Here is a 144,179-nt window from a genome sequence, read left to right as displayed (position 1 = left end):
CACACTGTCCACTCTGCAGAGGAAAGTGGTGGATGGCTCTTGTTTTTGTGCAGAGGAGTATTTATTGGTGGTGGGGTGGTGGCTGATTATAGTTGTTGGAATATATGAGCAAGTGTTTGAACCATCAACTCCACATCCAAGGGTGGACTGCCTGTGTCAGCACTGTCCAGTCCGTCGAGGAGAGATGCTGTGACTTGTTGGAGTGTATGAGTTCTCTTATAACTGCCAGGCTGCAAGTATTATGCTGAAAGGGTTACTGCTAATTATTCTCTGAGGAATTTTCTCTCTTCCACTCAGTCAATAATTGAGAGGCTTAGTAGAATGTTGAGAAATGAGTTTGATGAGGTATTGTCTTCTCCTCATAATAGTCGGCTATTGGCAATCACTCACTTGTTCATCGCTTGGTTTGCTCCTTTCGTGATTTGATTGACAGTCTTTCTTGATTTTATATTACTTTTTACATATATTTATTGTCTCTTTTCTTTAAGGATCCTTTTTAACCTGTTTTGTTTTGGAATATTTATCAATAAATAGCCAATATTATTCTTAAGATAATTTGAAACAACATTTGACTATGAATAAAATGTGAATGAATTGATGAATCAAACGATATTAAAATGCAGATGGCAATATTTAACTTTTGAACGATTTGTGGAATAATTTGTTTTCTATTCTTTTTAACAGATATCAAAATAAGCATTTTTGCAAGTCAAGCCTATTCTGGTTTAAATAATTGCTGAAAAATTGTTTGGAGGCATTGTAGTAGCTAACAATTGCTTTGATGTCATTAAATTTATTTATTTACGTCTCATATGTTGTGCAACTTTTTTAATCATTGCTGGTTTCAAGACTGTGGATCTTTGCTACATGATTTTCATTTACACATTTGTCGCAAGTTCTGAATAAAACAATTAAAAAAGTAAAAACATACTATTCAATCGATTGTGCCTAATACTCATACTTTATAAGAGACCTGGCATTTAGGTAAATAACAATGCAGTCTGATTTCGTCGAGATATTCCTATAAAACAAGGACCAATTGTATTAAAACTACAAAGAAAAACGTAGAATGTAGAGAAACCATGCAAGAAATAGTTAAAAGTTCCCAGACTTGTGTATCTGTAAATCCACTGGAATAGAAATTTATATTCCAAAAGGCGACACCTTATCGTCTGTATTATTTGTTATCTATCTGGGCGCTGCTCAAAATGCTAGGCAGTCCGAGTGATAAATCTCCTACAGTGAATAGATGATCTGAAAGTGTTTTCTGAAAAAAATAAACAGATGATTAGAATGATGAGTTAAGTTGGTGCTTTATTAAACTGGTGAAATAAAACGGAATCTAAAAAAATTGATGCAGAATCAGTGTTTTTAGATTGAAAAACATGCCTCTTTGGCATTAACATTAAGATTAGAAAAGCTTATAATTTAATTTTTTAAGTTTTTTTACAAACTTCCGCAATTTTTCTTTTCGTTGACATTTTATTTATTTATTTATTTCGTTGACATAAATACATTTTCTGGCTATCCATTCGGTATTGACTCCAATATTGCGAATTATTTAATTTTCAAATATTTCAACTTTTTCGGCGAATTTTTTAATACCGATCAAAAATTTTTTATCTCTCATGTATTTTGTCACTACTCGGGAAGTTAGACTAGGTTATCCAATTAAGTCGACTTATTTCCCGTTTTAAGACTAAGTATCCCCTTAATTAATCCTTTAACGTTCCACGTCGGGAACTTGTGCGATTCTGTGTAATGAAGACTTCGTGATTTGATGTTTTGGAGTGCTTATGAGCCCTTGAAATATTAAAAATATTACAAAGAATAGACAACTGGTGTTTATTTTATTTCAATCAATATTACAATAATCATTAAGGATACACTCCATGTAATAAAAAACCGGATTTTCAAATGCTTAATTTTTTGATATTCTGTTTTTAATTTTAGACTTTTTTTTAATTTATAATGATAATCTTCGTAACTTTTCTTTTTATAATTTTTCAATAATCTTTTTGTACAGCTAAACTGATTATATTAATTTTTTTCTGTGTAAAAAAAACCGGATTAGAAAAAAAGTCAAATGATTAATAATTAATGTGTCCTCTATTTGCCTTATAAAGCTCAATGCTTCTTTTTGGCATGCTTTCAGTTAATTTTCTCACAAATTCCATTGGTATTTCGTCCCAAATTTTTATGATATTTTCGCATAAATCTTTTTTACTATGCAGCATTTTTTTACTCAATTCTTCCTTTATGTAGCTCCACACATGTTCAATTGGGTTCAAATCTGGTGATTGTATTGCCCAATTTAATAATTCAATTTTTTCTCATTCAAAAATTGTTTTGTTCTTCGTGAATTATGACAGGGGGCCAAATCTTATTGGAAAATAAAACGATTTAGCCCCATTTTATCTACTGATTTTCACAAATTATTTATTAAAATGTTGATATATACAGCAGAATTTATTTTTTCATTTACTATAACCAAATTCCCCTTTCCATGATAGGAGATACAACCCCATACCATAATTCTTCCACCACCAAACTTCAAAGTTGGAGTTAAATGGGCATAATTTAAGGCTTTATTTTTTTCTAAAGCAAAATTTTATTTTTTTAGATGAAAAAATTTCAAAGGAAGCCTCGTCAGGCTATATAACAGTTCTCCACGTTTCATTGCTTATAGCAGAAAAGATTATTGAAAGCTCGTATTGTTTTTCACTATTTTTTTTGCTAAAAAAGGTTTTCTTTTACACACACATGCTTTGTAATGATTTTCATGTAGATAATTGCTTATTGTTTTTTTGCAGACAACTTTTCCTGTAAAATCGAAGACTTCTTCTTTCAGGTTGGCCAGTGTTTTTTTGGATTTTCTTTCACAATGTTGACAAGTTTACAAATATCTGAGTTAGAGAGCTTTTTGGGTCTTCCAGAACCAGGTATACGATCAACAGTCCCTTTTTTATTTAACTTATTCAGAAAATCATTGAGAGTCGAAGTTGGAATATTCAGCTCCTCAACAATCTTCTTTTGTGTCCATTTAATTGAATGAGAGCTAGAGTCTTTCCTTGTGATTTTATCAAGCATTTTTAAATACCTAAAAATTGGCTTAGCAACGACTAATCAAAAAAATCCGGTTTTTTAATACACGCTAAGATTTTATCAAGATCAATTACTCAAATATACATTATAATTTTAAAAATAAAAAAAAAAATTTTTTTAAATAGTAAAAAGATACAACAAACGATTGCTGAAAAGTATTTAAAAAAAAAAAATGTATTTAAAAAAAAAAAAAAATTTAAAAATAGTAAAAAGATACAACAAACGATTGCTGAAAAGTAATTTAAAAATTGATATACATTTAAAAAAATACTAGTAAAAACATGCAAACTTGAAAATCCGGTTTTTTATTACATGGAGTGTATTTTTAGAGTAGAAGTTTATAAATTGGCCTCGGAAAAAATTCAACAAGTTATAAAATTCTTCAGATTAATTTACGAATTTTATGAGAAGTTCAAAATTGGGAACATTCAAGTTTGCCGACAGTTAATTTGTCATACCAGTTTTATTTATGATAGAAGGTTGCTAAATAAACTGACATATTTACAAGGCTCAACCGGAAAAAAATATTTGAAAAGATGTCTCAATTTTTTTCAAGTTTATCAAATGGAATTTGTTTAAAAATGATTTGCAAACGTGACCAAACACATATGGAATTATAAAACGTGTTCCATAAAATTCTTAAAATTAATTTTATTAAATGTTTAAATTAGTAAATTAACTAAAGTGGAGATACTATTGGTTCCGGCTATCTCCTCTTTGCCTCCAATTCACCATCTTCTGCCACACTCATGGGTCGGGATACAGCGTCCATGTCCTCGACAAGTTTCATTGATGTCTCGTGATGACTACTTTCTCCATTTAAAAAAATAATTTAATTTTTCAAGTTTTTCACAAACTTCTACACTTTTTTTAATTGATACGACTGAAATTTCTACATATCTACTCGGTATTCCCTCCCATGTTTTAATAATCTTTAAATATTTTAATTTTTGTCGGATTTTGTGATAATTTAGTATCATTTTTTCCATACATGGTCAATTGGATTGAAGCCATAATACAGTCTTTTCACGAGAGCTATAGTACTTTATAATACCACATAAGCAATCACACTTTATTTTTGAGTGAAGAACAGTTCACATTAGGAACACAAAACACAGAAAAGGTAACATTCCGTGATCCCGACACGCACGAGGAAACTCCTCATTTTGGCCCGATTTTCCTCACGAGTACTCGCGCAAGCGCGTAGTGGACGTGTGGGCCTTGCCTTCATTTCTTCATCTGATCGTCCATATAACATCAAGAGGTCTTCCATTCTCATAGGAGTCGATTTGTGAAGTTATTTCTTTTATCTCAAAATGTTTATTTTTAAAAGAGCAAAAGTCCGAAAAAAAAGACAAAATTAATCTCAACATTAACAGAGGAGATAATTGCGTTAACCCCATTTATTTTTGAGTTTGTTTCTAGATAGAGATGACTAGCACAAAACACGAGTCTGCAAATCTTACTTGGCCGTAATTTTTATAGGTTTTGTGCTAGTTTCGGCACTACAAATCAGATATTCAGTATCAGATGGGTCAAGCATAACCAATCACAGCAAAAACTTTTTTTACTATAAATGTTTTATAATAATAAATTTCCTCTTTTAGTGTCTGATTGGTATTTAAGTCCTCATATTCTTTTTTAGTCAAGAATTTGATCTTTTTTTATCTTTCCTATGACAGAAACTAACTTTGTTTTTACCGATAAGGTTTTTTTGAAATTATCGACAAATTCAAATTCTTCTAGGAACTCAATTTGACTTGCTAATAGATCAGCCACACAATTTAAAAAGGATAATTCAATTTTTAATGGAATTATTGACTTGTATACACTATTCCATATAAATCGCTATATTCATTAAAACCATGGTGAAAACCGAACAAAATAGTCACATGATGCCGATGCACTACACAACCGGCCTCATCCTCGCTTGGTGTTAGACAACGTTCAGTTAATCTGTACGCTCTTAATTGAGCTTCCTCGATTCTCCTCTTGTGGGTCCAAGACAACTTGTGTTGTGTTTGTATTAGGTAACAAGTAAATGTACAGGTAAGTTGTTCTCAAAAAATGGAAAATTAAATTAAAAATATTGTTTAGGGAGTGTCTTGATTAAGGATAATTTGCTTGTTAAAATAATCTTCCCGGAACAATTTAATGAGTAAATGACAAAAATTGGTGATCAGCAGAAATGAAATCATAAAGACGCACAACTAGAATATTTTCCGACTGAACATACCAAAGACGCTTGCATCCTCGTAATACTGGGAGGTTGCAAAACCCGACAATTATTTCCGTAGTTGTTACACGCATAGACTGAACTAGGCAAATTGTACAAAACATTCATGAACCGTGTCCAACGAATACTTACGAGAATCCAGCAAATGATCAGCACAAAGCAGGCTAGTATGTCCTAAATTTAAAAAATTGAATAGTACATATTTTCTGGGCAGCATATCTCTACAAACTTCTGTGAAAAATGGATAGACCACAATTTTCATTAGACAGTAAATCATGTTCAACAAACAAGCCAAGCAATAAAAGTGTAAAGGAAATGGAAAAAGTGGTTCCAATATGAAGGGGTACTGACATTTATTTACAAAAACAAAGAACTGTAAGCTAAAATAGCAGTGAATGTGAAATAAAACTTAAAGGGATATTCACACGGGAATGTTATTATTTTACAAATTCCTTGACATTCAAAAACAATGGAAAAGTGGGAAGAGATCGACATTATTAAAATGACTGAAATTCCGGTGAGTGCCTTGAAAAATGTCAAAAAAGGTATACCATGATTAATATGCACTGTCCCCTTGAACAATATTTTGATGTGCATAAAAGATTGAAGTAATTCGAGTTGATGAAGTTGAATAGCTAAGGATTAAATTTAATACTCAACCATGTTAATAGAATAATTAGGTTATTATTTTAATTATTCAACCAAGATCACCCTTTGAAAATACGAAATAACTAATCAGGTGATTCTAGTTTCTCTAAGGAGGGTCCTCATTTTTCCCTGACGTTTTTCCCTTGTTCCCACACATTTCCTGTAGGGGCGCGCGGGTGTGTCATTGGGTATGTCGTCCCCCCATTTCTTCGCAAGATGTCCTCAAAAGTGGCAACATTTAGTTTTTCGTTTGGTTATTCTAGAGTTTTGTTTAAAATTTTTTCCCGGTTGGTGTAGCTGATCGTATTTCCCCACGCTCCGCAGGCATAGCTGATTGTGGTTCCATGTACTGTTTATAAACGGTTTGGCGAGTGGCGAGGCTCGTTCACTGTCTGCATTTTCGAAGGAAAACTCTGAGTATGTTGAGTTTCTTCATACATTTCGCGATCACATAATTCACTTGCTGGGCGTCGTATGTTAATCTCAAAATGTTTTGCAACTTTCGGAATTGATGTCTCGTGGTGACTGCTTTCTCCACTTAGTCGTTCATTGATTGCATGATTCCCTGTTGTAGGTAAGAGTTTGTACTCCGGACGAATGCTCTCCAGCGTTTTTTAATCACGATAGTCTGAACATATGCACGTGTTAAATCTTGGACTTGTAGGGAGTTTTATTAGTGCTTGTAAAATTCAATGTTATTCCATCCCATGTGAGAACCAATGGTACGACATTCACATTGTGGATTAACCTCAATTCGTTTGCCAAAAGATCGTATTTATGTAATTTCTCTACTTCCACACGCTTCAAAGATTGTTGAGAAGAAATCCATACTTCGATAAGCGCAATGATGTCACGAACTTTGCCGTAGACAAAAATGTCCGGTTTATTATTATTGACTTTACTATCCGTCTTGATCGTTGTGTCCACCCGTATTTCGACCACCTCACTAAAGACAGCCGACTGAACGGAGTGGGTCTTGAACTTTCTAGACTATTCCATAGATGTGCAAGTGAATGCACCTCACCACGTCATTGTGGCGACGCAAATAATCGCTGTTTAACATTCTGCCACATCTTGTAGCAAATTCGCCTTGGAATTTTTATAAACAGTCTGAAATGTGATTTGAGGAAAAATGAACACAACAATAAGACAAATGACCAAAGAACTAATGAGACCCCAAGATCAGAAAAATTGATGCTGACGGAGCAACGCAGTAACCGCATCGACATCAGCACAGTCCGTCAGTGTAAACCAGGCCAATTCGTTCTTCCCTCCACTCCTTCCACCAAAACGGTCAGTGACACTCCCCGCCCACACACAAGCATTCCCCCCTCTACTGACGCATTCCTAACAAATTAAGACAGAAAGACAACGAGGGGAATAGCCAGGGCAGCCTCAATGTTCTCCTTCCCCACACTCATCAACGCGGTCGGGCGGGTGAACGACTCAGCCATCAACAGTTTTTTGACCGTGTTTTGTAAAGTCTGCAAATGACCGCGATTCCTCCAAACCCTCAAATTCAGAGATCTCTCAAAGAGGTGGATGTAGGGAGAGGCCTCCCCGTGACCGTTCGACATGCTCGTTCTGAGAGAGGACACAAGCTGTGGGACTGACAAACCAAGACTACTTGGGCAGTCAATTCCTTGTTTATTGCCTTCTGCCGTTCGAATAACACCTTTTTAGCACTGCTAGCAGACTGTCGCATCCTCGTCTTGTCGTAGTACGGAATGACTGCCTCATTCAACTCCTGGCCACATTAACAGGACAGACATGCCAATAAGAAGCCCACAATCTCCTCCGACAGGATTGCACTCTCCAAGGCATCCCCCACCAAACTCTCCACTCGATCGGACAAAGCCTTCAACCGCTTACTCAACTCAGCAGAATGTGATTTAGCCTGATGGTATTCACAACAAACAAACCTCCAGGGCATGGGGACCTGTAATAACAGTGAGCCGACGAATTCCCTTGGCCACTGCTTCCTCACCGACAATGGCAATGTGTCGGATATGAGCTGTATTGTTGACATGTCTTGACATTATGCCCGACCACTCACGTGCCACCACACAACTCGACTGAGTAGGTCATTCCACTCGTCTTGGACAGGTCGCTGACGGGAATGCCGATGGAGACCACGCGGGCTGGGTTGGGGTATGTCTGCCAGTTGAATGTGCCACTCCACCTCCTCGAAGACTGCTCTCAGTCCATCAATCGAGTAGGCATCCGCCAACTTCATCTCCCCCTCGTAGATCGGCAGTTTCGAGGTCACCATCGAGTTGGACATGTCCTCAATGTCCCGAATGAGGTAGTTCGACAATGCCCCCTCCTAATTAGGTCAACACCAAATTGACATTTCCCGCCAAATCAATAATACCGTGTAATTAAAGTCGAATCGAAAGCGATCCGAGTCGACATAGGAACCCTTCTGCTCCTGACTGGGAATAAAATTCCTGAGTGCAAAATTGACCAAATGTGTTGCCGTGTGGCTAACCATCACACTAAATCGATTTGCCTATAAATAAAAGAACAAAAACATGCCCAAAGTCTACACATGACTCGTAAGCCAACACTGATTTGACTTTTCTCCACAACAAATCCCTGATGCAAAACATACCCCGCTTTTATTTTAGTCTGGTTAACCTCGAATGCTTTCTGTAATAGAATATTCAAAAATAACGTCTAAGGTGGTGCAATCCAACAGCACTCCCTTGTCCCCTCGTTGTCCCCCCTGCTCACCAAAGAAGCAAGTACGATTGAGCACAACTGTGAGAGCAGTCGATCCATCAGTCATTTCCCTGACAAACTCCCGCCTTCCGTGGTCATAAATGGCCAAAATCTCGGCATCAACGTCGTCAAATTCTAAAATGTCAGACCAACAGAAACCATAAACACAGTCATCGAGGACCCGATAATTAAACTTGGGAGTGTCATCAGTCGTAGCAATGCTTTTACAAAGATCATCCAAAGCACGTGGATTGAAGGCAGTCTCGGCAGACTTGAGCCGAGCACCCAACGACCTGAGCCGAGCCTGCACTCCTCGTATCCCGCAATGTCCAACTCCCGACCATATTCTTCCGCGATTATGGCCGTCAAGTCCACGGGGAATCCGTAGGTGTCGTACAACTTCCACGCCAACTTGCCCGACAGAATGTTCGAGTCAGAAACACTCATTTTCTGCCTCAAAAGTGTCTCCCCGTTCGCCAACGTCTTCAGAAACAAGTTTTCTTCCCGCGCAATCGTGTCTTTGATGGCCTCCCCCCTCGCAACCAACTCAGGGAAGAATTGGCCCATCATTCTGAGCACAGTGTCCACCAGCTGATGGAAACACCCTTCTTTGGCCCCCAGTTTGGTTATAAAAAAGTGGAGAGCCCGTCGGAGAATGCGCCTCAACACATAACTGGGAATGAATGGACAGGTCACCCTCTGCCGGTGTTGGAGGGACACCCCCCGTCCCCAATGGCCACACACAACGTCCGAATGTGGTCGGCCACCACTCGGTAGGCCATGTCGACACTCCCACTGTCCTCCTCTCCAAACTTGCCCGAATAGGCACGTTCGCAATGGGAGATCTACTGATGGACAGGTTGGGCAGACCTCCTGAATGTCGTGGAAGTAGGGCATGAACACATCTGTGTCGTAGTTGGACTGTTTGTTCTGGACAATGGAGACAATTCGTTCAAAGCCCAGGCCTGTGTCGACATGTCGGTTGGGGAGAGTAGTCAATGACCCATCCCCCTCTCCGAATGACCCACACCACTCACCGATTGAACTGAATGAAGACGAGATTCCAAATCTCGATGACGGAGGGGTCGTCCATGTTGACGAGGTGGGAGGCATCCCTTCCCCCCACTCGGTCATAGTGCAACTCACTGCACGGCCCGCACGGCCCTGTGTCCCCCATCTCCCAAAAGTTGTCCTTCATTCCGAAAGGCAACACTCGTCCCTCTGCGAATCTGCCATTAGTGCTCATCCTCACCCCAGGGATATCCAAATGTCACGTGTCTCAATGTCGGGTTCAAGGCCGAGTGAGGAGTCCCCCCCGAAGTACGTCACATACAAATTGTCCCTCAACAACCCCAACTCGTCCACCAGGAATTGGATTGCCCACGCAGCCATTTCGGCCTTGAAGTAGTCCCCGAATGACCAGTTTCCCAGCATTTCGAAGAATGTGTGGTGGTACGAGTCCTTCCCCACGTCGTCCAGGTCGTTGTGCTTCCCGCCCGCCCGAATGCATTTCTGGGAATTGACTGCTCGCTTGAGTTTCCCCAGGCTTGTGTTTGGATTCACAGTGCCGAGGAAAATGTCTTTGAACTGGTTCATTCCCGCGTTCGTGAAAAGGAGGGAAGGGTCGTCGTGGGGAATCACACTCGAGGAGTGCACGTAGGAATGTCCAAGCCCCTTTAAAAAGTCAATAAATGTTCTTTTTATGTCGGCGGCTGATCGGTACGGCACACTCATAAAACACGTTGTTTACAAACAATTTATTATAATGTGTCGGTTTTGAAATAATTTATAAATTGCGAGGTTTACAAGTATCCCAAAAATTCAACTAATTAAAATTTTGAATTCTTTAAATTCACAATTTTTGAAAAATTTGTTTTAGCTGAAGTTTTAACACTCAAAATCGATGATTATCAAAAATAAATGTACATTCATTAGGTCACAAATTAAAAATAAGATTTACAAATATTTTCTTGAAAATAACCACTCCGACTGCAAGAAAGATATCGATCGACGGACTTTGATATACGGCCTCGAATAATAGTTGATAGTTTTCCTTAGAGTGGTGACCAGTATTATCGGTCTTATGTTTCCAGACGGTCCTCTTCGTATTTCTGGTTTCTGAATAGGTATTAATATTTCTGTCCCGATTGGCTAAGCTATTGGGGGCATATTTGAGTAATTCCCACGGAACTCCGTCGCATACTGAAGCTCTGTTGTTGTTCATACAGTGAAATGCTTTTGACCTCAGAATGTGTTATTTCGTTTGACAGGCTCCGTGAGTGTCTAATATAGATTGTTTCTGGAAGTGGTCAGTAATTCTCGAACTTTTTCTCCATCATTGGTCTGTACATGTGCTCAATACATTATTCTTTATTAGCCTAATTAGAAAGGTGTCTGCATTTACTATGTCTTGGTCAATGTTATTAAATAGGCCTAACATGTTCTTGTTCTGTTGGGAGGTAAACTCCAGGGAGGAATCTCGTCTGTCCTCTACGTTGACGAAGACCGCTGTCTGACTCAACTGGATAGTGAGTGATGGGCACCATCGACAGAGAGTTAATGAAGTTAATAAGTTAATGAATCGTAAATAATTTAGCACTAATGATCGAAATTGTGATTTTACAAAACTGAATGGAGTGAACCTGTTAAAAGCAATTAATAAACACGCTCTCTCACTGTACAACTATTATGTGGCAGCCCACACTGGCGACCAGAGCGACCTTTATTGACAGGGTTAACAGGATGACCAACATAGTTTGACACTAATTACTGACTGACAATTAAAAATAATTGCAGATAATCTTATTGTGAATTGTCTTATTTATTTATGGTTGTGTCGACCATAGACTACTTCAATTGATGGCGATCCTGTTTCCCCTCACTATTGCTTGGGACACGTTCTGGAGGAGCCATCTCGTCTCCAGAGGATTGTGTGTTCTCAAGGTCTTGAGACGTCCAATACACTTGAGGATAATTACTAAAAATTCAAAAAACTTAACATTTTTTAACTCTATTCAAAGTAACTACCTTGGTTTCATTTCATAATTCGATTTAAATGTTAGGAAAAAAACTAACCATTAATCTGTTATTACTGGGGCAACCACAAAGTTGACCTAAAAAAAGCAAAAATTGACCTCCATAAAGTCAACAAAATTGATTCAAAAAAGATGAAAGTTGACCAGAATGTAGACCTAAAAAAGTTTTTCAGATAATTTTTATGCAATAATTTTTTCTAGAAACATGAATTATATAGAATCATATAATATTTGACGTTTTCAGTTTTAAAATTTCGGTCTTTGGCCAAAATTTTATGAAGAACTGAAAACAAGCGCTCTACTGAACACGTAGTGGCCTGACACTGGAGTAGTTGAAACTTTTCCAAAGGCAAAAAAATTCCATCTCCGTTAACAATTTTTAAAATTTCATTCGTGTTCAATCTCTTTTTTATATATTCATTTATTTTACATGTATCTTCTTGGACATCGAGTTTTCTCAGAAAATTGTATGCTTTTTGGATAGAAAAGTTCCTTGACTCAATTTCACTAAGAACATCAACGAGTGGAGAATATTGATTCCATATCTCCTTTAAATCATTAAGAAGTCCTTCATTTTTTATTGATTCCATTGCTCTCCGAATCAATATGGATTCTCCTTTTAGCGAATTGCATATTTCCAACACTCTGGGAAAATTTTCCGCGTAGTACTTGATTGCTCGGAGCCAGCTTCCCCATCTAGTAACAATAGGTTCTGGAGGTAGTCCTATTTCAGCAAATAGTTGCCTTCGACTATTATTTTTCAAAACAAGTCCTTTTATAGAGGCAATTAAGTTATCCACTACAGGATAATTTAGTTTTATCCTTAATGCACAATTGTGAATTAAATGTGCAATACATGTTACGTGGAATAAATTAGGATACAAATTTTTTAGTGTTTTCCGACTGAAATCATATACTTTGCCGCGTCGGTTAATAAAAAATAAAAATTTTTCCTCTCAACATTTGCACATCGAATCGTATCATCCACAATCTGACATAGAATTGATGCATTAAGCGAAGAATTTAATGGTACACAACCAATAAGATAGCTGATTTGGGGATCCGTTATTTTCCCAATAAGAATATTTACATATTTTTCATTACCAGCGTCAGTCTCATCCACGATTAAAAAAATTTTTTCATTAATTAACAAGCTGATTATCTCATCGACACGTCTTTCGGCCAAAATTTTGACATTATTTCGGCATTTGGATTCTGAGGGTAACTCGAATCCGATAGTATTGAAAAAATTGATTAATGCAGGGTTCCTTAGTTTATATAAAGGAATATTTGCTGAAACAAATGCTTCAGTCAGATTTAGTGAAAAATCATTCGTATTAACAGTGGTGGGAAGAAACGTTTGAATCGTCTTTTTAGATTCGTTTATATGTGAAATATGTTTCTGTGTAAATCTGTGTTTATCAACAAACCATTTTTTATGGCATGTTACACAAATATCGCATAAATTACAATATAATGCTCCACCCGGGGTAATTGAAAATTCATTGGGAAATTCTTGGATAATTCTCAAGGCTTTCGAGTAGATAGATTTTTTCGACTTTGTCATCACAACAACAATGAAATAATAGTCAGCGTGGCTGAAAATGACACAAAAATTGACAAAGTTGACCTAAAAATGAAAAAATTGACAAAGTTGACCTAAAAAAACTTTCAAAATAAAAGTTTTTTTAAAATAAAAATTGTATTTCTAGTATTTTTATGAAAGAATAATTATTTATTGTTGAGTTGACTTTATTGACTTTTGGTTGCCCTAGTTATTACTAATAAGGGCAAGTTTTTTCTAGCAATTAAAAAAATTTTTTAGCCATAAAATCACAAAATCTAGCATTTATAATTACAAAATTAGCACTTAAAATGATCAAATCTAGCATTTAAAATTGTAAAATTTATAACAAAACAATGAAAAGAACATCAAGTATAAACACTAATTAGACGACTCATATAAATCCGTCCACGAAACTACAAAACAAAGGCCTTTTGACCTCTTGTTCGGCATTGATTGGGGAAACGAAATAGAAAGTGCCAATGAGTATTAATACGCCATGATGAGGATGCAAACCCGGGTAGCAGAGTAAAAAAATTTTAACTGCTAATATTTATTGAGTTGGTACTGAGTTTTTTATTGTTCCATATTTACTTAATTATGAAATAATTGTACCATTGTTACAAATGATCCGCGGGCAAAGGCCGCATAGGGGAAAATATTCGTAGACCGGTTTGTATTTTAGAGTTTTAATGATAAAAATAGAAGATTAAAACATTTTTAAAAATTGTACATAGATGAGATGGGAAATATTTTAAAAATGCAATTCAACAAATTTTTAAAATTATTTAGTCTACATTACTTGGTAATGTAAGCGACAATTTAATCAAGAAATAATAAAATGATAATTTGTGAAATGAGAATAAGTTTTATTAAAACATTATCGAATAAGAAAATGAATAAATAAACGTGCACGTTTGTTGTGTGATGCCAAAATCCAAAAGAAAAAATAAGAGTAGTGTTTGTAATTAATTATAGTTTGTCTGACAAACACAAAGAAGAAGGGCGCAGAACATAAGCAACAGCTCATAGAAAACGTGATTTGCGTAAACACAGCCTTCTTTAGATTCGAGAAGCAATTTTGAAATACGAGCGCCTGTTTGTGTTCTCAGCCCACAACTTTCTAAATTCTGCAATGCACAATATTCGAGTGGGGCTGGCAGACTCGCGGTTGGTCTGCCTTCTTCACCTTCCAGCATTTTCTTTGGCAAAAAGAAGGTGATGGCCATTGCCTTGTCCTCATTTCCCGACCTCCAAAAAATGGGCGATCTTTTATGCAGAGACAGGGGTCTCCTGTTTACCAATCGATCCCAGGCTGACATTCTGAAGTAGTCCCTCATCCATCATTCTAGTTATTTCACTGAAATGAGAGTCCCCAATTTCCCGCGTTCCGGATTTACCGCGGAAAGTCAAGTCACGTTAAAGGAGGGAATTTATGACCAATTCCCCTCCTCAGTGGAAGCCTATTTGAGATCGCTCGGACTCCCCACGTCGCTGGAGAAGGGTTGCTTTGTCTGTAGAATGGCAGGGAAGGTGAGACTGATGGCCGACTATGAGTTGTGTTCCCCCGGAGATGTCCTCACCCCCGAAAAGGCCAATCTTCTGGTATTTTAGTTCTCCCTCACTGCAGAAACAATTTGGCTACAAAATGGCCGAATTTTATATTTCCATGGAGGCGGTGTGGTCAAAATCTGAGGGCAAGATTACCACGTTTGTCTAACGTGTTTTTATATTATTTTTTTAATTTGCAACTTGGATGTTTTTGTCATATTAGTCGTTGAATTAACTATTTGTCTTCTGTAAATGTGCTTTATAAAATCTGGGGGAATAAATTTTTATTGGTATATACAACAGTAATCCCTTTTATGAGTACTCTATTTAGGAATTCTTTTAAATTTAATTTATGATGTACTCTTTTTATATTCCTTATCACTTGTTTGCGTTTTTGATTCAATTTTTTTCAAGATTTCTTAATAATTTGAATGGTATTAGTTTCATTAGTTCTTATTAGTAACTTGGAATAGGTTGAACCGTGACTTTTTTTAGTTATTTGAGAACTGAATTAAGCCCTGTAGACCATTTGTGATTTTCTTTTTAAATCGTTTTTTAATCAACACGTTAGGTTTTGGTTCCACCTTTCAATTTGACCCTTGGCTGAAGACTAAGCTATGGATAATGGATCTGGACAGTCGTGAGTTCGATTCCGAAGGAGGCTAGTTTTCATCCGGGGGTCAATTCTCGTTATCGTTCCCCTGCCCGTGAGGCAACGAGTACTTCTGGCACGACACAGTTGGAAATGGGGATCTCTTACCTTCCTTCCGGTCTTAGCGTGGCGTTATGGGGTCCACCATGTCAGTTGGAACTTCCAATCTGATATGGCAACGCTCAGGAGGCACTTCAAGGCCTAATTGAAAAAGGACTTCTAGATCTCTGACCCTGGGACATCGTCGTCTCAGGCCGTTCATGTGGGCAGGTTCGAACCTATCAGTAGGATCTCCCTCGCTTGAATCGGGGACCACGGGGATTATAATAATTAACTGGCTTACCCGTGTTTGGTCTTTAAATAAATAAATAAATTTGACCCTATTTTTGATGGTGCTTTTGGCGACTAAACTTCTGTGAAATGTTGAATTCTTGGCATAATAAAATAACTATTTCATTTTTGAATTCTTTATCATTGTCGGATTATACTTTTTAAGAAGGTCCAAAATTAAAAAATGAATACAGTATAGTCTTTCGAATCCACCAATTTCGGGAATCGGCAAAATCTGGGGGATTCGAGAAACTTATTGGATTTTTCATCCACTAATAATGTAAAGCAAAAATTATTTATAACAAAAAAATCACTAATTTTTGAATTTATTTTTTTAGAGTTCGGATCATTGAATATCCAAGCTTTTCAATAAATTCTAGATTTTCAGCATCGAAGAATTCTTCTTTAAGACTGAAGCCTTGTTAAAAGTTACACCTTTCTGATTCTTCTCTAGGGGTTCTTCACTATCAATTTCTTGTTCTATTGTCTTTAAATCACTCAAATCAAATTCTTTGTTTTCAGTGTAGTTCATTTCGACATAAAGTCTCGCTTCTAAAGGATCACTTATGTTTATTTTTTATAGAATATATTTGTAATTTTCAATCATAGGATTTTCATGATTTATACTTTCAATGTTTTGAATCCATTTTGCGCGTGTGAAGAATTTGAATTTTCAGGAATTATCAATCTTGTTCCATGCATCATGTGTGAATAATATTGCATCTTTTAAGTTTAATTTTTTGTATGCAATATGGAGATTTATCCCAGATTTCATTTTCTGAATAATATTGGAAAGTTAAGAGAAATGAAATTGCATTTGCACCAATTAATTATACCCTGATCCAGTGGGTGCAAAACGACGTTGTTTTCGTGTTTTTGCAACCGTTTCGAATCAAATATTTTGGCCTTCCCAGTAATAATTTCATCGTTCAAAATGGCTCTTTTAGCATCCATTAAATTAATCAAAGAAATCGTATCATTATTGATTTCACTAAACTTTAAATATTCTTTAAGAGAAATGTCAGATCCTAAGTTATTCAACACATTTCCTTTCTGATTTTCAAATCATAAATAAATCTAAGAGAAATAGATACATTATATTTTTCGGAAAAAAATTTCTGAAATTTTTATGAAGGCACTTCAATATTCGATTCAATGAACTTCAAAATGGCAATTTTTGCTTGTTTTTTAATCGTGAACAGTTACGTTTCATGAAAACAACAATAAACAGGCTTCTTTTCTTCGTAAAGTGGAATGGATGATCCATACTTATTATCCACCCGCATGGGTCTTCCAGCGCACGACCGACTAGATATTTTCCCTCTTGGGATATAGACTCCATTAGACAAAATTTTTATCGAATATAAAAGGGAGCAGCTCAATGTAAGTTAAAAAAGTGAACTCACGTCAACAATAAACTTAGGAATTGAAAATTAAATCTAGCCTGCAAATCTATTGACACAAAGAATCAGACACACGTAACAATAAATTAAAGTAGCAATTAGAATGACACACAAAATGAATAAAAACGTCAATAAATGAATGGATTTGTAAAGGCAGATATTTTGGGCTTAGTTCTACTAACACAGTCCCACATCTTTAGAGTACAGTCGGAGGATAAAGTGGCCACAATCTTTCCATCGGGGGACATCACCATCCCCAGAATCCTGGCAGAGTGAGCTACGAATAACCAAGGAAAGACAACCAGGAATACTGTAGGAATTCTTCAATTTGGGCAGACTCCACACATTTATTTCATTCCCGGGGGATCCATGCGAACTAAACAACTCGTTGCTGACCTTGGAAAACACAACGGCGGAGACCTAACACACAATCCATCCTATCCCACCTGTTCCCCTGTGTCGTGCTGAGCAATCTCACTTCCCAGGGACACATTGAACAAACGAATCTTCTTATCGTCTGACCCTGCTCCCGTGGCCAGCAAAGAAGTGTTTTGAGGACTCCAATCGACAGCCTTGACCGCGGCTTGGTGGACAAAGACGTTGGCGGGGACATTGAGATTGCGGGCATCCCACACACAGGCAATGTCGTCGTTCCCCCCGGAGACGAGCCTCCTGCCATCACCCGCCCACTTGAGTCCACACACCTCGAGGGAATGTCTTGAATAGGTGTGGACTTTGTGGTCCCGTACTCTCAGGTCGTGGTTGAACATCATGCCAGAACGGGACCCACTGGTGAGGCCAATGCCATTCCAGGCCAGGGAAGCAATCCTGCCCATCCGCATGCACATCGAGCGGACCACTCGGGATGTGGCAATGTCCCATATCTCCACACTCCCCGTCGACAGTCCGACTGCCAGACTACTCCCACTCACACTCCACCGGACAGAACACAGCGTCTTGTCATTCTGGGAGGACGTGGACAGACGAGTCGTCCTTCGGGTGGAGTTGTCCCATATATACACATAGTCCTGCAACCCCACCGCCACTTTTGTGCTGATCGAACAGTCCAGCACGTTCAAATCTACCATCGATTAGGCCACCCAACAGTAGTCATCCGCCAGTCCCGGACAATTGAACACACAGCTGGGTTCCCTCTCGATTGTCTCCAACTTACTCTTCGGACACTTCTCATCCACAATGCTGTCCAATGCCTGTGTCATTCTGATATAGGGATCTATGTTGGTGGAGGGAGGGGACCTCTGTCTTTGGAGGGATGGCCATATCTGAACACATTGTTGTCCCCGAGCTGTCCATTGAAGAGGATGTGGTTGAGTCTTTCCTCGTAGGCATTCTTGGGCAGCATTTCCCGCATTGAGGTGTGGCCCATCGACATTTTGGTCTCCAGAATGGCCGTGTTTGTGCGTTGTCGGTCGGGGATGAGGAAATCGCCCTCAGCAGTGTCCAGGCGTCTGCCCATCGCGTCCTTTTGGGCCAGGTCCTTCAAATCCGAGTCAGAAAAGTTTTTGAAGATGTTGGAGAGTGCCACAGAGTCTGCTGTGGGGGTTAATCTGGAGTTCATTCGTCGGTAGAGGGAGGAAAGGAAGGCCCTGTCTTGAGGTCTTAGTTTTGTTGTGGATCTTTCTTTTATTGAGGACTGGGATTTGGTGGATATTGATGTGAAACTGTTCAAAGTGCTTTCTTTCGGCATTCTTAAGTGCACACAACTAAATTAATTAATAATCGCGCTTACTTTTAATGTTTATATGTTTTATTAAACCAATTAAATATTCAAATAAAATAATGTTAATCAAATAAAAAACAGAGATCTGTCCCGGTTTAACAAGTAGGGATAACATCACTGGTGAAGACAAAACCCTTCAAATGTGTCCACCAAGGAAAGGGAGACAAAGAGAAGTAGTAAAAATTAGTAGAAAAATAATTCTTATTGTTCGGGTATGTTATATTTATTAAATAAATTAATAAATAAAAAAACTAAAACCAATTTACATCCTCGTGGACACATAGAATGGGTCGAATATCAATCAAGGAGGAGTATGGACAAACACCGAAGTACCCTCATAACATTACCCCTCCAAGGACGAAATCCTGAAGGCGGCTGTAATGAAGTACGGAAAGAACCAATGGGCCCGAATCGCCTCCCTTCTCCACCGAAAATCAGCCAAGCAGTGCAAAGCCCGCTGGTTCGAATGGCTGGACCCCTCCATAAAGAAGACCGAGTGGAGCAAAGACGAGGACGAGAAATTACTCCACATGGCCAAACTGATGCCCACTCAGTGGAGGACGATTGCCCCCATCGTGGGTCGGACTGCCCACCAGTGCTTCGAACGTTACGAATACTTGCTGTAAGAGTGGCCTAATAGTGGAAGGGACAAGGCACAGAACAACCTGGATGCCAACATTGTCAAGACCAAGAACGAATTGGAGTCCAACCCGGAGACCAAGCCAGCCAGACCCGACCCTGTGGACATGGACGAGGACGGTTTGCTGTCAGTCGGTCACCTCAGAACTCGAAATGCTGTCGGAGGCGAGAGCCCGCCTGGCCAACACGCAGGGAAAGAAGGCCAAGAGGAAAGCGCGGGAAAGACAACTCCAGGACGCCCGGTGAGTCCCTTTTAACATCAAAGCCGACTTGCCGCCCTCCAGAAAACGCGGGAATTGAAGGCGGCGGGAATAACGGTGAAGGAGAAGAAGAGGAGGGGGAAGAGAGTGATGGAGTACAACCTGGAGATTCCCTTCGAGAAGAAGCCACTGCCGGGACTCCACGACACGTCCGCGGAGGAATTCGTGGCCCAGCCCTACGACTTTAACTCCCTCAGACAGTACGACTTGGACACCCAGAGGAAGATCACGGACAAGAGGGTGCCCCACTCCCCCCATTGCAGGAAAATGAAGACAAGGACAAGCAGAAGAGGAGGAAGGAACTCGAAATGCCCCCCTCGGAACTCCTTTCGGGGAGTCGCCAGTTGCCCAAACGACGGAGACTGGAGTTGCCTGCACCACAAGTGGGGGACCAGCAGTTGGAGGAGGTTGTTGGGTGTGTGGACTGCAGATTGTGAAATATGGGCACTTGGCAGAGAGTTCCCGGGAGAGGGCGGTCTCCCAGTTGAATTCGGCCACCGACCTCACCAATCTGCTTATTTCGGAGGGGGGAGCCACCCCTGCCGTGACTCCGAGGACTCCCATGCAGGACGACTCCGTGAGCAGGGAGGCACGGAATATCCTCGCCTTGAGCAACGTGGACACTCCCTTGGCCGGGGGACTCAACACTCCCCTCCACGAGACCAAGTTCGAAAAGTCGGTGACTCCCCACTCAGTCCAGACGGCCTTCCGTAATGCCGTGGGTTGAGAGGTGTAGAATCGGTGGTGCCCCGGACACCCAACCCCGAGGAAATCGACATCGACGACACCACCAGTCGGGGCAGAAGTGTATTGCCTGTCCTCCAGTTTACAGAACTATGGGAGACGGGAACTCCTGCGGGCACTGGAGGAACTTCCTCGGCCACAGAATGAGTGCGAGTTGACATTCAGTGTGGAGGAGAGTAAGGCCACAGTGAATGGGCGTGCTGGCTACGTGGAGGACCAGGAGGACGTGGAGGCGGCTATTTTGGTGGAGGGGGGTTGTCTATTGGTAGAGGAGAGAGCGGGAGGAGGCCGAGAGGACATTCCGTCGTCGTTCTCAGTCATTCCAGCGGAATCTGCCTCGGCCGACGGACATAAACACGCGTGTCCTGCGGGAGGACGAGTCGGTGTCCCTCAATGACCTGCAGAGGGTAGTTGTGTGGTGATATGGCAGGCCGACGAACTGATCAAGAAGGAGATGTTAATAATGCTTCACTACGACGCACTCACCGAGTCACGAGGGAGTAAACATGCAGGCAAATGGGAGCAATATCTGAATAATAATCACTACGAGGAGTTTGATGTGGAGGAATTAGAGGAGGTGGTTGTGGTCGTGTCATTGTAAGGCGAGGGTGTTGTTGAGGGAGGAGGCGGGAGAGGGTGCTGTGTGCCTGGGGGAGTATGAGGGTGTGTGGGAGGACTGTGTGGGACAATTCATGTACCTCCCCGCCCAGACTCGCTACACTCGCCACAGTCTTCTCAGTTCTAAGGATAAAATAAATTCGTACGAGCATCAGTTGGAGGTAGTGAGGGATGGTCAAGTTAGGCACTGCGGAGTCACTTGAACAAGGCAGTCATCAAGGGTGGGAGGATTGAGAATAAACTGAACATTCTTTTTGCAGGATATCAGGTTGGGTGGTCTATTTTAGTGCAGTCTCGGGCACAGGGATTTGTTAAGGATTTGGAGAGATTGAGTATTGAGGTTGACCAGGCCAAGATCGAGTTGGCCACGTTTGAAAAGTTGCGTGTTTTGGAGGGGAATACGATTCCCGTGCGAATTCAGGTTGTGTGCGTGATTGAGTGCAGTCTTTGATTGATCAGGTGTCCACTCAGAGGTGCAGGGAGAAGGAGTTGCAGGACGAGTATCGACTATTGCTAAGTGAGAGTAACTCCTGATTATTCTGTCTTTTTTAATGTGTTCTTTCATTGTACGAGTCTATTTAGTGAATCTCATAATCGGAACATTTTTTATAATAATTTTGTATAAACTTGTTTTAGGTGACATAATATGAATAAAATACTAATTAAGTAGTATTGTGTTTATATTACATGACAACTACATTGCAAAAACTTGACAAAAAAGTATGATTGGTCAGTCACTCTCGAGATGGAAATATACTTGGAATACAAAATAAGGGATCGAATCGACGACATTTCCAACAAAATTGAGGTTTAGGGACAAAATGAGACTAGACCTACTTCTCGGATTTTTCCTCCAATTTGGAAATCAGTCGCATCATTCAAGACAACTTGGCGGTTTTGTCAATTTAACATAATTCAGACGAATGAAGAGATTGACGACGATTGTTTGATTTGACACGATAATCATTAAGTGACTCAGCGAGTCATGGACTGTCTCCATTCCAAAGACCCCGACGGACTGATCAGACTGGAAATCCAACAAGAGGGGATGGGAAATACAAGCTGCCCCTTACCGACGGATGGTCCCGATGAACACCCGCATTAGTCAAATCAACAATCTTCTTTACGACATTCTGCTTAAATTAAACAGGCAGGTGATGAATGTATCTTGTAGAGTGACTTTGGCAGGTCATGATGTGGGTCCAACTCTGCTACCCAGCCTTCCAGACAGGCGATAATTTTGGCTACTGGACGCAAGTATCAGAAATGGTTGTTTAGTTTAGACGAAGGTGATTGATAAACTGTCCTTGATTCAGCGACTGTCTACCATATGCTACCAATCACTCATTAACTACCACACGTATCGGGGACACGTCCTAAGGAGACTGTGCTCGGATTTATATATTGTATTCGTCTGCCTCATTGCAGGAAGACGCCAACAAAGATTTGACTCATGTCGACAGCATGTACACGGTTAATCAGTTCTTGATTCTGCAGCTTACCAGGAATTATTATGTAATGTTCATACTCATAGTCAAGGCCAATTTGCTTAACATTCTCAGTAAAAATAAGAACATATTACGAAACCCTCGTCATCGGATTTTATACAATGAATTATAATCCCTTTTAAATTACTCGTTAAACCATTGGGTGTTGTTATTACTGTGGTTTGAATTTTATGCGTTGTTCAACGAATTAATATTTTCTAGTTAAACTATTTAGCAAAAACTATTTCGTGCTAAAAGATATTTTGACGATCATGCTCTTCTTACAGAAGATTTATTATTCGTCAAATATTTAGAAACTGATACTACTGGATTTTCTATTTTTTCTGTAGTCAAATTATTTTTGGATGAGAAAAAGATTCAATATGAAAATTTAGTTTCTTGCGTAATGTCTATGGTTGGGAAGTATAAAGGATTTGCAGCATATTTGAAAAAAATTTGCCTAATGTGATTGATATACATTGCGCTCTACATAGACAACATTAGGTTTCAAAAGTGTTCTACATGTCTATTACCAGGATTGGGAAATCGATAAAAGTTCATATATATAAAAAAAACTCAATCAAATGCAAATGATAATATGCATTGTTTATACATAGAAATTAGTTGTCTAGCTTATTTCTTTTCCTTGTCAATTCGTAAAACATAATTCGAAATTAATAATACGCATTCTGTGCATTCACATTAAAATAATATTATGAAACTTTGCATTTCTATTTATATAGTCAAATATTTCATTGGCTATGTATATGTAAAGTCAATGATTAATTAATCACAATTATGTATGAACGATTTTTTCATATTAATTTATTTTTGACAAAAAAACAATGTTGAATGATTTCATCAACCTAAGCAAATAGCTATGATCGTCTTAGAAAATTTGCTATGAGGCTAAAAAATCTTGTGCTTCACAATAGTTTCCAATTTTATAGGTGGGATGGTTATCAAAGGAAAATGCATTAGAACGATTTTTAATATTATTTGACACAATCGTGAATTTTCTAACTTCTGAGGGTGACAAAAATTTAGCAGATTTAATTGTATCGAAAAAGAAAGAAATTGTTTATTTGTCGTGGATTTTTTGAAAATCTAATGAAATTTCATTAGGACTTCAGGGAAAGTATTTCACGTTAATAGATTGCAAAAGAATTATTCAAATATTTATCGAAAAAATGAGTTATATAAATACAACTTGAAAAAAATAAATTATTATAACATTTCCGAATTCCAATCAATTTATCAAACATTTGATGATAAAGATATTAACAACTTTTTGCAACGTTTATTCACTATAGAAAAAGATTTATTCGCCGATTCCAAAATATTCTTGAATTAGAAATTCCATCTTAGATGATTAATCTATTTTTGTCGAAGCCAGAAGAAAAAGAAAATATTCAAGAGGAATTAATTACTTTATAATTCAATCCAGAATTAAAACTATACTATGAAGATTCAAAAACGTCAGTTATTTTTTGTCAAAATATCAAAGTGAAAGAGACTTATCCAAAATTGTGGAACGAAATAGCACAATTGCTACTCTATTTTCCGACACCATACGGTGTTGAACGTGGATTTAGCATTCTATATCGAATTGTAAATAAAGAACGAAACAGATTGGATGTGTCCATTAGAGGAGATATTCGTTTAAAAATAACACAAATAGAGCTAGATATCAAATCTTTGGTCAAAAAACATCAGTCACAGAGGTCCCATTGGTATTTAATTGTTATTTATTATAGATTTATGGTAAAATAATAACTTAACATCGAGTTTTTTCATTGAGTTTTGTTTGATTAAATATCGTTTAAAGTAAACATATTTTAGCCCAAAGTAAAAAAGAATCTTAACCACGGAATCAATAACCAAGGTCCTCTTAGAGTGGGTAGCGGCAGGGATAAGAACGATCAACACATGACAGCATATAATACCCATACGCCACCTCAGACGCAACCCCCCACTTGTATGCAGTCACTGCTACAGTGTACCAGTCCGTATAGTAAACCAGATCACAGAATCTGGCACTGATCACACCCGATGGGAATATAAAGTCCTTGGAGTAAGGGCAGAATGACTAGCACAATCACAATGTCAGCAAACTTCGACGTGGATCAATGTCGAGGAAGTGTAGTTCGGTGAACTCAGGTTCGAAGAATACTGACTGGAAGAGCCCCAGAAGAGTCTCTCGTTTTCTAACCACAGTGTCGGCATGGAGGGAATTGCTAAAACAAGAGTGGAGGACATACGCAGAGTGGAAACCAAAAAAGACGTTGAATCATTTCCGTACACGTTCGAGGCATTACACGTCATATTATAAGTATCCTCTTCTGAAGATATCAAGGTGAGTGTCGCTCGGCATTCGACTACTCCAAAATATTTCTCACATTTTGAAACTTTATTTCTCTACCCGTCAAGTCACTGACTTACTGTAATCCATATAGGGGATACAAAATCGAACTGCACTTCCAGTGGCGAACTGATCTTACAGATAAACGCCTGTCCCCTTCCAATCCCCATATTGTGACCAATTATTGAGACTTCGGGTACAACTGCATATTCGAGGTCACGTGGGCTTACTAGCGAGGGTGACTCGTAGTTGCAGGTCGAGATTGACGTTATGATTCGTGTACACTGAGACTTGGTATAAGCCTTGATCTTGCCAAGTAAAGTTTTTGATGACAATTCCGTCGTCGTTTATGCTTATTTTGGACGTATTTTCTGTGAGTATTGCAACGATATAATTCACCCAATAATTGGTTGTCCTTCTTCCAAAAAACCAGACCTTCAAGATTACTACGGACTTCTATTCTGCAGGGAATCAAATGGTCCCGGAGTCGGGCAGTCGCCACTGTGTCAACACATCCGAATATTCCGAATGTCTCGTCTCCCAATTATTAATTAATAATATTGATTATAAAATTAGTACAACCATAGTTGTATAATTCTATTGTTTTTTGTGAATGTCCGTCATTGCACGTGTAATTTCCAAACAAGTCTTCTCTTAGTCTGGAAATGAAAAAGATTTCTTGGCCCTTCACAACGAACGAGTAAATGTTCTTGAAGTTGCTTATGTTTTGTCCTTTGAACTGCCAGTAAGTCATTTTGTCAGTGCTCGACTTGCAGGTGGCTGAAAAGCTCTCATCTACCTTAATGTAGTTCGAATAACTGATTATGTTCACATCGGCACCGACTAAATTGCGTATTTATAATTAACTTGAACAGGCAATACTCAAAAGCAGCCAATACATCCCAGTCAGTTTGCATTTGCGCCATTTTTCTTTCAAATATTCGATTCTCAGCGTAATTCATAACTAAATACATGAAAAATATAAGGTCAAGAGGAGCTGACGATATTTCAATTGATGAATTAAAACACTTGGGGCCGGTGGGAATCGAAGCCCTTACCCAAGTTTTCAATTACTCAGTTAACAAAAATGAAATTCCGTCATTATGGAAAAAATCACTCATACACCCGATATGATTAAATGCATGTTTAATCTTAACAATCTCTCCAAGACCGTTGGTTCTGGTGCAACATGACTTGCGGAGTCCAACCACATGTACTTTAAAAAATCATTTCTTTGATAGTTCTCGAAACTAAAACATTGATTGACTTTTCCGAGCGAAATATGTGGCATTTAACCATTTTATTTAGTTTTATGTTTTACAGAGAATGGAAAGGCCATAAATTGTTCTGGAAAGTCATCTTCTGGCTGTGAAGGCCATTCAGATTCACTACTTATCTTGAAGGACATTCATGTCTTAAAACCCCGTGGAAATTAAAATTCGTCTAAAACTCGCAAAGTACTTAAATATCGTTTAAAGTAATCATATTTTAGTCTAACGTAAAAAGAAATTAGCATCTTTCTTAATCAAACAACATAGTTTCGACGTCCTAAAAAATAGTGTTGTTGCAGGGGTCAAGATCTTTGCATATCAGTTCAAATGCCCCATGCACCACGCCAGACGAAAGCTCCCAGTTATATACTTTCACTGATACAAGGTACACGTCCGTATACTTTACCAAATCACAGAATAGGGCACTGCTCACACCCGACGGGAATATTAAGTCCATGGAGTAGCAGAGTGACTAGCACAATCACAATGTTAGAAAACTTCGACGTGGACCAATGTCGAGGAAGTGTAGTTCGGTGAACTGAAGTTCGACGAGTACTGCCCGGGGGAGCCCCAGAACAATCTCCCGTTTTTTGTCTTCAGACGCGGCATGGAAGGAATTGCTACAATAACAATGGAGAACATACACACATGGTGAAGCACATGAGACTCTGACTCACTTCCGTACATGTTCGAGGCATTACACCTGATTTCATAAGCATCCAGTTTTTTAGCAAACAATGTGAGTGTCGTTCGGCATTCGACTAATCCAAAATATTTCTCACATTTTGAAACTTTATTTCTCTACCCGTCAAGCCACTGACTTACTGTAATCCAAAAAGGGCTAACAAAATCGAACTGCACTTCCCGTGGCGATCTGATAATACAGTTCAGCAACTGCGTCCTTCCAACCAGCAGTTCAATCCCAGTTATTGAGACTTCGGGTACAACTGCATATTTGAGCTCACGAGGGCTTACTAGCGAGAGTGACTCGTACTTTCAGGTGGAGATTGACGTTCCGATTAGTGTACACTGAGACTTGGTATAGCCCTTGATCTTCCCAAGTAAAGTCTTTGATGACAATTCCGTCGTCGTTTATGCTTATTTTGGCCGTGTTGTCTGTGAGTATTGCAAGGATATAATTCACTCAATAATTGGATGTCCTTAATCCAAAAAATTCGACCTTCGAGATTATGACGGACTTCTATTCTGCAGGGAATCAAATGGTCCCGGAGTCGGGCAGTCACCACTGTGTCAACACATCCGAATATTCCGAATGTCTCGTCTACCAATTATTAATTAATAATATTGATTATAAAAAGTACAACCATAGTTGTATAATTCTATTGTTTTCTGTGATTGTCCGTCCTTGCACGTGTAATTTCCAAACAAGTCTTCTCTCATTTTGGGAATGAAAATGATTTCATTGTCCTCAACTGGGAACGAGTAAATGTCCTTGTAGTTGCTTATGTTTTGTCCTTTGAACTGCCAGTAAGTCATTTTGTCAGTGCTCGACTTGCAGGTGGCTGAAAAGCTTTCATTTATCTTAATGTCGTTCGAATAACTGATTATGGTCACATCGGCACCGACTAAATTGCGTATTTATAATTAACTTGAACAGGCAATACTCAAAAGCAGCCAATACATCCCAGTCAGTTTGCAATTGCGCAATTTTTCTTTCAAATATTCGATTCTCAGCGTAATTCTATTTTATGACCGAACATCGTCGTTATGGAAAACCTTACGGAAACTCAAAAAGATACCCAGCCACCATACACCAAGTGTCACCCCTGACACACTAATGAAATTTTATGCTAGCATCAGTCACAAACCGTATTTGAAATGGAACATGAACCGAAACACAAGAAGACAAAATATCAATAAAATGAATACTTTAAACTCTTAGATACTTTTCATGTAATTGAATACATGAGAATACAAGGTCAATAGGAGCTGACGATATTTCAATTAATGAATTAAAACACTTGGGGCCGGTGGGAATCGAAGCCTTTACCCAAGTTTTCAATTACTCCGTCATTATGGAAAAAATCACTCATACACCCGATACCAAAAAGGACAAATCTCTGAACATTCCACGGTGTTATTGTCCTGTATCAATTCTTTGTGGATTCTCAAGAACATTGGAAAAACTAATTCTCAACAAAATTACTCTTTTGTTAGAATTACCCAGTTTTCAACATGGATTCAGAAGAGATCGTTCAACTTGTACATATCTTACGATGTTCATCTCAGATTGACTGAACTATTCAAAACCACATCAAAGAACACTGTTAGTCGCTCTGGATATCGAAAAAGCATTCGATTCAATACCGAGGAAAACTTTAGCATCAAAATTTTCTGGGAACTAATCCCAGTTAAAGGGAACCCTTCAATCCTTGGAGTTACATTCGACCCATTAATGACGTTCAAAAATCAAGTAGTCCTCCCTACTCAAGCAGTTGATAAAGGAAGGTGGTGGTGTTGTGTCATTCAGACTGGCGAGCCATCACTCAAAATCAACCAATACATCCCAGTCCGTTTGCATTTGCGCAATTTTTTCAATTCAACACTTGACCGAATTCTTTTTTCGTAATAAAAATATTTATCATCAAAAAAAAATTATCCAATTAGGCAGTTCAGAGTTTTCCAGGATTTCGACAAAAAAGTCATGACTAACTGAGTTAAATGCTTTCTTGACGTCGATCCATGCGCAAAATAATTTATTATTGTGTGCTCTGTTGATGCATCTCTCCAAAAGTGCGAGTTCTTTTGCTCCTTGACAATGTCGTTTAGTTCCAAGCTGGTACTCTGTTATCAAGTTGTAAGTATATATGGCAAATTTTTCATCACACATTTGTAACCAGTTTGTACAAACATGGCATACATGTAATCGGTCTGAGTTCATTGGGTCAATCAATTTTGCGGGTGACTATACCATTTACAAGTCAATTTTGCAGCTGAGAATATCATTTTTGCAATCTGGAAATTAAATTTGCAGTCAAGATGTCAATTTTGCATGTAAGAATCTGGTTTTGCGTTAGAAAATCATTTTTGTAAATAGTAATGAATTTTGCGACTGGGAAAATTCAAGTTAACTGTGAATAAGAGCATTATCAATTACGAATGAGGATTGTAACTCCTGATGCATCACTTCATTAATAAGTTGCTTAAACCATGTTTTACAGGACTCCCCTGTATATGAGCTTCTTCTGCACTTAAAATTATATATTTGTGACTAATTTGCTAAAGTAATATTCCTACTTGCAAAATTGATTTTCCTAGCCGCAAATTAAATTTCGTACTTGCAAAATAGAGTTGTAAATGGTATAGTTCCGTTAATAATATTTATGATTTCTTGAAATAGGAATTTGTGAAGAGAATCCAATTTTTTGATGAAAAAGTTGTATACACAATCACATCTCGGAGTTCTCCAGTTAGAAAGGGATTCAATTAAATTAAAACTCGTCATTGATGTTGGAATCGTGGTGTTCAGCTCCAGTAACTCTTTTATTCACTCCAAAACTTAAATCATTTTTATCCTTTTTCTTCCAAACGTCCATCCAAAATTTGAGACAATCAGATGTGTCGAAACAATCAATCTGAGCATTATCAGAGTTAGAATGTAGGTTTTAATTCTGTAGAACGACCTTCAATTCAACTCAAACTTCCGATGATCAATTCCATATTGTCGTCTTGAATTTGCAATAGACATCTTTTTGTTTAGAATTCGAATCTGGTCTGTGATTGTTGTTGAGATTCTTTCAAATTCTACATATTGAGAAGATATCTTTCTTGTCTGTTGTCTCGCATCGATTGGTTTACAATTATTTGCATCAACTTGAATTAAGAGTCAATCGACTCGCAGATAGCTTTCATGGGAATCAAAGTTGAAGGGGTCTGTGGGGGTCCATTATTGTAATTGCAATTGCCCGAGGCATCAAGATGACTATGAACAGTCAGGTCCACGCTTTCTTGAGTTCCTTTTCACCAAAAACTTTATCAACAGATTATAGTAAGCTCCGGATTATCGAGAAATTATCGATATAATTAAAGTAGCGTTGCCAAATAAAGTATCCGCGTGATTTCAAAAAGCGTGTTAAAGCATCTATCAGGTCGTATGCTTTCATATGTACTGATTCCTATAATATTTAAAAAAAAACAGAACAAAACTAGTATTTGCATATGAGCGTTGTCTTCATTATATAATTTAGGCATTCTCAACCTTTTTTTGTTCATCGCCCCCTTAGATATTTTATCGCCACCTGTCCACGTACAATTACAAAATTTTTGTGCATTGTCCCTTAATTTGTTGTTTTTTTGTATATAACTTAAAAATCAAAATATAAAACAATAAATCAAATGTAAATAACGATTAGATCGTTTTCTTATTTTCAAAATTTATTTTAAAGTTTGAAAATATTCAATCGGCTTTGACATTTTATCCGGGTGCTTGCGTTTTAAATAATCCTGTAATCCTGATGGCTTCATCGCCTCATTTGAGAAAGAACATTAACAAATAAGACATTAAGACTGTTTTGTTTCTTCAGTACTTTGAATAAACCCATATTTTAAATATTCGTTTTGGTAATGATGACTATTCTTATTTGAGCGAGAAGACATCTTAGATATCAAACAAGAATGTAAAAAAAGGCGTGCTATTTTGAATATAAAATTTAAGGATAAACACTATAGAAGAAATATTAATAAATCTGAAACCTTATTAAAATTAACATGTACAGTAGAAATCGGTTAATTGCATAACATTTGTCCACGGAAAATCTTATGAAATTTACCGAATACTCCCAAATTCGCTATTTTTGGTTCCGTCATTTTTGCGGCGAATTTGAGAAATAGCGAATTTCAGAATATAATCAATAATTTTTGAATGTGAGTAAACTGTTTATTTTTTAAAAAAACTGTTTAATAATTCAAAATAGCCAAAATTGACGTAATTGAAAAAATTAATTTTATTTTAACAAAGAATTATGCTTTTTTATCAAAGTATATTCCAGTCCCATTTGTGTCTCTTTATATTTTGATTTTTTCTCCAAATCTTCAAATTGAAGTAATGTCTTTTCAGTTTTTTAAATTTTAAATAATCATTGAAGTAATTAGACGCACATATTCTTCGTTTTCGACAATTTTGATTGTGACGTCTCAATTCTCTTATTTTACACCAATTTCATTCTAGTGAGATGACTATGTTTGTTCATTTGAAGGAAAATTTTGATCTGAGGTTGTTCTTGATCTTCATTATCGAAATTATTTTCTTCGCTAATTGCATTTTCTTCTAAAAATTTATAGAAATGAATTCTTCAATTTGAATAGGATTATAAATATCTTTTTTTTAATGATCACTTCATCAATTAAAATTTTATCTGTAGATTGTTCATAAAAATCTATTTTTCAGTTTTTTTAAAGCAATTTTCAATAGTTTTCGAGCATACGTCTTTCCAAGCCATTTTTATAAAAAACAGTGTCCTTAAGATTTAAATGTTTATAGGATTCATAAACCGAAACTTTGTCTGTTTGCAAAATTTTAGTGAGATAAAATAATTTGTGTTTATTAAAGTGCACTTTAAATGTTTTGATAATTCCCAAGTCCAATGGTTGAATTATTCCTGCTGCATTTTAGGAAAGAACATAATTTTTATATTTTCAAGATGACAATGTATACAATGAGAAGATCATCGGACATGATTCCGATACATTTGTCGTCCTCATTAACAACATCCGGGCACATTTATCCATTTTACTGTGCAGGGCACTTTTATGGTTGTTCTCGAGTCCGATTCTATGGTTTCACTCAGGGAAGTTTCTTCCTTCGTTGCCTTTGGAAACCGGGTCATTTGACGATGTTCGGGTGGGTACATGGTTTTGGGTTCAAATCCAACCGGCTGCCTCTGCTTTAAACTCCGTTCGAGTTTTACGCGTAACGACGTCATGGATATCTCATCATATACGGACTCCGGAAAAAACGGGTCTCAAAATGGTCTGTCGAGCTTCCTACCGTTTAATCAACCCATTAAATAAAACAAGCCAAAACAGACGTTGAATTTTAATTTTGAAAAGGTTATGAAACAAATTAAAATTTAATAACTCAATATCTCTCTACGTGCCTTATATACTTTTCCAAAATTTGATTCTGGAACGTCGTCAAAATGGTGACTCGTGAGATATCCCAATAAATCAAATTATCGCCAAGAATTGGCCGATCTTTTCACATGGTCCGTTGACACAACTTGGTGCTTTCTAATAAAGTGAAACTCGGATGCTTAAACAAGAATTAGACACAAGAGAGCAAAAAAATAAGCATTTGAAGATAAATTTGAAATTGAACAGCGTTCTAGCAGTCATTAATATAATAACTGTTAATTTTGATTAGGAAAGGGGTTTCAGTTCGATCTAAACTCGTCGTCGTTAAACTTATAATCTCTTAGTGGAGTTGCTTTGAGCTTTTTAATGTCAAATACTATTTTAGAAACATTATTAAATTCAACTATTTTTTGAACTGTTTTTAGAGAGACGAATTATTTTTGTCCTTCAGGATAATCTTGTAATAACTTGTACGGAATTATGAAGATTGAGAATTAATCAATTTTTCTGTATTTTACAAGTGTGCAGTGAAGGTCAAGTAAAATACTATAGCGCGTATTTATTTACTGCTTTAAACAGATTTACTGATGTTATTAACAATTTTTTCTGTAACAGTTTGAGCAATTGTTTTCCATTCTTCATTTTGATTGCTTACTCTATCAAAACCCAGCACAGCTATTCAGACATTTGTATCTTTGACATCCAAACTAGTGTATCCTTTACAGTGGGATTGACCTGTTCTACAATTTGTAAATTTTACCACAAATAGAAAGTTGTGCCTTTTTATCAAGCTTTTTGAAGTCTTTTTTGACTAGCACAGCTTAGGGCTTATATTCAGAAATTTTTTCACTCTATCACAGACAGACACTCTTTATTGTATGGAAACAAAACATTCGGCTATGAACATCCATTCTCCACGATGAATTCTCCTATAAAGTCTTACCAGAAATCTAGACAGTAGATGAATATAACGAGTTGGATGGTAGACATTTAAAAATTTCTCGTACCTCAGGATTTTTTTGCAGACCCCAGAAAACAAAGAAAACCGTAAAATAAACATCAGTGAAAGAACCTATTGATTTTTTATAAAACGAAGTGAGTCAGAAATCGTAACATGTCTGGATAAGTAAATTTGTATTATATTGACAGGAATGATTAATATTTAATTTCAAATTATTTATGCCTTTGTCTATCAATCAATGCTTGGGATTAAAAATTTGCTTCACAAATCCAATTTTGAATAACTTATAATTTAAATTACCAGCCAAAATATATGTAAATGTCAAATCAAAGCAAAATCTCTTATCTAAACACTTGTTTTGACAGTAATTAACATCAAACCGTAAATAAACAATATCCGCTAATCGTTTTTGAAAGTGTAAATTCGATTTATTTTGGCGCTCTCCGACAAATATAACCAAATTTGCGTTCAAATGACTTGTTTCCAGATGCCTGCTAATTTATTGAAAGAATCAGAATCCAGTCTCATTCAGACGTCTTATCCAGTCTCCACAACTCTGTCTCACATTATCCAAAATGGAATAAACACATGTCTCATAGTGCCTTCGAATAGAAAAGACATCTTTAAACATGTGATTACAAAATGTCTGTGTGGTCAAACAAGAGTGTCGTCGATTAAACTACTCCGTAACAGATCAGGCTTATATTCCAGCTATCGGGGACAACAGTGGGCAAGTACTGGAGACATCTTCAGTCACGGAGAAAGCCAAACCGGCCTGCCTTCCTGACCTCATCTTTGAATATTGGACACTCAGCGCAGGGAATCTGTTGGTGGAAATAAGAGTTGTGTCTCCCACCCCGCTGAAGTGTATGAGTTGATTAGCATTACTCAAGTGACGATTGTGTCCGGAGATTTCCCTTATGAGAATATCTGTCCGGATAACTCGAATGTGTACAGGTGTGCTCTCAAAATAAACACATTTGATCTCTTCTTGATTAAAGTCTCCTGTTCCTGATATTTAAAGGTCGACAAAAAAGAGACAAACCAACGTGCTTGGGCGATAAAGAACGCATTTTCCAAATATAAAAAATACAAAAACTCCGACCAAAAATTACTGTCCAAACTCCCCGATCTGCCTTCCTTCGATTCCACGAATGTGAGCAATCCGTGCAAGCCTGATGATGCGTCACTGGTCGTATTCTTGTGCATATTGGCAGATTGACGACATTCTGGAATGCAGGCAACTCAAGTTAGAACTCAAAGACTTTTTTAATCATTCGGCCTTCTCCAACAGCAGTGGCTACGGCTCTCAGTCGAGTTGACTATAAACATCTTAATAAATGATATCCCAAAAATGTTTATTAATCAAAATGGGGAAATCAGGGACTTTCACTGAACATCCTCAGTTTTCTCTGGTCCAGCGGAATGACGCAACAGTTCTCCCAGAGATATGCCATCGGGGGGTCTCCCTGTGTCGAGTATCTCCTGGAATTTCGCAATCTCTTCAAGACTAGTCGAGAAAATAATAGCCCTCTGAGAATGACACATTTCAGTCAACTTTGAGAGCCTCCCGTTCGTTGGTGGTGAGGTATCCGAGAGTGGGTCTGTCACACACCACGGGCGGGGCACTGTCCTCTGTCTCAGCCTCCCGGACGGCCTTTTTGGACTTGAACAGTTTGGCTGCCTCCAGTCTTTCCGTCCGCGATATTCTCTGGAAGTCGAGGACCCTCAGTTGAGGAAGTCGATATATTACGTAACTCCTGTAATGTTTGCGACTGAAAATGGGATTCCCCACCAGACTAGACACTACTACTCACTCGATACCACAAATAAGACAGTCTTTTCAACTTTGAGAGCTTGTTGATGTCGGAGAAATCGTGGACTGAGTTGTTGTTGAGGATGAGACAACGCAGATTGGGAATAGTCTGTTCTAGGTCGTCCCCGAAACGACTAGAGTGAGTGGAAGACACACCTTATTCGGTTATTGGCTGCCAAAATTGTCTTGAGGCGTCTGAGGAGGGCGAATCCGTCCAGTTTGGCAATGTCGTTGTTGCACAAATCAAAATAGTCAAACTGGTCTAACGTTATTCCTGTGTTCTCTATTATGGATATGTTCAGGTCTGAAATTAGTTTGTAATTTCACCTCTCAATGTAATCTCACGCTGTCGCACTGCGTTGGTGAACTGGGGACTCTGGTTGTAGATATCTATTGACAGTCGCACCATAACACACGTTGTGTACTAACAATTTAATTATTATTTTAATAAATTTAAACACAATTAAAAAAAGTAAAATTTATTTAAATCTGTCCAATGGATCACTATAGACGACTGGTTCAAATTTCCTTTCTGGAAGTGTCCCACCCTTGGCTGCCCTTGCAGACCTCACAGCCGCAATCTTCCGTGACTCCGCGACCAACTGCTTCCTTTTGTGCACCCCGACTGCCCCAGACTGGTTCCTCGTCTTCCGTCTGGGCACAAATGCCTCCTTCTCAGTCATAACCGTCCCCTCCCCCGTGTGGACAGTCCCCAACAGACAGTTGTCAATCCCAATCAGGTCGGGCTGAATCTTGTCGAGCAGCATGCGGACTTCCGTGTTCTGTCGCTGCTTTTTGGTGCGGTAGGGATTGCACTCGAGGGCATCAATGTTGGGTTCCCCAGCCCCTGCCTCTCCCTTTAGTAAGCAAACCAGGAATGATGAGACTGGACACCCCTCCTTTGAACCCCACGCCCAGCACGTCCTCGAATGGACAGAATTTGATGTTCTCCACAAACGAGGAGAATCGATGGCGGAGATAAGGCTTCGAGTCCTCACACAGTCGAGAACTCAGTCCTTTGTATATCTGGGTCAGTCACCTCACTTACTTGCACTACATTCCCTCCCGACACTCCCAACAGACCCAGCTGGGAAAAGTCGAGGTTTTGCCGTCCTCCATTCGCTTGTCTGATGTTGTGGAGTGGCTTGTAGTTCATTCGCAAATCCCAAATCCTCACCATCCCGTCTCCTCCAGACGATGCAAAAAACCTTATAAATATTTTTAATTTAGTAATTAATCTTTTAACACTTTTCACTCTGGGAAACCCCATTTAGTAATTAATAATAAAATAATATAAAATTACCCGCCGTCTCTGGTAACTGAAAGGGCGTGGACGAGCGACTTGTGACACAACATCTTCACCAACGGTTCCTTTTGAGAAGGGGACCACATAGTGACAGACCCTACCAAATAAGACACAACACAACCCTTCTGATGCCCCAGCAATATCACAGCATTATCAGGGTTCTGAGTCATCACATCCAACACTCCTTGTCTGGTGGGAATAGTCGACACAATCTGCCCCACAGACACGTCCAAATACGACAGAAACCCCTTCGAGCTCTACAAACTCCTCCACCCACAGCCAACACTCGCAGCCAACAGAAAGTGGTATGGCAGAAACTCGAGACACCGAACACAGTCCAGAGCCTTGAGACAGTGCAACTCCAGTCCCTGATTGTCGTATATAAAGGTCCACTGCCTCTGTGCCACAGCCAGCATTGTCTCGTTGTGGAGATAACTGAATGGTTAACCCAAACTTACCAAATTGAATTAATTCCCTCCATCACGTTGAATTCAGCCGATAGCTGTTTGGATAGCCACCTGAACATGGCTACGTGTCCCTTCTGTCCCGCCAGGGCCATGGTCTGCCCATTCCGAGTGTAGGCAACTCGATAGGGCCCGAATTGGGGGAGGGAAAGGTCGAAGCTCTGTCAGTAGGAGTGTCAGACACACCTTTTGGGCAGTGGAGATGGCGGAGGACTTGAGGATGTCTTGTTGGGATATTCGGAAGTACTCCTCGCCTTCCTCCAGCTCGATGAATCTGGTCGTAGAGAGGGGGACTACCCGTGTCCTTCTGTCAGCAGGGACTCCGCCTTGGCTGACTGAGTTTGGGCGAATTTGGCCTGTCTTTCACGCTCGAGCAGTTTGGAGGTGAAGCGTTTGGATTTAAATTTAAGCTGGGGTTATGGATTGGATTTACTGGTTGCATTTCCTGCCCTCGACTGTACTTTTCTAGTTTTTCTGGTGGTACGTGGTCGATATTCGTTTTGGTTGTTTTTTTGTTGTCTCTCTTTTTTTCGTCTGACTCGGTTAGGAATCTCACGTGGGATTTGGTGGGTTTTGTGTCTGTCATTTACTTTGAGTTGTAAGGCCACACTAAACTACACTAGGAATTGCATGTTTTTATAATTTGTATTTTACAGATTAATTTAATATTTTTCAATTTAATAAGAAATTGTCTACTCATTGAAGATATCCTCTTGTGATAATTTTATGGTACTATTAAGACTGTTTGATTTAAAGCACAACAAAGAATCCACGTTTCTTTGAAAAAACAGTCTGGTCTACTTTATGAATGATCTAATCATTCCCGTTGCTCGACTGGCCTCAAAGGGTAGTGTTAGTGAGAAGATAAACAACAAAAAAGCCCCAGATCTTTACAATTGACTGCCATTCATTAATTGGAAGCAAACAGCGGCTTTAATGGCCATCCAAACGGGTTGTTCAGAACTGTTTTGAGAACGTTGTTAATTAAAATCAATTTATCTCAATTATTAAATTAATCGTTTTTCAGTTTGGAAATCATTTGCCTCAAGTTCCTTTTGATAATTTGACAAAATTTGTCATCACCGGGGGAGACCAGCCTGTCCCACCCACTCCACAGGGGAGCAGCAATGTTCTCCATGAAACTGACCTTAGGAAATGAAGGAATGTAGTCAACCTGCCATTTTGCAAAGTCAAAGTCGTTTCTGTCACAATGTGGACTAATTGGCGACAAATTAGTCCTTTCCAAGTCCCCCTGAATAAAGTTTTCGTCCATCAGTCTGCTCGACCACTCCCAGTACTGGTCGAAAGACCTCACTGTGTTGCTAATGTCTGCACAATGAAGGGCATATTTCAGAATCTGGCATCAAAGACGGCCCTGACCTGGATTCGGTCCTCGAATGTGCAATTCTCCTTGAACTGGTTTCCCCTGGTCTGAAGGAGTCGGTCCATGTCGGCCAGTTGTTTGTGGTGGGCTTTCATATCGGTCCCCATGACCTGGAAAGTCAGTCGAGACGGGACCATTTCAATCATGAGCTTCCTCACCAGCATTTTGTCCTGAGTGCTGAAATCGACGAGAATTTCGCTGTCGGGTTCCTCATGAGTTGGAAGGCGGTGGCTAAGTGGTGATTCTCCAGCACAGAAATGTCGTTGTAGATCAGAGCCAGCTGGGAGTCTGAATAGCCCAGGGGACCTACTTGTGTTGACCAGATATGTGTTGCTCAGTCCCGGATGATCCACGTCGTGTATGGCTGCGGCCAACAGCGCGGAAAAGACTTGCAAGTCAGAAAAGAACCCCTGGAAATGACCCCGTCAACACCTCGAAGAAGGCCATGTCGAGCATAGCGTTGAGTGAGTGCACCACCAAGGCCGCGTGGAAGTTGTTGTGGTATGGATTCTGCTTGTGGTATTTGTTTTCCACTCGCTGGATCAGTCGGACAAACTTCGACAGCCCAATATTTAGTTTTCTCTCAAATTCTCGATGCTTTGTCTCAGTCAGACAACTCACTTTAAAGATTGAGTAGAAGATTGTCGTCAAAATCGAGTCGGGCAGCGTGTCCTTCTTCGAGTAGACGTCAAAGTCCCAGCTGGCCAGGGTGGGGGAGTCCTACACGTGATGTCCCACCTTACAAGTCGTTGTATTCCCGACAGTCTGACGGTCTCTCTCTCCTCGTGGAAGATCTTTGTGCTGGGAATGAAAGATCTCAACCAACCACTTTATATTCGTGGACAAATAGCGAGTAAGGTTGGTCAGCTGGTTGTTGGAAATGTCGAGGTGTTGGATGATGGACTGGATGTTGGCATCCACGTATTCGTCTGCCCCTGAAAGGGAGGGGAAACTTGATTGGGGGGTTTCTCGTGCGGAAATGGGTCGACTGTTCTCGTTTTCCGTCCTAAAATAAACTTGGATTAGTTAGGAGAGAGAAAACTTGATTGCAAGACAACGTGAGAGTTTGTTTATATATTTTCTGGCCAAATGTATGTTTTGGGATAGTTTAATCACACACTGAGTTGTATCACTATTCCAATCAAGTCGAGTACTAACTCATTGCTGGACGTCCAACTTGGCCTATCCTCCTCTTGCCGACTAGTCATGCACTCTGTACGACCTGAGAGAAGCGGTTATATGTAGTTCGACACATCGCTGCATTAATCAATCTGTCAGTCAATAATTGCGCCCAAACAAAGAAAATGCTAAGAGCACTCCTGACTTATCCTAGAGAGAAAATCCGAATAGATTGGCCAGGATTGACAGCCATACTAAATATAGCTGTCACTGTTTTGTTATCTGACACTATTGGAATGGCAAATATGCCTAAGCACACTTATTGCCTCACTTCCAAAGTCACTTTCATTTTGCCCGGACTAGAGCAGACCTGTCTGAACAAGTCCCAGACTTACCGAGTTGATTTTTTAGTTAGAGGGATATAATCTTAAAAATTTATCACTAATTTTTGGCATATTTGTTGTGGTTTAATGAGGTTAACCAAAGATGCAATTAAATAACTTATATACCTAGGAAAATTACTGAATCAAAGACAAAACTTGGAGTTTTATTTTTTGTTAAATTAATTAAAAATAATCGTGAAGCATTTTTGACTCGATTGGAATAAATTGGAATAAATAAACGAACACATCTCACAATGCCTGTCAATCGCACAAATCTCGGAATAGTGTCAATGAGCGCCTATGTTCCCAAGTTGTACGTAGGCCAGGATGACCTCGAGCGACTGGACGGAGTCTCCACCGGGAGATACACAATCGGAATAGGCCAATCACAAATGGCATTCTGCAGCGACCGGGAAGACGTGGTCTCTCTGGCCATGAACGCTGTGGACAAACTAATGAGGACGTGCAAAATAGACTACAAAGACATTGGAAGACTGGAAGTGGGGACCGAATCAATCGTGGACAAGTGCAAGTCCGTGAAGAGTTACCTGATGGCTCTCTTTGCCGAAAGTGGCAACCGAAACGTGGAAGGAGTGGACTGCATAAATGCCTGCTATGGCGGGACTGCTGCTCTTTTCAATTCTATTAATTGGCTCGAGTCATCTGCCTGGGATGGTCACGTGTTATGTCACGTGGGTAGGTCGGAGATATGCCTTGGTCGTGATGGTCGACATTGCTGTGTACTCCTCGGGGAATGCTCGTTGTACGGGCGGGGCGGGGGCCGTGGCTGTGCTTTTGGGCCCCAATGCTGCCATTGTCCTCGAGAATAGTACTTCCTTCTCTCACCGTAGATTCCAAGACAAGCTGCATGGCCCATGCCTACGACTTTTACAAACCAAACATGACCTCCGAGTACCCGACGGTGGACGGGGGACTCTCTATAAAGTGTTATTACGAGGCTCTCCTCGACTGCTACCGCAATCTTGAGGGTGTGTGTGATAACTCATGTAAGGAGGGTCACTGGGGTCGGTCGATGTGGTCCTCATGCACTGTCCCTTCACCAAGCTGGTAGTCAAGTCGGTGGCCTTGCTGAGCATGTTCGACGAGCGCGATGACCTCCCTGACCAATTCAAGTCGCCTTTCCCTTGTCAGTCTCAGGGAACTCGTCGTCGACAGTTCTGTCTTTGGGGATAAGGCCGTCGAGTCATACTATGTTAAAAAATCAGCTCAAGTTATGGCGGATAAAGTTAGTGAGGGATTAAGACTCAACAAAATAATTGGCAACGCATATACGGCTTCCTTGTACTTTAGTTTGATTTCTGCCTTTTCGCTGTGAGTTTTGTGGGGTCATTGTTGTAAGGTGTGAGGACAGTGCTCTTGTGGGGAAAAATGTGCTCATGTTCTCGTATGGTTCGGGATATACATCCTCCCTCTTTAAAATGAGGTTTTCTGAGGATGAGACCGTGCTGGCTACACTGAGGACTGGGTCTCGGGACTTGGAGTCGACGTTGGCAGGCCGAATGAGGGTGTCGGCGGAGGAGTACACTCGGATTATGAAGGATCGTGAGGAGGCTTATGATAAGAGTAATTGGATTGGTATTAAAATAGTTCCTTATGAGCCTATCCATTCACTGGACATGGTCTGGGACAATTCGTGGTACCTGGTTTCCGTCGATGAGAGAGGGAGGAGGTCATATTCTAGGAAAAATTAATTGATGGTTTATTCCTTATCCATGTTATCAATAATTGTTCGAGTTATTTGATTACAGCTGATTTGTGAAATAGCTGCTTCGTGTGTTCAATAAGTGATTTCTGGCTATAAAGTGACTACCTTTACTCTCGGTTTTTTATTTAATATCAGGATGGTCAAAACTGGTGAAAGAAATATATAAACGAATATATCACTCGACATAATCTGTTTGTGATAAAAAATCGATTTACGACAGTTAAAATCTCTCTGACAGGATGACAAATTGAACATAAAGAATAACCTATAACAATCCTGCCTAAAAAGATTGGCGTGACAGTAGCCTAATTGTAACAATTCAATTTACTATACAAATTGTTATTTGAACAATTAATCAATTAACACTTCTGTTATCACATTCTTTGTTCTAAAAATGTTTTTATTCTCACACTAACAGATGTGTTTAGGGTGTCATTAGAATGACGGACAGTCTTTAGATATTCTGCAGCAATGGGTGGACCTTTCAATAAATTCAGCACTGAGTTACTCCCAGGCAGACAGGTCGTCAAAATGTTAATTTCCAGATTAGTTCATGAAATTTTCAGCCTGCAGGATGCTTAGGACTTTCAACAAGTTAGCGGGGCTGCGTTTCATATATCACTTTAGTAGTATAAGGGACTACTGGAGGAAAACAATATGGGAAATGAATTTTCCATTTATCAATACTAATTTCTATTTGAACATTTGTGTAATCGGGATGGACTTTCTAGCTTTGTCCGACTTAATAGTCATGTGAGTGTCAATCACCTTTTGATACGTTACAAAAACTGAGCTGTTTAAAAGTATTTTCGAACCAGCAAAAAGTAAATTGGCTAATTCATATTTTCACTTTATACCATGAAAAAGAAACACAATCTCACTGTCAGCTAAGGAGGTACACAAACACACAACTGAATTAACAAAAGTGGATTGACTAAATACAGTTTTTCTGGCGGCTTAGAGTTGTATTTATTTTGTAGATAAATTTTAATTCCATTGAATTTGTTTTATAGAAATAAAACGCGACAAACTTTTATTAGTGATTTTATTATTCATTCTTTTGCAGTTGATTTTTCTTCTATTTTTTCAACATTTTTTAACATTATTTGAAATTTAACACGTTTAAAAATATTTTGAGCAATTTTGTCTGGTTTTTATTTTCTGATTTTATATTATTTCATGACTGTCATTTTCGGCAATATACACCCATGTAGTAAAAAACCGGATTTCGAATGCTTAATTTTTTTGATATTCTGTTTTTAATTTAGACTTTTTTTTAATTTATAATGATAATCTCGTAACTTTCTTTTTATAATTTTTCAATAATCTTTTTGTACTGCTAAACTGATTATATTAAATTTTTTTCTGTGTAAAAAAAACGGATTAGAAAAAAAGTCAAATGATTAATAATGGGTGCCTTAATGTGTTTTCCATGTGCCTCAATGCTTCTTCTTGGCATACTTTCAGTTAATTTCTCACAAATTCCATTGGTATTTCGTCCCAAATTTATATGATATTTCGCATAAATCCTTTTTACTATGCAGCATTTTTTTACTCAATTCTTCCTTTATGTAGTCCACACATGTTCAAGTGTTTTTTTGGATTTTCTTTCACAATGTTGACAAGTTACAAATATCTGAGTTAGAGAGTTTTTGGGTCTTCCAGAACCAGGTTATACGATCAACAGTCCCTTTTTATTTAACTTATTCAGAAAATCATTGAGAATCGAGTTGGAATATTCAGCTCCTCAACAATCTTCTTTTGTGTTTAATTTAATTGAATGAGAGCTAGATCTTTCCTTTAGTGAATTTATCAAGCATTTTTTTCAAATACCTAAAAATGGCCTTAGCAACAGACTAATCAAAAAAAATCCGGTTTTTTTTAATACACGCTAAGATTTTATCAAGATCAATATTAAATATACATTATAATTTTAAAAATAGTAAAAAGATACAACAAACGATGCTGAAAAGTAATTAAAAATTGATATACATTTAAAAAAAACTAGTAAAAACATGCAAACTTGAAAACCGGTTTTTATTACATGGAGTGTAACACTGATTGAATTGCCAAAGACTAAAAACCATATGATTGAAGTACCAGAAAATATTATCATACCACTATCATCTCCAACAAGCTTGTTTTCAAGTTTTTTCAAATACATAAAAAAATAATTACACAGTTTTTTATTTTCAATGTCCTCTTTTATTAAAAACAGAACCTTGATGCCCTTGAAAAATTTAAAAATGAGGGTTTGGTTTTTGAAACAAACTAGCCTTATTTTCATTAAAAATGCCTTTATATGTTTTGTATTTGTAATTTATTATTAGCTCTGGTCATGTTTTACACAGTAATAAATCTAAATTCAGTGCGTAATGAATACATCAAACAGCATATAATCATGTCAAATAATTGTTTTAATTATTCAAGTTCTTGCGTTATTGAACTTTAAATGTACAATGTAAACATGTGTTCAGATTCTAAAATACCGCTGCCTGTTTTCTTCATTATCATGACAGTTTTATAACTTTTCAAGTACAGATAGTAAGGGTAATGAAGATGTGTTACATTATTGGGACTATATATCCCAATAGATTTATTCCCCAGATTTTATAAAGCACATTTACAGAAGACAAATAGTTAATTCAACGACTAATATGACAAAAACATCCAAGTTGCAAATTAAAAAAATAATATAAAAACACGTTAGACAAACGTGGTAATCTTGCCCTCAGATTTTGACCACACCGCATCCATGGAAATATAAAATTCGGCCATTTTGTAGCCAAATTGTTTCTGCAGTGAGGGAGAACTAAAATACCAGAAGATTGGCCTTTTCGGGGGTGAGGACATCTCGGGGGAACACAACTCATAGTCGGCATCAGTCTCACCTTCCCTGCCATTCTACAGACAAAGCAACCCTTCTCCAGCGACGTGGGGAGTCCGAGCGATCTCAAATAGGCTTCCACTGAGGAGGGGAATTGATCATAAATTCCCTCCTTTAACGTGACTTGACTTTCCGCGGTAAATCCGGAACGCGGGAAATTGGGGACTCTCATTTCAGTGAAATAACTAGAAGATGGATGAGGGACTACTTCAGAATGTCAGCCTGGGATCGATGGTAAACAGGAGACCCCTGTCTCTGCATAAAAGATCGCCCATTTTTTGGAGGTCGGGAAATGAGGACAAGGCAATGGCCATCACCTTCTTTTGCCAAAGAAAATGCTGGAAGGTGAAGAAGGCAGACCAACCGCGAGTCTGCCAGCCCCACTCGAATATTGTGCATTGCAGAATTTAGAAAGTTGTGGGCTGAGAACACAAACAGGCGCTCGTATTTCAAAATTGCTTCTCGAATCTAAAGAAGGCTGTGTTTACGCAAATCACGTTTTCTATGAGCTGCTGCTTATGTTCTGCGCCCTTCTTCTTTGTGTTTGTCAGACAAACTATAATTAATTACAACCACTACTCTTATTTTTTCTTTTAGATTTTGGCATCACACAACAAACGTGCACGTTTATTTATTCATTTTCTTATTCGATAATGTTTTAATAAAACTTATTCTATTTTCACAAATTATCATTTTATTATTTCTTGATTAAATTGTCGCTTATAGTTACCAAGTAATGTAAACTAACTAATTTTAAAAAATTGTTGAATTGTATTTTCGAAATATTTCCCATCTAAATTATTTTTAACCGTATTTCTCATCGATTTTTAAAAATTTATTCACTTAATTAAATTGATAGTGTTTATCAATGACTAATCTTTTTATTTTTGGTTCTTGGATATTTAAAGTTAAATCATAAGGTTTTACAGAAAAACGATTGTTAAAACACTTTTAACTGATTGTTTTGGAATTAATTGCAAATAAAATAATTCACGAAGTTAATTATTTACAGAAATTGGATATCTACCCGATCCCATTGTAACTAGATGTGCCAGATGGTTAAATGTTACTGACTATTATGCAAATTTTCATTATTTACAATGATATAGAAGAGGAATCTTTATTAATGCGTTGTCTGTTTGGGTCACGATGTTATCGAGCACCTGTTAAGCGTAGAATACAATTTAGCCAACTGGATTGGTACAATGGACTGCTTTAGTACAGTTCATAGCAATTATCCTCTCTGTTAATATTAAGATAAAAGAACTAATTTTGCAATGAGCAGAGAGAATAATACTCCGATAAAGTTTCTCATATGAAGAGATATGTAATCTTGTTATTATAAATGGAAAAATGGACAGTGTAAAATATTTAGACATTTTAGTAGTTTCCACATCAAGGGGCTGAGTGATCATGGATTACAATATCTCACATCGATACTAAATGAATCTTTCAACAACAACACCATCCCACGATTATGGAAAAATTGAGTATATTTAAAAAATATAAGAAGAAAGACCAAAATTAGCTTGGACAACAAAAGTCGTTAGAAATAGTCGGAAATAATTTTTGGAGATGCTCCAAGGAAATCTGCCGGATACTATCCGTCACATACTCTTCTCAGCCAATCTCATCGCTTTTGTGAAAAATGTGGAGGGATCCGCCCAACTGCGGTCGACTTTGTCTTCCGTCGCCTTGCAGCCAAGATCGCATGCAAGAAAATTATCTCCACCATCTCTGCAAAGCTCAGCCCAGTCCAACTCGTGGTTGGCGTGCCTGGAGGATGTGAATCTGCAGTTCATGCTATCCGTACATTCTCAGATGCGTGGAAGAAATCCCCACGTCCAAACAAATTGCGTATAGAAATTCGAATCATGATTTCACTGCTTCTAATGGATGGCTTTACAGACTCAAGAAATAGGAAAATAACATGGCAAATCACGACCAACTGATAAAGCAGGTGCGGAAAACTTCCGATCAACCTTCAATGATTTGCTTCAAAACTTCAAAACATTTTCAACTGTGATACAACTGCATTATTGTATAAAACTGTTTCCAAAAAGAGTTTTGTTGAAAGAAATGAGTCACACAGCGGACATAAAATAAGAAAAGAACGTATGACACTTCTTTTGTGTTGCAGTTACACAGGAGAAAAATATAAAGGTGTTCGCAATCTACTTTCGAAGACGCTGTTTGCTCGATCCGTGATCTTATTCCGGGAGTGGAATCTACTCCCATTGACGAACTTTCTATCCTCGGAGCCCCGGTGGCTGGAAATTCTCCGTGCAGCAGCGGAGGAGCCCGGGACATTTGAAGGACCTTACCGCTCATATCGTGGGTGAGCCTGCCACTCGTCTGCTCAAATCTATCACTTGCCTGTTAGATGAACTGCTCCAAGGAAATCTGCCAGATACTATCCGTCACATTCTCTTTTCAGCCAATCTCACCGCTTTTGGCAAAAAATGCGGAGGGATCCGCCCAATTGCGGTCGGCTTTGTCTTCCGTCGCCTTGCAGCCAAGATCGCATGCAAGAAAATTATCCCCACCATTGCCGCAAAGCTCAGTCCAGTCCAACTGGAGGATGTGAATCTGCTGTTCCTGCTATCCGCACTTTCTCAGATGCGTGCAGGAAATCACAATGTCCTAACATTTTGATCAAGCTTGACATCAGAAATGCATTCAACAGTATTCGACGGGACCGAGTTTTGGAGGCCTGCTCTGAGTATTGTCCTTTTTTATTTGGGTAACTTTCCAATCATACGGCCAACCATCTCCCTTATCTTTGATTCCGACACTATCCCGTCTGCTTCTGGAGTTCAACAGGGGGGCCCTCTGGGACATAATTAAAATTATTCCGGCTCTGGAGAAAATCGGCCTCATTTTAAATTTCTCCAAATGTGAAATTTCCAACTTCGGATGCTCGCAATCTATTTTCGAAGAAGCTGTTTCCTCTTTCTGCGATCTTATCCCGGGAGTTCAATCTACTCCCATTGACGAACTTTTATCCTCGGAGCCCCGGTAGCTGGCAACTCTATCGATGTGGCCCTACGCAAAAAAGAACTCTTTCTCGAGGAAGTTTTTGAACGTATCAGTCAGTTGGACTCACACAGCATTATTCCTTCTACAAAATTGCTTTTCAATCCAAAAGCTCTCTTATTTGCTACGCTCTTCTCTGTGTTTTGCTTTTCGAGAGAGACTTTCCGCCATTAACCACCTTATCCGTACATGTACTCAAAACATGTGCAATTCCCCCTTCAACGATAGGGGTTGGAGACAGGAAACTCTCGCGATTGCCTTTGGCATCTGCTTATATTCCGACTTATCATTCCCCGTTTTTCTATGTTTCTGAATTTTCCTGGGCTCATTTCAGCAAAGTCTGGAGGGAACAATGTCTTGACTTTCCGAAAGATCGAATGATCAACGAGCCTGGGATCGAATAGGATGCATCAAACTTTCAATCAGCTGCTCGGGTCGTCCAACCAACACCGCCGAGCTTGCCTTCTTTCGGCAGCATCCCCGGGCAGTGGAGCTTGGATTTGCGCATTCCTGAACGCACCATCCCAAAAATCGACACTTTTTTGAGGCTAGATTGTGTATCTTGCTATCTTTGAGAAGAGGATCTTCTTTCAAAAGAATGGTGTTGATTGTTTTTCGAGAAAATTTTTTATTAAACACAAAAGAAAATCTTTCGCCCAAATGCTGACACGAAAAATTGGGATTCTCCTCTTTATAACATAAAATTTCTTTTTTCTGATTAAAATTCAGACGAGTATAAATATTATGTCGCGAGCCGAGCGCGCGACCGAGCGCTAGACGCGACTTTGACACCTGTCATACCTGTCATCCACCTGTCAGTCTAATTGCCGGCGTACCATACTCACCCAGATAAAATATTATCCACGCTAGCATAATTTTGTCTACACTTTGTTATGTCGGGCCAGCGTTTGTTTGTAAAAGATCAAGATGAATATAATTTCCTAAGATCTATACTCAATAATGAGGAGGTCGATCTTTCCAAACATAAGAAGTATCGACTCAAAAAGAAAGCAGAAAATTTCCTAATTAAAGAGGGGAAACTATATCTTAAAGATGTAAACGGCCTACACAAGCTCGTAATTGCTTCCACGAGCTTAGAAGAGATGAAATTAATTGCACGTGAGATTCATGAAGCTAATCATTGCGGACATAATGCTTTGGAAGCCTTATGTAGGCGAAGATTTTTTATATTGAGAAGAGAGATCATTCGCCAAGTTGTTAAAGAATGCAATATTTGCAAATTTTCAGTTCCACTAAAACAATATGATGATTCAACTCATATTGTTGCTGATTTACCTAATGAAAGATTTCAAGTAGATTTAATTGATCTTAAACGGTATAAAATTAACTTATTTTGTAGATTTAAAAATGAAAACAATGATTTTTCTTGGTTAATGTCTGTAATAGACGTATATTCGAAATATGCGTTTACAAGGAATCTTAAAAATAAAAGTGGAGTAGAGGTGGCGAATAATCTGAATGATATTTTTATGGATTTTGGTCCCTGCAAGTTTCTCCAATCAGACAACGGAACAGAATTCAAAAATTCTCATGTGACAAAAGTATGTGAAGAGTTTTGTGTTCGACAAATACATGGAAGACCAAACAATCCCCAGAGTCAGGGAATTGTTGAACGATTTAATCAGACGGTCACAAGGAGCCTTTCAAAAATTATGAGTTTGGATGACACCAAAGAGTGGGTAAAACACATAAGAAAGACTGTGTTTTTGTACAATCAAACACCTCATTCATCTACAGGTGAATTATTTGTCTTAAATTTTTTGCAGGCGTTAGCCCCTTTGAGAGATATCGTGGAATTCCTGGATTCAATACTGTTTTAGGAAATACTGATGTTGAGGCAGCTGAACTTCAATACACTCCCGAAATTAACAGTAAATGTTTTAAATTCAACTAAAGATGAATTCGAATTCAACTTCCCAAAAGTTAACTTGGATTCTCCATATTATAAGAGAATGAACAGGAAGATGGGAGTGCATGTGTCTAAATATGAATTAAACATTGGAGACATTGTATTTATTTTATAATTACTTAAAAGGTTCGCATTCAAAAAGATTATGGGACAAATCCTTCCTTGAGATTAACCAGGTTTGAACATCCATACGGGGATCCATTCACTATTGTTGCGAAATTGTCTAACAATTTTGTCAATGTGGAAAATAGTGATGGATCAGTAATGAAAGTTCATGCCAAACGACTTAAGAAGTTATAACAGTCAGAAATAATAATTGTCCTTGATCTAATCAATAAAATAAGTTATTTTGACATTGATTGACATTGAGTAAATTTGATTGGTCGCGTCTAGTGCTCGGTCGCGCGCTCGGCTCGCGACATATTACGAGAAGACAGGATGGACAAATTTTATTAATAAAATTCAAATTTATTACAAAAAAATTCTGAAGAATCAAAATTACAGTACAAGAAAATTAAAATTGTGGCCAATTTAAGAATTGGCCATTTTGCAGAGTTTTTTGAATTTTCCAGAGGTAAATTGTTAAAAATGGCCAATTTGAAAGGGGCCAATTTGAGAGGGGCAAATTTAAGAGGGTTGAGTGTATTGTAAAAATTAAATTGATCGAAATTAATGTCAGAAAAATACAAAACAACAAAATGTGTCCATCAATAGTGTCTTTATATAATAAACAAACATAAAATGCACTAATCAGTGTTAATAATGAGTATCAGCATTTATAGATGCCTTCAAATCGATTGCTTTCGAATAAACAATGATTTAAAGAACCAATAAACATATTAATAATGAATAGTGACAAATAAACAGTAAATATATAGATCAATGAAAATATGTTAAATAGTTCATGATATGTACATATTCAATTTTTATTGATACAACATTGGAAAATGCAACACAAGAAAAAAAATAATTGTGGACACGATAATATAATTGATTGTTTATTGTTTTCAAAATTAATTAATAATTAAGTATAATAAATTACATTTAAATCCCATAGCTAAATGGTTACGTTTGCGATTTTCGAGAAATTATTTTTAAGCAAATCCCATCCGACGAAGTTGACAAAAATTGTGACTTGTTCGAATATTTTGTTCGCTCAAACATTGCCAATATGCCAGTCATTAGAAAACAAATTTGAAAAAAATGTTATCCCAAGCAATCAAAAAAACTCCGCACATTTTGACACTATAAAAACGTATAACCTGTTTGACTGCTCTTGCAAAATCATTCACACAGAGTACAATATGAAACGTGGGTTCCATTGTAGCTCGAATAAAAAACAATTAGGCCGTACATAACGCGTGGGAACATTATTTCGAATTGTCTAACAAAAACTGACGATATTTTGAAAACCATGTAAAGTTAATGCAGCTAAAATACATCCTAGGAATCTTTTGGCCAAAACGAATTTCAAACAAACATCTCTACTCCAGGTACAATGCACACCCGTTGGACGAAGAAATAAGAAGTAATAGATTGGGCTTATTCGGTCACATCCTAAGAATGGACAGGAAAACTGCAAATCTCGCAATGGAACACCACTACGCCCCCCACCCGGGAACAAACTTCCGAGGAAGACCACGAATCACTCTACCAACCCTCCTGCACCAAAACCTAAGTTTGATTGGAAAAAGGCTGAAATCAGCAGACAATCTTGAGCACTTGAGAGAACTATCGAGGAACAGAGGGAAGCGATTAACAAAACGCATCCAGGAGAGGGTGGCACAAGCGAGATATCTTTACTAACGTTATTTTGCGGTGTGCTTATTAATAATAATAATGTAAAGTTAATGACGCTTTTCAACAATTCTGATCTCAATATTATAGTTCCTGCTTTTCTTGTTATAAAAATTAGTACTTTTTACTGAATTGTTGTATGGTACTTACAGTGAAGAAAAATAAAAATGCTTTTTCTTATAAATTTACAATGGGACAATATTGCAAATATGTCTCTCATTAATATGAACTTTACAAACTTAAGAGCATCGAATGAATGGCTAATGAATTGTTACTCTCGAAAATATTTTTAATTTCAACAAAATTTGTTTATATGCTAAAAATCGTTTGTTGAATATACAATCCGGAAAAAAGTACTTTTTGTTGGTTATTGAAAATTCGATCGCGAATGGAATTGCTTTGGATTGCCACAGAAAACTTAATTTCAAGTTATCTCCAGTAATTTATAAACTTGTTCTCAAACCGGCTAATAAACTAAAAACAATTTTTAGTGAAACAATGTTTGACCCAATCCCCTGTAGCATATATAATACAGTGAGCATATATAAAAAGAAAATATATTCACACAGAATAAATCACTTTGCCGGCCCGAAAGCCTTGCGGACATGTTCCTCCCACTGAGTCCTGTACAGTTTGTACAACCTCATGGCCGCCGCCGCATCCGCCACCTCAATCACCCACAAACACTACCGAGTCATGTTCCCCCATCTGAACGTCCAAATCAAGCAGTTGTTTACTCAACTTCTTCAACGACGGCCTCCGTCCCCCAAACATTTGCTTAAACACATAAAACGTGGACGTATCACGCACATATCTCTTGGAATGTGAAATGTACAGCAACTATCCTCCCCAATATAACCTACCTTAAAGTCCTTCCGCAAATCGTGGCCCACAATTATCCGATCCTTCACCAAACAGTGCACATCGGCCATCACGTCATTAAAGTCCCATCCTACGAATATATAAGAGAGACCACCGCAGGCAATGTCGGAGGGGCGGATGCCGGACACGTGGGTTCGGTAGTTGGCCACTTCTTCGGGGATTTGTAGATATCGGTCAAAGATGCAGATTCCGTGAGAATTGACCAGAGAAACGCGGGCGAGGGCATCCTCTCTCCCTTCCAGGCCGACTCCCACCATTTCACAGTCGAGGCCGACTAGTTTTGTCAGGTTTGAGACTTTCCGGGGAACTTCTTGAGGGAGTGCAGCAGTTGTTGGGCTTTGAGGTTTGATTTGTGTGATTTTGTGGGTGGATTTGGTTTTATTCTTCTTTTTAGTTTTTGTGGTGTTGGAACTTAATTCCTGTAAATGTTTTGTCTCAATTTGACCTTTTTTAGTTTTTTCCAATTTGAATTTATATCCTCTGTTTCCGTAATTTCAACTTTTTCAGTATTTTTCTTTGTTTTTTGTTTGACCAACTTCGATACCATAAGTAAACGTGTAACATTTATTGCACATTTAAATTCTAATTTTAATTAATTCTTAATCTTTAAAAATGAATATATTTTTACAAGTATTAAATATATCCATTAAATAAGATTTTTGCTTTGAATCATTTTTGCCACAGAATTCCTCATTTTTTTGTTCTGTTGTTCTAAAAGCTGGACTCTCAACTCGTTTGACCGAATCTGATTCTCCATATCCTCCTGCACATTCCCCATCCCCGACACCTCAGTTGGCCCATTCAAATCAGGATAGTGTAACAGCAGATTCACCCTTTCATTCAATTCTCCGCATTGTTTCGTTGCACGCTTCAATTGTTCTGAATTATCGTACGCTATTTTTTTCAATTCCTCATTCTCTTTGATGAGTGCCGAACTGTGTTCATTCTCACACTTCAAAGCACGTGCCGACATTTCCGCCTGAGGTTAAACTGTAATCCAACATTGATCTTCTCCTGTGTCATGTTGAACAACAACTTGTCCTTAGCTAGTCCCTGATTCTCTGCCAGTTGACATTTTTCTGCCAGTTCGAGGTTCTCCTGCTCGAGGGCATGGCATTTCTCACTCAAAGCCTCAATTCTGTCCAACAACCCCATTTGCTTGTCCTGGACTGTCTACAGGCATATCAAGACAATTCCACCTTCAGGCAGGACTCAAAAGAGCATTTTAAAGTTCTCTCCTTTTCCACCGAACAAGCCAAATCTTTGCATTTTTGTTCGACTTGTAAAAACTCGTTGTCTCTTTTGCTTGAATATTCCTCACTGGCTTCCAATCTTTGCCTCAAATCAGAGTTTTGTGCCTCTAAATGTCACCAAACTAGGCCAAACTGCACTCCTCGTCGGCCACTTTGAGTTTGCTCATTTCATTTGAAATATTTTCTAGTTTTTTATTTTTTTCATTAATTTCCGACTGCAGAGCGACTACTTTTCCTTCCAGTTGTTCGATTTTCAAGCTCAATCTGGCCTGTTCCGCCTCAAATTGCACTTCTAGACTCTCCTTTGCTTTGATCTGTGCCTCCAACTCGACAATTTTGTGCTCAAATGAGATTTTCTGAGAACTGTGATTGGCCTCCTTCCCTTTCACCAGTCTGGCCAGACTCATTTCCTTCGACTTGGTGTCCAGAAAAAGTGAAAATAAAGTTGAAATGTCGTCACTCATTCCACTCAGAATTGAAATTGTTTCCGAGGGGTCTTTTTGGGGAGAATCAAGGACTTGTTTTAGCAGAGACTCACGTTCTGTTTTGTCGTAGAATTCGACGATTTCATTTGCCAGCTATTTTATGAGAAGAGACATGCAAACTGATTTGACGCACAAGTCCACTTGATGACACCCCTCACAAGGGACAAAACTGGTCTCGTTTGTCTGGGATGCCTTCACGGAGTATTCCGCGGCTATTCCATCCTGGCTTTCACGTTTTGATGTCTGAGGACATTGGACGGAATCCTCCAATTGACTGATTCTCCTAGCGAAAGTCAGTCTCTGGAGGAATGCGGGAGCCAGGAACCTGCGAGTTGACATGATCAAAGTAGTTGTTTAGAAAGACCAGGAGTGCCCAGTACTTCTTGACTACGAGGCCAATCGAAGTGAAGACCGGCGGTCGAGGACTTTGATCTCCTTTGATGAGGCCGCCCAAGTGCCCAGTGAGCAGATTAATTAAATAAACAAATCTGAATCGTCAAATTTGCTGTGAACCGGTCAATTGCCAGTTCGAGGAGAAGGATGTAATGATTTAGTTTTTCTTGGCATGTTTCCAATGTTCTGTCCACGTGGGCTGAGACGTCAATGCGGTGAGATTTGAGGTTTGGGAATTTCCAGGAAATGTGTTCTGTGGAGTCGGGACAGCGACTGGCAATTTCCTTGACCGAATTGTCAAGGTCGACCAAATCGGATGACAGGCATTGGAGGCACAAATCGAGACTTTTGGCGGACATGACATCTGTGGATATATTAAAGAAAAAACAACCAGACATTTTTGATTGTTGCTTTGACGATTGTAATCATATAGTGAGTGTAAAGTGAAATAAAATGTCTAAATAAAAATTCTAAAAAATAGTAATTTCCTTATTATTTGACAACAACAGTGACCTGTTTTATTTGCATCCAGTTAAGAATAATCCTGTTTAGTAGATTTAATTCAACAATTTTGTGTCATATTTTCCAATTTTCCATAAAGCAGACCAATGCATTCAAAATAGCCAATCAACTTTGTCTTTGTGATCCTTATATGTTAAATTTTGACTACCAATATAGACTATGAACGACGGGACTCATTTTTAAACAATCAAGTGGAATATTTCGACAATTTAGCGTATCTCAATTATGTATTTGATCAGGAATTGAGAAAATCATTTCTTAGATGTTTACGGAAGCATTTTTAATTTTTTGATATATTAAATTTATTAAAGCAGTCAAATAAGATCCAAATTTAAGACACACTACGGTTCTCTTTTCTTGCCACTGGTTCATTTAATTACCAAATGTGCTAATTTATGACGACTTTCAGAAATACGATTCAATTTTGCGTTGAGACACTGTCTAATTTTGCGATTTGCCAATTCTTGCTATGAAAATATAGTTCTAAACACCCAACTCAAATGCAGACCAAGTGACCTTTCTGGGTTACAAAATAGACTAATCTCGAGCTTGAGAATTGACATGACGAGGAATCTGAGACAAACAAATACAACTTTCTCCCTACTCTTTGGTAGATATATTTCAGACATGTCTAGGCCGACGTGTTAAGAAGTTGCGATGAAAATATTTTGGGTGGCCTAACTGAGATGAACTCAGTCGGATCAAGTGCATAATAAAATCGTACTTTTTTTTTTTGAAACAAGATACAATGTAATTAAATGTGATAAAGTTAGTTAGAGGACTTCCCCGCTTCGTAGATGGAGAAACAGTTTCCTCGTACGATGGCAAGGGAAATCCTCTGAAGGAGCCAGCCCGTCTCGCGTGTGTCATTTCTCTTCAGAGAGATCAGACGCCCGAGCTTATAGAGGAAAGTCAAAGACTTTTCCCCAATGACCCCTGAAGTCTCGACAGCAACAGGGGCGAATAGATATCGCTCCGAGAGTTCTCTATATTTCGCAATCTTAAGCTTTTCTGTTCTAAGGGACACCGAACCGGCTGCGACGGCTGACAAGGGAAGATTAGGTTCAGAGAAAGTATCTGAACATGTCGCGTCCCAAATCAGCGACTTGCCGAACTCAAAGGGGAAGGTGGATAGACCGTCAGGTCTTTTTCCGTCTCCCCTAGCAAGCCCAGCCGGTTCTAGGATTGATGGAATTCCGGCAGCATTGAGACCCCTCAAGACAACGTCATTTAAGGCTGTGTGGCGTGGTGCCCGCCCAGCACTGCGTCTGCAGGAAAGAGGGTGTAGTCCGTACTGGTCGATCATGGCCCCACAGCGGCACTTGTGAATTTCACAGATCTTCAAACCGAGACGCAGAGAAATAGCGACTCTGAGACAATCGCCGTCTAGTAGTGTCCCGATGTTCGGTAGGGGAAGGGCGTCAAGCCAGGCCCCACTGCCCGGACTGCAGCCCGCACGAAGACAGGCCAGCCTGTGCTGGTCGAAACTCTGAAGCAGGACAGAGGAGAGAGTGTCACAAGTGATCGAATCCCACTGACCCTGGACGGATGGGTCGGCAGGTCTTTTGGTATACGCAGAATCCCAAAGGTCCAGAGCGGCCACGTGATCAACTGACATTTTTCGTTCGGGAAGGTTTCTGAGAACGATGTCAGTGAGGGCACGGGATGATGCCAGGGACGAGAGGAAGGCAGGAAGAGCCAGATAAACGGGCGAACGAAGGCCAATCCCCCCGAGATTAACAGGCAGGGAAGATTGAAGCCACCCCAGAGCGTCGAAATGGATGTTGCACAGATACTCGGCTCCAGACTTCAAGATAGAATCGATATCGGATAACAGATTAGGCATGCGAAAACAAGGAGAACTCCTTAGGGTGTACAAAAGTCTCGGAGTTGAGAAATAGTTACGCAGAAGAAAAAACCAGACGTGGGCATCAATGAGGGAAAGCCGTTCGATCATGTTTGACAGATTGCTTGCCTTGGCGATGAGCGTTTGTGAGAGGGCCTCGTGACCGATTGGCGAACCAAGGATTACAAGGTCCTTTGTTTCTGATACCCGCGCGCCTTTTAGAATAGGTTCCAGGGCATCCAGAGTTTCGGCAAAAAAATCGGAAGGAATATTCAGATTTAGGACTTCGGACTTGCTTGAGTTTATCTCCAGACCGATGGATGAAAGGGCCGGGATAATGCTCCGCAGGTCGTCTAAGACATAGCGGGGAGGTCCACAAATCGTCGCGTCGTCCAAGTACCAGATATTTACCGGAGAGCGGACAGAATGAGCTACGGAGTTGACACACATAGCAAATAGAAAAGGCCCCAGGGGATCTCCCTGTTGCACTCCGGTCGATGAGACGATAAAGGAATCGCCAAAAAGGAGGAGGCTGGGTTGTGAGTACGAAAGGTGGACCAGAGGATAGGCGGAGGGGGCGAGAGAAAGGCAGGTCTCGAGCAAATGATCCCGTCTCACTGTGTTAAACGCATTTGATATGTCAAGTTTAACTAAAAGATATTCCAATGAAGAATCCATAAGTTCTCTTACGGCATGGGCAGCCGATTCACACCCTCCACTGACGCCGACGCCCAATTGGACTGGCAAAAATTTCGGGACCAACTCGGGGATCACAACGTGGCAAACGAGCTTTCCGGCCAATCTGCGGAAAACATTACCCACGGCGATCGGCCTGACCCCGTTATCTTTTTTACCCAAAGCAGTGAGATTAGCCGAGAAGAAAATCGCCCGGGCAAAATCCGGTAAATTACCACCGATAAGACGGTTACAGAGATTGGTGATAGATTCCAAGAGGAGACGGCCTGCCTCAGCAGTAAGAGGTGAAGTCAAGTCTTTAATGTGTCCGGGCTTCAGCCCATCTATACCCCCACTACTGCTTGGGGAAAAACTTTTCAGTGCCTTCTCGACCTGTGAAGCGGTAACCAGCAGTTGCGGAAGGGCGGTCGTATCGATAGCGGGTTGGGTGCGGGAGTTTACTGGAAGACTGGGGTGCTTGGATCTCAAATTAGACAAAACGGGAGGAGATGGGGGCAAAAGCCGGTTAGAGGAGGCAACAAGTCTGACAGCTCCACGGACATCGCCATCCAACAGCTTGCTGTTCACCTTACGACGGAGGTAAATGCAATCGGAGGAAGTTTTAGTGTTAACCACAGAAGGGGCGACACATTTGTGAGAGTCAGAGTGGAGGGAATCGAACTGGGAGGGAAACAGAGAAGTACAATGATCGAATAGGGCGAGTTGCTGTTTAATAATTGATGCGGGAGAAAGTTTTTTAGACTCGCTGTCGGGCCGGGAGGGTTGGATCCCAATACCGAAAACAGCAAAACCAAAAAGGAGTAACCAGTCAGACTGGTCATTAGATGACAAAGCGCGGTTTATAGCTGTGGACAAAGAGAGAGCAGCTTGAATCCTCGCTGCCTTCGGTATCCGTGCCGGAATTTGGCGGTTACAGCGAGAAGAATAGATGAATCTTAAAGCATCTTCGGCTGACGGAGATGGACTTTCAGCAGGGATTTCCAGCGGACAGTTGGCCGGGACCGGCCTGCAAGAACGACAAACAGGGCAGTTCCAGGTTATGAGAGAAGCTGAAACGCGCCTGGAAAGTCGAACACACGAAAGGTGGAAGAAACTGTTGCAGCCAGAACAGTATCTACCTTTCTTCCGATCGTTGCTAGTTTTGCACGAAGAGCAAATAGCCATCGTAGGAAAGAAATAGAAAAGAAAGATGGAAAGGTATAAAAAAGAAATAGAAAAGAAAGATGGACAGAAAGAAATGAAATAAAGAAATGGAAGAGATAGAAGGACAAATAAAATGAAAGAAAAGGAAATGATAGATGGAGAGATAAAATGAAAGAAAAAGATAAGATAGGTTGACAAATATACTGACTATTTGAGTTGTTTTTGACCAATGTGGATTGTTAATATTCTGACCAACAAGGACCACCACAATTAAATCGTACTTAATTTATTTATATTTGGTCGTCTGTTCATTCCCGCTTCCACTCTTGAATGGCTAAACTTTTGCAATTATTACTACGACATATAATCTAACATTCCGAGCATTCACTTTATCAACTAACACTTCTTGAGTTAAAACTCGTTTACCCTCGGCTGAGACTCTTGTCCCCTTATCTCTTTAGACATTCCATACTTCTCATCGATCAGGTCGCCTCAGCGTACCACATCAAGTCGATAGAGTTCTGAAAACGTGTCCTGTAACCACCGAGAAAAGACCATTTTAATTAACTCTGCCTCAGACGGTGTATTCAAATTTGTTTTTACGATAAGGCAAAAGTTCAGAAAAGTAGAATGTTTGGGAATGTATACTCTGCAGGTAGCAATCCAACAAATATAGAACGTTAATTCAGGAACAAATATTTAACCTAATTTCCCTTTTTGGTCTATCCAGTTTCCTCAAAAATATTTCCGAACAGGCGAGTCAAGACAGGTCGGATGCTGCCGCCTAATGTTGGGGTAACATTCCCTCTTATTATTTTGTGCAATAGGAAATCAAATTGTGAAAAAAGATTGTTTGGTCTAATTGCCTTGGTCAAGTCGATTTTTAAGTTTCATTTTCAACTAGAAAACCAGTAAACGACGGTCCTTTTGGAAATGCTTATTGCCTTATTTAAATAGTAAGAGAAAAAACAATTAAATAGATATTAACATTTTTTTAATATATAAAAAATAGTTTACCACGTGTTTGGATTGTTTCTTGTGTGACTTTCCTCACATTGAATGAGCCAAAGCTTTACTCTGCCAAAACTATGTTCAACCAACGACATTTGGGGACCCAACTCAGTCCCTGAAGATCTAGACACAATTCCTTACCTGTGTTTCACAAAAAACACACTTTATAAGGCAAAACATAAATAAATAGCCAGGTGGCGGATTCGTTCTTGGCGGACATTGGGGACAAGAGGACTCCACATCACGTTGAGGGGACTGAGGACACTCAGCGAGGAATGAGGAGGCGAGCTCAATATGTAAACTAATGACATCTGAGACACAGACTCGGAAGGACTTTCAATCACTGGGGGAGGCCCAACAACAAGCGGACATTCCCCGATTCACAAAAAAGACCTCAAGAAAACAAAATTGGAGCAAAAGTCGAAGGAGAAGAACATGTACACCCACAAACAGCGTGTCCCCACCAGGAAGAACGAGGTGAAAATACGCCGAGTAAGTCCCCCCCAACACGGCAGATTTACTCCAAATTGGAGGCCTCCCTGAAGGTGGGTGCCAATTGGGACAAAATGATCGAGTTGGAGTTCTCCTTCCTCTCCAAACTGAGTGTGACCCACAAAGTGCCGCCTCCTGTTGACATGTTGGTATTCCACGTGATTTTAGAGGGTTTGTGGGGACTGTGGGTGTCCTCGACCCTGCCTTTGACCGAATAACCTGCAAGAAGCCAGTGACTCTGCGGGCGAGCAGTAAAGTGTACTCGCCGGGGAGTATAATCGAGGACCGAATGATTCAGACTGTAGACTGAGTGTGGATATGGCTTAGTTAAGTGAGGATAAGACAGCCAATGTGTTCGCCACTGACCTGGCATTGAGTCTTCTCATGTGCTCTCCTCGTTCGACATCTACGTGGGACATTCAAGTGCTCAAATGGGAGAATGTCATTTATCTGTTCTCTCAGATGAATCCATGTATTTCCCCACGTTTATTTTAGACAAGACCCCCGTGGATGAGACATTCAACCTCCCGACGACTGTCCCCTTCGAGTTGACGGGGAATAATTCCGTGCAGAGTCTGTATGAGGAGTCCTTCCGTGTGCAGTGGTCGTTTTTGTCCCAAATGATTCGCCAGGCACTATTCCTGTCATATTGTAGACGTGTTCGTCGGATGAAGGATATCGGTAGTGAATATTGAGCACTCACTAGTTATCGACTGTTCACCGTCGACGAGAATACTTCCGTCGTCGTCAGGTTCCAGTTGGATGCCCAAAACTCTAACAAATCGTATTCTCTGGTCAGGACATTCCTCGAGTGGCATTCGGTCGTGTTTTCCAGTCATTTTTAGAGTCAGGAAATGAATTGGAGACATCTTATGGAGACACACAAGCCATCAGTCGTCATGAATTGTGTGGCCTCCAATACTTGTTCTGTCGCACGATGGGCTCTTACTGCTAATTTGGGGGGGTTTGACTCGGTCAAGTTCGGGTAAGCCACTATTCTGAGCGTAGAATGGCATCCCGTCGGAATATGAGGTCTCCCTCTGAACATGTCGTGTTGGGGACTCACAAACTGGATGTGGGGGAGTTGTGTCGACAGGTGTCTCTCGATGTCGACAATTGTTGGGCAATCCTCAAGTGTATTCTCAAGTTGTTTTCTGCCTATGAAGATGGGCTTTATCACATTGTCAAAGACCCCAACAAGTCTTCCATTTTCGTGTACAAGCGTCCTAATGAGGACTTGGTGACTATTACCCCTTGATTCCTTTTCCTATTAAACAGTTTATTTGATTCCCTTTAGTATGCATTGTCAGTCCTCATGTAACCCAGTTGACTAATATGAGTAACCCGGGTTCACTAGTTAGTGTGCACTCTCACTAAGAAGTTGAAATGTTCAGATAAAATTAGTTTTAATTAGTGCGTCTGCTTTCAGTCGATTCTCCTCCTCTTCAATGTTTTTGACGGGGACAGTTATTCGTTTTACAGAGCAGGCCACTTTTGTGGTTGTAATCAAGTTCGATTCTATGGTCTCAGTCCGGAGAGCTTCCTCCGTCGTTGCCTTTGCAAACCGAGTCATTTGACGATCTTCGGGTGAATACATCCCAAGCTTATATTCTGTCCGCATGCTTTCTAAAATTTTCCGGATGACCACAAACTGGATGTAATCTCGTGTGAGTCTTTCAAGACCAATTGATGTTTGTAGAATTTGCTCTTAGCACCGCCTCACGTTAGTACAAGCGGTACTATAGTTACCTTGGCTTTGTGGATTACTCCCAGTTCACTGCCAAGCAAATCGCATTTATGAAGTTTTTCCATTTCAACTTGCTTTAGGTTTTTTCGGGAAATGATTCCAATCTCAATAAGAGGAATATTATTTGATTGAATAAGAGAAATCGTCAAAAAAAAATCTAGCTACTATGAACTGGCTCGCAGGATTGAAAGACAATTCCCGCGTAAAACAGCCAGCGAGATCCTCTGAATAAGGAATATAAATTCCCTCGGATCTCTGGAGCGGTGGGTGCACAGGCGGCCAAGTTTCTTGAAATGAGCAAGCGTCTTGGCCCCAAAAACACAGGAAGTTTCGACGGCAATTGCCCAAAAGCAAAATAGAACGAGTAAATCCTCATATTTCGTTAGTTTTGCGAATTCGGCCTTCTCAGCCGACGAACCGGGTCGACAAGCCGTAGCATTTAAGGCACCCTTGGCGAAAGAGTCGGAACAGGTGACATCCCAAACGAGCTGCTTCCCGGATTCAAAAGCGAACAGCGTACAGCCGTCTGGACGTTTTGCATCTTCAAGAACAAGGCCCGTCGGTTCCAGAATACAAGGGAAACCAGCTCTTTCCAGAGCTTTCTGAGTTAGATTGTTGATTTCGGTGTGCCGAGGAAATCGGCCGGCGCTCATTTGACAAGACAGAGGATGTAGCCCAAAGGCGTCAACTTTATCCCCACAACGACATGGGTGAGGTCTGCAGACAGGGAGTCCAAGGCGATTACAGATACCCAGACGGAGTGAATCCCTATCGAGGACAGTATCCAAAAGCGGAGAAGGGAGTACATTCAGCCAGGAGCCTGAGTATGGCTGACAGGCGGAACGGAAACAAGCCAGTCTGTGTTGGTCGAGGAGTGGTTCCAAGTCAGTTGAAGATCGATGGCAAAGAATTTTGTCCCAGTCTCGCTGAGAAAAGACATCGGAAGGGACTTCAGAGAAATTGCGTTTCCAAAAAGCGAGGGCCGAATCAATATCAGAGTCCAACGATGATTCAGTAGTTTTTTCCAGAATCTTTTGGACAAGAAGATATGATCCAGACGCCGAAGAAAGAAAGGCAGGAAGAGCCAAATCCATACTAGAATGGAGGCCCAGACCCCCGTGACTCACAGGAAGTTTAGCCTGACACCAGGCAATATCGTCGAAATGCACATTGAGAATTTTCTCCGCAGACCTCCGAACCAAGGAATCATAAGATTCCAGCATTTGGGTTGCATCTCAATAAGTGTGATTGTGTTTCTATTTTGTCGAGTACGAAGATGTCCGGCTTGTTATTCTCGACCCTCAGATCCGTACTTATTGTCGTGTCAACACAAATTTCCGAAGCTATTCGCAACCACTGACTGACCAGAATAAGTTTTCAACCTCCTGGATTTTGTAATTCCACATTTTGTTCATAAATGCAGATGTATACACTTCACTACTTCGTTGTGTCTTCCCAAGTAGTCACTATTTAGCATTCAACTACACCTCGTTAAATGATCAACTGTCTTCAGGGTTGAGTTACAGTGACTACACAATGCTAGCATTGTCAAAAAATAGGTTACGGTCATGTATTAAACACAGAAGCCTTTCATTCTCGGGGAGTTATTTCCACGAGATAACAAAGAGGTGACTCATTAATATCTACTTTGGGATCATTTAAAAAATCGAAGAGAATTGCATGGTTTATTCCTTATTTGCTCAATCAAGCGGTTTTTCTGGACTTCTCTCAGCATGCTCAAAAAGAATATTAATAAAAAAATAGAGTTCGCCTGATGAATTGACTTTCAAAAACGTTCCCTTAAATATATATTTGGAAAAAGTGGTCAAGTAGAATTCCCGGTGTGGCGAAGTTGATAGAGAACCAGCAGAGAATGGAAATAATTCGTGAGGAGAGGTATTTTTAAGAAAAGACCCTGGTGGCGCAATGGTTAGCGCGTCGTACTTATATAGCAGAAATGCGAAGGTTGCGGGTTCGAATCCCGTCCGGGGTATTTTATTGTCGTCAGTTTCTTAATTTTAAATAAAATTAGGCAGTCCATCGGGGAGCAGGCCTAGGGATCCGACGAACCGGGTCGACAAGCCGTAGCCAGCGCATCGGTCTGGCCATCGTTTGCGGCAACGCATACTGCGTCCGCCGCTTGCACATAACTTGCATACGAATTCACTTAAAGCTTAAAAAAATTATAATTTCAGTTATCTTTTATCAAAGAATATGCATTTAAAGCTGCTGTTATTAAGTATTGCAGTAAAGCTTCAATCTACATTTTTCCCGTGTTACACTAACCATCGTTTGCAATTTATTATTTTCCAACTCCCAGTAAGCTTATCCTCTGATTACTACTAGAATAGGTAATTCGATCTGAATGTTAGGAAAGACAACCAACAATTAATCTGTTATTAGACATTATATTTTTTACTTTTCCCTTTTCTTCATATGGAGATTCAATGACGGATTTGTCCCACAATCTTTTAAGATTCGAACCTAAACTGTTATTATTCAATTATACCTCATTCCCTATTTCAAAATTGAATTAATTAGTTACTTTTTTTTAGTTCGAGTGTTAATTAAGTGAATTTCAAAATCATATTTTGACCTGTGTACTCCCATCTTTTTATTCATTCTTTTAAAATAAGATGAATTCATGTCTGGAGGAGTGAAATTAAAAATTTTATTATTTGTTTCTAAAAATAAATACATCGTAAATTTACCATTAAGTTCATCTTGGACAAACGATGCCTCAATATTTTCATTTAAATTATAAATAAGATTATAACCAAGTATTTCATGAATCACAGTGTTAAATTTAATGAAAAATACTTTCAAAGGCGCAGCAAATTTACAAATTTCGCAGTCTTTTATAATTTGTCCGATAATAAGGCGTTTCACAATAAAATAAAATTCACAGCAATTCTTATGAAGCTTTAGTATTCCCCAGTGGCATTCTTGGTGAATAGCGAATGCCAGTGTCTTCATCTCCATTTCATTCTCCAAACAGATAACCAATTCGTGTTTTTGATTATTATCGTCTTTTAATTAGAGACTATGAATTAGGAATATCAATATACCGATCATCAATTATCATAAATTGGGTATTTGGAGTAGTGCATTTACAATATTTTGGTATTCACTGTCATTTTTCACGTAACCTAAGGATTGAGACTATACTAATACAACATCTTTTGGAAGATTCCATTTTTTTAATTAAAATGACGCTAAAACCTTTTTATAATAAATTATTTTCGTTTTTAATTGAATGTCAAACCATGTAGGTCACGCTGTCAACTATGTAGGTCACCTTGGTCGCCAGCGTGGGGCGCGACATATTATTTTCCAACTCCCAGTAGGCTTTAAACCAGCGGTTCTCAAATGCGGCCCCCAAGATTTTTTTTGCGGCCCCTCTAGAGTAACTAACTTTTTTAATTTTTTAATAATGTTTAAATTTAATTATTCATTCTTAAGGTTAAACATGTCCATAATTGGTGATTTCATTAATCAATTTGAAGCACGTTTTAAGGTACATTTATATAAATTTAATTTTTAGAATTTTAAAAAATTCATTCCTTTAATGAAAATATTCGCAACTCCATTCAGCGTGGAAATTAAGGATCCGCCTGCAAAGTTTCAACTAGAACTCATTAATTTACAACATGATATAGAACTGGCGGCATTGTTCAAAAATGCGTCCATTATTAATTTTTACGAATTAATTCCTCAAGACAAATTTCAAAATATAACACACAATGCATATATGAATCTACATATTTATGCGAATCAATATTTAGTAAAATGGAAAATTATTATTGTTAAAGCAATCTTGCGGAATCAAAAAGTTAATTAAGATTCCACTTTTGCCATCCGACTCAGGATACGCTCTGTTAGTCGTATCCACGCTTCCCTGTTACGTGCGAGGTATCTCAGTTCGTCCAGATCATCGGCCGATTTCAGTTTCCTTCCAATCGACGTGAGATCATGGTCGAGCGTAGTCGGTAATGTTGTTCTTTGTCGGCCCCTATATGCCGTTTTATTTAATGAGCAGAAGTAGGATTCCATGTTCTGATTGGCCGGCGTCATTTCCGAGGCTCTTAGAAAATATAAAAATATATAATATATTTTTTGTGCGGCCCGCGAAGCTAATCTTAATAACCGATTTGGCCCTTGAGCTAAAAAGGTTGAGAACCCCTGCTTTAAACAGTAGGCTTAGCCTCTGATTACTACTAAAATAGGCAAGGTCTCTATTCACTTGGTCGCATTCTATGACCTGTCATACACAAATTCTTAGATTACATCCCGCAGCTTTCGCTGGTCTACCCAACTGCTTTGTATCCACAATAAACCACTGGTACACACGAATTGGTGTATTCCGTAGTGACTAATTTCAAAACAGGAAAATTGTAGTTTTACGCAGAACTATTCATCCTAAGGTGTGGACAGAAGCGTGTTTACTGCAATGACATTTAGAATGGAGATATTTTTTTACAAGTCCAATCTACACCTGCCTCTTCATCCTCGATGTACTAACATTGCTTCTCTCCCACAAACAAATACGTACCACACTTTTCGAGGCAGGACATCTCGACGGTTCAAAGTCCTAATGTTGTCGCCAATGATTAATAAAAAATATCATTTCTTTAAGCAAAAAGAATTTTTAGGCTAAATCAAGTTGTCATTTGGCTTGAAAAGAAATCTCCAAAAAGTCTCCCTGGCCGTTTTGAGTAATCTTTTTAAAATATACTCAAAGAAAAAAACAAAAAGACATCAAATCAAGAATAGTAAGCACTATGCATTAACTGATTGGGGGCATAGGCCATTTGATAGGCCAACTCCTCCCTCCCGTACATCTCCAACTTGAAGGCAAACTGGAAAAACAGTTGCTTGGAATTGGAATTCCAGTGAGTCCAGAACGTCTTTTGTCCTTTATCCACTTCCCTACTAGGAATCTAATTTAGCCCACCCAACTGCCACCTTAAAGCCAATCGTCTCGTAAGGCTCAGCTGCAAACAGCACGTACTGCCATGCCTTGTCCGGCACCTCAATTCTCTGTTCATAGGCCGACATGAATCGGTGACGGGGGGAAATGCCCTGTGCTATTTCGGGGTAATCAATCTGAAAGAGCAGACTCTGCTGGCCAGTCATGGGGTCCCGTTGTTTGGTGACTGGGTGAGCACAGAGAAGTACCTTTATAGCCAGGACGGCCGATCGCCACGAACTTTCTGATCTCCACTTGGGGCTGGACTGCCACGGGGGCACGGACCTCTTGTTGGGACTCCTTGGCTGCACGTTCTCCTCTGAAATTAAAGGGGGTCTTACAAGTTGGCTTGGTGCTTCTTTCCTTGTGTGTGGGACAAATAACTGCCTTCGTTCTCGTGGAGAGTGAGGCACAGTTTGCACTCAAACTTGCCATTGTGATTCTTCATGAAGTAGGGGTCCTTGTCCAGGTCGATTGTGTCCAAGGCAAGCAGACGCAGTCTTTCTCGTCGATCTCGATTGGCATCTGCTGCAGAGGCTATTCCACCAGACCCTGTCTTCGCTCCAGGACGATGTTGGAAGTCCATCACCACAACTAACACAAATTACAATTTATTCAATTAATCATAAACTTAAGAAAAAGTATACAAATAATATTTTAATTTTATTTCCTAATGTTCTAAGGATGTTGTTTTTCACTGTCTGAAAAGTCGGTAATTGCAAAAACGTGTCCATAAATAAATGTTCCTTCCCAGTTTACATTATAAACGTCCTAATCACAGTACAAGTTGGGAGACTTACGACTGGAAACACCCAGATGGAATGACTATTAGGGTGGAAGTCGTTTTTGGGGCGGAACACGCGGGGACACATTTTCGAACTGATCTAGTGTGACTAAATAATATTCATTCTCCGGGAGAGAAATCAAAATATGCTTTCTTCTTTTTCTCTGTATCCATTGTCGGGACACGGATGGGGCAATTGCAGTCAATCTATTTGGCAGCTGTGCTTTGAATTTTGACTTTTAATGGAGGGACAAATCATTGTTTAAGAAATGAACAAAGTTTCGAAGGAAAATATCAATAAAAACAAAAGGATTAAGAAAGTGAGAATTAGCAATAATAAAGAAAAAAGACGTCATAATTAGTTTGTTTTTTTAATTGAATGACCTTTACTTGAACTTTGTCGCTGATTATACCAATTAAAATTTAAAATTAATTTGAAAAATTACTTTAAAAGAATTACAATTTAAGAAAGCATTTTTAACTAATTTCATAAGCTCAAATATTTCAAAGAATGGATAAGAGATAAAGATGGGAATAATTTCAACAAATAAAATTAAAAAAACAATGTGGTGCAATCTGAAGATAAAGACAAAAAAATTACTTATATAGATACGACATATAGACAAAATTAAACTTAATGTGAAAAAGGTAAATCAGAAACAATATTTCTAAAGCTTTATTTTTGTGATTTGATTTTTGGTTTTGGTCAATTTCCACACAATTTCATTCTTAAATGTAATCAATTAGTCCCGATCACTAAGTATTCTGCATAGTACTGAAGCCTTTGTATGTTCTATCATTGTCAAAACTATAATTGATACATTATTCATGAATTCATTTAATAGAAAAGATTAAATGCTAGCAAGGGTGAGTGGCTAGTCGAGAGTCTAAGGGTCAGCTCAAAGGCGCCGAAAATTTAAAATTAAAAGTCCAAATAAAAGAAGTTTTTAAATAAAGCGTCTGGGATCATTTAAAGAATCAAAACGAATTGCATTCAATGGTTTTTTATTTGCTCAATCAAAGGGTTTCTTTTGCAATTCTCTCAGGATGTTCAAGTCAAAGTTCCCAATTTCTAGGATGGTGGATTTTCGCGTGATGTATTTCGCGATTGTGGCCAAATGTGTTTTTGAATTAACACCTCTCAGAATCCCATCTTTCCTCTGGCAATAACAAGAGTTCTTTTCATGATCACGGAAGAATTGGAAAAGTAGTCCTGCAGGTCCTCTTTGAAGTTGACCTCTTAAAAGGTAAAGCCTTTGTTTGTTTATAGGGTTCAAGTGAATTCGATAGTGTACAGGAATATTGCCCGCAAGAAAACAGAATGGAAATGTAAATGAATTAAAAATATCGAATCTGAATTAAATAAACTTTCTTTTGGGGTCGTCGGTTTCCACTTTGGAAGTAATCTGTATGTAGAAATAACCAAACAATTCTCTCTAGTCTCTTTCCCTACCTTGACTTTTGGCTGGGAGTACTACCCATGTACCAGAAGTACAGACTCCCGATGCTACAAGGCCCCTCCAGGTTTTTGTTTGTGGGTCATTGGGTCCTCGCATTCCTTATTTGAAGGCTAAACTGTCATTCAGGTTGATTACTTTCAATCAAATCGTCGAGTCGAAAGGGAATTGAGATTCCTGATTTGCAGATCTACAACATCCATTTGGACAGGACGATATCCAGGGGTTGCACCAAGTTTGCTTTCTGACTTGATCTCTCTCTGCTGGAATCTAACAATAAATTTTAAACTATAAAATTAATTTTTAAACGTTCATAAATGTCTTTAATAGACAAATAAACACTTTTTATCAAAAAATTATGTCTTGAGTTCAAAGCAGAAAAATGTTGTTTGATAAATTTTAGTCGCGAAATATTTCTACATCCCTAATCATGCTTCCCAAAACAGAAACATATTTTGTAGAGTTCTTAAAAGTACCTTCGATGTAAGTCGTCAAATAAAACAGTGGACCATAAATGTAATAGAATTTCAATAAATGCCAACAAATATATCAACAATCTCGACGTTATTTACATTTTCGAGTGCGCATATATTGCAGAAGAAGGCGAAATATATTTAATGCAAAAAAGACGGTATAAATGATATAAACTACAATGAAAATAATGTTTGGAAACACGGATTGAGTACTAAAATGATAAGTTTTAAAAGTACCCAATCTTTTGATTGTACAAATAATGAAGGTATTGATCAGTCAACCTACCTTCTGGAAATCTGTATGACCCACCTGTGTCTCTTCATGAGCATGTCCAACCTAAAGAATGCATAATGTCTACCTCCTAGGATAAGTCAACAGACAAATATAGTCTATTTTGTATTATTTATGATTTGTTAGGATTATTAAGTGATATTAATGAGTAGCTGCTGTAGAACGTTGAGGGTTCATGCTGAAGCCTCCTCCCACGAATTTAGCCCGTTCGTTGATCTGCGGCATAATGTTGTTTTTGTTGCTAATCCTGGCAATCAGCGTCTCTTTTTCTCTACCCAAAAATATAAATAAATTACTTTTCTTCCTGTTCTTTTTTGCGCTGACTGTAGTACTTTTTTTTGATAGTCTGCAACTCCATTCCCAACTTGTCAATGTCATATTTGTACTCCTGCACTTGCGATTCGTACATGTTGAGTTCCCCGGTCAGCGACTAAAGTCAGAGGAGATCCCTACTTTGAGTTGCTTGCTCTTTTCCTTCAAAGACCTTTGGTACAGTTGCACTTGCTCGACCATTTCCGGACCAGGCTGACGAGCCAAAACTTTTTTAAGTTCTAAATAAAGCTTTTCCTTTTCTCGAATTTGCTGTTCTTTGCAGACCACTTCCTCGGTCTTCTTGATGAGTCTCACTTGCAAGGACTGAACTTTTTTGATCATTTCAAAGGCCGCAGGGTCACTTCCCTAAAAGTCATCGATTTGCCAGACCTCAAGCTTTCTCCAACGGTGGACGTTGAGAGGCTTGTCCAACTCTTCCTCTAACACTCTGGCTCTGTTTTTTTCCATCACCAACTGCTTCTGGAGGACAAACACCTCGTTTCTGCACGTGAATAGAAAAAAGTGCCTTATTTCGTCATAGTTCGACAAAGTCTTTTTGAAAGTGATCTGCTCACTTCTCAGTCGCATGATCTCCAGTTTGAGGACACGGATGTCCTCCACCCTCTGTGTGTACTGAACCTCCCCTTTCTGCAACGTCGACGATTGAATTTTTATTTTCTCGTAAAGCAAAGCCAATTCGTCGTTTCTCCTCACAAGCTGAGACCCCAAAATGTCCCTTTCCGAAATGACCTTTGCTTTTTGTAAAAAACTTATCAACTTGGTCAAGTTCCTTCTTTTGTCTGAGGTACTCTGAGTCAGCCTCGTTGATTATTTTCTGGAGACGAGCCTCCTCAATCTCCTGCTCTTCGATGATGACTTTGTTTTCGTTGAGTGTGTCCTTCAGTTTTTGCAGCTGAATCTTTTGGGCTTCTTTTTCTTTTTCGATTCTGACGTAATTGTTGTGTTCGGCAATGAGGGCCTGTTCCTTGAAGGTGATCATTTCCTTCAGTTGGTCGATTTGATGGTTCATGATTTTTAGTTTCCTCTTCATTTCGGAGATTTCGTCCTACTATATTATCCACATCTGAGACTTGTGATTCGATCAAATTTTTGCTGTACAAATTTCGGTCACTGCGGACTGCTTCGTAGAGATTTTTTTGCTGTTTTAGTTTGACTTCCCCCTCGGCAATCATCTTCTTATAATCAAAGATCTGCATCTCCTTCATTTTGATCTCCTCCATTTGAGTCAAGACCTGACCTCATCATTCACAACTCGACCTTCTGAGTGAGGTCAGAGGCCTCGTTGATATATCGGTCCCGCTCTTTCTCCAATTGAAATATTATTTTCCTTTGCTTGTTTGCCTCTTCGCGGTACACCTCGACCTCCTGTTCCAGGGACCGTTTCCGCTTGTCGTGGATTTGCACCAACGAGGCATACTTTTCCAGCGAAGTATTCGATTTTATCAAATTCTTTAATAGAATTCAAATTTCGACTTTTTTCAAAATTTCCCGTTCTTTGGTCACGTCATCAATGAATTTTTTTTCAGAGTCGAGTTTCTTTTTGTGTTCGATAATCTCCTTTTCCATTGTGGAGATCTGATACTTGAGTGGAGCCTTGCTGGCCTCGACTTCCTCCTTTTCCTTTTCCAAGTTTTGCAGTTTTCTGCAGACATTGTCTCGATTTTTGCGGATTTTGTTGAACTCGCTTTTGAGTCCGGTCATCTCGTCGGTCAGTTGCTAACACTCAATTTTAATGTGTACCTTCAAAGTCGTGTTTTTGTACGAGTTTTCTGCGGAGAGCTTCTCCAACATGACCAGCTGAGTCTCCGATTCCTGATGCAGTTTTTTGTAGCGCGTGTGCATGATCTCCGACTCGTTCTTGAGTTGATCGTGTGTCAGCTAACAGTGAGTGTATTCAGTCACCTTCTGATCATTGACCAGCTGTTCTTTGACTTTTAAATTGGCTTTGAAAGTCTCAATTTCAGTTTGGAGTTCTTTTATTTCTTTTTCTTGGTCATTCAAAGTTTCGATTTTCTCCAACAGAACTCGCTCAGTCTTTTCTTTGCGACGTTTCTCGTTCTGCAATTCCGTCTCAGCGTTCCGCAAGTCTTGTCTTAACTACACATTGACCGTTGAGGGTACTTCATTGGACTCATCCTGAACCTCCAAAATCCGTTTTTCCAAGGTTTCATTCGCATGACGAATCTTTTCTTCGTTTTTTCGAAGGTCCCCGATTTGTGTAAGGAGTCCGTCTCGTTCGTTGATCAAGTCAGTCTTGACGTTGATCAGGTCGGTAACACTGGTTAGTTCTTAAAAACCAACTTGACTCGTTGTCCCACGGCCATTCCCGACTCCTCGATTTGGTGGCTGAGATCGCTGATTTCGTCCTCGAGATTTTTGATTAAAACACGACTGTCAATCTCCCGTTGTTGAGCAGCGTCCACGATCTTCCAGGCTTTCTCGATTTCCTGGACTTTCATGTCAAGGGACCACCATTTTTAAAGAAGAAATCGTTTCTTGGTCGTTTTTTGCGATTCGCATGGCATCAGCTACTTTGGTTGTGTTTCCTATCAATTCTGCGTTCAGTTCTCGACATTTTTGCATAAGGCGAATTTCGTTTTCGTGCGAGTTGACCAGCGTTGTGTGCAGTTTTTCATATTCGACGCGAAATTTGTCGAGGGAGGAGTCGCCGAATAACTCTTTAAGAACCTACGCTGAAGGAAGGTGACTTTTACTTCTTGAAAGTCGTTTTCGAGTTCTTTAAAAAGGGCGTTGTTGATACAGAGCTGCTCTTTTTCGAATTGCTCGTCCTCCACTGAGTCTTGTGATGGACAATTCTCACTCTATTTTTAAACGGTCTATATTTTTACCATTTTTGGTTTCTACGGATACAAAAATGTTTTTGATAAATTATTCATTTCATTCTAGAATTTGATTAGATCGGTTTTTAATAAGACATTAACATTCCCTGTCAGCATATTTCTTAAATCTGCCAGACGCACAAATGCCGTTGTGGGGGAACTGTTGACGAGTACGGTTTGCATCCCCTCGCTTGCCGGCGGAGTGCCGGTCGTGCCCCGCGTCACTGTGAACTCAACTCGATCATGCAGAGAGCCCTCGCTTAAACGGGCATCCCGTCAATCCTTGAACCTGTTGGATTGGATAGAGGGGATGGCAAACGCCCAGACGGCATGTCCACCTTCCCATACGAGCAGGGGAAATCCCTTATTTGGGATTCTACCTGTTCGGACACGTTCTCGCTGGGAAATCTCGCTCTGTCCGCCGCCAATCCTGGGCACGCTTCGAGGCAGGCCGAGGAGCGAAAGATTCTCAAGTACGGCCACCTCTCCAACTCGCTGTTCTTTATTCCAATTGCCGTGGAGTCCTCCGGGATCTTCGGCCCCAAGACACTCCGCTTCCTTCGCTCGCTCGGTCGACAGATTTCAAGGACTAGCCAGGATCCAAGATAGTTTTCTTGGCTCCTGGAACGTCTGTCGATTGCTGTGATCCGAGGGAACGGCTTCGCCATTCGCAAGGCTGGCCGGGTGCCTCGTGTGGCCTTTAATTAACTTAGCTATCTTTAATTTCTTTCTTGTTTTTGTATATAACCCAATTATTAATTTCTTAAATTCAGAATCAATTATAAAAGCTTTTTTTTTTTTTTCTTTTTTGAAGGAAACAACTAACAATTAACACCGAAAATAGTTAAGTTCCAGCGGCGATATAAATAATTCAGTCGACTGTATCAAATTGGTTCCGCCAGCGCATCGGCCTGGCCATTGTTCGGGGCAACGCACACTGCGTCCTCGCCGCTGGAACTTAACTATTTTCGGTGTTAATTGTTAGTTGTTTCCTTCAATTATAAAAGCTCAACAAGAAATTGGTAAATATGCATTTTTCAGAAAAAGGTGGCCTTTTTTTCGGATAACGGTGAGTCAGACAAACCACATTTACGGTAATTAAATTTAATACATAAAACAAGATTTAGTAAAAGTTTTGCGACGAATAATGAAGTTATGAAATTTATGCATATCTGGTTTTAAATTAAAATAAAAAACTAAACAATATAAATAATTCATTCGACTGTATCGAATAACATAAGACTAGACCGTGATAAGCCATGTAATCAAGTCCTACACATCACGGATTGGGCTGAAAATTGAAAATTACAGCAATTAAGTTATGAATGCATAAGGAGAGAAACTTTGAATGTTATAAAAGTTAAAGGAGATGAGTAATTTTCCTTATCTGGAGAGGAAAGCCGAAAGGAAAATATAAAATGAATACAGTTGGAAATATTATTGAAAGAGAGTCCAATTATGTGATTAATTAGATTTTAGTAATTAGCATATATGAGCAAATCCCAAAGAAAGTATAACGAACGACGTCAGGACAAGATACACCCATTCGGCCACGAGTGACCCAAAAGCAAAATTGTACAACTCAGGAGCGCAGTACTTTGGATTGGCGGGGACGCCGTCTATAAACCTTTCTGATGCAAGTTCGTGGTCGTGTTTGATAGAAATGACCCACGTATTCCCTAAGATATATAATAAAGAAAACACCCATGATTAGCCATACGAACGAGGTCAAAAGTAGTGGGACCAAAATGACTCCTCGGAATGTGTTCGACTTGGATCGGGAAGTTATTTTTTTGGCGAATTCGTGTCCTCCGTCGTACATTATGTAGAGCCAAAATAGAAACCCCACGACTGAGGACACGAGGAGATATACTGTGACCTTAGGCTGTCTGGGACATTGCGCAAACATGGTATTTCCTGTGTGTTATTCGACCTTGTACAACCATAGGCATACTCGGCTATTCGGAGGAAGAAATTACTTATGGCGACTATACCAAAACATGTATTGAGGAGGACTAATCAGCTTACACATCAACCCTTACTCGACATAATACAAACGGAAATATGGAGCTAAGAATTATGAATTAACAGCTTATTGATCAATATCGGACTAATAACGATTTTCCAAAATAAATCGAATAACGATTCTTTATTTCACGTTAATCAAGTTAAATGGATAACGACTATACTTTGGGGTGATATGTGTCCACGGGAGGTGCCGTGTCGAGAGGAATGAACTCAATTTTACAGGTGTAGGGCAGAGGGGTGAGTTTCAAAACCGTGTGGAGAGGCACGTTAATGTAGGGAATGTCATCTGGACTATATAAAGGGAACAACCATGCTTAGTGTCCATATAATAGGCCAGCAGACACCGAACTACAGCCTGATGGGATATAATCATCACGTTTGTGTGTCTCTCCAGTTCCTAATCACCATACCCCACGGAATACAACCATAATGACTCCCTCCAGTCGATGGACCAAATCAATGTAGGACTCCCCACACCCAGGATACCGGAAATTACATTTGTCAATCTGTCTCAGTCTGTACTGTTCAGGATACTTCTCCGAGAACTCCCGATAAGTCATTCCATCGCAGGCTCCCTGTTCCATAAAGGGCAACTACAACAGCGTAGAGCTCATTGAGAGCCTTCCAACGTTTGATGGACGTGTTTTGTATGGAATGAGCAGTCTGGTAGGACCTTTTGAGAGTACTCGTCCACACCTCGAGGTCAGAAAGACCCTCCGCCACCACAAACTCCGCCAATTTTCTCGAGAACTGCGAATATGTCAAATCACTCACCTCAAAACCCAATTCTGATAGATCAGAATCTCCACCAATCTGCCCCGTGAGGTTATATTGACTTTCCCCGTGCTGAATATTAGACAAAGAGACAACCCTGGTGATGTATATCGTCCGTGGCTGTACCCGAATGTTCATCAAATAAGCCACGACCTTACTGGGAAGGAATCCTGTCCATAAAGTAGCCCGCATTACCCCGAATGTTGGAGACTGCATATTTGTCCCCCTGGTTGAATATTTTAATGTAGGAATAATTCTCCTCGGACTCGTCGGCTGCCAGGGTCACGTAGAATGCCTCGTAGTGACTGATCCTGTGCAAGTACTCCTCCACTGCCCTGTCTCGGTCGCAGTCGAATATGTTGTGGGAATTCGGGATTTTCACTTCCTGCCATTACAGACCAGAGGAACCAGGATATTGGCCTTCACGATGCTGGGGATGTCACAAATGGACTCAATCCACATCAGTTGGTAGGCGTGGTCCCCCACTATGTAGTCGTACATGAACTTCCTCCGCTCTCTGGAGTACTGTGACCCATCCACCACCTAATTAGACCAACACCAACACAACTGCCACAATTCCAGAACCTTCGAACCAGGTGACTACGTCTTGGAGTACTTGAAGGAGTGCCTCACTAAGTATGATGGAATGGGAGACCAACTGGCGGATGTTTTGGGCTGAGGTGTTGGTGTGGTCATAAAAGTCTGCAGAATTCTTTCTTCCCAGTTTCTGGAGAATGGCCAGGACGTAGGACGAGATGCTGAAAACTGAGAATATTGGTTGTGGAGTACATTGGGTGAGGTAGCCGTTCCAATTGAGGAATCGAGTCACTTTCTTGGCCAATGAAGTTTTTCCACGTGCAGGGAGACCTACCATGGCTATGACCAGGGGGGAAGTTAGTCCATTGAATGTTCCTATATTGGTGAGGTTAGAGGGCTGGAAACTTATTATTTCTGAGTTTTCTTGTGTGTTTGTCATAATGGGTGTGTGACAGACGCTTATATCTTTAAAATGCAAAAATTCAACCGCATTTGATTTAAAAGAATTTATTTAAGAAACTAAATTTTATAGTTATAAATTAAATTTTTAAAACAATAATATTCACTTAGTTTCATTTTTATACAATTTTTTAAACTTTTTATAATACTCATAATAAATAAATAATTAGGGCAGACAATGTTAATGCAGAACTCACAAAATACGCTTCTTCAGAGTTTCGAGAACTCATTATTCATATTCTAAACAAAACTCTTGAAAAACACTCGAGAATTAAAATTGAAAAATTAATCCGCTTACATAAAACGGGGAATTTGCAAAATCTTAACGCTCTCTTTTGATAGCTTTTATAACTTTTATAATATCCAATTTTCTATTAATTATTTTCATGAAATTCAAATAAATATTATTGAAACTGCACTTTAATATAAAAAGTGATGGGACTATCAAAGAAATATGGATTTTCTGCAATAGAATATGAATGATTATCTTTTGGTAGCTTCTTTTTTCTTTAAATGATTGATTAGTCGTAATTTCAATAAAATTGATTAATAGATTTTGATTAGTATAAATACACTTTTATTTGTTGCTCGTTATTAAAATTATCATGTCGACTCGAAAAGAGGATTCTATGAACCTAAAACAATGAGTTGTAACGGCATTACCAAAGAGGTAAAAGTTATGGAGAGATTGCTAAATTGCCAAAAAGTATTGTTTGGAATATTATTGTCGGGTGGAAACAAGACGGAACTGTCATTAATCGACCAAGATCAGATGCTCCGAAGAAAATAACTCAACTTTCTTTCTCTTTATATAAAAAAATAGTCAATACAAAACCAAGAATTACTCGAAAAGAATTGGCTGATGATTTAAAGATTACTTTATGGTCAGACGAATCAAAAATAGAACTTTTCGAACTGAACTACACGCTTTCAATTTGGCATAAATCCAATCGGGCGTATAACCAAAAATGCAGAATAGCCACCATAAAACACGGGGAAGGAAATATCATGCTGTGGGGTTGTTTGTCATCAACAGACGACCCAAAACATAAGTCAAAAATGACTTTTGAATAGTTAGTAAGGAACAAAGTAGATATTTTGGAATGGCCAAGCCAATCACCAGACCTCAATCCCATTGAACATTTATGGAAAATTTTAAAAATGAAAGTTGGTTTAAGGAAACTGAAAATTGAATGTCAGCAGCTTATTTATCCTTATAAAAAAGATTGGAAGCAGTCAAAATATGCAAGCGTTCCATGACTTTTTGTTCACTGTATTTATTTAGTTGAAAAAACAGAAATTTAGAGTATTTGGAACAAACAAGAACATCCATAAGAAGACACTCTATCGTCGGTTTTGTTCGTCACATATCTGGAGGGAACTCTACTAAAGACAGGAATAATATCCCCAGGCATATAGCAAAAGTCATCTACGCAGATGTAAACTGGCCAACGCATTTCATTTCTAAAAATTAACGCTAAAATAAAAAAATATACAATAGTTAGGGAATGCAAACAACGAAACGATGAAAAATGAAGGCATACAAAGAAACTTGGCACTCTTTGATGATATTAAGAGGATAAACTACAAAGAAAATCACTAGCAACTTTTGCTCTTAAAAGACTAAACGAATTATGGTTACGGAGAAACCAATTTCTACTACTTTAAAAATCAAATTTCCAAAAAGAGTTTTGTTGAAAAAAATGAGTCACACAGCAGACATAAAATAAGAAAAGAACGTATGACACTTCTTTTGTGTTGCAGTTACACAGGAGAAAAATATAAACCGCTTATAATTGGGCGTACGAAGTCACCAAGAGTATTAAAAGGTGTGAATCTGAGAGAAATTGGCATTGAATATGATGCTTCGTGCAAAGCCTGGATGACAAAAAATATTTTTGAAAATTGGTTATCTCGATTTAACGAGGAAATGAGAGAGAAAAGAAGGAAAATAGCATTGTTAATTGATAATGCAACTTGTCATGCTGTTTCTCTCAAACTTTCAAACGTCGACGTAATATTTTTTCCAAAAAATACAAGTTCCTTAATTCAGCCATGTGACCAAGGGATAATAAAGGCATTTAAGAATCATTTTAATAACTGGATTATGAAAACAATTATCTATGATAAAAATCCTGCAGGGCAAATAGATGAAGCAATAAAGGGAATCAAAATATTGGATGCTATTTCATGTTCGAAATTGGCATGGGACGAGATTACAGACACTTCAATACAACATTGCTTTGAAAAAGCTATGGAATATGACTGTCGGGAAAAAGAGGACATCGAAGAAAGTCTGATTAATTCCGGTATTGTGGAAAATGCGATTTTGAAGAGTTTCTGGGATGATAACAGTAGTGATGAAGAGGACTACAGCGAACAATTTATGGAACATTTGGATGATCAACAAGTTATAAACAATGCGGAATGCGCATTCACAATGCTGCTAAATGTTATTAAGCAAGAGACTCCGGAAAATGTACTTGATCTATTCAGATTCAAAGCAAATATTATGAGTTCGATGCGAAAAAAACAAAACACTCGATTAAAATTAACTGATTTTTTTATTAAAAAATAAAAATTGTAGTTATCCGTCTCGGTTATATTATTAAGAGAGATATCGAACAGGCGAGACCTAAATTTAATGAAAAACCTTTTTTTGGGGGAAAACCTCAAAATTGGGGAAAAATTTCCCCAATTCGAGGTCGCACTGTATTAAGATTTGTTTGAGGAAAAATTAAGATTTTCAACTAGTGCTCTCTTCACGATGAAGCTTGTACGCAAAGACATGAATTCCCTCATCAAACTCAACTATAAGGCTAACATATTTCCAGACCTAGTCTCAGATGAGCTCCGATCTTCAAAAATTCATTTTTGACTAAATATATTAATTAAAATCTTCTTTTTAATATTTTTTAATACAAAAAAATATTTATTAAGTGTCTAACCTACTTGTTTTGCGCACTTTATAAAAGATTCAGATTGATTTTTTTAGTGTGACATGGAAAGTTTAGAGCGTATTCAATCCCGACCAGATATATTCGACCCATCCTGGGAAAAACAGCAAAAAAGAGTAAGACCTGCCAATTAATAACTCAACAGGCTTTCACTGCCTGGTGTAACTCCCATCTCCGCAAAATCAACACCCAAATCGACGACTTTGACTCTGATTTTACAGATGGACTACAACTAATCAAACTCCTGGAAGTCATCTCGAATGAAAAGCTGCCTTCCCCAGAGACACGAAACATGAGATTCCATAAAATAGCTAATGTCAACATGGCACTCAAATTCATCGAGAACAAGGGGGTCAAACTGATTTCGATTGGGGCAGAAGGTGTACAAATCCTTTAAATTCTCAGAAATTGTGGACGGAAATATTAAAATGACATTGGGGATGATTTGGACTATCATTCTCCGTTTTGCTATTCAGGACATCAAAATAGAAGGTTCTCCCAATTTCCAGAATGTTCTAGAAAGTTCTGCCAAAGATGGACTTCTTTTGTGGTGTCAAAGGAAGACGGCGGGTTATGAGGGTGTGGATGTCCAGAATTTCCACACCAGTTTTAAAAACGGACTGGCTTTTGCGGCCTTAATCCACAAACATCGACCAGATTTGCTCGATTTCAGTCTCCTTCGAGTTAGCATCCGATTAGTGACCGTAGATTGATTGCCCTCTCGATAACCTTAAGCTTGCGTTTTCTGTGGCTGAGGAGTGTTTGGACATTCCTTCAATGTTGGATCCGGAAGGTCAGTCCTATCCTTGTCAACCTGCCAGACATGCTTCGTTCTGGGAAGGTGGACGAGAATTCCGTGATGACTTATGTGTCTTCCTACTACCATCATTTCATATCACAGGAATTGGTTATTCTTATATTTGATTGCATAGATCAAAAGGGCGGCATTGGACGTTTGTTCTTTCTTGATGGACTCTGTGAATGCTCAGGCAGTGGTCTCATCCTACGAGGAGAGGTGTGTCTCTGTTTGTCTGTTATTGTTACTTCATAGCTACTTGCCTGGATCCAGGCCAAGGTCGAGTTGTTCAGTGAGAAGAGTGGCAATCTCTCTTTGGATAATGTTGTGGAGAGAATGGAGAAATTCGCCGAATATTCGGTGTATGAGAAGCCTGGGAAATACCGCGAGAAGACGGAATTGGAGAACTTGGTTGTGAATACTGCCCGATATTCTGAGCAAGTCTCCACCAATTGGGGTGTGCTGGACAGGATTGACGTGGAGTACGAAGAATGGATATTTGGTGTGTATAACAGGTCGAGTAGATTGTGATATTCCAGACTGCAGCAGTGGTCATCCTTGACTGAGAAGTACTATCGTCTGTGTGAGGGATATGAGTTGTGGTTGGATATGAGGGAGAGTGAACTGCCCCGAATGGAGGACTTTCAGTGGAAGGAAGGGCCAGTCATGTTGAATAGAGTGGAGACAGTCCTCGCGTGTCTGACGGGTGAAGTGGAGGATCAGACGAATGCCACGTTGGACGAATTCGAGGACATGTGTCTGTTTTTGAAGTACGAGTGGTCATAACGGCAGGTCTCACGACTACGAGGACATGGAGTCGGTGGATAGAGTGAGGGTTAGGTTGACGGGGAGATACTCCTCGTTGGTGAAGAAATGTGACTCACTGCTTAAGGACATAAGGGTAGTGTGGTGGGGTCATGGTAGGACATGATGGAGAGGTGTCATGCAGCCGACAAGATTAGCATGGACTATGCAGTGGCCGCTAATGTAAGGGGGGGTAGTCAGCTTAGAAATTCAAAAAATGGCTGGATTCGGTGATTGAGGACATGCAGGGGACGTTGATAATAAGGACGGGGGATGATGCCCGGCATTTGATTGACCGATTAGACCAGTTCGAAGATAACCTGAATGACGCGGCCACTCAGCTGAATGGGATTCGTCAGTTGAGGGATGAGATGAGGAAAGTAGAGTGGATGAGTGTTGTTGATTACACGTGTGTGTCATTTGATGTTGAGAGTGAGTGTAATGTGTAGTCCATTGAGGAGTCGTGGGAACGAATGTTCAAATTGAAGGAGGGGAGAAGGGCTGTGTTGATGAAGGACGCACTCACGCATGACAAGATTGAGCAATTGAAGGAGACTCTCTCTAACTTTTGTGTTTATGCGAATGAGTGGATGTGTCAGACAATCCAGCAGTCCACCAATATATTCGAAATAGACTGTGGTGATACTCAATTGGGGCTGTTGAGGGCTCTTGAGGAGAAGGTGGACTTGTTTGAAGAGCAGTTGAGAGTGGGAGAGAGTTGTTATGCGGAGTTGGCGGAGTACAAGAATATTCGGAATACAAGTTACTCAATCCAGGTCGGGTGTTGTGCTCTATTCGACAGAAAATGAGAATTGACTACGATAATCTGAAAAGTGGAGTGAGGAAACGATTGTCCGACATTGAGAACACGAAACATGCCATTTCCGCAGAGAAGGCAATGAACGAGGAGAAGAGGGCCAACTACGTGACTTCCTTCGAGTACTTTGACGACGACAAGGACGGGAGACTGGACTACGACCAGTTTGATTCATGTATGATCAGTCTTGGCGTCAATGTTGGGGTTGGTGTGGTTATTTCAGAATACGAATCAATTTGGTGAGTTGGCCAACATGTTGGACAGGGAGGGGACTGGTTATGTCGACTTGGAGGCGTTCCTTGACTGGATGATGAGGGAGGTGTATGACAGGCCTGAGAAGGTGTATCGGTCGTTCCGTGTCCTGGCTAATGGGAAGGTGAGTGAGTTGCCCTGACTGTAGTCATTCATCACCACTGACGAGTTGAGGAGTTATTTGCCTGAAGATCTGGCCAATTATTGCATGTCGCGTATGAGGAGGAATGAGGACGACACTCTCGATTATCAGTCCTTCACTCAAAATATACACTCTTAATTTTTTCGGTTTTTCAATGAATTAGATTAGGAATTTATTTCATATTTTGAAACTGCCGCTGTAAAGATAAATATACTCGTATGTTTATTTGACTAGTATACAGCAAACAAAAATTAAAAGCATTAATATTTATGAGAAGTTGAATTATAATTTTCAAAACGGGAGAAAATGTGGGGTCTTTTCCCCTTCATGCGGACGGTGAGGGCGTTGTCATTGGAATCCCCTTCCTCTCCCTCGTAAAGGAAACGGAAATCCTTTCCTTTACAATCAAAGTAAAAGTGATCGGGTACAGCATTCTGCATTTTCAGAGTTTCCTCCTGAGCAGTGTCCCAGCAATAGTCTTAAATAAACGAGGCAAGAACTAACTGCAGATTGTGTGTGCTTCGTGGGGAGAATTACAGAAATTGCAAATCACCAGTTTACTGTTCAGTAAAAACTTTTCCCTGTGTCCTTTCAAAGCCAATCGTCTGGACAGGTTGGTCACGTTGGTTCTTCTTCGGCGTGGCGCATTTGATACTCCGTGGGCTTATGACTTGAAATATGAATACACTCACCGACAGAAATATATATTAAGTTGGGTGTTAGCGACGAACTCAGCGAGGTGACACAACGTGGCAGAAATGGACAAATCATCATCAAATAAAATTTATTTAATAAAACAATTTTATTATATAATGACCCTTACAAAAAATTAAACTATCAATCAACTTTTAGACTTCAAATACTTCGCGGCTAATAATCCAAGATAAATTTACGCCCACAATCCTCTTTTCACTTTTATTGACCATTTCTGAGTTGTTTCATTTTCCACCTCTTTAAATTTCTTGTAAAATGTAATATCAGAATAAGTAGTATTTTCAGGACAATATTGCACGATGTTCTCTAATGTACTATTCAAAAATATTTTCTAATTTTATAGGGCATTTTAACCAAACCCGTCCTTTTTTAAAATCGTCTTTCCTGACGTCCTCAAATCCCGATACAATAAGTACACCTCATAGACCTGTCTTTGGCTTTGAGGTCTGTTTTGGAAAAAAACATTATGTAAGATTTTTTATTGTGAGAAATGACAAAATGTGTTTTAAACAAACCAACGACGTTTCTACTGCACTTTAAACAATAAAACGATTTCAAACCTAATTTTTTAACGAGAGTGAATGCATTTCGTATAGTAAACACGACAGAGATGCTAGTACATTTAAAACCGAAGTAAGAGCATCGTTTTTCTCGCTGAAGTAAGATTTTCAGTTTGAACCCGTGGGAAAAGGAGGAAGGCAAGTCTGGAAAATCACTCTATCGACGACGGTCCAAGTAAAACCCAGAAACATATCCGTTTTCGCAGCAATGAACAGATATTACATCATTTTCCTTGAAATGTTAAATCTTTATTTAAATGGGGAAACTTTTAAACAATGTTTAATCAAACTCAAATGGAAACACGGTTATTGTGCTGTCAAAAACTCAAAATAATATTAACATTGAAAATAATGCTTGAAAAGGAGGACCTCACATGAGGATAATAAAAAAGAGTTTTGTAACTTTGAGGTTTCATCGTCATTAAGTTATCGGAGTTAATAAAGAAACTTATACACGGAAGGCAAATCATCAGTCAAGGAAATCAAATTTGAAAGTGATGTAGAATCATGAAACGCTGCAAAAATTGATGGATTTTTTATTTTAAAGAATTAATTCACATTTTTGAATATTTGTGGTGTTTAATATTCATTTTTTTGTTAATTCTCAGTGAGTTTTTTGATGTTCCTTAAAGACCGGGTCGATAAGTTTGATCAAATGAGGTGACTCAATTTGTCAATATAATCTGCTTAGTTCTCTCTGATTTAAACTCAAATATTTTTTAGGAGAAAATTGATAATTGGAAGTATGCTACTAAAGATTCTCTTACTAATCTTCACTATAGAAAAAAACGGCATATGGAAAGAGGCGTTGTCTATAGCACAGGAGAACATGGGAAATAAATGACAACGGATAAATTGAACGTAAAAATAAATAATATGAAAGTACATGATTATTTACTTTAATTTGGAGAATTTATATGTAATTTATTAATTTACATTAACCGTTAGTAAACCAAAACATACATAATGAAATAACATGTTAGTAATCAAAAAAATGATTGCAATATTTTTAGTGCTCTCAGTGTTTAGCATTGGAATATTTCTAAATCTAAAAAAGGCTCAAACCCCCGCAGTTGACCGGGATCGGCCACTAATCCTGACTGACTACCTCAATAACAACCAAGCAGACCTGGCCCGGCAACTCAGCAGAGTGGATCCTTTTGTGGGAAATATTGAAAGCTACGCAGGGTATTTCAGAGTCAGTGAAAACGAATGTGTCCGAAATACTTTTTTTTGGTTGTTTATGGCCGAGGTAGGCAAGTAAATTCAATCCAGAATAATAACAAATCGGCTCCAATCGTGATTTGGTTACAAGGAGGACCCGGCAGTACCTCGCTTTACGGACTCTTTGAAGAAAACGGTCCCTACATAGTCGATTCTGATTTACAAAGTTGGACTTATCATTCACAAAACAGTAAAAAGAAGGAACTTAAGTTGGACGAATGAATTCTCAATGTTGTACATCGACAATCCAGTTTGTTTTATTTGTAGGCAATTCAGGTTGGCAGTGGTTTTAGTTTTGCGACTAAGGAATGTTATTTAACCAACGAATATCAAATTGGTAAATATTTATCGAAGTTATTTTATTTTGTGATAAAAAACGTAGTTTTGCTCAACAGTTTTATCAAGTCTTTTCAGATTTGAAAAGAAATCCACTTTACATAACCGGGGAGTCTTATGCTGGAAAATACATTCCGTCCATGTTTTCTGCAATCGTCGAAAATAATAAAAACTCAAATTTGCCAATAAACATTCAAGGACTGGCAATTGGAAATGGTTTATTTGATCCCTACAACGTAATGCGATGAAAAATAATCAACTTAGATGGTCGATTTTGGGTCCTATTTGTTCAACAGTGGACTTATTTTCGAGAACCAAATCGTCTATTTTGACCAATACCGAGATTTGATGCGAAAATGCATTGAGGAAAAAAACTACACTCAAGCGTTTCAAGTTTGCTTAATGTGATTTATTAAGTATTTCGACCAAGTTATCAAAGCAGATTTCACACCATACCATACACTTCTTTATAACCTCACTGGACTCACTTTCTACTACAATTATTACTTGGATGAAGTTTACAGATAGTGCTAATTTGCTAGGAACCTCCTTTCTACTATGACAAATTTTTAGTACAAAATTCAAAGCAGATCAATACTGGGAAGAATCCCTTTTATGTCGACCTCAATTCCGAAGTGGAATATGTTTTGATTGACGACATAATGCAATCTGCGGCTCCGTTAGTGAGGGACATAATCAACGGGGGTTATAAAGTATTCTAATTCACTACAATATAGACTTTATTTTACACAGGGCAACTCGACACGATTGTTCCATTTCCAGCAACATCTGAGTTTTTGCGTAAACTGGGATGGAAAGGGCAAGAACAATTTCTCGAAGCACCTCAGGAGATTTGGTATTCGAAAAGTTCTCCACGTCGAGTGAACGGATATGTCAAACAAGCCAACAATGTTCTACAGGTCCTCGTACGAAATGCTGGGCACATGGTGCCAATGGACCAGCCCAAAGCTTCCTTAGAAATGATTCGCAATTTCATATACGACTTGCCATTCTAATTTCTCTTTTATTCACTAACACTCATATTTGTTAATTAAATTTCTCCGTCGTCTTAACACAAAAATGGTTGTGCTATTCCTTACTATTGAAACTAAAAATTATTTTTAATCTTAAAATCCCCCTAATTTCCCAACTATTATGAATAGCCAATAGTTATTAAAGGACATTAAAAAGTCATTATAAGTCAAAAATCAGACAAATATCAAACAATCTTTTATCAGCAAAGTTTCACCCGGAGTTCTAAGATACAGCAATAAATACAAACCGATTTCCCTGTCGACAAAACGTCCAAAATAGAATTTATTGAATTAATAATTTTAGGATACATTTCTCTCGCCTTGGCCGCATCGGGGAGATTAATAGGAAACCGATAACTAACAAAATACATAAAGAAGTACCTGAGCCATATATACATGTCAACACAGTCGTGCATATTCTCCAAATCAGAGATACGACTCAATGGTAGTAACTTTGGAGGCGGATATTTAAGCAGAGAACTCAAAACGTGGTAAGACATGACCTCCCTTCGAGACACCACCAAGGCTATTTCACGGAAAAAAGAGTAGCAATAGTCAGATCCCGGCACAGGCGCACAACACAGTCTGTAAGCCACACGAGGATCTAACGGAATATCCTCGATGAGTTGTGCCAGTCGTCTCACGGGGTTATTTGAGGGAGAAACACAATACAACTTGGTGTCCAAACTTACATAGCCCTCGAACACTCTCTGTGTATATTTAAAAGGGAAATAACCATAATTTCCAACAAATCAGCAGAAGGGAGGTAATATGTCAGAGACTCGACAATCTCGGAGGTGATTGCGACCATTGCCTGGTTTGTGGGAGGGAGAGGCTTCCTGAGAAGAGACCTCACCGACTTTAATGAGGAATTGTTGGTAGCAGAGACAAGTCCGCCTTCGAACTCTGAACTAAACCTTCCTGCCCGTCCCGAAATCTGCCTCGCCTCGGAAATAGAAAGCAGTTGGTTATCGAACTTGACGGCAGTCATGAATATAATTCTCCGTATATTTCTGCCAATCAAACATGAGGAATACAAATTGAGGCCCATCCCCACCGCATCCGTCGCCAGGAGGACTTGACTGCCCCCATCCACTTGGTTGAACCGTCTGGCCTGCTCCAACTTGACATCAGAGGGGAGAGCCCCGTATATTATGGAAAATCCAAGCGACGTGAACTTTGAGAAATTCTTGGCCAAACGAATCAACATTTTGCGATCAAATGCCACCAAACAGTCCCCCTTGGCCAGATTCCCCAAATATCCTTAAAAATAACAAAAAAGACAACCCAGGGGAGATTTCTCCACATTAAGTGGTGACAGACGTTGGTAGTTCCTCACCTGGAAATTAAATAAATTAATACCTCGAAAGTATCTCCACAGTTGGAGGCTATCCTTTTTACGAGTTCAATCGCGGAGGAATCACCACAAACGTGCAGCTCAGAGGCACAGACACCGAGGAGGGCATTGGTCCAGGCCCATCCCCTGGAAGGATCCTTAATCATTTGGATCTCGTCAATAACAGCAACCTCATCTAATCTCAAAGAGGGGACCCTTACAGCGAGTGACTGTCGATGACATTTCGATTGTACAAGACATGTGTGTGGAAGGTGCCTCAGGTACCCCATACCGTCGTTCTTCCCCCGTGACAAGATCACACGGGACATTCTACCACATATCGAGGGGTACCACTTTGGAATTGAGTCGATGGAACACCTCGGAGGCCAGGAGACGGAGGGGACCACAATATAGTCCTGTGGGGGCATCGGACAGTGCCACAAGGGCGTGGTGGGTCTTTCCGCTGTTGGTAGGACCTGAATGATATATTATCCGTCTTTTAATTTCCCGGGCAATTGGATAGCTGGGGTTATAAAAGGACATTACCGGGACTCAATTTTGACAAGATTGCATATTTTGCTCAGATCAGCGGACAGTCTGAGGTCGGGGAAATGTTCTCGCGACATCTCCGGGAAGACTTTTTCTAAAAATAGCAAAAATTGACACAAACTGAACAAAGTGCTTGTTTCAGGCGTGACTTGGCTCAAAACACGACTGCAGTGAGCAATGGCCAGTTCAATCGTCCCTGAGTGTTATGTGAGGTCATTACCCTTAAATCCGAAAGGGTAGAGAGTCTTTGCAAAGGAAAAGAGTTCTGTGTTGGTTGAGGAGGGGTCTGTGGAATGGGGTATGGTTTTGGGGTGGTTGGAGACAGTCACGTGCGGTCTTTTCCTGGGTGGTGATGGCCTGGTTTTGGGATTGTTATAATTGGTTTTTTGGTTTTTAATAATACTTTCATTTTTTATCAAAAAATTGAATCTTGTGAATTTAATGCATAAATTTAAACATTTTCATGAATGGACACAAAAGTGGTGATATTTTAATATTTTTAATTTTAATTTTAAATTAAATAATTTTATAATTCAATATAATTGTAAAAAAATATATTATGTAACTCTGAATATGCTCTTACCACCTCTGTACTTGAGGCTTATTTTTTTAAGATTCATTGTGTTAATTTTAATTAAAATAGATTTATTTAATTAACATACCATAAATGTTATTATTTTATTAAAATAAATTAAATATTAAAACACACAATGTCTGGTGTGGTTGATCCTCATAATGGTAACTCTAAACTCACTATATTTACATTATTACAAATATTAATCAAATATATAGAAATCGAAAAACAAGTAAAAGATCTCCAGGCTAAACGAGCAAATCAAAACAATCAAAATCCAGCCACTAACCACAACGAGTACGACGAAGGCGTGTACAACTCAGGCTACAACGACTATGTCTCTTCCATCGCCCCAACAGGCCGAAATGACGTATCCCTGCCCTAACTAACCCAGTTGGAGGACGGTCAGTACAACATGGACTGCCAGGAAGACCCCTTTCATGAATATCGCAGGCCGACCATTGCTGACAGAGAAGACGAGTATCGAGCCCGTGCTAGACTTCGAAAGATATCTCCAGACAGGGAAGATCCTTTCACAACGGGTAATATCCACATAATAACCCACAGGTGGGAATACGCCCATATATTCAAAGATTATGCAGGAAAAACAACTCGATGAGACCAAGGTTGTACAAAAATATATTTAATCAACTTGTTTGGTCATTTGACTGTATTTAGGCTGACTATATGCGCCAACTGGAGGAGTTGGGGAGTGGAGTCAAGAGAAGGAAGGAGACTGAGGAGGATTTGGCCAAGAGGGAGATGATTGGAGACATTGAGACCCCCGCACGTGACATTTGGGAACAGACTCCTGCCATAAAGTCAGAGCCAATGACTCCAGTGTCTGATTGGGAGACAACCCCGAAGAGAGCAATCGACATTAGACGTAATAGATGGGACATGACTCCTAAATCGTCCACGGAATCAGTCACGGATACTCCTGGGGCAAGTAAACGGAGGTTGGTGGAGTTTGGACATGTTTTAGATCACGGTGGGACTTGACACCCACGTGTGTTGACACCCCGATGACCCCCGATACCAAATCTGAGTTCAATCTGGACTTTTCCCCTGTGAGGACAGTGGGGACTCCTCTGAACCCGGACGCCCCCACGCCGACGGGAGCCAATGCGGCTGGAATGCACACTCCTGGGCCAAGTTGTCTTTAATTTTGACTGTAGGTCGAGTCCTGCAGATGACTCCTGAGCAAATACAGGCCTACAGTGTTCAGAGAGAGTTGGACGCGAGGAATAAACCAATGACGGACGAGGAGTTGGACTCGATCATTCCAGGGGGATATAAAATACTCAAACCACCTGCCAGTTATATCCCAATCCGCACTCCTGCCCGTAAAATGAACTCGACTCCGACTCCTATCACCTCGCAGGGATTCTTCCTTCAGCAGCCTGACCACAAAATAGAAGTCCCCAACTATCAGCCAGAGGGGGACATGCCTGTGCTCAAACCAGACGACTTGCAGTATTTCAAAAAACTGATGGTGGTCCCTCCTGCTGTATTTGTAGGATAACGTGGATGAGAGTCAGTTGGCAGCCGATGAGAAGAAAGAGCGTGAAATTATGGGCTTTCTTCTTAAAATAAAAAACGGGACTCCACCAATGAGGAAGTCCTCACTGAGACAAATCACGGAGAAAGCACGTTTTTATGGTGCGGGACCACTGTTCAACCAAATACTGCCTCTGTTGATGTGTCCCACATTGGAAGACCAAGAACGGCATTTGCTTGTCAAGACGATTGATCGAGTTCTGTACAAATTGGATGATTTGATTCGTCCCTACGTCCACAAAATATTGGTGGTGATCGAGCCAATGCTGATTGAGGAGGACTACTATGCTCGAGTGGAGGCTCGGGAAATAATATCCAATTTGGCCAAGGTGGAGATGTGTGCTGACCACAGGCTGCCGGGTTGGCCACGATGATATCCACTCTGAGACCAGATATTGATAGCATGGAGGAGTTGGTGAGGAATACGACAGCACGTGCCTTCGCAGTGGTGGCATCCGCGTTGGGGATTCCCTCCCTCCTCCCCTTCCTGAAGGCGGTGTGTCGGAGTAAGAAGACGTGGCAGGCTCGTCATACGGGAATCAAAATAATACAACAAATTGCGATTCTGTTGGGCTGTGCCATTCTCCCTCACCTCAAGAACATGGTCGAGATTATCGAGACTGGTTGTCCTCGGGGTTTGATGTGCAGGATTGGAGGACGATGAGCAGAAGGTGAGGACCATCACCGCCTTGGCCCTGGCAGCCATGGCAGAGGCATCCGCGCCTTATGGAATCGAGTCGTTTGATTCAGTACTGAAGCCACTGTGGAAGGGAATAAAGCAGCATCGAGGAAAGGTGTTTTGTGTGGGATTATGGTAGGCCTTGGCTGCTTTCCTCAAGGCGGTGGGGTTCCTGATTCCTCTGATGGAGACGGAGTTTGTGAATCTGTACATTCGGGAGGTGATGATCATTCTAATCAGGGAGTTCCAATCCGCGGACGACGAGATGAAGAAGATAGTGCTGAAGGTGAGTGTGGGTGGGTTGGATGTTTAGGTGGTGAAGCAGTGTTGTGCCACTGATGGAATAGAGGTCAGTTATATCAAGATGGAGATCCTCCCCCCATTCTTCCGGTATTTCTGGAACCAGCGCATGTCGATGGACAGGAGGAACTACCAGCAGGTATGTGGGTGGTTGATTGGCAGTTGGTGGATACGACTGTGGAAATAGCAGGGAAGGTGGGCGGATGCAATATCATTTCGAGGATTGTCGACGCATTGAAGGATGACTCTGAGCAATTCAGGAAAATGTCGATCGAAACCATCCAGCACGTGATTCTCAATTTGGGGTCTGCGGACATTGACTCCAAGCTGGAAGAGCAGTTGATTGACGGAATATTATACGCCTATCAGGAACAGACGACTGATGTGCGAATGGTGGATGATTTGTAGGATTTGGTGGTGCTGGATGGGTTTGGGGCAGTGGTGAATACTCTGGGACTGAGGGCTAAGCCTTACCTGCCGCAGATGTGTGGGACAATCCTGTGGAGACTGGGACTGAAGAATGCCAAGACTCGTCAATTGGCCGCGGATTTGACGTGTAGGATCGCCCCTGTGCTGAGAATATGTCAGGAGGACAAGCTGATGAATCATTTGTCGGTTGTGTTGTACGAGTATTTGGGAGAAGAGTACCCGGAAGTGTTGGGGAGTATATTGGCAGGTCTAAAAAGCATCGTCAATGTGATTGGGATGGCTAAAATCAACCCCCCAATCAAGGACATATCTCACCCCCATTCTCCGCTATAGGAATATCCCCCTTCTATTACTTTAGAAATGAGAAAGTGCAAGAAAACTGCATTGACCTGATTGGGCGAATAGCCGACCGGGGAGCCGAGTTTGTGTCTCCCCGCGAGTGGATGAGGATATGCTTCGAGTTGCTGGAACTCCTCAAGGCCCACAGTCAATTCGGAGGGCGACTGTCAACACATTTGGATATATTTCCAAGGCAATAGGGTAATTCCCCCCACTGAGTTTAGTCCTCACGACGTGTTGGCCACTCTCTTGAACAACCTCAAAGTGCAGGAGAGACAGAACCGTGTGTGCACGACAGTCGCCATTGCTATCGTGGCCGAGACGTGTTCTCCCTTCACAGTCCTGCCTGCCCTCATGAACGAATACCGCGTCCCTGAACTGAATGTGCAGAATGGAGTACTGAAGGCGTTGAGTTTCATGTTCGAGTACATTGGGGAAATGGCCAAGGACTACATCTACGCAGTAATGACGCTACTTCAGGACGCCCTGATGGACCGAGACCTGGTGCATCGACAGACTGCAATGTCTGCAATCGGGCATATGGCCATTGGTGTCTTTGGCTTTGGGTGTGAGGACGCGCTCATGAATTTAATTAACTACACGTGGCCTAATATATTGGAGACATCTCCTCATGTCGTTCAGGCATTCATGTGTGCGTTGGAGGGGTTCCGAGTGGGGTTGGGACCCACTCCAATTCTCCAGTATTGTCTTCAAGTTGTAATTTGTTTACATTGGTAGGGTTTGTTCCACCCTGCTCGGCGTGTGAGGGATGTTAGTTGGCGAGCATACAATACTGTGTACATCGGCAATCAGGATGCACTCACATTGTCATATCCCCGAATCCCCGACGAGGGACGCAATCATTTCGTACGCTATGAACTTGACTACATGCTTTAATTCATTCGTCTTGTTTTTAGTCTAATTATTCTTTTGTGCTTACTTTATGTACTAATAGGGGCATTCGTTGTTACAAAATATATAAAATTAATCAGTGGCTTTTTTAAGAGATTGTCGAAGTAGGGACTTTTTTGATGTGGAAAAGCGAGTGCCCACAGACACAAGTCTACTTAAAGAATATGTCCCGTCCGCCTGACGTTGAAATCTACACGTCAGTCCACAAACAGTTACATTCGGCGAGCATGTCTTCTGAGCAAAACCAAATTATGCACGTAGCGGAAATGCCTTTTGAGACTAGCCCCAAAGGTGAATATCTTGTGACAGAGATGACACCTGAATGTCCTCCGATTCTACAAATACTCAACTCCCGTCTACCGCATGACACCTCACGTAATGCGAATAAAAGGCCGGATATGAACAAGCCTCGTATTTGCACTCCTCGCATTTAAAAATCCGAGACTTGTCATGTTTTAAAACGTGAGCTCTCAGTCCACGGAGCGTCTTGGCCCTGTCAGTGCAACCCCAAGACTACTTGTAGGGACATTGCCCGCAGACAAACATGGAATCAACCTTGGCATGGCAGGTCATCACGTGCCTCGCCAAGTGGGCGTCGCAAATGAACCCCTGAGGGCAGTAGAAGCATTGAATTGTCGCCACTAAAATACCCCAAAACCAAAAACCGTGGAATCTCGAATGTTCCTTCAACAAATGAGCAGTGGCAAAGTTTTTTTGACAAACCTCGCAGGAATGAACTCGATCCTGGGGAACGGCAGTCCTGGCAATGTGGTCTCTCAGAGATCGAGAGGCAAAGAAGAGCGTTCCGCAGAAGGGACAGGCCACTTCTCTCAGATTGGCATGTGCATTGACATGTCTGACTAAATTCGCGTGTTTGCCAGTCCGGTACTTACAATCTGGTCACTAAAATGGACCAACCTCCTCTCCAGTGGCACTCAAACGGCCCAAGACGGACCACATTCATAGTATGACTCGACAAATGCTCGTAAAACATGTCGCTTTTGAGGAAAACGAGCTACAAATTCTGCTTAAAACAACTTACATTGCAATCTGACCAGCAACATTCGAATTTTTGGTAGAATGAGGAGGAAATGAGGTTGTCGTTGTAGGGGGCGATACATCTGGTGGTCAAATTGTATTTTTTGAGGACATCCAAGCCATCGATCATTAGTTTAATGTGATGGCAGTGCTGAAATACGTGGACTACGAAATCGTTTTGATCAGAAAAGTGAGAAATGCAGTTTGACCACTTACATTGTAGGTCATTAAGGGGGACTGTAGGTTTTAGTAATTGGTCGGACCTTCTATTAAGTGGATGTTCATGTGGTCGTAGATTTTTGAAAGGGTTTCGAATTTTGAGGTACATTCTTCCCATCGGCAACAAAATACAAAATGACACACGTCAACATTGTTGTCCCCTGACATTGAAGAAGAATTTATTTTAATAACATTAACTATTTCTATTTAACCGATAAATAATTACAAAATTATCAAAACATTAATATTTTTGTAATAATGTCTGTTCTGGAAAACCTTTGTTTCTGTTTTGAAAACCTGATCTACTGTCAGGTTTATTCTGGCAATTTTTTCGGTGCTGTTTCTTTGGCCTGATGAATCCGTCCGTGTCGAGATTTGCCTTTATCTGAGTCTAAATGTTGATCACCCTCGTGTTTGTCGTTTCGGGAAAGTTGGCGACTTTGAGAGATTTTTTATGCAAACTGAGTTTGTGTAGATTTCTTAGGCACTCCGCTTTAAACGACGTTGTCAAGAGAGTTTTGGACTCAGCAGGTTTTTGTTCCGTTCTTCCTTGATTTTCCCACGGTCCCCGCAATCTTTTCGACTCTTTTCTTTTCTTCTCTTCCCATTTTTTGAGCTGTTAGATTTCTTTCTATCCTAGCCTGTGGCTTCAACCGCGTAGACGGGAAATACCCCGATGACAATGTTTTCTTTTCGTGAGTAAAATGTTTCTTCCGTCACCTATGTGGACTCCTTTAGAAAATCTAATCTATTTTTAAATCTGACTGTTTCCCAGGACCCCGTCGATTGTGACGAGAAATCGAAAATCGCAAAATACTCAACCATCCAATGACTGCTATTAAAATTCTGTTCTCTTTTCCAATAACTCGCTTTTTGGCTGTCGTCAAAACAAATAAATTCATCATTTAAAAAAGTTTTGGTTATCTTTTGTGACAATATCTTGTAACCATTCATTCACGAAAGTACGACAATAAATAAATCAAAGTTCATAGCCAGATCACAACCTACAGTCATCGACTATCTTCCTGGTTTCAAATTGGTATATTCGGAAGGTCTTTAAAGACCACTCCACTACCCTTGATAAGTTCGAAATGAGATAACACAATATTACTGCTGACTCACTCGAGTAGAAATCTGTTGTTTTCAAAGATTATTTCTCTCAGAAGTGATCTCGTGGAATACTGGGATAACAAGTCGGATAGTGAACGTGGTCTCAATGGTCAGCAGGGATAAAAGGTGATAGTAAAAATGAGATCTGAAAAGTCGTGCTGTATGAACACTAGAATGGTAGTTTCGTCGTCTAATGAAATCGTACTTTATTGTATATTTTTAATGACATTTTATTTACATTGATTTTTTTCGATTTATTTTTGTCAATAATATTTATTAATTATGTAAATTGGCAAGCCAATGCAAACCGGACATAAATAGAATGTTAAATTTGGCGTTATGAACAAGGAAGTTGAAATTTGCATTAAAAACCGATTCGACATACTAAAACGAGTCGGAAAGGGGGTATTATTCAGAATTCTCACATTGATAGGCCTACGGAATTGTTTGGAAAGCGCGAGATCGAACAAATTCAAAAGTTGTAGCCCTCAAAAAAATATTCGATGCTTTCCAAAACTCTACCGACGCTCAAGTTCAAAGAATTTCAAATCACCTATTTTAGAGAACATTTCGCGAAATAGTTTTTTTGCAAGAATTTAAAAATCACGAAAATATAATTTCGCTATTCGATGTGGTAACGGCTGAAAGTCACAAGGACATATACCTCGTTTTCGAGTACATGGGTATCCTGATTGTTTCCACGTGACTAGAGTCGGACCTGAGCAGCATAATCATAAAGGGGTACATTCTCAACGACATTCACCATCGTTATATAATCTACCAAGTTTTAAACGCTATTAAATACATACATTCCGGAAATGTCATTCACAGAGATTTAAAGGTTCACAAAATTTTAATTCGATTCAAACAGCCTTCAAACATTTTGGTCAACAGGCAATGTCAGATAAAGTTGTGCGACTTTGGTTTGGCTCGGTCCATCAACAATTCTCCGGTCGCCAACAATAAAAGTCCTGATTTGACGAGTTACATCGCAACGAGGTGGTATCGGGCTCCCGAAATACTTCTTGGTTCAAAAAGGTGTTATTTTCCTGAATATTGGCAGCTATACTAAAGCAGTCGACATGTGGAGCATTGGTTGTATCCTCGGGGAAATGATTCGTGGTAAGCCAATCTTCCCAGGGAGTTCTTCCATCAATCAGATCGAAATGATCCTCTCTACCGTTGATATCATGGGTTCGGAGACCATATTGTATGTAGATAATTTGGAATGCGACGTGCAGAACTCACATTGCTTCATTCAACAGACCCTCTCAATTTGCAAGGGTCGTTCTCTCGGAACATTGCTGCCTAATGCCCCGAAAGATGCAATTAGTTTGATTAGCAAATTATTATCGTTCTCTCACCACAAGAGAATGTCTGCAGAAGAAGCATTGGACTGTGAATATGTTGCCAAGTCGTCAAATTTTTTTACCTCTAGGTTCAAAAATAAAAGCAAGGAGTTGGAAATGGCCAACGACGTCATACCTTCCTTGGACGACGACATAAAATTGACAATCAAGGAGTATCGAAATAAACTCAATTTGGTCATAAAATTGTGTAAAATATTCAGATTTCACAAAATAAACAAGAAAAAATGAACAAAAAATTGTCCAATGAATCGTCAAAAAGTGAAAAAAGTCTTCCAAAACAGAAGAAAAAAAAGAGTGCTGATTTCTCCCCTTGTATAGAAAAAAAGATTTTCTTAAAAAAAGTTGTAAAAATCTTTATTGTTGCAGAACTCTTTACACTCTAGTTCGTTTTCAGAACAAATACAAAAAACTCAGATAAAATCGAATCTTCCAAGATGTTCAATGACATATGAAACACGCCTTAGAAAAATTAATCGCTGACTTTGTTTGACTAATCTTAATAATTATTTCCTAAAATTAATTTTTTGTAGAATCGAGTTAATAAATCTGCAGTCAATTAATTAATATTGATATTTCCTGACTTAGTGTGCCTAATTAGCTGTTTTTTAAAGCTCGGAAACTTTATTTAATTTATGCGGTTTATTGTCAGTATATTTAATGAGCGTGAGTCTAATTAGGTATAAATTGATAAATGAACTTTTTAATAGAAATAAAAGACTTAAATATTTGACCGGAAAGATACGAGTATTCTAGCTTCGCACTTTGATTTTTTATTCAATACGTGTACTGAAACTGATTAGACACTGAAATCTTTAAAACCTGAGAAATCCACATTAACAAACCCGATAAATCTCTCTGAAACTCTGCAAGCCATTAAAAAGTTGAACACCGGAAGACCCGCAGGGCCAGACAATATCCCGGCAGAACTTATAAAACACGCACCAGTAGAGCTAGCTAAAATTATTACTGATGTTGTCAATCGGTCTCTTCAGGAAGACAATCCGTTGGATCTTGGAAAAGGATGGCTAATGCCAATACATAAACCCGAGAAAGCTAAAGGCCCTGTTTGCAATTTTAGACCAATAATTCTACTAACTTCCATACGCAAAACATTATCCCTCATCGCATTACACCGGATAAAAAATAAAGTTAACAAATTCCTATCCCCTGGCCAAAGTGGTTTTCGTACAGGCAGGTCTACTGCTGATATCGTTTTGGGGGCACAGATAATACTGCGCTCTATGCCAAAAATACAAAAAATCTTTCGCAATACTTGGCATTGATATGTCTCAGGCGTTTGATTCTATACACAGGGGAAAACCTATCGAAGTTCTGAAAAGTTTTCTTCACCCTGACGACGTTAAAATAATACACCTGCTCATGCAGAACACTCATCTCTCTGTCAAACTTGGCAAATGAAAACCTTTATAATAAATGCAAATCCGGTGTCCTGTCAGATGATATCTTCAAATCGAGATGGAGCCTTTTTGGTCATGTCCTACGCTTAAACGACCTGGTTCCAGCAAAGATTGGAATGGATCATTTCTTCGAGCAGTCGGAGTCTGGATTCCGTGGTAGACCAAGAACGACGCTTCCGACCATCCTAAATGTGGATCTCTCGACAGTTGGTCTGCGACTGAAGTTGACGGACGACCTGGACAAACTCAAAGATATCGCACACAGCAGAAAATCCTGGTCGATACTTACGGAGAGAATGTACAGAACACGGGAGACTTAATTAACTTTATGTTTTCTCGAAAGTGCTCTTAATAATAATAATAAAGATACGAAACCACGCCGGAGGCGGAACCAAAAAAATTTTGTTGTTATTTTTAATAAACGTTAGTTAAATTAATTAAAAATCGAATAAAACTAAGCATTTTTAGTTACTTCGCGAATTTTTAGGCCCAATCAGCTGAGTTTTTTTAAAAAAGTTCAGTGTTTAGTTTAGTATTCAGTTCATTTTTATTTCTTGGCTTTGGAAGAACTATGCAATTTTTAGATCTATGAATTAATCGATTTAGAATAATAAAATCGAATCTGTTAAACGGATTTCGGAAGAAACACAAAAACTGAGAAATTGGAACTATTCCATCTTATAAAATTCTGGGCAACCAAATTCTAAAAACTCATTGACACAACACGCTCTGGTAGTATCCTTGCTACTTACACATGAAAAAGTTCGAACTTTGAATCTTTCTTAAAATCGTCGGTCAAGTCGATTCTCGTAGTGTATTTGTACAAATTTGACAGGGGAGTAACTTCTCTGTGGAAAATAGAGATTGAACTAAAGATATGACCCTCCAACAGGCACCCGTCTTATTCACGAAATTTTAAACTCCGTAAAAATCTCTTTAAATATCTTTTATACGAATAATAAATTTCAAGGAGACGGAGGTCGAAAAAACTTAAGGATGCAATTGATACCTCAAATAGACATTCTGTTAGGGTTGATCCCCATTTTGGAAGAAATTATAATGTTAGAAAAACCAAATAGAATTTGTTCTTTATTTAGATCATATAGATTTGTTCTTCTTTCGACGTCCTAAACTTAATGGTACTGTCGGTATCTCGAGATTTACAAGTCACCATAAAGTGTTATGATGTCCTTAGTGATTAAAGGAAAATTAAGTGATTGAATGGCAATTAAACAGAAAATTACTAAAAAATTTGTTAAATAATTAACCCAATTACAAATAGTTCCGAATCCGAGAATAGTTGTAATATTGCATGCTGAAGATTACGTTCTAAATTGTAGAAATTTTGATTTCTTCAGTCTACTGATGGCGCATGTGGAGACAACTTATTTAAAGAATTGTCTTTTAAGTTCTTTTATTATTTTATGTATCTGATGATCACACAGAGCGGATTCCATGTCCTCACTAACAATTGCCATAAGCATGTTTGCGGACTTGATAGAATAAAATATTTGTATGCATAGTTATTAGTTGGAGGAGCGGAGTGAGAGGAAGGTCTCGTAGGAGTGGAATAGAAGACAAAGAGGAATCTGCAACAATTTGGTCGAAGGAATCTGCAATCCACATAACTACACCAAATATTATTTTCTAAGAATCCAGACATTCCCAACATGGAAATTTGAGAATTCTATTCCACTGACTTTATATACTCAGTCTGTACAATCATCATGGATATGGCCTCGAGTAGTGAAGTAGTACTCTTCTATATAATATACAATACTAGTATGAACACCACTTGCAATGGTTTCGACGTGATAGGTGTCATGTTAAATTAGTTCTTTCAAAGTTATTGTGGCTTATTGATTTTACAAATTTAAATTAATTGATTATTTATATGATAATTGATATATTAAATTTTAATCGATATATATTAATTATAAGTACTTATATTTGTTGTGGTTGTTTGTCACTCTTTTATAGTACTATTGGTATTTGGATTAAATAATAGTCAATCTTAATAATAAAATGGTATGGTGTGTGTCTGTCTGTGTGTCTGTCTGTCTGTGTGTCTGTCTGTCTGTCTGTCTGTCTGTGTGTGCACACCAACTTCAAATTGGCAATACGATGTCCTCGACTTACATGATGAGGTCCTTAAAACCTTCCCCCCCAAAAAAATTAAAAAAAAATTTTCTGCATTTTGGTTAAAATGAACAACTACAATGTCCTCGACTTACATGATGAAGTCCTTAAAACCTTCCCCCCAAAAAAATTAAAAAAAAATTTTCTGCATTTTGGTTAAAATGAACAACTACAATGTCCTCGACTTACATGATGAAGTCCTTAAAACCTTCCCCCCCAAAAAAATTAAAAAAAAATTTTCTGCATTTTGGTTAAAATGAACAACTACAATGTCCTCGACTTACATGATGAGGTCCTTAAAACCTTCCCCCCAAAAAAAAAATAAAAAAAAAATTTTCTGCATTTTGGTTAAAATGAACAACTACAATGTCCTCGACTTACATGATGAAGTCCTTAAAACCTTCCCCCCAAAAAAAAATTAAAAAAAATTTTCTGCATTTTGGTTAAAATGAACAACTACAATGTCCTCGACTTACATGATGAAGTCCTTAAAACTTCCCCCCCAAAAAAAATTAAAAAAAAATTTTCTGCATTTTGGTTAAAATGAACAACTACAATGTCCTCGACTTACATGATGAGGTCCTTAAAACCTTCCCCCCAAAAAAAATTAAAAAAAAATTTTCTGCATTTTGGTTAAAATGAACAACTACAATGTCCTCGACTTACATGATGAAGTCCTTAAAACCTTCCCCCCCAAAAAAAAATTAAAAAAAAATTTTCTGCATTTTGGTTAAAATGAACAACTACAATGTCCTCGACTTACATGATGAAGTTCTTAAAACCTTCCCCCCCAAAAAAATAAAAAAAAATTTTCTGCATTTTGGTTAAAATGAACAACTACAATGTCCTCGACTTACATGATGAAGTCCTTAAAACCTTCCCCCCAAAAAAAAATTAAAAAAAAAATTTCTGCATTTTGTTGTTAAATGAACAACTACAATGTCCTCGACTTACATGATGAAGTCCTTAAAACCTTCCCCCCCAAAAAAATTAAAAAAAAATTTCTGCATTTTGGTTAAAATGAACAACTACAATGTCCTCAACTTACATGATGAAGTCCTTAAAACCTTCCCCCCAAAAAAAAATTAAAAAAAATTTTCTGCATTTTGGTTAAAATGAACAACTACAATGTCCTCGACTTACATGATGAAGTCCTTAAAACCTTCCCCCCCAAAAATCAAAAAATTATTTTCTGCATTTTGATTAAAATGAACAACGCGAATGTCCTCGACATTCATGATGAGGTCCATTAAAACCTTCAAGGCAAAATCTCACGTATTAAGAATATCCTTGATGAAAACGACAGCGAGAATATTAACAATGATGAACTCCCAATTATTCGCGATAAAGAAATTCAATTCATCCTATGTTTTTCTCTTTAAAATTAAATGCATATATCATTATCGACCATGAATCAAAATTAAAGCTATTATCATATTTGACTTTGACAGAATGTGCAATCACAGATTGCACGACTTTGAATAGAGTGTGCAATTAACAGATTTTGAAAAACCACTTTGATAGTTGAAACCAGATTAGCACAATCATTAACACAATTTACCACCAATTGACGCACGACCTTGAATAGAGTGTGCAATTAATGATTTTGAAAAACACTTTGATAGTTGAAACCACATTAGCACAATCATTAACACAATTTACACCAATTGACAGCGCAATCAGAAGAATTTGCGTAAAAATATTAGCTATTTAGTTAAGTTTTTCGTGAAGATAGAATTTATTTTCGGTATGCCTCTTTTCCTAAATTTTTTATTATTCAAAAATAATTTTTCAATAGATAACCGAAAGAGGGAAGACGACCTTAAGAAAAGAAGTTTTTCGTAAAGATAGAATTTATTTTCTGTATGCCTCTTTTTTCCTAATATTTTTTATTATTCAAAAATAATTTTTTAAATAGATAACCGAAGGAGGAAAAATGAAGCTGAAGAAAGATGGCTAACGTAATAGAGGCGACGATATTAACAGGTAAGTATTGAGGTGAGGATGTTATATTCCACGAATTCCGATAATTTCTGATGAATTACCATTTAGATTTAAAAGGCTGCAATTTCCTTTGAGGATGAGTTTTGCAATGACAATAAACAAGGCCCAGGGACAGTCATTAAAGGTAGTTGGGTTATTTTTAGAGAGTGAGTGCTTTTCACATGGACAGCTGTATGTGGGATGCTCGAGGGTAGGCAGAAGAGAAAATTTTTTCATATATGCCAAGGAAGGACGGACGACAAACATCGTTTATCAACAGGCGATAGAATAGGGTTACATTAAACCAGGTAGTTTTACATCTACATAAACTTATAGTTGTTTGATGAACAGCCCTCCGCAGGAGCTAGGTCGCGGTGAGCGAAGCGAGCTGCCGAGCTAGTTTCATATAAAAGTATTATATTTAAATATATTTCAGTCTGCCAATGCCTATTAAATATTTTATACCCCCAAACTCCTCATACTTTTACGAATGCAAAAAATGTCTAATCCCCTTCGCCAATTTCGAAGACATAACATCAGCAGAATTCACAAGAAGAGGAATAAAATCATATCAATTCTCAAAAGTGGTCAACATCAAGTTTGGGGAGATTATCCTCAGGAATATCCGATCCCAGCACTATCTAATACAGTACGCCTACTGTACTGGGTGCCTCACTAAGGTTGGCTGGAGATACGAGTTCACGTTCAATGACGAGGAACAACACAAGGAGGACATGACGATCATTAATAAGGTTTTTGTGGTCCACCACAAAGATGAGTTTTGCAAATAATATTAATTCTTGTTTTATCAATTTTAAATAGTCACTGTTTTAATTTCCGTGTAATTCGATTGATGGAATTTATTTTTTTTGCTGAAGAATCATCTTTGAATCGTGGAAAAAGTGTTAAAAGATTAATCGGTGGGAGCGCCAGCGGCTTGACGGATCGCCGAACTGTTCTTCCTGAGAACAGCGATCGAGAACCAATCCACCTATCGAGGATCGTGAGTGAGCATGGAGATTTTGGCCCCGAGCTTGCAGAGGAATTTTTCCGTCTTTGGGCCAAGAGCACCCGACGTCTCCACCGCTATTGGCACCACGAAAAACTCATTCGAAAGTGCGGAATATTTGGATAGCTTCAAATCTTCAGCCTTCTTAGCACCAGATTTAGCCTTCAGAGCACACAAGGTTAGAACAAAATCCTCCGTAGGATTTTTGTATAGGATGGAATGAAGATATTTTGACAAAATATGGTCCAGAAGGTACTTATTCGACCAACAAAACGTTAAATAAAAAAAGTGGTTAAAAAACGTGTAATGCACTAGCTCGCAAAATCTTACATAGCACATTCCTTTGACTAAATTATTTTTAATAAATTTTCTTACTGTTCGATTACAATTTTTCAAGATCTCTCGAGAAAGTTATTTTAATTAATTCCGACACCATTGACTGCAACCGATTGAAATAATAGATAATCGGTTTGTATTTCGACACATTTTTATTAAATAAATGAATCTTATAAAAGTTTAACAAACAAAATTCAATTGTTTTTTATTTGTGGATATATTTTTGTTTGTCAGGAGTGCTTCTGTTTCCCTGTGTTTGTTCACAAATATCGTTTCTTGCAATTTACGAGTAACTCGCTCATCACACAAATACGGATTTGAAATATAAAGTGGCTTCAGTGAGAGAACTGGACTATTTGGCGTAGATAATATAGTCAAAACAGAAATTATAAATACAAAAAATAAAACTAAATCAAAGGATTTTTTTCCTATACCGAATAGTCCTGTACAATCACATGTTCAAGTAATAAAAAATACTAGACAACTATTATGGTCGATTAAACAGCATATGTCATCATGAGTAGTTTGTCACGCCTTTAAACCACTTAAAAAATTAAGAGGTCGCATCTGTTTCTCTTCGACTTGACTACTATTTTTGCCGAAAGTGACACTATGCAGGGACATATATGTTCCATGACTCACAAGAACTATTCCAAATTAATTTTTTAAATAAATAGTTAAATATTGGAGGAAAATTATTGACATTTGTTTAGATTTATTTTATGATTTATTGATCTCGATTATTATCTTTGTTAAAATGTTTTTAAAAGTTAAGTTATAATTAAATCATTTAACTAATAAAATATCTACATTGATGTGATGAGTTCACTTGACAAGTAACAAATCAAAATAAAATTAGACAAATCGAACAATTAAGTCGTTGTGAAATAATAAGCGAAGAAAGTGTCAAATCCCTATGTTCTAAGGCAAAAGAAATATTATGTGAAGAAGGAAATGTCCACTCAATAAGCAGTCCAGTCACACTGTGCGGAGACATACATGGCCAGTTCCACGACCTCCAAGAACTATTCCAAGTGGGCGGTCCCCCTCCATCACGGAACTATCTATTCTTGGGGGACTTTGTGGACAGGGGATATTACAGTGTGGAGACATTCCTTCTCCTGCTGTGCCTTAAAATCAGATATCCCGACCGGGTCACTCTTATTCGAGGCAATCACGAGAGTCGACAGATCACACAGGTCTATGGCTTCTACGACGAGTGTCTGAGGAAGTATGGCACTATTTCTGTGTGGAGATACTGTACTGATCTTTTTGATTTTCTTACTCTTTCAGTACTTATAGATAATAAGGTTTTTTATTATTTTAAATAAAATATTTAAATTTATATTTCTTGTGGTGATTTATTATTTTAGATTTTTTGTGTGCATGGGGGATTGTCGCCTAATGTGGATAGTTTGGATGACATTCGAGTGATTGACCGAAAGCACGAGATCCCCAACAGTGGAGCAATGAGTGACCTTTTGTGGTCAGATCCGGAGGACTCGATAATGACCTGGGGAGTAAGTCCACGCGGGGCTGGATATCTATTCGGAACTGACACGGCAGAGAATTTTAATAGAAAGAATGGTCTGGACTTGATATGTCGAGCCCATCAACTTGTAATGGAAGGATTTAAGTGGCATTTTGGGGAGACATTGGTAACAATATGGTCTGCTCCTAATTATTGCTATCGATGTGGCAATGTGGCCTCTATTCTTCAGTTGGATGAGCACTGTAATAAGTTGTTCAGAGTGTTCAAGGCTGCTTATAATGTTTTTGCTTACTTTTATTCGTAGAATGACCGTGAAAGGAGTACACTAACTCAGCCACTTTACTTTATTTGATTGTTTTCTATTATTTTTGTCTAATTCGTATCAATTAGTTAACATAATTTTCTATTTCAACCTGATTGTGGTGATATAGTGTGGAGAGGCTGCAAAAATATAAATTGGTGTTTTTAAGTCAACATTTCTTTATTGCTATCTACGAATTGATGGTAGATACATTCTCTAGTAGAAAGTTTTTTCGTTAGATATTGAATTTGTTATAGCCGATCAGTCAGCAAACATACATTATTGCGATTTATCCAACCTGGATGAAAAAAGATTTAGATGATTAGACATGTTTTACCACTAATAGTACAACAACAAAGGCTGTCCAGTACTGAGATGTGGCAAAACAAAAAATGTCAAAAAGTATATGGAAAAATGACATATTTGTATTTAAAATCGGGGATAAAATTCTGCAAGAGTGAGAACCGATACGTATTAAAGAACATGGAAGCGTTTTTTAAATCAAAATATGGATACGACAATATACCATGTCAGAGGATTACTGGTATGGTAATAAAGGAGTCTAAAGGTGGCTCTTTTATTTAAGAAGATAGCAAAGACTTGGCCAGTTTACGAACCAATTAAAAGATCGTTCTCAGTCTGACACAGAACCGGTGACAATAAATAAGAACAACCTGTAGAACTCAAAAATATTAATCACTGAGATTAAATTTTTTTTAAATAAGATGTCGCTTTTAACAAGGTACCAAATCTAATCAATAGACTTTTGGCGGAATTCAAATTTCTGAAAAGAACAATTGGTTCTTTCTAATAACAGCTTTTACGCTAACTATCACATCATCAACTTCTGTATAATATTTTCTTATTTCCATAAAACATTTGTGTAAAATATGGACGACGCAATTGACATGGAAAAGATTAGAATATAGATTTTTAAAAATTTTCTTGGCTAAATCGTAAATGAATTAAAATAATACCGGCCATAATATACTCTGCAGCATCTCTGCAGCATCAGAAATAAGAAACATAAAATTGTCCCTTTCGACTATAAAGTATCGGATTGAATCATCAATAATCTGCGCTATGATATTTTTTGTAGGATTAATTTGTTTGAATGAAACCAAATAAGAAATTTTAGATAGTTTGATTGATCCCATCAAAACCTCGACATATCGCTGGTTTCGGATTTGAGTCTCATTGGTTATCGCAAAAATATTTTTTTACAAGAAAATAAAATTTGATAGAATAGTTGAATTTGATTCTGAAAGAATCCATATAAAATTAAATTCAAATGAAGATTTCAAAAAACTAAATCCTAAATTGAGTTTAATTGTAATATACTGTATTTTGTCTGTTATAACTTTTTTGCTAATTGTCTTGGCACTCTTCAAAAATTTGTAGCCTTATGTTTGGAAAGTCTACTTTGTTAGATGTTTATTTGACTCACAAATCTATCCACATTATCAACGTGTGTGTAATAGCAGGAAGTTCTGCTAGGTACCAATGGGCACCGTTCCTGGCAGTTTCCTTAATGTCTAAATCAATGAAGATTAATCTTAGGCAGACTGTTATTTGGAAGGTTGTAGATATCAATTGAAGTCAATAGTTTTGGGGCCACTCTTAAATGCGTAGTCAAGTACATCAAACTCACTTTTGAATACATTACCAACAAGCTGAGGCAACATGACATGCAGGTCGTTCGAGTATTATTCAGGTGTCATTCTGTCTAAAAAGTGCTTTTTTGGTGTTTAGAATGAATGTAATCGTTTATAAGAAAAAATGACTTTATCCACGGTATTCATTTCTGCATTTCTGCTAAACGTGTTTTTTTGATATTCAAAAACCTTGTCAAATGGTCTATTATTGTATAGAAGATTCACAAAAAATGCGTTGATCGTTCATGTCCACTTTGTTGTGACTTGTTTGGTCTTTATTAAACAACATAAACTAACTGCCAATTTGATGATAATGTGCCAATTTTTGACGTTACTAAAAGATGGGGTGATCAGAATTGACTACAACTAATCCCTGCTAGAAAGGTCTATTTTAGGTTGTTGGCCTGATTGCACTGATAACAGGGCAAATTTTTTTGAGATATATAAGGAAAAAGTCAAGACTATCTTCAATTATTTTGTATTCTTTCGAATTGTTGTCCTTGTTATTTTCTCATTAAATTTTTTTAGCTTATTTCTTGGTCTGATTTCTTTCCATACAAAATTAAAACATAAAACTACCCCGAACGGGATTCGAACCCGCAACCTTCGCATTTCTGCTATATAAGTACGACGCGCTAACCATTGCGCCACCGGGGTCATTTTTGTGAAACTCTTTTGCTCGAATACACTCGCTTGCTGGAATCCAGCGATGATAAAAAATTTCGTTCTTCTAAAATAAAACTTCCAGAAGTATCAAAAGTCTTTGCTTTGCTAAAACGATTTATTAAAAATTGGTCACTATTTAACAGTTAAACGCACCTCTTTTTGTTTTTTCCATCGGCGGGATTTCCTTCGGTTCTTTTTGTTTTTCCCATATATGCGGGAGACTGTAGTCGTGGGACAAATTATAACCATGCAAAATATTGAAAAACCCAACCATACCATATTTTTTTTATTTATGGTTATGTTAATTGATGTTGTAGTTTAATAGATTATTATATATATTTTATCAATTTGTGAAAGTGTAAATAGTTGGACACCCACAATTTATATAGACTGTACATTTCAGAATGAACGGAGATCAAATAAAGTCTATAAACTCTGCCAAGCCTAAATTAATGTCGAGCATGAAAGACGTGGAGGGCGTGATAGATTATTTGCAGAATAAGCACATACTAATTGGAAGAGACTGTGAAGAACTATTTGTACATTCCTAATGTGCAATCTTGTAGACATTTGCCAAACAAACGGACAGAATCTACAAATTGTTGGACATTTTGATGAAGCACAGCACTCGGGCATTTGAATGCTTTTACGCGGCACTGATATTTACTCAGCAAGACCTTTTGGCAGATGAAATATGTCCAGAATTGGTCGAGAAGAGAAGGGACATGGAAGAAAATGAGGAAAATGATTTTGAATATTATTTTGGTATTCTATTCAATGAATAATAGACAATTGGAGTAATTTACAGCCAAATGTTCTCAAAGTCCAATACAAGTCAGAATGCATGCGTTATTGGGTCAACAACATGGAAGGAGACAACACAGCTTACAGAATGTGTGGACTCCCCCGAGGACAGTTGGTGATCGTCAACAACACAGGGATAAGTGGGGAGAACTATGCGATGGAGGATGAGGCTATAATGAAGACAGTCTTCCAACAATTGGCCTTCCAAGTCAGTCAATTGAATGGACAATCTTCGGAGGTTGTATTGAAGATGGACAAAATAGGAGATTTGTGTTACTGTGAGGGAGACTGTCCACCCAGACCACAATGCCTTCATATTATATATCATCACCGACTGTGATGGCAGTGGACACCCTCTCGGAGGAGATGGAGGGACTCTCTCCTTCCCACTCATCCTCGACTGCGTGGCCAATCTGCCCCAACTGAGTGGAAAGCCTAAAATTGTTATTGTCGAGTCCTCTCTGGGAGGTTGACTGTCAATGTGATCCTCAGCTTACCGCCTTGCCGTGAAACTGGACAGTCGTCATTTGGAGTGTTCAAATAAGTTGCAGGACTTGGTGGAGATTGGGGGAGATCGGTTTAAGGATTGTTTGATTGTCTTTTCTACCCAATTCGGCATGCACTGTTGGGTAATGGGTAGGTCACGTGTCCTATCATACTCGTCAAGTCGGCAGTTGGTTTACACAAAAACTTGGACATGTCTTGGCTGAGTACTCCTCCTCCATGCACGTCGAGAAACTAATTCAGGAAACTTGTCATCGAGTCGAACGAATGGTCACCAAGTCAGGGTACCGCCAGTCCCCTTTGTACTTTAATTATTTGTCCGCAAAACTATATTTCTTTCCGGGAATTTACTCGCCTTATTAAATTGTTATGTTTGGGGGATTACATGTTTTTTTTATTTAACCTAAGAATCACCAACAGTTAATTAGGGTAATTAATTAGGTGATTCCAACAATCTTCAAGATCTTTTTCAGCTTTTCCCGATATTGGACTTTGGACCCAACGCAAGTGCGGGACGGGCGGGGAGCATTTTTGTGAGGAATTGAATCAGGGATTAAATAAACAGTGTTTTGATTATTTTCCTGACATGCTTGTGTTACTGTTATTTGAGATTGTAGTATGGAAACTGTTGATGTGTAATAAATTATACTTATCGACGTGTATTTGACAACACTTGCTCAATTGAAAATTCAAGACTTTTCTTGGGGAGGCCGTACACTAATAAAATTACGCCAAAATAAATAGTTTAACCGAGTTAAAACATTGGACGTAGGAAAAACGGCTAAATTACATTTTTTATTGGATAAACAGATATTCAGTTCAGGATGGGCTGTAAAATACAGACCGAAGATGTGAAAATCATTTAATTATTAACTTAAATTTTATGCGCTTTAAGCGTGTCTAGTAGCAGCACGTGCTGAGGCTATGAGGATTAAGGTCAGATCGGTGTTGGATTCTGGTACTCCAACACTTTATTTGTTATTATAATACTACATTTGATTAAATACATAAAAAAAACTAACGGAAGTCAATTCTGAAATAAAAGTGTTTATATTCAGGTCTAAAAATAGGTCTTTATTTTTATCACAAAAAACGCGAGATCTCTACGTTCGTAGAACCAATCGACCTGCTTTTTAAAAACTGCCTCCCGTGATGGTCGATTATGTTAACCTGTTCGATTTTTTCTACACTTCTTTTCACCTCAAACTAAGAAATTAGTGGTCTAAAAATGTGATACCAACTATAAGAATGAGAAAATAAATAAATCCAAAAAATTGCTTTAAATCAATTTTGACGTTTTATTAGCGTTTTTTCAAGCAAAAATGAAGTCAGACAATTTTAGACATTGGTGTTTTTAGTGGATACGACAATTAAAGTTAAGGCGCTAATGTCCTATCTATAAGTGTCCCCTTACAAGACGTCTTTAATTACCTACTTGATTTATAGAATCTTTAGAATAAGTTTCGGGTTTTCCAACGCATATCAATAGCCATCTTGCGTGGAATTGCCATTCCATCTTATCCTCTTCTGCTAATTAAATATTTATTAACACTTTTTGATTAAAAATTCTACTGAAGGGCAAATTAAAATTAATAATCGATTTAATGTTCATCAGTCCTTGAAATATGATCAAAGTCTTAATAAATTTTTCCATTAATTATTTAAAGAAAAAAAACGACGAGTGACCTTATGCGCGGTGGGGGATCGATTGTGGAATATGAATTCTTAAAAAATAATTTTCATTCAGCATTAATCAATGTTAAATGAATATTGACATATTCTTGAATAATTGAAAGATAATCGTAAAAAATATATTAATCCGAATAAAAGTTAACAAATTCCCTACACATATTATAATATCAATTATGATAATCCAGAACAACAAGTAATGACTCATTACTCATTACTAATGAGTAATTTTTAATTAATGCCTCTGCTCTCAGTCGATTCTTCGATGGGAAAATTCATCTATCTCACAAGGCTGGCCTCTTTTGTACTCATTTTAAATCAAGACTTTTGGATTTCTCTGTTGTTCCATTTTTAAACCAAGACTTTTGGCATTCTTACAGGATAATCAATCCAAACTTATGTTCTGCACCCATATTCTCCAATGTTTTTCGGATATACACAGACCAAATGTAAGCTCGTGTATGTACTTTAAGACCGATTGAGTCGGACGGATGTTTATGGAATTTACTTACAACACTGTCCATGTTAGTACCGATGTAGTTACGTCCATGATACTATAGTTACCTTGACGTTATGGATTACTTCCAATTCAATGGCAAGCAAATCTTATGGAGCTTTTCCACTTCAAATTTCCAGATTTATTCGCAGCCACTAATTGAACAGTTTGTGCATAAATACAGATGTATACACTTCACTACTTTGTTTTGTCTTCGTAAATAGTCACTATTAGCATACACCGCACTTCGTTGCTAAGTGATCAACTGTTTTTTTGGCTTCTGGCTGGCTGAGTTACAGTAATTGCATAATGATCCAATTCCAACAAAAAACTCTTACCAACTCAAAACATCCTGCCTTCCTTATGGAATAGTTTGCAATGTAAGGCCCGTTTGAGGTCGATCGGATCAGAAATGAGTGTCATTAGGGGAGTTTGGCTGGGGCGGTATATCCGTCAAACAATAACGCAGATGGCCAAAGATGGGCTCAAGTGTAACAGAAATCTACCATAGTGAGAAAGAGTGAAAGTTCGCTAATTTGCATGTTTAGTACCTATGCAAGACGTAAAGCGTAGTTTATCAATTTTTTATAATCTTTAAGTTAAAGATAACAGAAAAGTTACCACAGAGATAATTAGCATGTGACATTCAAGCGTGCCTTTTGATCTCTCGATCTTGGGTCTTCCTATCATTGCAATGCTTAAATCGCAAAGTGTAGGATAGTGCACACACTAACAGGGAAAGCGAACTGAATTTAAAACATTATGAGATAGGTTAGTTTTACCTCACTAATTGAGGGTCATTGCCACAGTAATTTTCCAAATTACGTAAGGAACTGCAGAGTCGGACATTTGGTTCATACGTGACTGAAAAGTCAGTGGTAAAGTTATCTCTTGAAAAATAATAACTAAGTCTAGACTGGCTCTTGACTGGCTACGACGATATTGATCAAAACTCTTTTATAGAAAATTTATGCTGGTATCCACAAGCAAAATAAAAAAATAATGAATGTTTGAGACAAATTAAAAAACTCGCCTCACTACCAGGCGACGACGAAGCTATTTGGCGAAAGAAAATTCTGGCTACCACATACAGTTATATCCGCCAAAAATGCGACTTTAAAAATGTGACTGTTATTAAAAAATTGCGGATAAAGAATCCATTAAAAAGCCCTTATTTATTAACTTTTTGATTTTGCGAGAATTAAATTAATAAAAAAATTCATTATCAAGGGACCATTTCATTACAAAAATAAATCTTCAGAATGGATTAATTAAACTACTCACGTTAGTTTTCGAAACCAAAGACGATTGAGTGTCTTTGGAACAACGAGGTTACTTCATCAAGATTATAAGCTCGAAAAAGATCGTGATGTGGACTTTGGACTTATTTTGTGTTAGTGTAAAAGTATGTTTTTATTTTAATATCTTTTGTAGATTTTCAGTTTTAGGTTACGGTAAAAAATGTGAGAACTTAATATTTTTAGTGAATGGGTTATTCAAAATCATCCAAGAGACAATAGAACCCTCAAAACACAATGTCATCCAAATTATAACCACACATTTTAACAAACATAACAAAAAGAACCCATGAACCTTTGATTTGATAATTATAACCACAATTATACTTTTATCCAAAATGTAACCACACATTGTAGCAAACATAACAGAATGAAACCCACGAATCTTGACATAGTAAACTTAACTAGAGAACTCATTTGTCTACACAACAAATAGCCTCATTTATACATATTAAATACATTTCTACATAAAATGAATTATTCAAGTTAAAAGCATCAATATAAGTAACTAAACTCCATCAAGTCCAAATTCTTCAGTAAATTTAATATACCGATTCAAATCATTTTTCGAGACCGACGGCTTAGTTCCTTCAACTGCCACGACCAAGTCAGCCTGGAAGCATAAGACCAAAAACTACAAAAGTAACAGGAGGCTCAATGACGATATAATCACGGAGATCCCCCCAACCACACTCAACACTCCCCGAATCCCCCGGAGAGCAGGGAATCCAACATTTCTGTCTAACTCCCTCAACGTAATCCATCACCCGAATTATCACAAAAATGTAAAACCAATTTAAAATGTGTGGCACTGACAACTTTCTGGATTGGCCTCATTAAGGCACAACGAGCCAATGTGGCTACATCAGACCCCGATAATCTAAAAATAACTCCTCTCCTACAACCCTTCCGTCTTTCTAGCAAAATACTCAAAATCAGAATCATTCAGAGAGTGCCGATTCTCAGAAAAATTCATTTTAAGCATAGACAAACGAGCCGTCTCGTCAGGAAGGGGAATGTAAATCCTCCTTTCCAATCTCCTACGAACCGCCGGATCGAGTTGCCAGGGCATATTAGTAGCCCCCAACACCAACAAGTGATCATTATTGTTCCCCACACCTCAATTCGTTATATTTCCACTAAACCTTGCATTTGAACAAGCAATTCAGTTTTTATTCGTCTTGAAGCTTCCGAATCAGAATCCGACCTTTCCCTGCACAACGAGTCGATCTCGTCTATAAAAATGATTGTATTCTTCCCTTCCTTCTTGTAGTAGTCCCTTGCCATGTCAAACATGGCCTTCACTAATCTACAACTCAACACATTTGGACAACTTCTCCGACTCCCCCAACCACTTTGAGACCAAATTTGAAGATGAAATGGACAAAAAATAGGATTCGTTGGCCTCCGTGGCCACCGCCTTGGCCAAATACGACTTTCCGGTCCCCGGCGGCTAGGTTTTACTCGATCGGAATACTCCGTAGAGCAGAATGCCTTTCCAAGGCTGCCGATTTCCTGTTAAATTGAGGAATCGTCAAAGACCTATAAACATCTCCGGGAAGCTTATTGGAAGTAAAACTGCCTGTTTGAGTGCCTGTTTGGCTACTTCTAGGCCAGCCACGTCCGTCCATTTTATATTGGGTTTTTCTGTCACAATGGCGTCTTTGGATTAATATTCAGACTGACCAGAAAGCATTGACTTGAGTTTGTCTGATTCGCTGCTTTCTGCTCCATCCTGACCATTTCTGTGAATTATTGGGTTGGCACAACTTTCCTAGTGCGGGCACTTTTTGGGAGTCTTTTTGGGATATCACGTCTTTTAGAAGTTTGACTCGATTTTTGTAATCCTCAAGGTAATTGGCGATACTGCTCTTTGCCTTTTCTCCAGAGATGTTGTCTTGATTTGTATGATTTATAATACATTTCATGGCGTATTCCAGTCTGTTTATTCCGTCGTTGTAGTACTGTAGGGCCTTGGTGTAGTTCCGTTCATTTTCACTGTCAATTGCCTTGTTTATGCTCTTTAATCCACTCTACAAAACACTCAATTTGCAGCTAAACCTGAAGATAATCATTATCAGATGACATGCACCACAAAAAAACAAATCAAATAAATTTATTTTTATTAATATAAATTATTGAACTTTCATTTCTAAACAAGTATGACAAGTATCACAAATTCGATGTTTCCTTGATGACAAATAATCAATGGCCCATCGATTATTCGAACATCCAGAACACACAACATTCCCACACTTACGACAATGATGCTTAAAAATATCAAAAAAAACCCAACCCTCCTCACAACAAGAGAAAACTCAATTTTTCCACAACACATGCACCTGTCGACCTCCGAGTCGTCCACCCACTGCGGAATGTGGTCCCCCATTACTTCCATCACACAGCCTGGGTCTCACTTTAATGACCAACTTTGTCTTTCCAGGTGTTCTTTACATTTGTTTAGGTGATAAAACCACTCGTTTCTCTCTGCGGAACAGCAGGCGGAGAGGATGAGGGTTTTTTGAGGGAGGATTATTCGAAGCCAGTTCCTTAGGCCTATTGGTGGGGGTTACTGGCACTTTACCGTCCTCGTCTGCACCACATTCTACTTTTGCTGTCTTCAGGTCGATTATTCGTTGTTTGTTGTACAATTTATTCATAATTACTGTGTTTCCGTAGATTAAAATGTCGTTAAATAAGAAAAATTGTCGAAATTTTTGGTTTTTCCGACATTTTTTGAGCAGAACTCCTTCACCGACAAGAACTCGGCCAGGGGCTACGATCGGCTATTTTATTACTAAAGGTGGTTAACCACTCCGTGGTGGCCGAAACACTCCTCTATAAACGCTATTCGATCGTGGTTATTCATTATTTTCACTAAATATTAAAACAGTCAAAACCGAACCTAATTTGCTCATTTAAAACGAATAGTTTATTTATTATTTAAAATATATTGAATTATAAAACTATCTAAAATAAATCAGATAAATAAATAAAAATCGCAAAAAATGTCGAAAATGACAAATATACATGTTTTTAGGCCGTGAAAAACATTCAATGAATAAAAAGTCATTAAATAAATTTACTTTTTTGTTTTGAATATTTTAAGAGTAAACTTGATTTTCGTTGAAACAATTTAACAAAAATGTCTGGAATTTTTTGTATTTTCATTCTCTTTTGAGATTGATTGATGTTTTGAAAGTAAAAAAAGATTTTTTTATTTTTTGATTGTAAAAATAAACTACGAAAGCAAAAACCAACAGCAAAGTGAAGCACGTCTAATAAAAATTCAATATAATTAACTTTTTAAATTATTTTTTAATCCTGCCAACTTGATCATTTTTTTAATCGTTTGTTGGAGCTGTTCTTGGATCATAGTCAGACACATGGCAAGAAAGGCAAGTCCAAAAATAATATAAATCCCAGTAATAGCCATCCGAACAGTCCCCTGCGTAGTCCTCGTGTCAGAAATCCCGGGAACCAAATCTCCAAACCCAATCGTAGTCAATGTAATGAAACAAAAATAGGCCGAAGTCACAAAGTCCCATTCCTCGTAATATGCAAAAATACTCGCCCCGACAGTAATATACAAGACCACCAGCACCAAAACAACCATCAATGATCCTTCACTTCTGTCCTTCCCTTCATCCGACCAAACGGTCCCTTCAATGTTCTTCCATTCGGTTTGTTCCACGTGATCGAGTTGTTCTGAGCTGACTGTGTTCCGCCGGAAACAAATTCCACAACAACACACTTTCCAATAAACAAAGTTAAATCCCTTGACTAACGAGTCCCCGATTTTGGCCAGACAGAGGAGGGTGAGGGATATTCCAAGCATGGCATAGAACATGCAAATGATCTTCCCCCACATTGTCTTGAGCGTGACATGTCCGTATCCTAATACTAGTATATATACTACATACCGATTGTGGTCACTATAGTTATGCAAAATAACATTGAACTTGTCCAACTCCACTTTTTTGCAGTTTCTCCTCTCAAAAGTGACGTGCAGTTAAGACCGTCGTACCCCACGAGGATTGAGGACGACCGGAAAGCTCGGAGTTGGTCCTTGAAGAGTTCAACTGTTTCCTCCTTTAGAATTTAGTGTATCGGATAACCCGAATATAGTTTTTTGAACTGATTTGGAGTATTTTGTGAATTGTCTCGTTTTCTCTGAGCAGGTATCGATTCATGTCGTCAAAACACTCTTGGATTTCGTTGGGCTTCTCAATGTACTGGAACATGGTGGCTCCCATCACCAAGTAAAGAATCAACACTGAAAACAGGGCCAATGTGGATTTAAACACCCCCTTGACTCCTTTCAAAAACAAAGAGGACGCTTTTTTGCTCATTTCGACATTTTTGTGTATTATTACTTATATACTATCCCTATATTGATTGTCCCCTCATGACTGATTTTAATTACAAAAACGCCAATAAAAAATAACCAGAGGGAAACCAAGAACACAAAGTATACTACAAGTAATAGTTCGACATTATCCGACTCATCGTTGTGTCGTCCGGGAATGTATTCCTAAGCGACCGTCGTCGATGTCTGGAAATGATTTTTGCATTTTTTAAAACTTAGTTTCGACCAATTCTTCATTTTTGCTACATACTTCTCCTGAACATACTTTTTCGGGAATTTCAGACTTTTCGGAGACGTCGGGAGATGTCCTGCCATAATAAAACACGTGCCTTTTACGTTTCTGTAGGGGAAATATTTGGTAGTTCAAATGTTTCGTTTTTTGGAGAAATGTCGTCCAAATAATACCAATCTGCTCTGTGATTGTGTTTGACAGGTTTTTGGACTGGTCGATAAGTTTTTTGGGCACACAACAAGTCTAGGCTGACTAAAAACCAGTACCTTTGGTTCCGCCCAATTTTGATTTTTTGACATATTCTGAATCCGTTGGTTTGATTCTTGTTTTTGGGGTTTCTGTGTTTTGTTCTTCGTGTATTCCCTGCAGTCCAGGGATTTGGGATTTTACATGATTAGTGAAGACCGGCTTGATGTCAGCCTTGTCGGGGAATTGGTGATAATACCAGGAACCATCTATACTATAGAGAAGTGGCAGAGACCTGAAGTCATTGTTGGTGTAGTAACGAGATAATTTATTATTTTTAGCAAATTTAATCAAATTTTTAATGTTTAAATTATATTATGTGAATCTTAGATTGGGCTCTTACTTATCATACCAACTGGATTATCTCAAAACAGCAGACTTCCACTGCTAGTCGACATGTTGGGATCTTCATTAATGAAGGAAGGAGATCTTATGAAATGACTACCCCTCAATAAAATGCATCTGATCTGCAAAACCAAGTGGGTAAACACTTAGCAGACAATGAAGTTAATTTTTTCTAAACGTGCTGAAAAGAATAAAATTATACGTTTAATTTGGAACTAATTATTCTTAATTCAAATTGAATTAATTTTATAGTTTTGTGTGTTTTCATTTTGATGTTAACTCGATTTCTTACTAATATATTTCCAAAGTCAATATATCGTAGTTCATCGTGTTACAAAGTGAATGATTAAAGTAATTTAACACAAGATTGTAAGCCGTTCTCCCCCCGGACGAGAATGGGAAGACATAACAGAAACAGCAGCAGACTCAATTTTCTTAAAGGACGTCTTTAAAGGATTTTTTATAGCAGTTTCAAAAATATTTCAAGAACCAGCGACAATAAATTACCCATTCGAAAAGGGCCCACAGAGTCCCCGTTTCCGAGGGGAACACTGTCTACGTCGGTGATTATTTATAATATTTTTGAGATATCCTTCAGGGGAAGAGCGCTGTATTGCATGTAAGTTGTGTGAGGCGATCTGTCCCGCTCAGGCCATCACAATCGAGGCCGAAGAAAGGCCTGATGGTAGCAGAAGGACCACTCGTTATGACATTGACATGTCGAAATGTATATTCTGTGGACTGTGTCAGGAGGCGTGTCCCGTCGATGCAATTGTAGAGGGACCCAATAGTGAATATTCTACTTATACACACGAGGAAATGCTGTACAATAAGGAGAAACTACTCGCTAATGGAGATATGTGGGAAACAGAGATTTCTCAGAATCTTGCACTTGAGGAAAATTATCGATGAATCATTTATTAGTTTTACTTGCTTTTTTAATCGATTAACATTATGTTGTTCAATTTGTCTAATTTGTACACTTAGCGTAGAAATGCCATAAATTTTATTTTTAGCCGAAGTGACTCAACATAGCTAATGAATTTGTGGAGTGGTTGGTGCAATAAATAGTGATATCATTCTTCAAAATTAAACCTGATAATTAGAACGATAAACTTAATCGAGATTTATATGCTAGTTAATTTTACAACGCTGGGGAAGTCTTTTCAACGAACAATTGAAACTGGATTTGTTCCATAGAAGGTGCTGAGAAACTTGCCAGGAGTAAAGCGGCCACGTAGAATATTAATTACTGATATTTACAACAAGTATATGTGCTCCTACATTAGTGGGGATGTAGTAGATGTCGTGAAGGCTATTTGGACATTTACTAAGAATGAATTCTGACGTACCCGCTAACAGATCCTGTTAGAACAGCTGTTCCATTTGGTTGGATGGGTGATTAAGTTAATTCCAAAACGCTTTCTTACCCCAAATGATTAATTTTTAAAAAATAGGTTGATTTTGTTGTATGTCTAATTTGTCTAGAAGTCACGAAAACTCTTAAAAATAACTTCAAAATGGAATTTGGAAAAAAGTAAGACATATTCAATATGGACAGAATTGATAAAAATAACAGTCTGAAATATTCCATACAATTCCGTGAACATAATATCTGACATTCATTACACATTAAATATTTAAGTTTGTTCTTACAAAATAAATGACGATCTCGGAAAATCAACCGGGAATATATTCTTCTATGATTTCTTCAAATTTTAACTAAAACATAATTAATTTCGCACTCTGGGCTATTTTCTTTAAAAATCTGATGATTTAAGAAACTGAGGAATATATTTTAATGTCATTCTAAAATTCCACCACCTGATCTTCATTCTCTTATTATTATTTAAGCCAAACAAAATCACCGTCTTAGCCATTAACTAACACGTTCAGGTGATTCCGACACTTCTCAACAGTCGAGCCATCTTTTCACAATGTTCCGACCGTGACCCCACACACTTTCTGTATGTACGGTGAATGGTTTGTGGTCCATTTCCACGATCCCCCCCATTTGCCTCTACGAGAGACTCCAGTGTTCTATGGACAATTTCCCTATCAATATGGTTCTTCAGTAGGTTGATAGATCTTTCTTGGATTTTTTCGATTTTTAGCCGGTTCGTTGCCGCCAGGTTACAGCCCCAAGCAGCACATGCATAACCTATTGTTGGCTCGATATACTGCTTGTAAAGGGTCTCTACCCCTGGCGGATAAGTTCTCCCACAGTTCCAAAGGAAGGCTTTTACAAAATTGATCTTCTTTATACAGGTTGATACGATCGATTCTACGTGAGGTGAAAAACAGAGGAAAGTATCAAGCGCTACTCCCAATATCTTCTGTGTTTTCTTTTGTGGTATTGGAATTCCGTTCAACGTGACATCAATAGTTTTCGTCCCCATCTTCCTATTTTTCGTGAATAGAGTGAATGCTGACTTTTCGGAACATGCATGTAGTCTGTTTTCATATAGCCATCCATATAGGTCGTCCAGTATTCTTTGTAGTCTTTCCTTCGCGTATTCGACATTTACATCCCTAGATCCGACAACTATGTCATCGGCATAGGAGAGTAGTATGTCATTATTATCCATAGGAACCGGGAGATCATTCAGAAACAAGTTGAAGAGGGTCGGGGATAAAGGAGAACCCTGGGGTACACCATTGGGCAATAAGCGTGATCTTGAACTCTCGTTCCCGACTTTCCCACGACGTCCGCTCAAAAAATTCTCTATGCATAGCTTCATAGGTGTAGAAATATTTGTACCGAATATCTTTTGAATTAGGATCTTCCTTGGGACGGAGTCAAACGCTTTTTCAATGTCGATAGTGCATACAATCGATTTCTCCTGCAATTTCTTCTTTTTGTGTACTTCATTTATGAAATCTGTTAGTGTGGTAAGGAAGGAGGTTGTTGACAATCCTTCCTTGAATCCATGTTGGAATGTAGATTGTGGGAGGAAAGGGCGAATATGTTTTAGAACCAATTTTTCCAAGATTCTTGACAACACACATATTAGGAATACTGGTCTATAGGAGCCGGAGTCGTTCTTCAGTCTTCCAGGTTTTAATATTGGCCGGTTTTTGATAGTTTCCATAGGTTCGGTATAGCGTTCGTGATTAATGACGTGTTATAGATCGTGGTTAAAGCATTTACTGAAACAGGGCCCAAGTGTTTTAGTAGAATAAGTGGAATTCCATCCGGTCCACATGAGTTTGTTTTCTTCTGATTCGAGATTGTTTCAGACACCTCTTCAGAAAGAAAATAAGTCGTCGGGGGCCTTTTGGATGGCTTTGATTTTAATCTTGGCTGTGAGTTCATTTTTTATAAGGAATATGACTAATCTTGACACAGTGTTTCATAAAATTGTTTAGATTGAGCTGGTATGTTTCTGTTTTACGCTCGTCAGGATTCTTCAAGCGTCTCAACATCGTCCACATGGTCGAAATAGAGGCTTGTTTATTCATAGCTCTAGAGATTCGGCTGAGCTTCTTCCTTTGGACTTGGTTGGTAGTATTCGTAATAAGCATGTTTAGAGCCCTGATTCGATCGATGATTGCTTTGGGTCGATACTTTCTTTTCTTGAGGCTGATTCTTTTCTAATTAGTTTTTTTGTTCTTGAATCATATTTTGAGCTCCCACTTCTTATACATGCTCTTCTGATAATCAAATTCCTTGCATTTATGATAGTTTTGTTGAAGCTTTCCACTGCTCTGTCCAAGGAAGAAAAATTCTTAGGGTGGAAGTTCTGGAGTCTTGAATCGACGTAATTTGCGAAAGCATTCCAATATGCGTTTTCGTAATAATAGAAATAAGTTGGTTTCAGTATGGGATGTGGAGAACAGTTCATTCTCATTGAGTGGTGGTCACTTCGGAGATCATAGCGGACCAACCACTTGATGATAGGGGAAAGCCGAGGCGAGCAGATTGATAGATCTGGCAATGTCCTCGTGTTCTTAGAGTTTTAGAGTGTCCGAGTGTTCTTTTTCGGGTTGTTAAGAATTATTAACTTCTGCAATTGCGATACCAAAAGGTTTCCTATCGGAACCAAGCGGGATGCTTCGCGTTCAGGTCTCCGCATAAGAGTAGGTTATCCAATTTACCAAGGCTTGACAGATCAAAACGATAAACCTTCTTGCATGAACCTGACAGATCAAAACGACAACGTTGAGAAGATGCCGTACAGGGGGAAGTCCTCTGGTTGGCGGGGAGAAAATGGCTCTCTTTAGATACCGTTTAGGACTGTATCCGGCGCCACTAGAAAAAGTAAACCACATGACGCGCGCCAAATAGATCAAATATATTAAACTCTGCAACAAACAGTATGTGCAACAAACAGTTTTAGTGTTTTTATTGTTTATTTATAAAGTTAAATTTTTGGGTTAATTTTTTTAGTTTTTAGGTTAATAAAGTTAAAGTTTTTAGGTTAAAATTTTTATTTTTCAGGTTAAAAAAAATCGCCCTAACAATGAAGAACAACAATGAATGTGACAAAATTACAAATGGGAAAAAATTACACCACTACCACAAATAGAAACAGAATAATTTTTTTTCCTTGAAATTTGTAAATCTATTAATTAAATTCAATAAGGAAATTAAATATTTATAGTTTAATATATTTGGTAATTAATATATTAATTAAAATTTAATACACGTAGCCAATAAAATAGGAAACTCATAAGTGCTGAGGTGGTCACTAGAAATACGTAATTATATTAAGTCAGAAAATATTTAAATGAAGCAAGTAAAAATTTTACCAAAATTTAAAGTAAAGTCTTCGCGTGTAAAAGGTAAATTAAGGAACAAAAATATCTCTCTAGGCGTTTCTTTTCACTCAAAACGCCCTTTCATAATAGTAAGCCTTCACACAGGGACCTTAGAACTATGGGACTACAGCATTAAGACTCTAATCGCCAAATTCGAAGGACACAAAGGTACCACTGTACATAGACTCTTCAGGGCCTGTCAGGTCCGTAAACTTCCACCAAGAACAACCCCTTTTTGTTTCTGGTGGGGATGACACTCTCGTGAGAGTCTGGAACTACAAACTACGAAAATGCCTCTTCGAACTCCGCGGGCACGTAGACTACATTCGTTCCACGGTCTTCCATTCCGTCCAGCCATGGATTGCCAGTGCATCTGACGACATGACAATCAGAGTATGGAATTGGCAGTCTCGGTCATGTCTTGGGTCTATTTTCTGTGTGTGACCCCAACAGGATTCTGACTGGTCACATGCACTACGCAATGTGTGCTCAGTTCCATCCATTCTTGGATTATGTCATCTCTGGAAGCCTCGATTCGACTTTGAAGGTTTGGAATATATCAAGTCTGTTTGTGGTTTTTAATCAGTCAGGTCTTCATTCTAAAAATTTGACGACTCCTGGAAACATGGCCAACGAAATATTACGAGAAAATAGCTTTCCTGAACTTTTTGGTGATTCTCCAATTATTTGTTCCGCCACGTTGGAAAAACACGACCGCGGAGTCAACTGGGTGGCCATTCATCCCGTTTCGGGTGCAATTGCCTCGTGTGGGGATGATAAGTTGGTCAAACTGATGCGGATAACGAAGGGTGGGGGTTCTGTTGAGTAAACGCAGATGGGGACTTGATTGAGAATGGAACGTTGAGGGGACACACATCCAACGTGTCCTCTGTCCTCTTCCACCCTAGAGAAGACTACTTGCTTAGTAATTCGGAAGATGGGAGTATTCGTATTTGGAATTTAAACTCAAAGTTTCGTGTTTGTGACTATTTTAGGCGTTGTGAGACGCGGTTTAAATACGATAGTCGTTTTTGGAGTTTGAATTGTCACAATGCTCTCAATCTGTTCGCAGGAGGTCGTTTTATTGTTATACTTTATTATTTGCAGGTCACGACTCGGGCTTTATGGTGTTTAAAATCGGGAAAGAACGTCCTTTATCGACATTGAGTGACCATTCCCTGTTTTGGTTGATGAAAAATAATGTCATGGAGTACAATTTTGAGAGGTCGGAAGAGAAGTCTTTGATGGCAATGTAGTCCTGTTCTGCCAATATTTCCAATTTAGTAAACGTGGTGTAGTCACGTCGTTATCATTCAATCCGTCGGAACAGTTGATTCTAATATTCTATGTCTGTTTACTACTTTAATGTTTACAGATGCGGAGTGAGATCTCCGAGGCTCCATCTTACGAAGTTGTCAGTTTGGAATACAACAGGAACAGAAAAGGTAGAATATTTATTTATCAGACATTTAGACAATATGGCTGGCGGAGGCTGTGAAGGGTTTTGGCTGAGCAGAAATCGTTTTATAGTGTTGGATTCCAATCAATCCGTATTTTTTTTATTATAATTCCGTAGATTTGTGTGAAAAACCTAAAAAACGAGGTCACTCAGAAAATCCAGATCAGTGGATGTACGACAATTTATCCAGCCATATGTGGACAATTCCTGTACTATTGTGATGATAAAGTCTTGTTGTATGACATGCAGCTGAAAAAGTAACATTAAATGGATAATTTATGTCAGAGTCGTTTGCTCCCTTTGCGTGCCTTTTGTCAAGAGAGTTGTTTGGTCAAAAAATCATTCATATTTGGCCATTCTAGCAGATAAAGGTTTTTTAATATATGGATTTGTAGTTTTTTATATTTGTGACAATAATATGGAAATTTTGTGTCGAAATAAGGAGAGTTTTTCAGTGAAGAGTGGTGCCTGGGACGAGAATAATGTGTTTGTGTACTCCACGACACACCACATAAAATATTGTCTGGTGAATGGGTGGGTTAAGTAGGTGATAGAAATAGTGATTGTGGGATAATCCGGACTATCGATCTCCCACTCTACCTGATTAGAGTGGAGGGGGCACTGCTGTATGTTCTGGATCGACAGGGAAGCCTGAAGAAACTCCAAATCGACAATTCTGAGTATATATTCAAGTTGGCCATCGTGGGGAGAGAGTTTGATAAAGTCCTGAACATTATTCGCAAATCCAAACTCATCGGCAAGTCGATTGTGTTGTACCTCGAAAAGAAGGGATATCCTCAGTTGGCATTACATTTTGTGAAAGATGACTCCACAAAGTTTAGACTGGCAGTGCAATGTGGGGATCTTGAGGTTTTTTGTGTTTATATTTTCCAGACTGCTCTTAATGCTGCGCTTAATCTGAACCAGAATTGTTATTGGGATAAGTTGTCCGCCGCCGCTATGATGCAGGGAAACATTCAGATCGCGGAAAGAGCATATCAGGCAGTCAAGAACTACAACAAACTGTCCATGTTGTATGTTGTCACTGGAAATCTCGAAAAATTGGGAGAACTGTTAAAACAAGGTTCATTTGATAGGATTATGCGACCAGTCGAACACAAAGGAGATAGGAATATGCAGGCACAGATATCCCTACTGACAGGGAATGTGGAAGAGAGGATCAATTTGTTATTACAGAGCAATCAGAGTAGTCACGTGTCTTCATTCCTTAGATACAATTGCATATGTAACTGCTGCATGTCATGGATTGACGGATGTGGCTACGGAGGTGTCTCAGTTGATAGAGAAAGTGCCTCCCGTGGATGATTCAACCCCTCTAATTCTCCCCTCTCCTCCCTTGATAACTCTTACTTCCAATTGGCCACAATATGCTTCGACGTCAGTGATTGGAGACGCCCTTATTAAATGTGATGAGCCAGAAGAGGTCGTGGGGGATGTGTCTGCTTGGGGGAATGACGCGAATTTGGATTTTGACGGTACTTGGTCATTTGGTCATGTCTAGAAGAGAGTGACGTTGAGAAGACAGTATTGGATGATGAGGGATGGGATGTCGATGATATTGACCTTCCAATTGAAGTTGGTGATTGTGTCCAATCAATTAGTTGGAGCAGTCTATTGCACCAGTCGAGACGGGTAGTGTGGTGGACGAAGGTGTGTCCCCTGCCGCTGTGTGGGGAATAAACGCCAAGTCTGTGGTGGACTACATTCTTGCGGGGGCATTTGATTCAGCTATGATGGTCTCATTTGTCGTCATTTTGTAGGAATTACGCACACGTTATTCGGTGGTTGACTTTTCTCCATTTGAACCAATTTTCATTCGTATTTACGTTCAGTCGAGATCATTTTTATCCACATCGCCATCAACCAGTTCTATTTTTGCATATCCTCAGCTGAATAAGTAAATGTTGTGGGTTACGTAGTGATGAAATCGGGAACAAGTCAGGGAAGAGTCTGTATTCAATGTCACTGAGTGACCTGAAGAAAAGTATTCCCGCAGCCTACGAGCAGACTACAAAAGGGAACTTTCAGAAAGCAGTCGAGATGTTTCGGTCAATACTGCTAAGGTCTGCATTACTCCCGGATAATGCCAGATCACGCAACACTTCAAACGAGGCTTATTTTTTGATGTTATTTGTAGTTGAATGATGTGATTGTTACTTGTCGGGAGTATATTCTTGGACTTTCGATGGAGATTTACAGAAAGAAGATGCCAAAGGACACATTGGCTAGTCAAATTCGACAATGCGAACTAGCTCTCTATTTCTCGAATTGTTCTCTCCAACTTTCCCATCAAATACTGACTCTCCGCACTGCCTTAAATCTGTGTTATCGCCTCAGGAACTTTCAGACTGCTATCAACATTGGGAATCGGCTTTTGAAGCTGGGTCCACCTGCAGACGTATCCTCTCAGGCTAGGAAAATATTGGCATCGTGCAGTAAGGAACCGCAAGATTTTAATCCAATGGACTATGATTACCTCAATCCATTTGAAGTGTGTGCAGCATCATACAAGCCAATCTACAAGGGTTCTCCACTTGTGCGTGATATGTTGACACGTGCTGCATATTTACCGGAATTTGCTGGTCAGATTTGCCGAATCAGTCTTGTATTATATTTTGGGTGTTAATTGATGTAGGTCACTGAAATAGGCCGAGATGACTAGTTTTCACATTAGTAATTTCTGTAATTAATATATTTATTTGATTGAGTAGTCTAAACCAGGGGTTCTCAACCTTTTTAGCTCAAGGGCCAAATCGATAATTAAGATTAGCTTCACGGGCCGCAAAAAAATATTTTATATCTTATTTTTATATTTTCCAATCCAGTAACTCGTTTGCAATCCGAAGTGCAGCCACTGCTGATGCGTAATGAGTTTTTTTACTCTTTTAATTTCCATTTCCTTTATAAAAAATAAAAGCTAAAAAATCTACAAAAGGCGTTGTAACTAAAAAGAAAGTATTATTTCTTTATTAAGTTTTTGAAATCGGAATAAGTAAAGTCGAAGAAGTTCGTAAAAGCTGACTCAAGTGATTATCCGTGAGCTTGTTACGATATTTATTTTTTATTCGAATCATTTTACTAAATATTGATTCGCATAAATATGTAGATTTAACATTGATATATTCATTGTGTGTTATATTTTTGAATTTGTCTTGAGGAATTAATTCGTAAAAATTAATAATAGACGCATTTTTGAACAATTCCGCCAGTTCTATATCATGTTGTAAATTAATGAGTTCTAGTTGAATTTTGCAGGCGCATCCTTAATTTCCACGCTGAATGGAGTTGCAAATATTTTCATTAAAGGAAGGAATTCTTTGAAATTCTAAAAATTAAATTTATATAAATGTACCCCAAAACGTGCTTCAAATTGATTAATTAAATCACCAATTATGGATATGTTTAACCTAAAGAATAAATAATTAAATTTAGACATTATTAAAAAATTAAAAAAGTTAGTTACTCTAGAGGGGCCGCAAAAAAAATCCTGGGGGCCACATGCGGCCCCGGGGGCCGCATTTGAGAACCGCTGGTCTAAACATTTATTCTTTAACTAGCTCAGCAGTTCGCTTCGCTCACTGCGAGCTAGCTCCTGCGGAGGCCCTGCTCGCTACGCTCGCAGTTTCCTTAATAACTATAAATTTATGTAGATATATAAATGCGACCTGCTTTGATATAACCTTATTCTAAGGCCTGTGGATAAACGATGTTTGCAGTCCGTCCATCCTTGGCAAATATAAATAAATTTCTCTTCTACCTACCCTTGAGCACCCCACATACAGCTGGCCATGTGAAAAGCACTCGTTCTCTAAAAATAAGCCTACTACCTTTAAAGACTGTCCCTGGGCCTTGTTTATTGTCATAGCAAAACTTATCTTCAGCGGAAATTGTAGTCTCTTAAATCTATCGCAGGCCCTTTCATGGTCCATAATAACGTCGACCGATTTATATATTCTTTCTCTGCCAGGGATTTTCATTAATAAATCTAAATTATATTAAGTACCTCATCATTAAGTGGAGCTAATATAGCTCGTTCACGCAGCCAGTCGAAATTCACGTAGTGTTCAGATAGTTCGGAATAGACGGCATTCAATAATTCTTCTGCTGTTTCTACGAAAATACATAATTCTTCCGGTAGCCTAATTTTCTGGTCGTGCATTTCTGAAGTGATTGCCCCATTTCCAATATCTAGAACAGTGGTTCTCAACCTGGGGTCCGCGGACCCCTTAGGGGTCCGCGAAAGATTCCAGGGGGTCCGCGAGATTTTTCTGAAACTTTATTTAAATGTTTCTATTTAATGATAACAATTTTAAATTAATATATAATAGAATTAAATCATAATTAATAATAATCATAATTAATATATTATATTATTTATTTCAGGTGGTGGTAGAACAAATAAAAACTTCATGCCATCAAAATTCGCTATACAGTTGATGAATCCACCGATGTAGCGAACTGTGCTCAATTAATAATATTTGCTCGTTATGTCTATGACGGAGATTTTAAAGAGGAATTTTTATTTTCCTATTCGCTTGAATCGACCACTAAAGGAGAAGATATTTTTCAAGCAATTTCTATGTTTTTTGACAGTGTTGGGTTATCTTGGAATAATGTATGTTGTTGCACAACCGATGGAGCTCCAGCAATGCTTGGCTTTCATTCTGGCTTTAGAGGCCAAGTTAGACTTGCTAACCAGGAAACGAAACATATGCATTGTATGCTACATCGATATGCACTTGCTGCAAAAACATTACCTTCAGATTTAAGATATGTTCTCGATGATGTCGTACATATCATAAATTATATTAAAAAGAGTGCTTTAAATTCGCGCATTTTCAGACTTATTTGCGAAGAATTTGAAAAGGATGGAAAGGCTTTGTTATTCCACACTGAGGTGAGATGGCTATCTCGGGGAAGAACATTTTTGCCAGAGTTTTTTCTTTGAGGAATGAATTATCTGAATATTTTATTCGCGAAAACAATTCCAAATCATCGGAATTTATTTCGAAATTAATGGATAGTTCATGGCTATCTAAACTTGCTTACTTGAGAGATGTCTTCTCTCGTATAAATTCACTCAACAAATCGCTTCAGGGAAGACATGAAACAATAATTGATTTTGTGGATAAAATTAAGTTTGTTAACTGTTTCATCTTAATAATAAAATGGTATGGGTGTGTCTGTCTGTCTGTGTGTCTGTCTGTCTGTCTGTTGTCTGTGCACACCCACATTCAAATTGTTACAAACCAGATCAAATTGTCAAAACCTTCCCTTTTGTAGTTATCGATAATGAGGCACAATAAAAGGTTGAAAAAAAAAAAAAAAAAAAAAAAAAAAAATAAAAAAATAAAAGGTTGATATCCTCTAAGAACCTTCCTGTCAAAAAAATTTAATAAGAAAGAATATCCTCGATGATGAGGTCCCCCAAAACCTTCAAGTCAATTTTCTGCGTTTTGTTAAAATGAACAACAAGAAAGTCCTCGACTCACATGATGTGGTCCCCCAAAACCTTCAAGCCAAAAAATTAAAAAAAATTATTTTCTGCGTTTTTGTTAAAATGAACAACAAGAAAGTCCTCGACTCACATGATGTGGTCCCCAAAACCTTCAAGCCAAAAAATTAAAAAAATTATTTTCTGCGTTTTTGTTAAAATGAACAACAAGAAAGTCCTCGACTCACATGATGTGGTCCCCCAAAACCTTCAAGCCAAAAAATAAAAAAAATTATTTTCTGCGTTTTTGTAAAATGAACAACAAGAAAGTCCTCGACTCACATGATGTGGTCCCCCAAAACCTTCAAGCCAAAAAATTAAAAAAATTATTTTCTGCGTTTTTGTTAAAATAAAAGAACAACAAGAAAGTCCTCGACTCACATGATGTGGTCCCCCAAAACCTTCAAGCCAAAAAATAAAAAAAATTATTTTCTGCGTTTTTGTTAAAATGAACCACAAGAAAGTCCTCGACTCACATGATGTGGTCCCTCAAAACCTTCAAGCCAAAAAATTAAAAAAAATTATTTTCTGCGTTTTTGTTAAAATGAACAACAAGAAAGTCCTCGACTCACATGATGTGGTCCCTCAAAACCTTCAAGCCAAAAAATTAAAAAAATTATTTTCTGCGTTTTTGTTAAAATGAACAACAAGAAAGTCCTCGACTCACATGATGTGGTCCCTCAAAACCTTCAAGCCAAAAAATTAAAAAAAATTATTTTCTGCGTTTTTGTTAAAATGGACGACAAGAAAGTCCTCGACTCACATGATGAGGTCCCCCAAAACCTTCAAGCCAAAAAATTAAAAAAAATTATTTTCTGCGTTTTTGTTAAAATGAACAACAAGAAAGTCCTCGACTCACATGATGTGGTCCCCCAAAACCTTCAAGCCAAAAAATTAAAAAAAATTATTTTCTGCGTTTTTGTTAAAATAAACAACAAGAAAGTCCTCGACTCACATGATGTGGTCCCCCAAAACCTTCAAGCCAAAAATTAAAAAAAATTATTTTCTGCGCGTTTTGTTAAAATGAACAACAAGAAAGTCCTCGACTCACATGATGTGGTCCCCCAAAACCTTCAAGCCAAAAAATTAAAAAAAATTATTTTCTGCGTTTTTGTTAAAATGAACAACAAGAAAGTCCTCGACTCACATGATGTGGTCCCTCAAAACCTTCAAGCCAAAAAATAAAAAAAAAATTATTTTCTGCGTTTTTTTAAAATGAACACAAGAAAGTCCTCGACTCACATGATGTGGTCCCCCAAAACTTCAAGCCAAAAAATTAAAAAAATTATTTTCTGCGTTTTTGTTAAAATAAACAACAAGAAAGTCCTCGACTCACATGATGTGGTCCCCCAAAACCTTCAAGCCAAAAATTAAAAAAAATTATTTTCTGCGTTTTTGTTAAAATGAACAACAAGAAAGTCCTCGACTCACATGATGTGGTCCCCCAAAACCTTCAAGCCAAAAAATTAAAAAAATTATTTTCTGCGTTTTTGTTAAAATGAACAACAAGAAAGTCCTCGACTCACATGATGAGGTCCCCCAAAACCTTCAAGCCAAAAAATTAAAAAAAATTATTTTCTGCGTTTTTGTTAAAATGAACAACAAGAAAGTCCTCGACTCACATGATGTGGTCCCCCAAAACCTTCAAGCCAAAAAATTAAAAAAATTATTTTCTGCGTTTTTGTTAAAATAAACAACAAGAAAGTCCTCGACTCACATGATGTGGTCCCCCAAAACCTTCAAGCCAAAAAATTAAAAAAATTATTTTCTGCGTTTTTTGTTAAAATGAACAACAAGAAAGTCCTCGACTCACATGATGTGGTCCCCCAAAACCTTCAAGCCAAAAAATTAAAAAAAATTATTTTCTGCGTTTTTGTTAAAATGAACAACAAGAAAGTCCTCGACTCACATGATGTGGTCCCTCAAAACCTTCAAGCCAAAAAATTAAAAAAAATTTTTTCTGCGTTTTTGTTAAAATGAACAACAAGAAAGTCCTCGACTCACATGATGTGGTCCCCCAAAACTTTCAAGCCAAAAAATTAAAAAAAATTATTTTCTGCGTTTTTGTTAAAATAAACAACAAGAAAGTCCTCGACTCACATGATGTGGTCCCCCAAAACTTCAAGCCAAAAAATTAAAAAAATTATTTTCTGCGTTTTTGTTAAAATGAACAACAAGAAAGTCCTCGACTCACATGATGTGGTCCCTCAAAACCTTCAAGCCAAAAAATTAAAAAAAATTATTTTCTGCGTTTTTGTTAAAATGAACAACAAGAAAGTCCTCGACTCACATGATGTGGTCCCCCAAAACCTTCAAGCCAAAAAATAAAAAAAATTATTTTCTGCGTTTTTTTAAAATGAACAACAAGAAAGTCCTCGACTCACATGATGTGGTCCCTCAAAACCTTCAAGCCAAAAAATTAAAAAAAATATTTTCTGCGTTTTTGTAAAATGAACAACAAGAAAGTCCTCGACTCACATGATGTGGTCCCTCCAAAACCTTCAAGCCAAAAAATTAAAAAAAATTATTTTCTGCGTTTTTGTTAAAATGGACGACAAGAAAGTCCTCGACTCACATGATGAGGTCCTCCACAACCTTCAACTCGTGAGGCCATTAATTAGCTTAGCTATCTTTTTTCGATGACATAAATTCTTTTTTGTTAAATTTTCGTTAAAAAAATAAATAAAAGCTCTAATTGTTATCGACCATGAATAGACTGTGCAATTATCAGATTTTGAAAACCACTAAAAAGGAAAAAGCAAAAATTATTAGAGATTTACATAATTGATTCTTTTTAACTGCCGAAACTGACAAATTCGATTATGCTACTGTTTAGATTTCTTAAAAGATAGAGGCAAATAAAATTTAAATTAGTCATGTAAATTTCAATTTGCCTATATTTAAATCTCCTTGATTTAACAGGCTTTAATTTTTTTCCTTATAATACTACAAAGATGAAGCTGATTATCATTTTCTTTACCGAAACAGACAAGTTCGATTATGCTAAAGTTTCAATTCCTTTAAACATAGAGGCAATTAAGTATAATGGCTTTGATTGGATAATACACTTTACATAAATTTCACTAAATAAATTTACGTAGAAATTTAATATAAATTACTGATTCGCGTTTACAAAATCATAAGCATGTCCTATAAAGAGAGATCTGAGAATGTTAACAAACAAGAGAATATGAACCATATAACAAAAAAAGAGAAACGAGGGAAGATGTGCTTAAATGGTGAGGGAACTTAGACAACAGCTGAACAAGGTCAGGACTGCTGTTAGACTCATCTACGGGTAATAGAATTATGCATTCTGGTTAATTGTTTGGGATGAATGTACGATGGCTCATAAAGGCGCATTCAAGCAGTTGACCGAACATAGAGATATCAAGAATTGTAGCGACCATTTGTTTGGGGGAGCATTAGTTGTATTGGCAGGTGATTTTAGACAGACGCTGCCAATTATTCAAAGAGGGACGCCTGCGGATGAATTAAATGCCTGCCTCAAATCGTCATATTTGTGGACACACGTGAAAAAGGTAAGCTTAGATGTAAATGTACATGCACATTTACAAGGCGTTAATAGCATATTCCCACAAATCCCTCTAGATATTGGAAATGGGGCAATCACTTCAGAAATGCACGACCAGAAAATTAGGCTACCGGAAGAATTATGTATTTTCGTAGAAACAGCAGAAGAATTATTGAATGCCGTCTATTCCGAACTATCTGAACACTACGTGAATTTCGACTGGCTGCGTGAACGAGCTATATTAGCTCCACTTAATGATGAGGTACTTAATATAAATTTAGATTTATTAATGAAAATCCCTGGCAGAGAAAGAATATATAAATCGGTCGACGTTATTATGGACCATGAAAGGGCCTGCGATAGATTAAGAGACTACAATTTCCGCTGAAGATAAGTTTTGCTATGACAATAAACAAGGCCCAGGGACAGTCTTTAAAGGTAGTAGGCTTATTTTTAGAGAACGAGTGCTTTTCACATGGCCAGCTGTATGTGGGGTGCTCAAGGGAGGTAGAAGAGAATTTATTTATATTTGCCAGGATGGACGGACTGCAAACATCGTTTATCCACAGGCCTTAGAATAAGGTTATATCAAAGCAGGTCGCATTTATATATCTACATAAATTTATAGTTATTTAAGGAACTGCGAGCGTAGCGAGCAGGGCCTCCGCAGGAGCTAGCTCGCAGTGAGCGAAGCGAACTGCTGAGCTAGTTTATATTAAACTAGCTTTATTATTAAATCAATAGAGAAAATTAGTGAGAAGGTTGATATTGTTTTTTCGAGGCAATTTTTTCAATAAGAGGCTCGGTTGTCGACAAGCAAACCCTGATGTCATCTTCAATATTCAGTCTTGCGCGATGATTATTTTTTATATTGAGAAGTGCTGAGAAGCAATGTTCGCATAAATATGTTGTCGGGAATATAAGCAACAAATTTAATGCATTTGCGCTTACGGAAGGATAATGCTTACACATTTCGCACTCAAAATCTTGATAAAGCAAGTTTTTCATACAAATCTCTTGCGTTTGAATTATTGATCATGTCAATAAAAGCCTCTTCGATATTTTCATCGACCAAACGTGGATCAACACTGAATGGTGTACGAATGAATTTAATCAATTTCGTTCAATTCTGGAAAGTATTTATTTACTTCTTGTTGAAGATGTTAATGTGCATAAATAAGTTCGGTTATTTTTTGATTTCAAATGCATCTATATTTACAGATTGTTCTTCAAAAGATTCAAACATAGTAAAATTATTAGTTTAATTTTCTTTCCACAGTGTTAACTTCATCAAAAAGCACTAATATTAATACTAGCTCAGCAGTTCGCTTCGCTCACTGCGAGCTAGCTCCTGCGGAGGCCCTGCTCGCTACGCTCGCAGTTTCCTAAATAACTATAAATTTATGTAGATATATAAATGCGACCTGCTTTGATATAACCTTATTCTAAGGCCTGTGGATAAACGATGTTTGCAGTCCGTCCATCCTTGGCAAATATAAATTTCTCTTCTACCTACCCTTGAGCACCCCACATACAGCTGGCCATGTGAAAAGCACTCGTTCTCTAAAAATAAGCCTACTACCTTTAAAGACTGTCCCTGGGCCTTGTTTATTGTCATAGCAAAACTTATCTTCAGCGGAAATTGTAGTCTCTAAATCTATCGCAGGCCCTTTCATGGTCCATAATAACGTCGACCGATTTATATATTCTTTCTCTGCCAGGGATTTTCATTAATAAATCTAAATTTATATTAAGTACCTCATCATTAAGTGGAGCTAATATAGCTCGTTCACGCAGCCAGTCGAAATTCACGTAGTGTTCAGATAGTTCGGAATAGACGGCATTCAATAATTCTTCTGCTGTTTCTACGAAAATACATAATTCTTCCGGTAGCCTAATTTTCTGGTCGTGCATTTCTGAAGTGATTGCCCCATTTCCAATATCTAGAAGGATTTGTGGGAATATGCTATTAACGCCTTGTAAATGTGCATGTACATTTACATCTAAGCTTACCTTTTTCACGTGTGTCCACAAATATGACGATTTGAGGCAGGCATTCAATTCATCCGCAGGCGTCCCTCTTTGAATAATTGGCAGCGTCTGTCTAAAATCACCTGCCAATACAACTAATGCTCCCCCAAACAAATGGTCGCTACAATTCTTGATATCTCTATATGTTCGGTCAACTGCTTGAATGCGCCTTTATGAGCCATCGTACATTCATCCCAAACAATTAACCTAGAATGCATAATTCTATTACCCGTAGTTGAGTCTAACAGCAGTCCTGACCTTGTTCAGCTGTTGTCTAAGTTCCCTCACCATTTAAGCACATCTTCCCTCGTTCTCTCTTTTTTTGTTATATGGTTCATATTCTCTTGTTTGTTAACATTCTCAGATCTCTCTTATAGGACATTCTTATGATTTTGTAAACGCGAATCAGTAATTTATATTAAATTTTCTACGTAAATTTATTTAGTGAAATTTATGTAAAGTGTATTATCCAATAAAGCCATTATACTTAATTGCCTCTATGTTTAAGGAATTGAAACTTTAGCATAATCGAACTTGTCTGTTTCGGTAAAGAAAATGATAATCAGCTTCATCTTTGTAGTATTATAAGGAAAAAAATTAAAGCCTGTTAAATCAAGGAGATTTAAATATAGGCAAATTGAAATTTACATGACTAATTTAAATTTTATTTGCCTCTATCTTTTAAGAAATCTAAACAGTAGCATAATCGAATTTGTCAGTTTCGGCAGTTAAAAAGAATCAATTATGTAAATCTCTAATAATTTTTGCTTTTTCCTTTTTAGTGGTTTTCAAAATCTGATAATTGCACAGTCTATTCATGGTCGATAACAATTAGAGCTTTTATTTTATTTTTTTAACGAAAATTTAACAAAAAAGAATTTATGTCATCGAAAAAAGATAGCTAAGCTAATTAATGGCCTCACGAGGCTTGAAGGTTGTGGAGGACCTCATCATGTGAGTCGAGGACTTTCTTGTCGTTCATTTTAACAAAAACGCAGAAAATAATTTTTTTAATTTTTGGCTTGAAGGTTTTGAGGGACCACATCATGTGAGTCGAGGACTTTCTTGTTGTTCATTTTAACAAAAACGCAGAAAATAATTTTTTTAATTTTTTGGCTTGAAGGTTTTGAGGGACCACATCATGTGAGTCGAGGACTTTCTTGTTGTTCATTTTAACAAAAACGCAGAAAATAATTTTTTTTAATTTTTGGCTTGAAGGTTTTGGGGGACCACATCATGTGAGTCGAGGACTTTCTTGTTGTTCATTTTAACAAAAACGCAGAAAATAATTTTTTTAATTTTTTGGCTTGAAGGTTTTGGGGACCACATCATGTGAGTCGAGGACTTTCTTGTTGTTCATTTTAACAAAAACGCAGAAAATAATTTTTTTAATTTTTTGCTTGAAGGTTTTGGGGGACCACATCATGTGAGTCGAGGACTTTCTTGTTGTTATTTTAACAAAAACGCAGAAAATAATTTTTTTAATTTTTGGCTTGAAAGTTTTGGGGGGACCACATCATGTGAGTCGAGGACTTTCTTGTTGTTCATTTAACAAAAACGCAGAAAATAATTTTTTTAAATTTTTTGGCTTGAAGGTTTTGGGGGACCACATCATGTGAGTCGAGGACTTTCTTGTTGTTCATTTTAACAAAACGCAGAAAATAATTTTTTTAATTTTTTGGCTTGAAGGTTTTGGGGGACCACATCATGTGAGTCGAGGACTTTCTTGTTGTTCATTTTAACAAAAACGCAGAAAAAATAATTTTTTTAATTTTTTGGCTTGAAGGTTTTGGGGGACCACATCATGTGAGTCGAGGACTTTCTTGTTGTTCATTTTAACAAAAACGCAGAAAATAATTTTTTTTAATTTTTTGGCTTGAAGGTTTTGGGGGACCACATCATGTGAGTCGAGGACTTTCTTGTTGTTCATTTTAACAAAAACGCAGAAAATAATTTTTTTTAATTTTTGGCTTGAAGGTTTTGGGGGACCACATCATGTGAGTCGAGGACTTTCTTGTTGTTCATTTTAACAAAAACGCAGAAAATAATTTTTTTTATTTTTTGGCTTGAAGGTTTGAGGGGACCACATCATGTGAGTCGAGGACTTTCTTGTTGTTCATTTTAACAAAAACGCAGAAAATAATTTTTTTAATTTTTTGGCTTGAAGGTTTTGGGGGACCACATCATGTGAGTCGAGGACTTTCTTGTTGTTTATTTTAACAAAAACGCAGAAAATAATTTTTTTAATTTTTTGGCTTGAAGGTTTTGGGGGACCACATCATGTGAGTCGAGGACTTTCTTGTTGTTCATTTTAACAAAAACGCAGAAAATAATTTTTTTTAATTTTTTGGCTTGAAGGTTTTGGGGGACCACATCATGTGAGTCGAGGACTTTCTTGTTGTTCATTTTAACAAAAACGCAGAAAATAATTTTTTTTAATTTTTTGGCTTGAAGGTTTTGGGGGACCACATCATGTGAGTCGAGGACTTTCTTGTTGTTTATTTTAACAAAAACGCAGAAAATAATTTTTTTTAATTTTTTGGCTTGAAGTTTTGGGGGACCACATCATGTGAGTCGAGGACTTTCTTGTTGTTCATTTTAACAAAAACGCAGAAAATAATTTTTTTAATTTTTTGGCTTGAAGGTTTTGGGGGACCACATCATGTGAGTCGAGGACTTTCTTGTTGTTCATTTTAACAAAAACGCAGAAAATAATTTTTTTTTTTAATTTTTGGCTTGAAGGTTTGAGGGGGACCACATCATGTGAGTCGAGGACTTTCTTGTTGTTCATTTAACAAAAACGCAGAAAATAATTTTTTTAATTTTTTGGCTTGAAGGTTTTGGGGACCACATCATGTGAGTCGAGGACTTTCTTGTTGTTCATTTTAACAAAAACGCAGAAAATAATTTTTTTTAATTTTTGGCTTGAAGGTTTTGAGGGACCACATCATGTGAGTCGAGGACTTTCTTGTGGTTCATTTTAACAAAAACGCAGAAAATAATTTTTTTTATTTTTTGGCTTGAAGGTTTTGGGGGACCACATCATGTGAGTCGAGGACTTTCTTGTTGTTCATTTTAACAAAAACGCAGAAAATAATTTTTTTAATTTTTTGGCTTGAAGGTTTTGGGGGACCACATCATGTGAGTCGAGGACTTTCTTGTTGTTTATTTTAACAAAAACGCAGAAAATAATTTTTTTAATTTTTGGCTTGAAAGTTTTGGGGGACCACATCATGTGAGTCGAGGACTTTTTGTTGTTCATTTTAACAAAAACGCAGAAAATAATTTTTTTAATTTTTTACCTTGAAGGTTTTGGGGGACCACATCATGTGAGTCGAGGACTTTCTTGTTGTTCATTTTAACAAAAACGCAGAAAATAATTTTTTTATTGATTCTGGTTGGTAACAATTTGAATGTGGGTGTGCACAGACAGACAGACAGACAGACAGACACAAAGACAGACAGACAGAACACACACCATACCATTTTATTATTAAGATTTTCTACGTAAATTTATTTAGTGAAATTTATGTAAAGTGTTATTATCCAACAAAAGCATTATACTTAATTGCCTCTATGTTTAAAGGAATTGAAACTTTAGCATAATCGAACTTGTCTGTTTCGGTAAAGAAAATGATAATCAGCTTCATCTTTGTAGTATTATAAGGAAAAAAATAAAGCCTGTTAAATCAAGGAGATTTAAATATAGGCAAATTGAAATTTACATGACTAATTTAAATTTTATTTGCCTCTATCTTTTAAGAATCTAAACAGTAGCATAATCGAATTTGTCAGTTTCGGCAGTAAAAAGAATCAATTATGTAAATCTCTAATTTTTGCTTTTTCCTTTTTAGTGGTTTTCAAAAATGATAATTGCACAGATTCATGGTCGATAACAATTAGAGCTTTTTTATTTTTTTAACGAAAATTTAACAAAAAAGAATTTAGTCATCGAAAAAAGATAGCTAAGCTATTTAATGGCCTCACGAGGCTTGAAGGTTGTGGAGGACCTCATCATGTGAGTCGAGGACTTTCTTGTCGTTCATTTTAACAAAAACGCAGAAAATATTTTTTTTAATTTTTGGGCTTGAAGGTTTTGGGGGACCACATCATGTGAGTCGAGGACTTTCTTGTTGTTCATTTAACATAAAAGCAGAAAATAATTTTTTTTAATTTTTTGGCTTGAAGGTTTTGGGGACCACATCATGTGAGTCGAGGACTTTCTTGTTGTTCATTTTAACAAAAACGCAGAAAATAATTTTTTTTAATTTTTTGGCTTGAAGGTTTTGGGGGACCACATCATGTGAGTCGAGGACTTTCTTGTGTGTTCATTTAACAAAAACGCAGAAAATAATTTTTTTTATTTTTTGGCTTGAAGTTTTGGGGGACCACATCATGTGAGTCGAGGACTTTCTTGTTGTTTATTTTAACAAAAACGCAGAAAATAATTTTTTTAATTTTTGGCTTGAAGGTTTTGGGGGACCACATCATGTGAGTCGAGGACTTTCTTGTTGTTCATTTTAACAAAAACGCAGAAAATAATTTTTTTTAATTTTTGGCTTGAAGGTTTTGGGGGACACATCATGTGAGTCGAGGACTTTCTTGTTGTTCATTTTAACAAAACGCAGAAAATTTTTTTTAATTTTTTGGCTTGAAGGTTTTGGGGGACCACATCATGTGAGTCGAGGACTTTCTTGTTGTTCATTTTAACAAAAACGCAGAAAATAATTTTTTTTAATTTTTGGCTTGAAGGTTTTGGGGGACCACATCATGTGAGTCGAGGACTTTCTTCTTGTTCATTTTAACAAAAACGCAGAAAATAATTTTTTTTAATTTTTTGGCTTGAAGGTTTTGGGGGACCACATCATGTGAGTCGAGGACTTTCTTGTTGTTCATTTTAACAAAAACGCAGAAAATAATTTTTTTTAATTTTTTGGCTTGAAGGTTTTGGGGGACCACATCATGTGAGTCGAGGACTTTCTTGTTGTTCATTTTAACAAAAACGCAGAAAATAATTTTTTTTTTATTTTTTGGCTTGAAGGTTTTGGGGGACCACATCATGTGAGTCGAGGACTTTCTTGTTGTTCATTTTAACAAAAACGCAGAAAATAATAATTTTTTTTATTTTTTGGCTTGAAGGTTTTGGGGGACCACATCATGTGAGTCGAGGACTTTCTTGTTGTTCATTTTAACAAAAACGCAGAAAATAATTTTTTTAATTTTTTGGCTTGAAGGTTTTGGGGGACCACATCATGTGAGTCGAGGACTTTCTTGTTGTTCATTTTAACAAAAACGCAGAAAATTGACTTGAAGGTTTTGGGGGACCTCATCATCGAGGATATTCTTTCTTATTAAATTTTTTGACAGGAAGGTTCTTAGAGGATATCAACCTTTTATTGTGCCTCATTATCGAATAACTACAAAAGGGAAGGTTTTGACAATTTGATCTGGTTTGTAACAACAATAGTTTCAATCACGCGGTTGCGCTCGTTGGTTTCTATTAGTGTGTTTGGATCTTCTTAATTACACGCGGTTGCGCTCGTTGGTTTCTATTAGTGTGATGCGTTGGCCACCAGAATCACCTAATCTAAGGATTTCCTTCAGATGTATGCATATGTCTGTTGTAACGGAGTCGGTTCTACTCCCCTTTCCGAACATAACGGCGACGACTCAGACTTGTGCACATTCCCTGTTGGATCTTCAATGGAAAGGGTTTTCTGGAGACAATGATCTTCTTAATTAGTTCGGATTCTTGTTCTCTCATTTTTATTTGAATGTGGGTGTGCACAGACAGACAGACAGACACACAGACAGACAGACAGACACACACCATACCATTTTATTATTAAGATTATGACATCTGAAAAATACACATAAAATGAAAATATACCTCTGTTTTCTTTAATTCCCGACAAGGTTTTGGTCTCAGACTTCAAGGCCTAATTGAAAAAGGACTTCTAGATCTCTGACCCTGGGACATCGTCGTCTCAGGTCGTTCATGTGGGCAGGATCGAACCTTTCAGTAGGATCTCCCTCGCTTGAATCGGGGACCAAGGGGATTATAATAATTAACTGGCTTACCCGTGTTTGGTCTTTAAATAAATAAATAAAAAAGGGAGAACTATCCGCATAAAATGCCGAGGATCTATAGTTCCAGCCATTAACGACATCTTTCATGGACTAAGATCTGCTTGTTCGTATGTCGGAACAGTTGCCAAATTGACTTGAAAGTGGTATGGCTAAAAGTTTGTTAGCGGAAAATCGCCATCTGGAATATTATCGGAGAGTCCATGATTTTGATGGTGGGCTTTCTGGGAGGATGACCAGAAAAAAATAATAAAAAAATATTTTTTCTAATTAAAATATATTTTTTTTAATCTAGTTGTTGTATGTTTTCATTCCCTGAAATTTATGACTTTCCTCCAATGTTTACGTATTTAACATAAAATCAACTTAACTCAGAATACAAAGGAATATCGACGTGAGGAACAGACAGTTGGAGTCCTGGGAGCAGATCATATTGGCATATTGCAGATGCCACTCCCTCTACTTCCTCACCATAAGCCAAGCCCGGGCACTTTTTTCTAACCAGAAAATTCAGCGTAGTCACATATTAGCACAAATAGGCCAGTTGACCACCGAAAGCATATCCACTATATTCCAACATCTTGTCAAGACAGGGAGGGCACAATGGAAGGACTCGTCCTGCACTTCCTGTTACATTTTCTGGATAAAGGCCAGAGAATGGGGCGATTTGGTGTATAAATGGGTAACTGGACTTGATGATTCCAGGCCTGTGGAAATGGATTGAAGGGTTCGGTGTGTACTTTGGTTGAATTGGTTGACGGTGAGGACACAGTAAATGAGGATTTCCACGGAATGCCAGAAGAGATGATGAGGTTGTGTCTCTTAGAACTGCAATCGTCCATATTTTAATACTTTTGGAGTCATATTTTTCAAAAAATTAATTTGTCACATAGATAAATCACATGAACTTTTCACGCATATTGACTTGAATTGAAGTTCATGCCGCAATTTAAATCTATCAAGCCACCCATTGGAAGCTTTAAAAGAAGTAAATCCAATTTTGAAAGCTGTAACTAAGGCAATTTTTTCCAAAATAGGCCTGCCTGAAAATCGAATTTTATCTACGCGTAGTCTTTGAAATATTTCAAAGACTTGATCATCAAATTTATCTTTATCGGCTTTAAAATGTGTCATATTCCTCAGAATAGTATTGCCGTTGTTGCAGAAAGGTACATATTCGTTTTATTCTTGATATTGTTCCTTTACTTGTGTTGTTACTTTTTCATTAGTTGCCTCTCAATAAATTTTTCTTCAAAATTTCTTTAGCAATCTTCAATTTAGTTTCGTAATCCATAACCACAAAATAAAAAATATAAATTGAAAATAAAACAAAAAATAATTAATGTTATTATAATTTATTTTATTTTTAATCCTTATAATGATTTTATGGTTTGCCCCAAAAATTCCATAATTTTTTATCGATGGTTATTTTTTTTTCTGCCAAAATGTACTTTTGGAATAAAGTCCCAAATTGCGGGGGTGAATGTTCCCAAAATCGAGGGTTGCCCTCCCCCTGGGTATCTGACCCCATTTTGGGGTCGGACTATAATGCCAATTTTATTTAATTTATTAAATTTGACCATTTCTAGGTCATGCAATGAAAAGAGGCCACTTTATTTATTTACTAACTTTAAATCAAAAAAACAAAGATTAGTATTTCGTCAAACTTCCTTTACAATTATAGACTGAATATATTCTTCTGGGCATCGAATTATATAATTCCCTTATAAAACTGTCATCAATTGCCTCCCATTCCTCTTTCGTACTTTTCCATAAGTCCTGTACTGTTTCAGGGACCTTTAATCGTATTTTTGACTTTAGCAAACACCAAACATGCTCAATTATATTGAGATCCGGTGATTGACTTGGCCAATTCTCTACTATAGTAATGCCACTGTTATTTAAAAAATCTCTTGTAGATCTGGATGTGTGGCAAGTTGCCCCATCTTGTTGAAATTTGTAATTTGATGTATATAAATCATTTAGTCCTTCAGATATAATAGATTGATAACGTGCAGAATTTAGTTTTTCATTGCATAATATTAAACTTCTTTTGCCATCAAATCGTATCGCTCCCCATACCATTATGCTAGGGGCAAATTTGACGGTTTCTGAAGTGTATTTTTTCTATTATCTCATTGAAGGTGGTCTTTGATATATTCTCTTGAATTGAAGAGCTGAATTCGACATTCGTCCGAAAAAATCACAAATTCCCAGGCCATATTAAACATCGACTGACACCAATATTTTCGAGCCATCATATGTCGACAGGTAAGTCGAGGTTTTTTGGCCCCAAAAATGCGGGGGTGCCCAAAAAACAGGGGGTTGTTATTTTTTTAAAAATTAAACCATTAATAACATCAAAAAAACATTTTTACTAAAATATTCAGTTATTTTCTTTTTATTTGTAGAGTTTTGTCTGATATTGTTCGTCAATTTCAGCCGAAAATCAAAAAAATCTCGGAGCATACTTGGTGCAACATTAGAAATTTTTTCTTCTAAATTGTTAAGCAGATCTTTTGTTTTTGCTACGACATTTTCACTATTTTCGGTTTCTGAATATGTATCATAAACATTATTGTTCATGTCTTCGCATTCTCCATCAATTGTTTCGTTAACAACTTGATCTAAATGTTCATCTGTTAGACAGTTTTTTGTTGCATAAGAATCACGGTTCCTGTCGATTTTCTTCCAACAATTAACAATACTTTTAGCATCTATTTTCTCCCATCCTTTTGAAATTAGCATCATAAGACGCAAATTTAATTTACCAATAGAATGTGTAAAATCGTTTTCGAAATCTTGAAAACATAAAAATTCCATTAAGAAAGAGGAATAATAATCTTTAAAAATCTTGATTATTCCCATATCCAAAGGTTGTAAATAGGGCGTTGTATTTTTCGGCAAAAATAAAAATTCGATGTTCGAACATTCGGCAGTTTTATGGCATCCCGCATTGTCAAGTATTAATAATATTTTTCTGTTGTTTTTGCAAAACGATTCATTTATAAGTGTAAGCCAACTCATAAAAGTCTTTCCAGTCATCCATGCATTTTGAGAAGATGAATAC

General features: G+C 38.3%; 8 protein-coding genes, 2 non-coding genes and 3 pseudogenes across 10 annotated transcripts; 7 read left to right on the top strand and 6 right to left on the bottom strand.

Moving 5' to 3' along the window:
- Positions 1–8,624: 8,624 nt before the first annotated feature.
- On the bottom strand, positions 8,625–10,447 carry LOC115229834 (annotated as a pseudogene).
- Positions 10,448–17,685: 7,238 nt separating this feature from the next.
- On the bottom strand, positions 17,686–18,936 carry LOC115229833 (anaphase-promoting complex subunit cdc20-like). Its single transcript, XM_029800119.2, has one exon. The coding sequence runs from the start codon at positions 18,334–18,336 to the stop codon at positions 17,686–17,688; it is 651 nt and encodes a 216-aa protein (XP_029655979.1). The 5' UTR covers positions 18,337–18,936.
- Positions 18,937–40,150: 21,214 nt separating this feature from the next.
- On the top strand, positions 40,151–40,726 carry LOC115229831 (hydroxymethylglutaryl-CoA synthase, cytoplasmic-like). Its single transcript, XM_036499352.1, has one exon. The coding sequence runs from the start codon at positions 40,151–40,153 to the stop codon at positions 40,724–40,726; it is 576 nt and encodes a 191-aa protein (XP_036355245.1).
- A 22,928-nt stretch (positions 40,727–63,654) lies between these two features.
- Trnai-uau lies at positions 63,655–63,735 on the top strand. The gene is given in 2 exon segments: positions 63,655–63,691; positions 63,700–63,735. It is a non-coding gene; the product is annotated as a tRNA-Ile (tRNA).
- A 2,939-nt stretch (positions 63,736–66,674) lies between these two features.
- LOC115229830 (splicing factor 3A subunit 2-like) lies at positions 66,675–67,297 on the bottom strand. Its single transcript, XM_029800118.1, is given in 3 exon segments — positions 66,675–66,920; positions 66,922–67,050; positions 67,052–67,297. Coding segments are annotated over 3 exon segments (621 nt in total).
- Positions 67,298–68,508: 1,211 nt separating this feature from the next.
- LOC115229829 lies at positions 68,509–72,509 on the bottom strand (annotated as a pseudogene).
- Positions 72,510–78,429: 5,920 nt separating this feature from the next.
- Positions 78,430–80,972, top strand: LOC115229828 (tigger transposable element-derived protein 1-like). The gene is made up of 3 exons (XM_029800116.1): positions 78,430–79,167; positions 80,122–80,349; positions 80,697–80,972. The coding sequence occupies exons 1-3, from the start codon at positions 78,430–78,432 to the stop codon at positions 80,970–80,972; spliced, it is 1,242 nt and encodes a 413-aa protein (XP_029655976.1).
- Positions 80,973–82,050: 1,078 nt separating this feature from the next.
- LOC115229827 (alpha-actinin-2-like) lies at positions 82,051–86,306 on the top strand. Its single transcript, XM_029800115.1, has 4 exons — positions 82,051–82,301; positions 83,054–83,069; positions 85,222–85,291; positions 86,044–86,306. Exons 1-4 carry the CDS (start codon positions 82,051–82,053, stop codon positions 86,304–86,306), a joined length of 600 nt encoding a protein of 199 aa, XP_029655975.1.
- A 706-nt stretch (positions 86,307–87,012) lies between these two features.
- LOC115229826 (ATP-dependent RNA helicase SUPV3L1, mitochondrial-like) lies at positions 87,013–88,203 on the bottom strand. The gene is given in 3 exon segments (XM_029800114.1): positions 87,013–87,564; positions 87,687–87,851; positions 87,892–88,203. Coding segments are annotated over 3 exon segments (1,029 nt in total).
- A 3,138-nt stretch (positions 88,204–91,341) lies between these two features.
- Positions 91,342–92,969, top strand: LOC115229839 (annotated as a pseudogene).
- A 2,739-nt stretch (positions 92,970–95,708) lies between these two features.
- LOC115229825 (mitogen-activated protein kinase 15-like) lies at positions 95,709–96,441 on the top strand. The gene is given in 4 exon segments (XM_029800113.2): positions 95,709–95,801; positions 95,803–95,901; positions 95,932–96,210; positions 96,241–96,441. Coding segments are annotated over 4 exon segments (672 nt in total).
- Positions 96,442–107,648: 11,207 nt separating this feature from the next.
- Positions 107,649–107,729, bottom strand: Trnai-uau. The gene is given in 2 exon segments: positions 107,649–107,684; positions 107,693–107,729. It is a non-coding gene; the product is annotated as a tRNA-Ile (tRNA).
- A 9,791-nt stretch (positions 107,730–117,520) lies between these two features.
- Positions 117,521–118,633, top strand: LOC115229823 (NADH-quinone oxidoreductase subunit I-like). Its single transcript, XM_029800111.2, is given in 2 exon segments — positions 117,521–117,631; positions 118,088–118,633. Coding segments are annotated over 2 exon segments (657 nt in total).
- Positions 118,634–144,179: the final 25,546 nt, after the last annotated feature.

This window comes from Octopus sinensis, unplaced genomic scaffold (assembly GCF_006345805.1).
Source record: "Octopus sinensis unplaced genomic scaffold, ASM634580v1 Contig13674, whole genome shotgun sequence".
Lineage (NCBI taxonomy): Eukaryota > Metazoa > Mollusca > Cephalopoda > Octopoda > Octopodidae > Octopus > Octopus sinensis.
The sequence above is the reverse complement of the archived record's forward strand: the minus strand, read 5'-3'. Positions and strand labels throughout refer to the sequence as shown.

Coding starts and splice junctions, on each gene's coding strand:
- LOC115229833 (XM_029800119.2), bottom strand. CDS start 18,336: ATGGTAGATTTGAACGTGCTGGACTGTTCGATCAGCACAAAAGTGGCG.
- LOC115229831 (XM_036499352.1), top strand. CDS start 40,151: ATGCCTGTCAATCGCACAAATCTCGGAATAGTGTCAATGAGCGCCTAT.
- LOC115229828 (XM_029800116.1), top strand. CDS start 78,430: ATGACACTTCTTTTGTGTTGCAGTTACACAGGAGAAAAATATAAACCG. Junction 79,168..80,121: donor AGCAAGAGACTCCGGAAAAT/GTACTTGATCTA, acceptor TTTGCTATTCAG/GACATCAAAATAGAAGGTTC. Junction 80,350..80,696: donor TTAGCATCCGATTAGTGACC/GTAGATTGATTG, acceptor GTTACTTCATAG/CTACTTGCCTGGATCCAGGC.
- LOC115229827 (XM_029800115.1), top strand. CDS start 82,051: ATGAGAATTGACTACGATAATCTGAAAAGTGGAGTGAGGAAACGATTG. Junction 85,292..86,043: donor AACCAACGAATATCAAATTG/GTAAATATTTAT, acceptor TATTTTACACAG/GGCAACTCGACACGATTGTT.